The sequence below is a fragment of the Pseudopodoces humilis genome, chromosome 1, assembly GCF_049639895.1.
Source record: "Pseudopodoces humilis isolate 2021_Gansu_Grassland_sample_001 chromosome 1, ASM4963989v1, whole genome shotgun sequence".
NCBI classification, from domain to species: domain Eukaryota; kingdom Metazoa; phylum Chordata; class Aves; order Passeriformes; family Paridae; genus Pseudopodoces; species Pseudopodoces humilis.
In genome coordinates, this window is record NC_142200.1 from 136,971,895 (window position 1) to 137,116,073 (window position 144,179).

General features: G+C 44.4%; 1 protein-coding gene across 1 annotated transcript; it reads left to right on the plus strand.

The window, feature by feature from the left end:
• Window positions 1-28,876: 28,876 nt before the first annotated feature.
• JCAD (junctional cadherin 5 associated) lies at window positions 28,877-89,317 on the plus strand. The gene is made up of 4 exons (XM_014248630.2): window positions 28,877-29,012; window positions 73,454-73,815; window positions 80,116-83,765; window positions 87,727-89,317. Exons 2-4 carry the CDS (start codon window positions 73,514-73,516, stop codon window positions 87,759-87,761), a joined length of 3,987 nt encoding a protein of 1,328 aa, XP_014104105.2. The 5' UTR covers window positions 28,877-29,012; window positions 73,454-73,513; the 3' UTR covers window positions 87,762-89,317.
• The last annotated feature ends 54,862 nt before the right edge of the window (window positions 89,318-144,179 follow it).

The window sequence follows — 144,179 nt, forward strand, 5'->3', positions numbered from 1 at the left end:
CAAGCATTGCCAGCTACATGATCCCACTGTCATTAAAAAAAAACAACAAAAAGAAGTATTTTCTAGTGGCCAGGAAGTTGGCATATTTCTAGCTACAACAAATAAAGTGGCCATAGCCTGTTTTGTACAGATGACTTCCTTTAGTTAGGCCAAAAAATGTGACTATTTCAAAGCTGATTTATGTTTCTAACTGAAATCCAGAATCGTAATCTCTCTTACTGTTTCCCCTGTCTGAACTGTGCTTGGCTGTGTGCAGAGCAAGGAATTAGGGTTAGAGGTGGAAGTCAGAAGGAAGAAAGATCAATTGTTCTTATTGCAAAAGTAAACAGCAGTAAGTGCTTAATTGTTTCTGTATTTTCTAATCAAGTGGATTTTTCAGACAGCTGCAAAGAGCCCTCAGTGTGTGCAAGCAGCACAGACTGAAATCCAATCAATCCACATCCTCCTCCCCTCTTGAGATGCTTGCTTTTCTTGTCATTGGTCCAGGGCAAGGACAAGCTCCTCCAATGCTCCAGGCCTTTGCACAGGACAGAACAGCAAAAATCTCACTTCTCAGTGGATCAAAATGATGGTATCCAGACCCAAACTGGGACAGGTCTAGAGAAATATCTGGGAATCTTACTGTGTCACCTTCTGAGTGCAGCAGGGCAATGATCAGCCCTGAAAGCCAAGCCCTGCCTTCACAGCTGCCACCAAGATCAAGGGACCATGGCACAGGGCTCTGACCCCTCACAGCCCTTGGACACTGCAGGAGGAAAATACACTCATGTGAAAACCAGCCCTTTGGTGAACACAAGAGCTCCTGATATCTTGTTTCCAACAGGTTTGTGTTTTGTGTTTGCCCTGGGAAAGTGTGGTATAATGCTGTAAATTCCAGAACAGCAGGGCTTCACCCAAAGCATAGAAAAAGAGGGTTTTCCAAAAATCACTGAATTTTCAGCATCAGCCACGCTCCATGTGTGCTGGTCCTGATGCCAGCCAGGCTTTATGGGGACGTTTGGATGGGAGGAAATAACATAGCTTTGGACTACACATCAGAGCGTGGTTCTCTCGCTGTCTGCAACAAAGTACCATGGGAAATATCAACCATTTTGGAATAAGTTCTTATCCTCAGTAAAGCCACAGTCTAAGCCCCTGGCTGCCCACATGTTTGCATGTCTTTCTGTCACCCCAGGCTACCCAGGAGTTTCCCCTTCAGTGGAATTTTTATCTCTCCCTCTTTGCCCTCTTGGAAGCGTGCTATTTATTTTAGCCCTAGCATGCATCCTTCAGAAACAAGTCTTCAAGTACTGAAAAGCCAAACTGGGCTTTGGTTCAATCTGATTTTTACCTACTGGCTGCCTTCAGCAGCAATGAGACTCTGCTACCCATGCCAGCCCTCGGCTTCATCACCTCATGAAGATGCTGAAGGAAGGATGTATTTCCCCACAAAGACAAGGATGTTTGGTGCTCTGGGACTGAACTGGGCTGTCATGCTAATGAATGATACCCCTGTGTTTAAAATGGCCTTGTGGACAGTGAGATGCAGAAGGACTGGATGAGTTTCCAGAAGCTCACCGTCCTGTACGTCGTGCAGATGGTTTCCCCCCCCTTTCCTATGTTTTTCCCAAGATTTCATGTGTTTTGACAAACAAATGTAACCAGGATGCTGAAGGGATTAACCAGGATTGAAAAGACTTTCTTGACTTGGTGATTTGGACTGTTAATCTTTGGTCTGCATTTCTCTGAGTCTCTGGAAGGCTGCAGTGCTCCTGTGTGGGATGTAACGGGTGTCGCACAAACCCAGGCTGCTACACTGCAGGTTAACTGTGAGCAGAGCAGAGATGAAGAAAGGAATTTAGCGTGGGCAAGAGGCACACCCCCTATTTTGGCAAGAAGCAGTTCACATTCTTACTCTGATTTACACTAGTTTATAGAGAAGGCTGAACTGAGTTCTTGAAGCATGTGGTAGTGTTTAACTGTATAAAACTTGGAATCAGTTTCTCCACTGCATGTGGAGAGATCAAAGCTATTAAACTATATATTTTGTATAGGAAATATCTATGATGAAGAAATAAATTCGTCTCAGTAATAGCCAACAGGAGAACTCTTGGAAAACAAAGACTGGTGTGGTGTCGTCCCTCTGTTTACTCATTTGAGGGGAAGATTGATTATTAGAGCTCTGATTTTAACATAAACTCTGCAAAGGTTTGTGTACTTTGCACAAAGCCACTCGTGCTCCTGAGGCTGAGGCCAAGGCACGCGCAGTGACAGAGCTGGGCTCTCCAGGCTCATGGTGCCAGGGCAGCAGCTCTGCCTCCCTGGCCAGGGGAGGGATGGGGGCTGCACCTTTCTTCTCAGTTACATGGGAAATACTTTCCTCTGGTGCAGTCAGGCTGATACAACTTGTCTCTGGGCATGTTTTTCCAAAAGTGAAAGAGGGAGAAAAAAGCCTTTGCTAGGCTTTCTTTTTGGCAGATCTAGTTGTTGGCTAGTCCAGATCAAGAGGAAGCAAAGATAAACTGAATTGCCTTATTAGAGAATCTGTGAAGGTCCAGGGTCCTTCTGCAGCCCTTGACACTGATGCTGACCTTCAAGCCATCACCAGGAGGCTCCTTTGCCACTGATGTTGGTAGCCATTTCCTCCACTGTCCTCTTCTGAGACCTCCTCTCTTCCCCTCTGTGCTTGCTTTCCCTCACCTAGTGCAGTTCATCTTTCATGTTCTGGTTATTTATCTGAAGCCTGCTCTCCAGGGCTGCCCCACGTGGCTATTTTAGTCATTTCCTCCAGTAAGTTCCTGCAATTGTTGGGCTGGCATTGTGTGAGTCACCCACCACACTTCCTCCCACGCTCCCTCCCAGATGGGAAAAGCCTCCTCCTGCTAGTTTTCCTTTGTTAACCAAGGCATCCTGAAGCAATTCCACCTTTAACAGCACAAAGGCTTGACTGTGGCAGCCAGGTGCTTTGCAGGACCAGAGCAGAGACACCATCAGAGCAGAGGACACCACCGAGCTTCCTGGCAAATGGTGCAGACAGGGGAAACCAGCTGGGCTGATCTGCCCCTTCTTTTTCTTCCTGCAGATCCTTGTGGTCACTCTGTCCCTGGGGCTTTTGACTGGGAGTGAAGCCAGATTTCAACAAGAGAGAGAGCCAGACCTGGGCTTTGCTCCTGCAAAGTGACCTTCCTGGTGGCCTTTCCTGCCTGGAGGACACCTGTACATTGCATCCAGCATGTGCTAGCCCTAGCACCAGCAAAAAATCCCATACCAGATTGCCTACTTTAGCAGACATGAGGCACAATAAACTCTGCTGCTCAAAGCCACAAGCCTCTGTAAGCAGATCCCTTTTGGTGACAGCAATGCTGGTGCTGGCTGTCACCACTCTGTGATGGAGAGCAGGGCTGGCAGGAGCCATCCCAGCACACTGTGTGTGTGCAGGGTGGTGGGAGGCTGCCCTGTGGCCCTGGGAAATCACAGCTCACACCTGGTCACACATTGGCTTGGCTTCCCAACTAATGAGCTGTGAGCACTGGAAATATCTCAAATATATGCAGGGCAAGTATCAAAACACATGTGATGGGCATGTGTTTAGTCTGAAGGAAACAGCCCAGCAAGTTTTTTTTACATTCCATCATGTTTCTTTTTGCCTCTTCGTTTTGCTTTTGGCTTTCTGTATGTTGTCATACGAAATAAAATTGCATTTTTTCACCCTTGAGTACCAGACCGGTATGGCATTAACATTTCTGTTCCTGTAAGAGTGGCAATCATTAGCAAGTTTGAGCTTAACAGCTTCTGTTTATTTGATGGAAATATAATGTTTTTCCTGCTTGTGCTGGGCTGGACAGACTAATCCTCAGGGATGCCTCTTGCACATCAGACTTGCCTTTATCCAAAGAAGTCTAGCACTGTTTGTGGGAACATCACCTTTGGCCACAGGTCCCCCCTGGAGGTGCCCAAGGGCACGTTCACTTCTCTGTTCTGCTTTGCACTGAGTGTGGTGAGGTGCAGCAAAGGGAACCCTTTGGAGTAAGTCCTTATGTGTCCATGGGTGGGTGCTGAGCCCCACAACAGCCAGGCAGGAGAAGGCACAGACAGCTTTCCTGGTGAATGCTTTTCTGAAGCTGTCCCTGGAAGACCAGGGACCATCCATGGGCTTCACACAGCGTTACACAGCTCCTCCTTTATGCAAGAGGAGATCTGACATTTCCTAGTACCTGAGGACATTGGCTCAGCTGATGTTTTCTGTACTGCTTGTTAGGTCTGCTCTTCAGTGACATATTTCCCACTGGGAAGGTACTAAAATCATCACCCAGCGTCAGGGGATAATTATAATTTCTGCAGGAGTGATCCTGATGTTTCCCATTAGCACGAGTGCTATGTGTGGAAACCTGCACTTTGGAGGGAGCAGATGGCAAGTGGGTCCCTCAAGAGCACTGGGAGAGGAGGGCTGGACTGCCACCACCAGAAGCATCTGCCAGTTCTGTGCATGGATAGCATCATCCTGGGACACTCTGAAGCTTTTCTAACACACGGAGACATGTCAGTAGGTGGAAGAAAAGGAAAGGACTGTAGAAGGAAAACTCTAAAAAAGTGTCCTGTGAACAAAATCCTATGACTTCTCTTCTTGGCTTCACTCTAGATACACTGATCAGGTAGTGATGCAGGAGGAAGGTCAGAAGGGAATTTGTGAGCCATGGGCTGGGCTTGGCCCATCCTTCAGCATCTCACTGCACAGGGCCATGAAGAACAACTGGTTTATACCTAGGGATGGTGCCTGGGCTCTTTTCAGTGCAAGCAGAGAAATTTCCACTCCTAAACACTGTGTCCTTGCCCCACAAGGAAAAGAGAGTTACCCTGTAAAATGAAACTGCAGGCAGCAGACCCAAATTACTCTATTAATCTCTGGAGGCATCATTTCTCTCTCAGCTCCAAGGAAGCTGTTGGCTCTGAGCCTGGTGCAACAGTGCAGCAACACAGGGGTAAATACACCAGAACTTTCCTTCCTTTGTCATTTCTCAGAGCATCTAGGATCTGATTTCCTAAAGAAACAAACCAAAATCAGAAAATTACCTGAAACTCATCAAAACCAGGAGATTGTGAGGGCTGAAAGTGCCTCCTCACATCTGTTTGGAGTTATGCTACACCAGTGAGCTATCCTGATTTCTGAATTTGATCCTCTGAAGACTGTTGGGATGGTGATGGTAGGCAGGCTGCTGTGGGGCCCCAGAAACACTCCTGAATTTGGTACCACACAGGTCCAGCAGATCCCTGCTGAACTTCTCTCTGCTCTCTTTCAGCAGGGCTACTGAGCTGTCACAGGAGCAAGAGCATTAAGAAATCTACTTGCTTCTGAATTTAATAGGCTTGGAAACTGTGAAACCGTGGAGTTTGAGGTGAAGAGGTTGGCGAGCTGGAAAATGTTTGTTTTACTTCCAGTCCTGCTTCCTGAGACACTTGAAACAGCCGAGAGAAACAGTGAAGGATTCATGCCCTTTTTAGTCCCTATGCCCACAGCCTCAAATCCTTGTCTTCTCCAGGGCCATGGAGAACATGCTTCCCTGGAAGCATTTTTTTCCCCAAAGATGAGCTTCTCCAGTTCAGCCAACTGTTACCATGAGTTAAATATTAAAATATCCAAGAAGTCTGAGAAGCCTGGGAAGGCTTGAGAGCCTGCCTCACATGAAGCTCTAGTTTTGCTGATCTGCACCTACTACCTTGGTCAGTAGAGCAGGTACCTTAACTCCTCAGGTAGCCACATTAAGACTGGAGTGTCTCACAATGCTGAGAGTGATTCTCCCCTCTACAGACCCGAGTGAAAAAATCCTAAGGGCAAGCGACTGGCCAAGGTCAAATGAACATTTGCAGCAAACTGGTGTCTCCTGAACTGATTGTCACCAAAGACTCTGAAAGACCACAGCAGGACTGGTAGGAACAGGATGCTCAGACATGACTTACAGCCCTTGCATAGCCTCTATGCATTTTAAAATGTGTATGCCTGCTCTGCTTTAAAATTAGCCCTTTAAGCTATAAGGTTTTCTGGCACTGGCACAGGGATGCTCAACCTGGCCTAATTTTACGGACCTTTCTCATCTATAACCTCTATGGTTCATTGACTACAAGGATTGCTGTGTTTCTCATTAGGGGTTAGAAAGTATTTTTGTGCTTTTGTTCACTCATCACAGAACAGAGAGCAAAATCTTCCATGTTATCCTTCTGTGTTGACTGGGGCTGCAGTCCATGAAGAAGCAGCATCCTGCTGCAAAATTACGTCTTTTCCCTGAGAAAGATGAAACCAAGAGAACTGGGACCAGACCTACAGTAGTCACATATAAAATTCGCCCTGTGTTGATATCTTATTTTTTATGTAGACTGGTCAAACTCAGGACTTCTTTAGTGAGGCCAATTCTCTAAGCACATAGCCATGAATTACTATTTTATCTCTTGTTGTTGCACCTTTGGACAGTGGAGCTGCCTCTCACAGGTTGGCAGTGGAGCTCTTGTCGATCTGCGTGTCAGCACAGAGGCTCTGGGGTGTTTTTCCATCACCCCACCCTCGCTGTCAATCGTGGCAATGCTTTCCTTGGCTCCAGCACAGTTTGTGCCCTGTGGAGGGAGCAGGCAGTGTGTCCTCCAGCTGCCCTGCAGAGCTGTTCTCCCCAGTGTCCCAGCCAGGCCTTCGCCTCTTTCCAGGCTGACACCGGCAGGAGGAGGAGCAGCAGCGCAGGGATCCTGCTCCATCTCTCCAAGGGAGTGGATGCCCAAGCGGCAGCAAGATGAGGAATGAGGCTGAGGTTACCACACACCTCCCTCTCCCAAGCAGGCAGCTCAGGCTGTGTCCCATCCCTGGCACAGCACTATTCCCAGCACATCCTCATGTGTGCTCTGCTTTCCAGCCCAGGGCTGAACCCTGTTGTGCCCTGTTAGTCCATTTTTTAGTCTCCTTGCTGACTTTTTGATGTCCCATGGCCACCCACAGGCAGGGGCTCTGCTGGGGACCCTCACCCAGCACGTGCCAGTGCTGCTCCAGGCACCACATCACAGAGCTCACAAGAGGGTGATGAACAGCAGCACCTCTCCTACGGCCCAGATGCCCTGGGGGGGCTTTTCCATCCTTCATACCCTAGGATGCTTCCCCTTATTTGTTTCCTCTTACAAAGTGACTTGCTCTTTCTTACGGGGAACTAAAAAGAAAAGAAAAAAAGAAAAAGAGAAAAATAAAAATTTAAGAAGAGCAACTATTAATTAAGCCTAGGATTTCACAAATACCTTCTGAGAAGCTTCTGGCGAAGATCAAGTGTAATATAACATTAAATATTTAGTGTGGCCTCCCAAAAGGGATTTGATCTTTACATATGAAAAAAGGGATGAGACTTAAAGATTAAACAGATCTTTTTAATATCCAGCTTCAGTTACTCAAAATAACAATGCAATCTGCAGTGACTGAAGAATTTGCGTGTGGGGGATTAAGCAGAGTGATTAGACATTAGGGACAGAAAGCAGGTCTGCAGGGGAAGCTGTGCCACTTTAGGGGTGTCACTGAGGGAGACACAGAGAGACCTGGGAGGAGAAACACTGACAGCCAGAAGAGGTGGGGCAGCAAAAAAGTGACCACGTGCATGAGGAAGGGTTGTGTAACCTTCAGGTGTGGTGGCCTCATAGCTTCCTATCTGGCCATCAAGCGAGCAACACGTGCTGTGGTATCTCTCTGTAAACAAGGAAGCTCAGGAGTCTTCCCAAAGGACTCTGAGGAGTCCCTCCTGCCCCAGATAGTGTCTCCAAGCAGGAGATACCATGCCATAGGTATGTACATTTATATACACAAATGCATGCATATTAAATAAAAGAATTTGTGAAATGTGTTTCTCAGGCAGACAAAAATACATTTCAGAAGGCAGAATCATAGTATGATTTGGGTAGGAAGGGACCTTTAAAGGTCATCTAGTCCAACCCCTCTGAGCAGGGACATCTTCAAGTTTGTCAGGTTGCTCAGCACCCTGTCCTACCTGGTCTTGGTTTCCAGGGTTGGGGCATCTATCACCCCTCTGCACAACTTGTTCCAGTATTTCACCAACCTCCTAATAAAAAGTTCCTTCCTTCCAATGTTTAAAACCACTGTTAACATGTTTAACATGTCACAATAGGCCCTGCTTAAATGTGTCCCCATCTTTCTTCTAGGCCCCCTCCCAGTACTGAAACACCACAATGAGACCTTCTTGAGGCCTTCTCCAGCTGAACAACCCCAGCTCTCAAAGCCTTTCCACATGGAAGAGGTATTCCATCCCTATGTAAGAAGAAAGGGAAAATCACAACATACACAGTTTGATAAAATGAAGGGTTAAAAGAGAGGGATGCCCATGCTGCCACAAACCCTTCTCTTTTTCTTCTTTTAAGCAAGAAAACCGTGAGATGAAGACAGGTCATGTCAGAGCCAGCAGTTTGTTTCTCTAAATGCCTCTGGGAGAGCTTAACTATGTGATGTGGCAGCAGCATGAGGCACTGCATAGAGCCCTGCCATGGAACAGCCCAGCCAAATATGGCCAGAGCTGTGGGGACCCTGCACTTCACTGCTGCCCTGGCTCAAGCCCCTTTTTCACTTCAGCCTTTCCTAAACAATGCATTTATAGTGTTTGGCCTGGGAAAACATGCTTGCCTGACTTTTTGTGTAGTTGATTTCAGCCCTTTTTTCAAAGTACAGCTCAGTGCCATTTTTGTGTCTGAATGAGCACTAAGTACCTACATGGGAAAAAGGTGGGGGTGGCTCAGAAAATAAGCCTTCCCCAGTCTTTCCACAACATCCCAGTTTCAATTGTATCCCTTTTTTGTTCTGTGGAGCAAAACCCTGAATGATTTCAGTCATTTCCCTTTCAAAATAATTGCTTTCCTGACACAGCTTTGGACAGTCCAAGCAAAGAAGTGTTTTTCTTTCCAGCAGCCCTCGTGAAGGAGTGGCAGATACAGCAAATGGAGCCCTGGTGAGCTCAGCATTACTAATACCCATCAGATCCAGTTCTCATCACTGTATTGCAGCAACTTGCAAATTTTAAAATGTATTAAAGCTGGTGAAACCTGTCTTCAGTTTACCATTTAGATTTGCCAAATACAGAATCAGAAGACACTCTTAAACGCATTTGCTCTGACTTCTCAGGCAGCTCAGGCCAGAGGTTCCCTGAATTAATTTGCTTTTGAACTGGAATATTTCTGTTTAAAAATGCATTGTAGGAAAATTTCTGGGGTTTGAAAATCCATCCCAGTCTATGCTAAATCTCTTCCATGTTTGGCTAATGTCATTCCTATAACATCTTCCCTTTGATCTACAACTCCCATCCTCTGACATCCAGCTCTAGATTTTGCTGCCCTTTGTGTTCCCAATCGATGAGCTTTCTCATGACATTTTTATTCTCTTTAGATTCATTTACAGTGGGGTTTGACTTGCCCTCCTTTGGGTAGCTGCAGTGAGGATGTCTCCAGCAGAGCAACTCACCACAGGCTCTTTATACTCATTTGAGGGAAACAGGTACTTTGAGGATACATTTCTGTCACCTGTCTGGACCTCTTCTTTGAGAATTGCACCCCTAAAGTGCTTATTTTCTCTGTGCTGGCTTCAAAGGGAGCCTAAAGGATAAGTTTAAATAGCTGTGCTTAGTCAGATGAGAACCACCCAAGCAGGCAGTGATCCCAGCCTTCTGAATTCACCTCTGACAAACTCCAAAACCACTCTGAGAACCTGAAATGCTGTTTTATAAAGAATAGCTATCACTCCTTGCAGTTATGCCCATCATACTTCCTCAGTGCTTCACAGCTTCCCAAGCCCTTTGCAGTGGCTGCTTCTATGATTCACAAGATGCCACCACATCCCACTAGCCCAGCAGCCTGAGCTGGGGAGTGAGCTCCCTGCCCATGCAAGGGTGTGGCACTCTTGTCTTTTCAGGGGTTGTTTTTCTCGTGTGGAGAGCTCTGGGGTCTGTTTAGCAGCTCCATTTGCAATGAGGCTGACACCTAAATAAGCCTAAGTTGATCCCAGGGGATGGCACATCTCCTCATCCCTTGCAAGACAGCTCTGCTATTCTACCCCCACCACCTCACCCAAAACACTGGGGTGCACTGAAGGCAGGAAATACAGAGATACTATTTATTGAGTCAAGGCCAGAAAGAAGTTTCCTCCTCTCCCAGAGTGAATAGTCTCACTTAAGGGAAAGATTCTTGGTTTGGCTGGGTAATCTCTGAGCAGACTGGAATCTGGGAAAGATGATTTCTGCAGGGAAACATTGTCTTTCTGCTGGCACAGCAGGTGCATATCTGGCTTCCTCCATGTCCCATGGCAGAGGCAGGTGGCTCTGCAGCTGCAGTGACACCAGTGGTGGTTCTGACCACTGCTTCTGCCCCCAGGGACAGGCACTGGAGCTGCTGGGCAGTAGTGGTGTATCTCTCCCACCCTGCTCTGCCTGGACTGTTATTTCCCCTCATCACTGTTCCAGGTGTTCCTTCTGGAGAGCCTTCTTCCTGGACACCCTTTGCCTGCACCATTTATGTGTACTTCAACCTCATCCAAAAATGCCTGTTCTCTCCTAAGCCTTTCTCCAGGACACTGTGAACAAGAAGCAAACAGAGTGAGTGAGACCAAAACAAGAGGGTCACATTTTCCTTCCCCTCATCAGCTCTTGGGACTGTTTACTACTTCTGAAAATTCAGAGAAATCCTTGCTTGCTTTGGGGTTGTGTCTAGTTCCCTGCTGGGTCCCCAGAATGCTTCCCATTCCTGTGGCAGCTAAGGGAAGGAAAATAAGTTCTCTTCATTCCCAAGCAGGAGTACCTGCCTACACCTTAGTCCAGCCTCCAGGCAAACAACCAGTGCCTCCATGAGGGATTGGAATTGACACCTCTGCAAAACAGCTGAGAAATGTGCAGAGCAGAAGGGAACACAAAAAAAGACAATAAATTCTCTGTAAGTGGATGGTTCACATATTTGGAATGAACACCTGGAGAGATTGCTGACACCCCATCTATCCAGGCAGCTTCAGGCACTTCAGAGCAAACAGCACAGATCAGCTGAGAGATATCTGCTTTCCCAGCCTGGAAAGCTAGCCCTGTCCCTGCCAGTCCTGCCTCCTCCAGCCCTGTCCCTGCCAGTCCTGCCTCCTCCAGCCCTGTCCCTTCTAGACCTGTCCCCTCTAGACCAGTCCTTAACTGAACTCTCGAAAACCTACCTCTGATGTAGATTAGGTTTTCTCATTTAAATGTATAAAATGTGATGTACAGACACTCATTGTCAGATGGGCTCATTTTACTGCCTGGGCTGGAGGTGAAGGAAGGCCTGGTGAGAGATGGAGGATGAACAGCTGGGAACCAAAGTGTTCCCTTCCCTTGCATGATGGGGTGAGGATGAGTTGGCATTACCAGCTTGTGCTCTGTTGACTACTGGGGTTTAACATCCACCCCTGGGGAAAAGGGGGCTTGGTTGAGCCTGACCCACAGCCAGCAGCAGATGACAGAGCTGAGAGCCCCTGCTGTACCAGGGACCTCGTGTGAGCTGGCCCACCCAGCTCCAGGCCCACAGCACTGCCATGGGACACACACACACAGCCCTCCTGTCTTGTGTCCTTCTACTTGTGCTCATCTGGGCAAGGAGAAACTTCACCCTGTTTGTATACTAATGGATTATATATATTAATATAAGACAACATCACTGTCACAGAACTGCTGATTTTTTTCTTCCCAGCCTGGCTTTGACAGAGATTCCTGTGTTTCTATTGAACTTCTTCCCCATTAGTTTTACTACCAATTCATCCCATACTGACTTTCCATCAGCTGTGTTTTAGCTTTTGCTTTTACACAGTTCAATAGCAGAGAATTTCTTTAAGAGGTAAACAAAACCATCACTGTCTGCAATTACTTATTGCTATTTTTTTTCCATATGTTATTCATCACTGATCCATGGGATAGTGAGTTGTTTAGTTTTAAAAATATGTGTATTGAGGTAAAGTTAAAAGGAAATCAAACAACCTACTGGAGAAGAGTCTTGAAGGCAATGAAGATTCCCAACCAGTGATGCTTCTTTCTTTGCTAAGCAAATCTCCACCAGTGAAGCAGCTGTGGAGCACAAGTCTGAGGAAAGCCATTTCCACAGTCACCTCATAATTTGGATCTGGTAGGTCTGAGCCTTTGGTCTTCCAGCCATTTCCTTGTGTGTGTAATTAGCATTGATCCTGAAGTATAAAGCAGTTCTTAAGAAGGATAATACCTGCTAAGTAAATTGCACTGTTATGCACAAGTCTGTTAAGTGTGTCTTTGAGAAAGACAAACCTCAAGGCTTCATGTAGGTTTGTACAAGGACATCACACCTCCTCAAATAGCTGGGGAGAGTATTGAGAGGGAAGTTGTTACTACAAGACAACCCATTTTAAAAGGTCCACCTTTGCTCCAAAGCCTGGTGCAGAGCATGAACATGCTCATTGCAGGCACCAAGACATGGAGACAGGGCGGATGGTTTGGGTGAGGGCTGTAAAGAGCAGCACAGACAGAAAAGGGTGGGTCAGGTGAGTTAAGAGCCAACCTGGAATATTGATATGGCCAATGTTCCTTAGCAAGGAATGTGGCTGCCTGTCTCTAAGGCAGAGTCCACAGAGGTGAAGGATGCTCTTTCACATTTCCATTGAACTGCATATATTGAAGGGCCTTTCAAATCCATCTCAACTGTCACAGGGATTTTCTTTTCAGATGACCTGAGCTAATATAATGCAGCAGCCTCAGGCTGAATCCCAGCTGAGAGCAGAGTCAGGTCAGTTATGTTACTTCAGTTTGTGATTGTCCTCATAAGTCCTTCATAAAATAATACAGCTGTATCTAAGGTAGCTTGTAGGTGACAATGCATGCTGATTTGCAAGGAAGGATTTTCATGCCAAAGGGATGATACAGAAATCCTATTAGCAGGGAGGGTGTCAGAACACATCATTACTCTGTCCCTGCCATCAGTGGGCTGGGTAGAGCTCATTAGATATTGGCCCTTCATTAGAGCTTGAGGCTGTTCCCTACACACCAGCTTTTGTCTTCCTCTGTCCAAAGTGAGCAGCAGTGGCACATTCCTTGAGAGGTCCCTTGCCTGATGTGACAGCTTGGGGTGGTGGCTTCCAGCTCACAGGCAGCAGAGCCCTGAGCCCTGTGGCCACACTGACAGGGAGAGCAGGATTTCTGCAACATCACAAGCATGTAGCACATTGGAAAGACAGTCAGTACCTTTGGTCTAATGATCTGGCCTGCTTTCTAATTAATTTTCTGTTTAATAGTAACAATGATAATTACTGGACTCATATTTATTTTTATTATTAGTAGAACAAAAAGCACAATACAGAAATGTTAATTATGCTCATTTTAGATATGGTGAAAGTGAAGCAAAGATGAGCAGAATGCCTTCTTCATTGTCACACTTCAGTTTACTCTCAGGTCTGGAAATAAAATCTTTTTTCCAAGTCTTGGTTCGTCCTGGAGATTCCAGGTTCCCTGTTGGGGTTTTCTGAGTGCTTATGACTGCTTCAATGATTCTCCCATTGCAACACATCCAGAAACTGAAGGAAACCACTTCTGGGCCAGGGTTAACACACTTCAGTTGAAGGTCACACTGAAAATCAGCTACTTGATAAGGATTTTCTCCAGGGGAGCTGGTAGAGTGTCTCATGGCAGTGAACATGGATGCTGCTCTCTGGATGATTTGCAGGCCCTCCAATGACATGTTTTCTATTCTGAAATGAATTCCAGGTATTTTCCTTTACTCATGTATGCCCTATGCCACTACCCAAACACTAACCACCACATGTATTTTTTTCTTTCATGTTCCCTTATGCTGTGGCAGCCTTAACCCGTACTTCAACCATGCCTTTTATTTCAAGATCCACTTCGTTTTTGTAGCCTCTTCAGTCTTGCCCTGGCTCTTTTGTTTGAATTTGCTGTATATCCTCAGGTGTGTGTCCTGCAACACCCCTCCAGTTAGTGTTTATGTTCATCCTGAGGCCATGAGCAGAGGGAACCTTTACGGAACTGCTCTTCTCTGTCCACTTGTACAACCCGAGACATTGTCAAAGGTTGTGTCAGACCTCGGACACCATCTCCGTAACACTCAACATCACTGCTCCTGACATGGGCATTGTGGGTTCTGTCGAGTTTGTGTTGATGGCAAGACCACTGGGAAACCTGTTGCCCTGGAGGGAATCAAAGATGATTAACTGTAAAGGTATATTTATGTATTTTTTAAAACTGAGATTTCCTATATTTCTCAGATTTTATTAGCTGAATTGTTTTACAGAGGGAAAAAATCCCCAATTTTCATTTCAGTGAAATAATACTTCCATCCTCTGTATCAATGAGTTAGCTCCAGCTTATTTTTTTGCCAGAACCCAAATTTTTGCAAAATCTCTTTCAGACAAGGCTGTAATCTTGAAATACAAGAAGTTTAAGCAATCATTTTGTAGCTGGATATTCCTTGATTCCCCTTGTACGTCTAACCAGAAAGGAGAGGTGGAGAACAGCTGAGAGAAAGTGGAGTAATTTCTGTACTAGCTGTTAGCAGGCCAGAGATTTTTCCTATGGAAACTTGCCCATTTAAATAGAAAGCTGAGAGCACAGAGATTTTTCCTACATCTTCTACTGCGAGTGAAGTGAAATGTAGGCATTAGTGCTAAACCATTTTCAATTTTTGTAATGGCTTAATATAAATAGCATTTCCTATCCCAAGTCAGTACAGTTGACAGCTGTTAAATACCACTCTTGCCAAAACAGGCCCTTGTCACTTCAGTCCTCATCCTGCTGAAACTCCCAGTTCCCAGATGAATCAAGAATTCCATGCTGCAAGGGAGCTGTTGCATGGCTCTCTGTGGTTCCTGTGTCTGGGCAGGCAGAGAAGCCTCTGCAGGGTGACACATCTGTGAGGAAAGCGAGGGAGGCAGGAGGGTTTGGGGCTGGCAGCACCTTTCCCATGACTGAGCATCTGACCCACCTTCGACCCCTCCAGCCTTCGGCATCATCTGCTGTCCACAGAAACATGCACCGGGACAAAATGGCTCTTGGTCCCACAGAACTGGCTTCCTGCCATGGAGACCAGGTGCCCCCCACCTCTCCCTGGCACAGGTTAACCATGGTGGCAACCAGCTGAACCAACCTCCTCGTGGCAAGGGGCACAAAGGAGCAGCCTGGCTACCACCACCAGCTGTGGCTGCTGCTCCCTCCTGCTGCTACCAGGAGGACTTGGATACCAGCAGAGTTGTCTGGGCATCTCTGAGAGAGATTGCCAGGGCATCTCTGGAGAGAGGAGCCCTAAGGGCAGCTGCAGTCCACTGCTATCCTTCAGCTTTGAGGAACAGTGCACGAGCCCACGTTTTATTTAGGGGAGTGTCTGTCATCTTGCAGACGTATTCTCCTCAGAGTGGGAAGGAGTCCTATAAAGTACACTAGAAAGATCCTTTTAGTATGTCCTGCATTTCTGGGGTTGATGCAGCCCCTTTCAGGTGTCATGGAGGAGTAGGTGACCCTGCCTCTGTGGCACCAGGCCTCCTTCCAAAACCATCCTTCCACAGGGTGAGATTACCAGCCTGGCTGGATGGAGCTATCTCCAGAAGCCCTACAAACATCACACATGTGTGTAATTTGCCCATTACACCAAAAGCAAAAAGAAAATGTTGCTTGTTTGCTGCACCATTTTTCCCTGGTATTCTCTCTGTTATTTTGTTCTTTTTCCTCACAGTAGTCATTTAAGCAATTTCCTGTCTCACACTGAAGTGATTTTAAGATGGCTTCCTCCTGTTTAAATTAGAAGGAGAAGGAAAGGAGAAAGAAAGTATTTCTTGCTTTGCTTTGCTGTCAGTACTCCAATATGAACAAATAGAAATTATGTTTGTTGGAGATAAGTCCCTTCACCATTCTGGCAGGAGTACCTTGCCTATAAAGGTATTGTCACACTGCAAATCTGAGACTCAGAATTGCAAGACACTCCCATGAATTCAACTGCCAGGCCAAAAATAGCTATCTGCTGTTCTGTCACCAAAGTTGTGGTGGTTATAAGCTTTCAAAGACAATATTTTCATTATATTGATATTTTCCAATACTATGTTGAAATACATGGGTAATTAAAAAAGCTGACCTTTATAAGATAAATTATATTTTCCAAAACTATGAATGTTATTCTGAAAGATCAATAAATAAAATACTGAACCTCTGTTCATCAATACAGAAAAATAACCATCAAAACAAGCAGCCACCCTGCAGTACAGCTGCAGCAGCAGACACCAGCCAGGACGCACTCTCCAAGGGGCTGGGGATCCACAGGAAGGGATGCTCCTGCAGTGCCTAACACCTTTTTGTTCCTCAGATGTCACCAGTGGGACCACTTGTTTTTTGCCTCTCTTCCTCTGGCTGACCAGCCTGGCCACACCTGCTTCTAAACTGGCTAAACTTCTTGGATCCAATTTCTAGGGCCTTTTTTTTGTTTTTTAATATCACTGCTAATGGACCTCTCTAGGAGATGGGAGGGTGGAAGAATTTACATGGATAATGTTCCAAGTACACAGGAGAGAGTAAGAACAGCTTTACTGCTCTTGCTGAGGTAGCCCAGGCACAGCCCTCACCAAGACCTTGAACCAGGCATTTACTCTGCCCTCATCATCTCCTCACCTGCTGAACGTTCAGGACATCAGTGTTTGGGAAGTGCTCAGAAGTTGGAGTAATGAACACCACGAATGAGTGGGGGTTGAAAAAGGACATCTCACTTCCCAGTTCTGTCTCTCAGGGCATTTCCCCAGTCCTTCCTCCCTCCAGGGAGCTCTGTGAGCAGCTCACAGGGAGGTGCTCAGGGCCATGATGGCTGGGTTTAAGCTGCTTGGCCAGGAAGAGACACAGTGAAGGTGCTGCATCCCAGTGCATGGGAGCAGCTGTCTCCATCCATACCTCCACAGCAACTAATTAGTTTTGTTTATTAGTGCTGCATTCCCCTAGCTGGGCATGCTGCAGACTGCAGCTGCTTTGGCTCTTCCTACAGCCCCAGGAAAAGCCCTGGAAGCAAATTGCCTTGCAGCATGCCCTGAGGGTCAGCTAATCCTGCCCCTGCAGGACCAGAGCAGATGGTTGAGCTTCAGACAAAGAAGCCTCATGCAAAAAATCATCTGTTCAAGGAAATGATTAAGGGTTTTCATCTTCTCTGCAGTGAGATACTTCTTGCTGTCTGGTGAGACCAGTCTTGCTGGGGATGCTGAAGTTGTAGAAGCTGAGAGTGATGCAGCACAGTCCCCTCTCCAGTGCACCTGAGTGGGAGCTGGTGGTGTGAGCCCTTCATGCGCCTTCCTGAGCCCCTCTCTGCCTGCAGCACAGACTCCCCAGCATGGCCAGCAGCTCAGGGGTGGCCTTGCCATCACACCAGGAGGCTGGGAGCCCAGCAGGCACCACTCAACACAGACACCCAGCAGTGAGCCCTGTGAGAAACACTCCATGCCACCAGCGCTCCATGAACACACCACCCTGCTCCAAGAATGAACAGCACATGAACAACATCTGCTTACACACATCTACTGCCAGCTCTTCCTACAGTGACCACAGCTGAGCCTGCAGAAGAAAATGCTCAGGAGAAGTTAAAGAGCAATTTGGTTTTGTCTGACTGAAATGGGATGAAAGAGGATCCAGTACACATGCTCCTGCTGAGAGGATGGGACTTGGCTTTTTCTGAGGCAGGACTGACTTTCAGGAGACACCTCCACAGGGCACTTGGGTGAGTGTAACCTCGCTGTCCCTGCTGGGTCACTTGTGCTTCCTCTCACACCTGTGCTGTGCCCGCTGCCCTCACTGGGGGGCTCCTGCCGAGTGTTCTCCCCGCACACCTTCACTCCTGGCACAGCCTTTCCCCCGGCCCAGCCTGTGCCTGCCCCTCCCTGCACAGCCAGTCCTGCTGCAGCCTGCTGGTCCAGCCTGCTGCTGACCTGTGACTGAGATATGGTGTTAGCTGTAGTTCACAGAAGTGCACCTGGCCTGTGGTTTAGAGAGCTTCCTAACAGGAGACAAAGCTCTCACAAGTGAGTGAGCACCTCACAAGCAATGGCAAACTGAGGGGGGAGCTGAAAAAAAATCATCCAACAGCTCTTTAATTTGCCTCCTGGATTTTGATCCCCTTAGTTTCATATGTATGAGCTTTTCTCCTCAAACAAGAGAGCTACTAATAATTTCCTTAAATAAACTTTCACATAAGGCATGTTCACATAATCAGATTATTCCAGGAGCTGGAGTATTAGAGGAAAGCCAGAGCCTGTTACATGAGGTGCAGACACAGAAAGCCCCGAGCGTCGGGGTGCTGTCACTTGGATAGATGGGAGGCACATTTTTGCAGGGGGAGGATTCTCCTTCATTTTTAAAATTCACATTTTGACCCTGTTAGCCTCCTGAACATTTAGCTGCCCCTCCCGAATTTTATCAGAGCCTCAAGGGACCGGTGGTGGGAGAGCAGTGAAGGAGGAGGACAACACACCATGACAGCACAAGAGTGCAGCAGATGGAGAAGAGAAGCCATGAAAAGAGCAGGGTCACTGAAGGGACAATGCTTGGATCCTGGCTGTGGCAGGGATTCTGTGTAGTTTGATGCTAAATTCTATGAACCTGGATTTGCCAGTGGTTTTGAGTAGGTATTGGTAAGACCACCCATACCAGCCATATCACCCTCATCATTCAGCTGTGAACTTCTGAGGTAGCAGAGTCAGATGAATCAGGCACAGGTCAAGAGTTGCTCTTTTAGTCATCAATCTGACAATGAAATACAGTGTGTCTTAAAGACAGCAATTTGAAACCTCCCAGGTTTCTGTTCCTTTACCTGTAAAATGGAGCAAACCAAGTATTTCAGTTAAAAAGCCTGAAGCTCAAGTTTGGGTGACATATTGTAAAGCAATGCTATGGTTGCTCTCATATCTGTGGATGCTTAGGAAATGAAACCAAAAAGGAGCTCTGATCTTTGGTTTCCTAAGTTCAGAAATTATTTTATCTTCAGATTGATGCAGGCAACAATATGTTTCTTTTCCTTAAGAGGCATGAAGGGCAGTAAAATGTAAATTGGGACTGCGAGGGTCTAATTCATGCAATTTCTTCTCTGTCATTTTGCTCATCAGTTGAGTGTAAACAGGAGGAGAAGAAGTAGGTTTGCTTTCAAACAGCTTGGTTTCCATGGGACTTGGAGTTATCAATGAGTTCACATCATCACCACAAGAGCTGTTGTGGACTGGCTATGGTCACATTAATGGCACTGCCTGGGTTGGCAGAGTTTTTCTGTCTTAATATTCCAAACCTGGTTCTGGCTCATAGTGGAGGCTCCTCTTGGATTAATTTGCTTGTGAAAGCTAGGCCAGCCTGCAGTGTGTAAACTGTGTCAGTGCAGTACATGGTGGGGCCTAGATCTGGCTGGACATTTTCCAGCTGAATGTTTTCTTCCATTTGAAGATAGCAGTTGGCCAAAATGGGAAAGCTTTTCAGGAATATGTTGATTTAGAGAGATTGCAGCAGCCAGGGGAGATAAAACCATGAATCTAACATGTCATAGGGGTTCTTGCTACAAAGCTCCTCTGCACCAAAGGGCCCTAGAAGTCCACAGCAGCCCACATACCTGCAGGGCTGAAAACAGGGTCTGGTTTTGCCTAAGGATGCCCTCCCCACTTTCCTCCAAGTAAGCTTCCTAGGGAAGCTAGACTTCTGCAGGCAAACCAGGCAGGCATCTCTGCTTCCACACAACAGAGATTTCCTAAGTTTTTTCAAATCTTACAAGTTTTCTCATAGTGGAAGTTTGCTTTTCTGGTTTGCCTGAAATACGGATCTTTTAAAAATCCCCATTTATAGGTCATTCTGCAATACCAGCACACACAGATACATGGGAATCATCAATGGTTAACTGATTTTCTTCTGAGAATTCATAACAAATTCAACCATATCTCCTTCAAAGAAAGGCAAACAAAATGGAAAAGAAAAAATATAATGAGACCAAGGAGACAAATCAGAACAATAATGGAAAATGTTGTGTGGGACTGAGTTTTGGCAGCACATTACCTTGCCTTCCTCTCCTTGGACATCTTTGGGCTAGGGCTCGCTCACATCTGGGCAGGGGAGACACCAAGCAGCAGTGGGGAGCAGCAGCCTGGCTTTGAGCCCAGGGAGCCAATGGTGCTCTGAGAAGAAAGTGCCTGCAATATCTCACTCATCTCCTCTTGTGGCTGAGGACAGGGTGTAATGGTTTCCTTCTCCCCATCTGCAAACAGGGATCAGGATGCTGGCTCAGGCTGCTGCTGACCCTGCTGTGACAACGTCACATCTTCTGGAGCCTGGCCTAATTCATCTCATTTGAGCTGCCAAGTAGTTCTCAGAGGGTAAGAGCTTCAAACTGCTCCTGTCTTAAATTGATTTGAAGAGATTTGCTAAGAGCAAAAGACTTTGTATCCAGGCTACTCCCTGCATACAGCCCAGAAGAGCCTGACAGGGCTTTTTTGTAGAGAACTGAAATGCACTGCAAAGGGGATGGTAAGGAATGAAATCCACGTGGATTGTTACTTACAATTTAAAAACCCAGCTTCAAAGTCAGGAGCATCTGTACAAAGGGGTAACACACAAAATGAAGAAATTTGCACCTTGGTTTTGCTCTGGTAAATGTTCACATTTCTGTGTTCACAGACACTTCAATGTGATGGGAAATGTCACTTCACCACTGTCCTTGTGCAGGCGTCCTCCCTGACCATGTCTGGAATAGTGATTCGGCACCAAAAACTGGGATTGCAGTGGCAGCGAGGGGGCAGGCACAGGAGAGAGCTCCGTGCAGTGTGCAGACATGGAACATGGACACAGCTGTCAATCTTTTTTGGGATGCTTTCTTCATACTGAATGGAGCAGGATGAAGTATGAGTGCCCAGATTAAGACCTATGGCATTCTGTGAGCTTTCTGTGACTTGCTGTGGGCAGGTGAAGGCAGAGCAGAGCACAACACAAGGCTGACCCTGGTTCCATCAGCCATGTGACGAGCTCCCTGGCAGGCAGTGCCTCTGCATCCACAGCACAGCCTCAGAGCAGGGCCTGGCCCATAAAGTACCAAATGCCCTGGCTTTAGAAGAAGCTACTGGCACTTACAACTTTCTACAATGCACTCAAGGTTTCAAAAATACCACCCTGTCAGGCCTGCAAGTTGTGTCTCTGCAGGATGGAGCTGGGAACTCATCTGCCAGCCACTGCTTTATTCTCCTTAAATTTGCTTGCTTGTAATTTTTGTTCACAATGGTTACTATGAGCATTTTGGTTTTAGTGCACATCTGAGTCTGATTATCAGAACTTTGCCAAAAAGGTCTTTGCTTTATTTTTCTCCTTTGCCTCCTTTAAACACTTGTGCACTGCCAGTCAGTGCACATCCACGGTATGAGGCTTGACTTTCTAGAATGAAAACAGGAAGGAATGAGTTTTGGTCTGCTAAGGGCATAATTTGAGTACAATGACCTTTGCACCTTAGGTTGTGAGTAAATTTCATCAAAGGAGCAGTTCCAGCACCTGAAAAATCCTAGGCTAAACATGAGATTTAGAAAAAAAAAATAAAAAAATAATTGCTCTGGCCATAAAAATGAGGAAAGTTCACTTTGCTCTGACCTTAAGTGCAGTTTCTCTCTACTTCCTGGGAACTCCTGGTGTTTTGCTGCTTCTGATGCTTACCTAGAGAAAGCATGCTCATCCTTATTCATCTTCATTATTAAAAAACCCAAAGAAGATTTACACTGCCTTTTGCAAAAAATGTGCCTTCTAATCCTCCAAGTGTACACAGCAGAAACAGGTCCCAAACACTCAGGATCTTACAAGAGAAAACTGCATCAAAGAGGAGTCTAACATGATGTTTTATTTCCCTTTCCAGTGTCCTTCCTCTGTGCAGTTTACTTTTTTAAGTTCAATTCCTGTTGCCAACAGTGTGTATTTGTGTAACAGGGACAGGCAGATGTGTGCCAGAGGTTTGTGCCCTGCCATGGAAGACAGGTTAGGACACAGTACATGAGGGAGGTCTCACCACCTGCCTTCGTGGCTGGAACACAAAAGCCAGACAAAGAGCTGCAAGGAAAGATGGTTTATTTCAGTATACAGATGGGAATGGAGACAGAGAGGCGTGGGGATAAAATTTCCTAAGAACTTGGGGCTGCCAGGTGCAGGCAGGTTTTCAGAAGAGCTGAGCTTCCATTAGTAAGTAAAATAATGGGCTAATTTACCCAAGGAACTCTGGACAAGGGGAAATGAGATCTTTTGGGGATCTTGCCTCATGTAGTTACTATAATGACTTGGCTTTAGTGCTGAGTGTATGAAAATCCATCAAAGGTGATTTGCCAAAAGCGATGCAGTGAGCCTGTGATACATTTGGGGATCAAATCCTCATGTCTGAAACAAAGTACATTATTCAGGCTTCTTACTTGTTTGGGAAGGACAAGATTTAACTTTGGCTTAGTTGTCTTGCTTTAGAACAAGAAGAAACAAAAGGAGCTCAAAGCAGATTATGCAGATCTTTTTAATGTTTCCCAGGATGAGCTCTGTGACCAGGTCAGATGGGGCTCTGAGCAGCCTGGCTAGTGATGGATGTCACTGCCCAAGGGGCTTGGGACTGGATGATTTTTTCCCCTTCCAGCCCAAGTCAATCTGTGGTTCTATGATTCTCTCTAAGAGGAGATGTTGTCAGGGCTGATATGGCTGTAACAAGGTAGAGATAGCCCCAAATCACCCTACCCACCCTGGACAGTGCAAAGGGCTTTGGCTCTCTTTGGGGTACGGTTTTAGAATTTCCTTGCACATTTCATGATTTTGGAGCAAATTCCTTGGGGCTGCTAGGAGAGATGAAGACTTGGAGAATGCCTGTGAGCCAGTTGGTGAAGCATCTTACCTCAAGTCTTGTAATATCATGTAACTTTTCTTGTGGAAAAAAAATGCAAGGTTTGAGCACTGCTCTGCAGAGAGTGTGAGGGGAAAGCACTGGGGTGGTGCCACACCTTCTGCCTTTCTATTCAGAACTATCTCTGGCTCAGCATTTCCTTCAGACAGGCTTTCACACTGCATCCTGAACAGCCATTGGCTAGCTGTAACAGAAATAATTGCAGGTAAGCAGCTGAAGGCACTGTGCATAAACAGAGAATTTCTTAAAGATGCAGACTGCAGTTCTGGATACACCAAAAAGAGATCTTTGTCTCTTCCCTTTCACATGAACACACCCTGCCTTGCTGAAATATTCAAGAGCTGTCACATGAAGGAGCCACAATGGCCAAGGAGCCACTGAAGCCATGGGACAGGACTCCAATTTCTGTCAGACCCACTCTTGTTTTCATTCACAGCAATTACTCCTTTTCCCAGTGGAGCAGCCATCAGGCCAGACCCACTCCCTTCCAGGTGGCTGGTTTTGCAATTTGCTTTCATGGTACAGAGTGAAAAACGAAAATGACCACCAGACATTTGTTGTGTTATGGCACCTTCCAATTAACATGGCTCATTTTGCAGTCCATGGTACTGGGGTCTGGCAGAGGTCCCTGGGCTCCTGCAGACAGGGGTGTGAGAGAAGCAAGAAAACCACTGTTATTACCTTACAAGAGCTATCACACCTTTCTCTGAATGCCAGTATTTTCTTAAGTTTAGGAGAGAGCTCTGCTGTTTTCCTCATTAGCCTCTATTTTCAGAACCTCTGAAACCCTATGGTCCTTTCCTCTCATGCTACGTTTTCTCCACAATGTGCCCTGACACTCCCATCTGAACAAGGACCTCTGTTACTTGCTTGTCTCTCATTGAATGCACCAGCTAAACCAGGGATTTCATCCTGATGTCTTACATCTGGACCCCAGTGTGGAGCTGTAGGGACACAGCTGACCCACCATGGTCTGCACCACAGGCTTCAGGAGAATCTGCTCCAGCGCCTGCAGCACCTCCTTGTCCACCTTCACTGCCCTTGGTGTCTGCAGAGTTGTTCCTCTCACATATTCTCTCACTCTTCTCTCCTCTGTTATGCCAGACAGTTTCTCCCCTTTTCAAATAATGCTATCCCAGAGGTGCTACCTGTTGTCACTGATGGGTACATGTCCAGTTGCAGGTCTGTCTTGGAGTCATTTAATCCTTTGCTCCTTTGCAGAGTCCTGCAGTTCCCTGTGACCCAGCACTGCAGGGTGAGCAGAGTCTCACCATTACAGGTAGTTTATGATATACTTTAGGGTTTGTTCAATACTCACATGTTAACACTCAGCACAACTTCACACATTTCTACCTTGTGAAATGAAGTTGATTGTTGAAGCAGGGCTAAGGTGTGAAACTTATATCTTCCTCCACAAGTATTCATTCCAGAAGGAGGTTGATTTGATCATGCCAGAGCCATGGCAAAACCTGCAGGGCCTGGCTGTGGGGCCAAGGCCACATCAGCTTTGTCCCTGCCCTTCCTCAGCACACCTGGACCTCCTGGGCCAGGCTGGGGGTACCCCCACTCCACGTACCCTGGACCTGCCACCTCCCCGAGGGTGCCTGGGGCTGTGTGCCATGAGCTGTCTCCCACACAGCCCTGAAAGAGGGTCAGAGTCCCAGTGCCATTAACTGGGAGATCCTTCATGATGGGTTGGGCGCAACTTCCTCGTGGTAGGGGTAAGACCTGCTGGGTTTGGAAAGGTGGAGCAATGCACATATAGGGTCAGTGGCTGCCAGAGCCCTCCAGTGCCAGTCAACAGGGCCTGGAACCCACCCTTTTTCCCTTGGGCTTGTGATAAATGTGACTTCATTTAAGGGGAAGGTCTTTGGTGGAATTGCCTGGATTAACACATAACTGTAAATTTGTTCGATTTTAGCTTGTCACGTCATTTGGTGTTTTATGTTCACTGATGGTTGTGATTGGTGTAATTTTAGAAACAGAACATAACAGAAGCAAGCACTGCAATCTAAAAAGAAAATAATTCAGATGTACGAACTTAAATTCACTTTTTTCCCCTGTTTTTTCTTTTTTTTTAAGTTTTGACAGCTATTACAATTTTGTGTCTTACTGTGCTTGATATGGTGTGGGGCTGGTTTAGGGCCTCAGTTCATGGAATACTTTGACAAGAAAGAAGAAAATATTTGCTTTCTTTTCCAACAGAAGTACCAGATGTCAAAACTGTGGAGCAGAAGTGTGAAAATGTGGTTTGTTACCATTCCCAATGGGCTCCTTTCCCCAAAAAGCTTATGTTTTCTAGATCAAACACAAAGTTTTGTGTGAATCCTAGTGGAAGATCTTTTAATGATGTGGATTGGCAAAATCACTTCTAGAAGCAGTTCCCCAATTCAAAAGAAATAGAAACTTTTTACTTCCAGTTTTCAGTTCACTATATAAAAGGGAAGAAAACATGCAAAATAGATGAGCAACGACTAAAGTTCTTTAACATGTAATTTCCCATCAACAATGTCCATTATGAATTCTTCATCCCATTATCTCAGGAGTGGCCAGTGTAGTTCTTGATGCTGCAAAATCGTACTTCATTGTACAGTTCATTGTGATTCACATTTCCTTCCGTTTGTTGCTCAGTTCATACAAATGCTGACTGAAGTGCAAAACTGAATCCCTAAATATGTCTAGCTCAGGCTGTGTTTTATTCTGCAGGCTTTAATGGGGGGCAGGTGAGCACTGCAGCTTCCAGCCCACAGCCAGTGGGAATGCAGTGCAGAAATACCCAGCATTGCATGAGGCTGCTGGAAGGGAACGCTCCTCTCACAGGCCAGGAATGACTTGTTGCTGTTTACGCCTGGGAAGCTGCCATTCCAGCTTGGAATCATAATGAAGAGAGAAAGGGAACTGTGGAGCTGCCTTTGTTTTGGAGGCAGTGTGTTTGTGGTCTGAACTGCAGCAGGACACACCAGGCAGGGAACAGGTCTGAGCTGCCTCAAGGCACAGGGGAAAATAAAATCTTCATCAATAAGCAGGTGTTAGACTTCCAAATGCTGGATGCTGTGTCAGAGTCTAACTCTGACAAAGGTTTCAGACTGAAATATTGGGGATTTTTTGCAAAATAATGTGAACTTGAAGGAACTGGTGGTGAATTTGAGTTCAGCTCATTAACTTGTCTAGGACAACAAAGGCAACAAACACTAAACCCATCCCTCTGTTAGTACTTTTGTTCACATCCCAAAGAAACAGAGTTATGTGGAATGCTGAAATGTCTTGCCTTGACATTTCAGAAATGAAACTCTAAATTTCCTCTATGTTTGTTTTTAAAGTGCTGTTTCTTTGTAAATTGAGCACAGGCTGACCTCAGAGATAAGCTAGAAAAACCAAACCATCCATTAGGATCAAAAGCTTTCACTTAATTCAAAATTATTTTTGCTTTCCCTCCTCCCAGTTTTGTGGTTTTAGTTTCTCTAGAAAAATGGACTCTTTTCAGGTCAACCTGCAGAGCAAAGTCTGCTGGCCTCTCTTCCTCCTGCTGTTTCCTATTGAACTAGCTAAATGAAAATGAAAAATATACCCATCTGCAGCACAGAAACATTCTTTGTACACACAAAATCCCCCTTCCAGGTGCAACAGGAACCACAAGAGAAGTCCTCTCTGGCAGACTGCAGTGTTGTGCTGCAGTGGTCTGGTCCCTGACGTACCAGTATCTGCAAACTGAGAGACCTGGGCTCTTCCCACTGGATCTTGCTCCCTGTCCCTGCCCTGTGAGCAATTCTCATGACTGCTTCCCTTGCGGGGTCCCATGCAAGGGTGAGGTAGAGCCTGTAGCTGGATAACATCAGTGGAATTGATGTTATGACAATTACAGCCAAGGAAAGCCAGCTTGGGTGGAGTGAGCTGCTCGAGTGGCGGAAGGAGAAGTTGGTTCATGGTCCAGAGGTAAGCTGATGGGAGGTTTGGGGACATTTTGTGTCTGGCTCAGGTGGACATCTCTCCCTGTGGCACAGATGCCTGGGATCTGTCCTGGTTTCAGCTGGGATAGAGTTAGTTTTCCTCCTAACAGATGGTACAGTGCTGTGTTTTGGATTTAGTATGAGAATACTATTGATAACAGACTGATATTAGAGTAGTTGCTGAGCAATGCTTGTACTAAGTCAAGGACTTCTCAGTTTCATGTGCATGGGGGAACCGTGGCTGGGACAGCAGACCTGAACTGGCCAGAGTGATGTTCCATACCATAGGATGTCATGCTCAGTATATAAACTGCAGAGAGTTGGCTGGCAGGGGTCAATCACCCACAGGTGGTGAGCAACTGTATTGGGCATTTTTCCTATTATTACTATTATTTAAAAGAAAAAAATATTTTAGTTATTAGACTGGCCTTACTTTAACTCACACATTTTGCCCTTTTCTGATTCTTCTCCCCATCCCACTGGGGAGGCTGGGGGGAGGGAGTGAGCAGCTGCTTAGTACTTAGTTGTTGGTTGGGGCTAAACCACAACAGGTTACCAATTTGCCCCACAAAACCCCAAGCTCAGGGGAGCCAGGGTGAGCCATGCATCAGTGGAAGCTCAGAGAGCTCAGTCTAAGCTCCAAGAAGCAGGCTGGAATCTCTGGAGATGCCTCAGTCCACTTGGGGAACCCGCAGGCTGAAGTGGGGACAGGCTCTGAACCTCTGCTGGTTGTTAAAGGCACAGATCTGCACAGGGAGAGCTCTCAGCTGTGTCTGGGTGACACAACAAGCTGAGTCCCCATGATTCCAGCCAGCACCCAGGAGCTGGGCTGCTGAGGGACAGGAGCCAGCCAGGCTGCTGCTGGATGCTCTGCTGCCTCCCTCCTGCACAGCTCGGGCCCTGATCCTCCCGATCCTCCAGGCCAGGCTGGGAGGTCTGCCCGCGTTTTTCAGAAAGGATGATTACATCTGCAAAGCACCCGGCAGCGCTTTGGGATGAAGAGCGTTATGTAAGTGTAAGATAATGTTATTTATAGAGCCAGGTTTTATCCAAAATGGAATTAAACTTGTGTTCCTGAAGTCTCTGCTCTCAAAGACAAATTGGAATTTGTCCACTAGCCTCTAGTGCTTTGCATTCAAATTGTTTTTCTCAGTTCATCCCAAAGTTTAAGAATGTGATTTATTTACAAATTATGCATCTCAGAAAGTGAGAAAATCTCTTTTCCATCAGCTCTGAGGTGACCAGGTAATTCTGGGCAGTGACCATGGAAGTCTGGGCCATAGTTGAGCTTTGCAATCACATCAGCTGTGACACTAAACTACCATAAACCAGGAAAGGAAGGCAGAGTTTGAGCTGGGTTAAACAAAACCACAAATAATTGCCCTAGGCACAATATTTTGCCTGCATTTAACACTCTCTGTAGCAATCCATGAGCTGCAGGAGGGTATCCAGCTTACATCCCTGTTGGAGGTGGCACTAGTTCAGTGGGTTAATGTTTGTGTTCCTGCAGAACTACAGACCCCGTGACCTTTTAAAATCATGCATTATTAACTTAGAGAGCTTTACTTGCTCTTTTGAAATATTAGATTCAAATCCCTCATATCTGTACTTTTTACAAGCCATGAAAATGCAAATTTCTGGGATGCCTGCTGAAATCCATGCTAACAGGTGTTAGGAATATTGTTTTATGAGGTTCAGCACCTTGCATAGGTTAATTTGTGGAGTTATCTGCTGCCCCTCACTTGTCATAGTATCTAGCATGAAATTCCACACATGCCTTTTATTTAGGAAAGAACACAAAAGTATGTTATCTTATTCCTCTGGAATTTTCCACAGTTATTTAGCATGTTAGCTTAAGCATAATTGGTTAGTGGGCTCTTGAAATCTATATCTTAGCTGTGCTTATTTACATCAGGCTAAAAGTAGTTCATTTCAGTTGAGGTAAATGTGAAGCATTAGATTGCAAACGTACCTAATCCATCTCTCCTCCCCCATGACTAGAAATCCTGTGGTTAAAATAACACAGCCTCTATTCAGAGCACAAACTTAGAGCTGTGAGCAGGAGCAGGCTTGGGATTTAAACAACTCTCAGCAGATGAGTCTGTTCAAGGGTCTTTCTCGGGTTTGTTTTTCATCCTACTTTTGATCCATGAGAGGAAGCCAGGCTCTCTCCACTGGGCAAGCAAGGTAAAGATTTTCTGCATTCTGTATACGGTTGCATGTGCTTGTAAAGGAGCTTATAAACCTGATTGCAGACTGTTGCAAAAGCAATTGTAAAAATGTTTCTGTTATAGAGCAAGAAGTGTTTGGCAAATGGCTTCACAATCTTGAAACGTTAGTCTGGTCTTCTGGCTATTTCCAGACGACAGTGAAATGATGAAATGATAAATCTTGCACAGAGAAGCAAGGAGCAGTGATTCTCCATCACACATCAGAGAAGCTGAGCATGTAGGAAACAGCAAACCCGGGTACTACTGCGATCTAGCCGGACTAAAGCAGAACTGGCATTTTGCTGACTGCCAGGTACAGTCCCTGCTGGGTTTGTCCAGCTGCTGTAGTCCCGTTTGGGAGGCTGAGGCTGTGCCGGAGGATGGCACTGAGTCTGTTTACAGAGTACATGCTAATGCTGCTCCAGCGTGACTCTTACAGTATCGGCGGAACCGTGCTTTCAGGAATGTTTGGATGCGCCGTGCCAGATAATTAACTGCCTGTATTTGCTCTCACTGCTTTCCAAGTCACAGGGGACGTAGAAAAGCATCATCTTTCCTTGAATCCTTATTTTATTTGAAATCCAGGAAACAAGCGTGATGTCCGTGCTAATGCCCGTGGAGCTGCGCTCCCGGTGCCAGAGCGTGTTAACTCTCCCAGCCCTGCGCTGTGTTTCACAGGGGATCCTCACGTCAGTCCTCCTGCTCCGCGATGTTCGAGCGCCGAGGGTGGCACTGCTAGGGAATTCGGAAACACTGTTACTCACCTTATAGCTAAAATGAAAAAAATGCTGCCCCTCCCTGCCCCAAGGCTTGGGACAGTGTGATGGCGTTGTGGGGGCATTACACTGTCCTTCCATCAGGGACTCACGGACAAATGCAGCTCCAGGTGCTGCGACCTTTCCAGTGCTGGAGAAAGCCTTGTTTTGCACACTTTTTCCTTCCTCTGCTTTCTACCCCTTTTTCCCTCCCCCGAGCAAGACAGGCTGGTTTCACATCATCCTGTGTGCAGTCACTGTCCCCCCGGTGCCCACAGCCGTGTCACTCCCCAGGGCAGCACGCTGTCCCCCCCTGCTCGGCCAGAGGCAAGAGGGACCTGCACTCCAGCTCCTCCCAGAGCTGCCACGCTGAGGGGAAGGTTTCTGACTGGAAAAGGTGCCCTCGTCCCCTGGGCCAACAGTGCTGCTCTGTCCTGGGGGAGAAGTGCAGCTTTATCACCTGGGTGCCCGGCACAGGGAGGGACGGGCAGGGCTATGAGGAACACAAACACACCGCTTCTCCTGATTCTCTGAGCACACCGCGGCAGAGAGGCAGCTCAGAGGAGAGAGAACATGTGCAAAACAAAGAAATGCGGTCAGGCAGGAACTATAAAATTCCAATATAGAAAGTGGAGCTGATGTCATTTTAACGTCCTAAGCAGTGCCAAGAATTCTAAGCTCTGTATCAAGATTCAGTGCAAAACCCCCACAAACTCACAACTTGTTCTTGTGGAAAAATTAACTTTTATGGAAAATATGCATGGGAACATGCCAGAGGAGTGTGTTGTTTTATTTCTTTTATTAATTTTGAATACATTAGTTCATAGAGCAATCCCATTTTAGCATCAGCTGCCTCTATCCAAGAAGCCGAAGCTCACATACACAGCTCTCAAATACTGGAGGCGAGGGAGCTGTGTTTTTCTGTATGATCAGTTGTTAGATGGAAAGAGCTGCTTGAGTAGGAAGGGGTGTGGGAAGGCTCAGTGGGATGACTGACTTGAAGCTTTTTTCCTGGTGACATATCTGAATCGTGATCAGATGCACCTGAATGGAGCAGCATCATCAGCTATTATAATTCTGAGTGCGTCAGAGGTGGGATCGCATGCAGCTCCTGTGAGAAAGGTTACTCATCTTTGTCCTGCTACAGGACCGCCTTCACTGCTGCTTGTAGCTTTGTCAGACTTGAAAAGTTTAGACTGAGCTCTTCCAACTTGATTGTCTGCCTTGAGCTAAGTTTTTTTCTGGAAAATTTCAGCCCAAACTGTCCAGCCAGTTTTGTCCGGTCCAAGAATGAGCATAGGGAAAAAGGAATTGTTGTCCAACTGGAAAAAAAAGAAAGGAAGAAACAGGAGGGGGGAACCTGGTGATCCTTTCTTTGGATGGTGCTTATCCCTCTGTGCTCTGGAGTTGAGATCTGAAATTTGGCAGCTTTCTGTTAGGAATGTGATTTTTTTTTTTAAACTTTGTAAATCTCCTCCAATTTGGCTTAGTGATAGCCTTTGAAGGAAGAAAAGAGCAACTTCTTAGGGACGTGCTAAGGCTCAGCAGTCAAAATCTGCTGAGATTCCTTCCCACATGAGTGAGCTCAGCCCAGGATCCCAGCAGCTCCCAGTGCTGACCCCAGTGCTCCTGTGCAAACAGTCAGTGCTGCCAAGCTCCTGCAGATCCTTGTTCTTCCCCACAGCATGATAGGGACCCGGCTCCTCTCTCTGCAATCCAAGAGTAATCCCAGCTCAAGGAGCAGAGTGAAGATGGGCTCTTCATGTAATGCTGCTCAGGGCAGAGTTGATGGTCAGTGGAAAGATGGGCAAGAAACAACACTTTGATTCTTTCCTGCCACAACCTGGTGGCAGACAGGGACCCGGACAGTGCTGGGCTAAGCAAGGATTTGGTACTCAGATGCTAAAGCTGAAGGGTTGCACGGGAATGGGATAAGAAGTACATGGTACAAATGAAGAGTCAGGGAGCTTAGGAGCAGGTCAGGAAGGTGTGTGTCAAGGTGTGAGCCATAGGGAGAGTCTGGGCACACCAGAGCTTGATATGAAACCTCAGCTTCCCCATTCTTGGTCCCTTTTTGACAATGAGTGCTACCTCAGAACTGGCTTCAGTCCCACTCTCCCTGAAGAGTCTTCTGTGCCAGGTGCTGCTGAAGCTCTCCCCAGTCTGCAGCCAGTGGCTGTGGGGTGCTCCACTGTCCGCATGTGCCGTAAGACCCTGCTCCTGATGCCTGCTGCTGGGATGGGAGCTGCTGGGAGCTCTGCCTGCAGCATGTCCAGAGTGCCTGATGATGAACACTCCTGCACAGCCTCATATCTGTTGGTGACCCCACAGGGACAGCTGGGATGAGTGACCAAGGTCCTGATTAACTGGTGCCTGGTGCAGTGAAGCTGTCTCTTACGTGCCTGTCTCTGTTTCCATTTTATTCAAATGGCTAAAGAATCACCACCCTTGACAGAGGTACTACAGCTCAGGGACACTTGTGAAGATGCCAGGTACTACTAAATGTGTAATTGTTGTTTTGGGAAAATCAGCCATTTTTATTGAGGAGAACTTGGGAAGAAAATAAAGCATAGGACTACATTGAGCTCTGAGGGAAAAAACAAAATTCTATATAATATCTCCAGTGAAAAAAGTCCATCCAGTACCATGGGATAAAGCTGAGACCTCTGGCAAAATATTGTGTGTTCATCTAATTAACAATTGTACCATAACACATAGCACAAAGGAGGCCTAACTCTGGCATCTCTTGCCTCACGGATTTTTCATTCATAACAGTATTCTTATAGCCTATTTTTGTATGCAATGCATACGCAACGTTGGAGACAGATGGCAAAATCTCAGTGTTCATTGTGACATGATTTCCACATCCAAAGGTAGGGAGCAGCAGTCTGCTTGTTTCCACTCCTGCTGGAGAGGCAGGGAAAGGTGGTTTCCTTCACTTCTTGTATGACTATGGACTATGGAGCAACCTGCACAACTCCTCCTTCCACAGAGACAGGCAATGAAGTTTCATCATCTTCATCAGCTCCTGAGAGCCCCATGTGCACATCAGGACTCAGCTGTGTGAGACTGTAGAAACAAAGAACAGGAGGACAGGAGCTGTGAGAACAGCATGAGAAGATCAGAGCTGCCTACAGACAGCTACAGAGAGAGGAAGGAGCACTAAGAAGCTGTGAGACAGTGTTGGCCAGTGCTGCAGGCAGTGCTTGCTGCACACTAACAGCCTTGCCTTGGCCAAGGATGTCACAACCAGGAGTTTTAAGCAGGGATTTGCAGGAGAACCGAAACAGAAAAGGAAAAGGAGTGGTGGTTACTTATGGGCTTCTGCTCCAAGGGTCAAGGTAGAAAATGGACTTTCCTAAAGGTTGATGCTGAAGGAGTATGGATGAGTGGAGTAGAGGCTGACAGTTGAAGGACCAGAGATACTTAGTGGGGATGTCCTTGTGGAAGTTGTCACAAAATAAATAAATCCAGGAGGATGTTACTCTTACAGCTTTGATGAGATGATTACAAGTAGGGAGCAGCACCACAAATGAAGCAGTCAGGTCTGTGCTTAAGGTTTCTTGCGCAGATCTAAAAGAACTGCTGCCTTCTCATCTGCCACCCCAGCTGGTCCAGCCAGCTCCTTGCACTGCACACAGCCCAGGGCAAGAGTCAGGTCATCTCATGAGTGCTAACCCAAAAACTTCACTGCTTTATGAATCGTTTGACCTACTTGAGGCTCAGACTCCACTCAGAGAACCCCATGCTCTTCCTACAGTTTTGGCAGAATTAAACCAGTATGTACAACATGGCTAGTTCAACAATCACAACACTGTGCCTTGGGACTTTGCCTCTGCTGGAAACTAAAGTACATGCAATTAATTCTGTGGTTCCTCAATGAACAAAATGGGGCTTTTGTGTAATACTATTACTCATTTGTTTCCAATTAGTCATGAATCATGAATTGTTTTGTCTCAGAGATTAATGCTATTTTTCCCCAAAATTATCAGTTTTTACTTACTTTGCATACCCCAATGTTTCCTCAGATTGTGTGGGCCAAGTCTTCTGTCCTGATCCATGCCAGAATCTTGGGTTTCTGAATGTAATTGCAGAGTAATTTTGAGATCTTCAGATCCTGTGGCTTGAGAGAATCAAACTGATCCAAGACCTGAGAGAAGGTTGCTGCTTTCCTGCAGTTGCACTTCAAATATAAATATGTCTTCATGTTATTCTGCTGTCCAGTGATGTGTGTTAGGGTGAAACATCAAGAAACTTGCTTATGAATTTATGCACAGATTTTGTCTTCTATCAAGCCATAGCCCTCTCTGAGTACTCTTGTAGTGATCATCTTGGTAACCCAAACAGTGTTCTCCCATATAAATCAAGTCCTGCTTAATACAGGGGATCTGCCATGTCTTCAAATGTGTCCATGAAATGTATGTCACTTGGACTGCATGACCTTTACAGAATCCTCCGATTTCATGAACACTTTGGAAGAGTGACTTGTTATGTGCTCTATTTTCTTGCAACTCAGATGCAGAAGGGGAGTGAATACACAGTCACATCAGGAAAGAAATACTCATTTCTGATAAGGCAAAAAGGCCCTACCTTTTTCAAAGAAGGAGGCTAGCACAGGGTGAGGAAGATGAGCATTTCAGCCTTTTGCACCAGTGAATATGGGAAACCCCTACCCAGACATAAATTCAGGTTTCCCACAGTGAGACAGATGTGATTCCCCCACATCCTTTTTGTATCAATTCGTTTATTAGATCCTTGTGAATCCCTTAATCCAAGTCTATGCATGGGACTTAGGACACACAAAGGTTGCTAACAACCTCGAACTCACTGAACGCTTTTAACTGCTTACAGCCTTTTAGTATCTTTTCACTTTTATTTAGATATCTTTCCCCTCAGAAATGAACTTCTTTTCCTCTTCTTTTCTGCTGCTGCCAGATGAGTGTTATTTCCTTCCTGGAGGGCACACAGCAGTTCATTGTATCCCACTACAGAAGGTGGCTGCAGCTCTGTAGCCACCAAGAACAATAAACTCTCACCTGAGCTGCCATTCCTGACCCTCAACCAGATCAAGAAGAGTTGTAAAACAAACCCACGTTGTCATGAGCAGCCTTCTGCCATCATGGCTGTGACTGTGTGTCCATCAGAGACTGGCCAACACATGGGATGGGTGTGCACAGCCAGCCACACCCACCTTTTCCCCTTCTCGGGCACGCTGCTGCTGCGTGTTGGGTAGCAGCAACCTGTGGAGTTACACCTTACAATTCCATCCTCAGCCACCTCATCAGGCAAAATGCCAATGGTGTGACCTTCTTGCACTGTGCATATAATGGCTAGGACTGCCAGGGTTTGCACCCCTGCTGCACATTGGCACGAGGCAGAAATTCCCTTGTCAATAACTTCCCTCAGAGAAGCAGAATCAAACAAAATTATGCTGTCCACCCCCGACACCTTTGTTTATAATGGATTGTTTTGGCCTCTTGCATATGTGTAATCAAATGCTGCTGCTCTTCACATGCTACAGTTCTCTGTGTTTAAATTGAGAGGGATCTCCCTTAAATATTTATTTAAACAATAACTTTCCTTGAGCTCTTTGTAAACTGCTGTACAAATTTGACCCCAAACACTGGTTTTCTGCCTCAGCACCATGCTGTGGGCCAGCACCTCCTTCTCTCAGGGCTGAAGATCCTGCAGCTCTGAAAGCCAGTTCCTGCTCTACAGGACTTATGGACCCAGCCCTCAAATTGTTCCAGCAGCTCCCAGAGTTGCAGAGCAGAGTTTCAGAAGTCATACCCCAGGAACCCAAAAATCCTGTAACTTCCAGGAATAGGCTCCTTTCCTGGATGCAGGAAATCTGCTCTTCCTAGTGGTACCCACACTTCATGGCTGAGGCCGGAAACACAGCAGTGCCAACCCTACGCAGCTCACAACTGCTGGGGAGCAGGAGGAAGCTGGGACTGCTGATATTTTTCAATTGTATTTAAATTATAACTTCATAACCTGCAGTTCTGGGAATTTTCCCAGCAAAAGACCCTAAAAATACATAAAACACACACCATACTCTCTGCTATTTGGCTGTAGTCTGCAAATCTAAGAAGGACTCACTATCCCAAATAAAAATATTTTTTGTTGTATATAAAACAGATGATTCAAACTCTTCATTTAACAGGTCATTTTTTGCGTTTAACTTTTGTTAAAGGTGGACTTACACAGAAGTGTTGGTAGTATTAAAGTTAGCTGCTAAAGATTTTGCATTAGATTAGCAATGTTTAAGTGGAGTTATAGCCCTCCTGCATTTCTAATTCCACATTTTTCCAGCAACTTGATGAATCAGTTATTGGCTAAACCTTCATAGTCAACATGGATTTGGGTGGAAATCGAATTACTCACCAGCTAAAGTAAGTACAAAGAAGATAATTCATTATGCTGCTCCTTAGCTATAATTGAGGCTCATCTCCTCATTTGAGGCTCTGTGTGGGTTTAATCATAGAGCTGAACTGGGGAGAAATACCAAAGCTTCTCTGAATCATTTTTATTCTTGCCCCAGTTCTTTATCATTAATTACATCAAGATGTATCTCCAAGGAGACAAAGAGTGGTGCTGTCCCTTAGGTCCCCCCCAAACCTTCACTTGTTTGCTAAGTGCAGTGTGTCTTTGGCTGGTCCCTTGGGAGGAAGAGGCAGGCTGCATTTTGCTTCAGATCCTTCTTGTTCTGAGTGCAGATTTCAAAAGACTAAATGAAAAGATACAGGCTTTTTAGTGCTAACACTAGAGGTGAAGCTGGGAGATCAATCAGCCGTTTCTCAGCTGAAGATGATTGCAGAAAACAGTTTTGAACATCAGGAGTGTATTGAGCATTACTTTCCTCCCATGGTGAATGCAATATGTGGAACGTATGCCTCAGACATCTTTTTCCTTTTTCCAGTCTGAATGGGAAAGACCTCCTTGTACTTTTCTCTCCATTAGGCAAGGCTATGGTCAGCAACATGGATGAAGTATCACGGTTCAATAATTTCAAATCAATACTTCATTACTTTTCTCTGTTCAGAGGAAGCACATTGTTCTCTGCATGTGTACATAGAGCCTTTATCCAGCTTTTATCCACCCAGACATCTTGTGTCAGTTTTAGGGCTAATTCCCTCCCTTTAATATCCTGCCATTATTTACTCACAGCACCTGGAGTTGACCTTTGACAGTCAATGTGTCTGAAATAGGATTTCCAGAATAAAGGGGTTTTTAAATTTTTTTGCCTGGACCTGTCAATCTGAACACCTACATGGTAGCTAGAAAGTGGTTTTTTTCCTCTCCTTCCAAACTTTTGCCTTTCAGCTCTTGCATAGCCACTGGGCCTGGCAGTTCCACTTCAGAGGATCTTCTGAGTATCATACCTTTGTCCAAAATCAGCTCAGAAATCCAAATTACAGAAAATTTTAGGGAACTGCATGGTCTTGAAACTGTTGTTTCAGACATGTCCAGGTTGATTAATTCCAGAAATGAAACACTTTGATGGTTCAGAACTGAAACAACTTGTTTCTAGTTTGAACTGAATGAAAGCCTCAGACTTCCTCTCAGTTTGATGTTGGCCCATGGCCTCTCTTTTTTGCTGTGGTGTCTCATGAGGGCTCTTGCTTGCCTATGTCTCACTGTGTGTGAGCTGCACACACTCCTAACTCACAGCAATCACACTCCTGTGTCACTCCACAAGAGATGGGAATACCCCTTTCACCAATTCTCTCATGATCCTACACACCTGTAGTGGAAGGTATTCACCCAGAAAAGGGACTTTGGCAATATGACCCAAAGGACTGCATCAGGAATCTCATCTCGTCCTGGAAGCCCCTGGGAACCTGACGTAAGACCCTGAAAGATGCAAAACTGAGGAAACCAGCCATGCAGCCTGAAGCTGTGCCAAAATAAGCAAGGCCACCTATTTCACTGTATTCCTGCAAGGACTGGAGCTGCCTCCTGGACATGATGATACTCACTTCCCAACTTTCACCCTCCCAGATCTGGAGAAGCAGCTCAAAGTGTGATGCTCCACATCTGTTCTGGCTGTCCTTCACACAAAACCAGCTGTTTCCTTCTGCCCAGTGAGTGCTGGAGGATTCTGGTCAACCTAGGCATGGGGCAAAAGCAGAACCATGAACTGTGGCCACTATAACAGGCACCCCTGCAAAGGTCTCAGATGTTTGCATGGCTAACATCTGCTCTGGTTTAATTCAGCCTTGTTTGGGTGGCTTTGTGAGCACTGAAGCAGCATGAGTCCCAGTGTTTAGCTATTATTTATTAGGTAGAATACTGCCCAGTCCTGAGCCTGAACTCTCCAAGCTGAAGCCCAATATATACAGTCCATCTTGCCTCTCTCCAAACAGCATCCAGCATCAATCACAGCACTGTAAATTGTTTACACAAAACTGCAGACATCATAACTTATTAAATAACTCTTTTGTCGGTCAGATAAGTAAATATTTCGAAAGACCGTGAACATCATGGCAAGCTGGAGCTGCCCAGAACAGCTCCAAATTGATCCAAGTTAACAGGGATCATATTTGCCTTGCCTTTGATGTCCCTGTTCCAAACTGGGCTGAGAAAGGATCTGAAAACAAGCCTCCCTAAGGGAAGCTTATGCAGTTTTAAAGATGCTCAACCTTCTGTAGAGATAACAGGAAGAAGAAAACTGTGGAAGGAGTTTGCAAAGAAACTATCCTCCTGAAGCAGTAAATTTGAACTTGCAGGGGTCAAACCCTCCCCCTCCTCCATGTCTTCCTCTTTGAACCCAAACAAATGAAGAGGGTGCCAGAAGGTCTCTGCTGCAGAAGGGTTGAGGGATTGTCCCTTGGGCCATAGACAGAGATGGCAGGGAGGATTTCTCTCACTTGTTGGTGGGATTCATGCAACCACCTCTTCTTATCGGCTGCCATCCCATGAGCTTTGGCTGTCAGAAGGGGAATGGTGTTGGTATTGACTCCCACAGTTCCACTGCCTGCCCATGGCAAGTCTCTGTGCTTTTGAAAACAGACCATGGCTATCTGCTGCTATCGGAAACACTTGGAAACATGTTGTTTTGTGAGATATTTGTTTCCAGTCATTTCCAACAATAATTTGGGATCTTTTTCCTTTTGAGTGCACTGAGTTGTACCAGTTCACCTCATTTTCAAAGGGATCGTGTTACATGCAGGAATGTGGAGTTGAAAGGACCTGAGTTTTTGCAACAGGAATTTGTTTTGGAAGCAAGCGAGTTGGAAGGAGAGGAAACGGGCAGCCCACCAAGAGCTTCAGCAGGATTATCCCACCCTTTCAGCAAGCTACAGCCAGGGCAACTCATAAGCTGGGGCTGAGCCTGCTTCTGGTGGGGGTAGGGACAGACAAACTGCTCTTACCAGCAGTTTAATACAGCACAGGATCCAGTCATGTCGTTTGAAACCTCATCTGAAAAATCCCCTCGGGCACAGACCTCACTGATGTGAATCACAGAATCATAGAATATCCTGAGTTGGAAGAGACCCCCAAAAATCACCGAGCCCAACTGTGGCAGCCACTATGATGTATGAAAGCTTCAGCTGGGTGAAGCTAGCTGTAGGCTGCTGCTGTTGGGTCACTGGGGTGCTGAAGAGGGCACTCCTCTGCACAGCCCCCAGCCAAAGGCCAGGCAGAAAGTCTATTATCAGATGAAAACTCATGGATTTGAGTCTAACCTGGTGCTGAATCAGTGACTCAACTGTGTGTTTGGCATTTACTTGTTTGGTACCTGACTGGCACCCCCTGTCCTGATTTTCTCTAACAAGATTTTAATTATTTGTCTTTTGAGATACTTCAACACCTTCAGATTGCTGGTGCATCTGGGTAGTTTTCTTAAAATGTATGTTTCCTTGCGCTGTGTGTATCACTTATTTAATGTCAGAGGCATGTGTGAGGCTGTCCATGTTTGCAAAAAGTCAGGGGTTTCATGCCAGGGCTAAATCAAATGCTGCCAAGACAGCACAGTGCAGACATAAATAAAACATAGATTGTAGAGAACAACTGTCAATGCTTCTCAACTCCTTAAATATCCATTCCTATTATACTATATATATAATATATATATATATATATTATATGTTCCTATAACCAAACTTACTGGTGCTTCTGCCTCAACATATTCATTATAAACTGATGATTGATTTGAGAAAACAGGTTGAGAAAAAATAATAGAGTAGTTTCTTACACAAATGGGTGTATGTGGAGGGCAGATGGGAAAAGGGTGCAGAGGTAACACCAACCTGGTGGCAAACAGGGCAGCGTGAAATGCTGTCAATACAGTCAATATGTTCATGTCCCACAGAGGCAGAGAGGTTTCACACATTGGAGCAAATGTTTCCTAATTCCTAGACACACATGATAGAAAAGAACAGCATGCAGAAGGAAACACATTCTGGTAACCTGCCAGAAAGAAAGGTGTTATTTTTCAAAAGAGAGCTGGAGACACTCCAGCTCTGGATTCATATCCAGTTCTAGCCTCCAGCCACAAATACAAACCTGAACTAGTGCAGACGCCACCAAAGACACACCCACTCCTGTGGGCTGTGTGCCATGCATACCTGTGTGGCATTGCTTTCGTGGCTGAGTGGGGTGTCCCAGTGTGCTGGATGCACCTGTGGGAATTGCAGGAGGAATACCCTCACATCCTGCAGGACCCCACAGCTCCCATAGCCTGTCTCAGCTCTGTCCCTTCCCCTCTGCTGGGGCAATGGGTGATGCATCTGTTCCATCAAACCCTGCCAGCCCTGGACACATAACTCTACTGTCTTTCTGAGCAGGTGAAGTGTTGGTAACGCTGCTTTGCTGTAAGATGAAGTTACTGTGCAGCTGTCTCTGTGTTAGTGTTCCTATTGACCAGAACCTACAACAGGAAGTTTGCAGTGGGGCAAATTTGCCCTTAAATATGTGCATTTCTTTTCCTATCTTCATTGCAACATGTCACTGTTTTTTCAACCATTACTGATTTTTTTCCCCCTCTCTCTTAACATTGTCTCTGATTTCTGTGTCATGAGGGGAGTACTGTCAGATCACATTCTCATGATGGGAGAGGCAGAAAATCCGTTCTGTATATCATGTGACCTTGGCTTCCAACTCCACAAAGGATTTCTTCAAGCCCTGCCCATTATCTTGTTTTATACTTTAAAAAAAAGTGGAAATACTGGTGACAAATGGCCTCATTTATCACATTTAATTGACTGACTTTTCTTTTAAGTCTCTCAAACACACTTTGTGCCAAAACACTGGAAAAAGAACATGCCATTTACCCTGATCTGCTGCCAGGTCACATTAAAAAATGTTCAGGAGGTGTTTTCTAGATCAGTACATGGAGCAGGAGTAAGTGTGTTCACTCTCACCACAGCACACTTCCCTCCTGGTTTCTAGCAACCATGACAGTGTCAGCCCTTTCACAAGCAATCAGCAGAAATGAGCAGAAATGAGAATTTCACATGGGGAAATTCTTGTGGGAAGGATGAAGGCACTAAAAGGTGGTATGTGAAAGTTGTCAGTACTTCCCTGCTGACTAAGGGAGTGCCTAGAATGGGACTGTGGGGGTCTCCATCCCAGAGCTAACCACAGGACTAAGCAGCATTTTCAGCAACAGCTTAGGCATTGTGAAAATTAGTAACATGCTTGTTGCAGCTATGGCAGGTGTTGTGCTGGTTGTAGGTTGCCAGAATGACAAATTGGAGATAGGGATTGAAAACCCCAAAGATGCAGTTTGGGAGGGATGACTGCATGGCCTTCCCCAGTGTCCCTGAGATGGGCTGGCACTGGTCAGCCCCAAAGGCCACGGGTTGTGATGGGTCATGGGCTGCCTTTGATGTGCACCTGTAATGTCATGGTGCTGCAAACAAAACCCCAAACATCACTGTAAACTACACAGATAGAAATACAGCCTGTAAGACATCTTCCCTCAGTTCAGCTCCCCTTGCTAGTGTGAGACTTCACCTAAAGATTTTTCTTATGGAAGGAAATGGTTTTCCTCAAAAAAGGTGTATATGGATATGTGCAGGAAGGTAGGCTAAGGAAACCAGGTTTGATTGAAGAACAGAAATCTTATTTTCAAGAAGAGAGAAGAAAATGCTTTCAAGCACATAAAGAGTTGAATAACAAGAAAATTAATAAACTGGTCTCTGTCCCTGCTGTAGATAGCAGCCACATGCTAAAATTTCAGTCAGGGTGTGTACTGGGTCTGGCTGGGAGGGAGTTAAGAAAGATTTAGTACAGATTTAAGGAATGTTCCTAATAGTAAGTGTAGTAAAACACTGAAACACTTTGTCTCATGAGACTGTGGAAGTTCTGTTATTAAAGGTTTTTCAGAACAGGTTATTCAGACATCTGTGAGGATTCACCTAGGCATGGGATGGAATGGTGGACTAGAGCCAGCCTGAGTCCCTGGGGACCCTTTGCATGAAATTTTCATCACATTGATGTGAACACAAGACTCTTCCTATAAAGTACTAAAGACACCACCCTAGTGTTTCAAAAATCCCTCCAAAAAGGTTTCAGTCTTGACGGAGCCTGCCTCCAGTTTGAAGACAGAAATGTTTCGACTCCTTTCCCCAGCCCACTCTGAGACTAAGGGGACGGTGAACCCCAGAGTCACAGAAATCTTCTCTCCCCTGGTGGAAAGGGCAGGGGAAGGGCCCTTGTTCCCAGTGGCACTGGAGTCCCATGCCCTGTGAGAGCCATTCCTACATTCCTGCTCCTTCCCACGGCAGCACACAGAAACCCCAAAGCCCAGTGCCACCCCCATAGATGCTCACTCCCAAGGACACCAGGTGCCTTCACAGCCCCTGACCACCCCCACTGACCACTGCGGGACTCAGCATTGCATCCTAAGTAAAAGACTGACACAAATCCAGTCCTGATTAGCCACCCATCTAATCCCCGTGATGTCAGAGGGGTTTTGCCTGGCAGGATTTGGCCCATCGTCAAAGAGCTCTGGGTTTTATAGTCCTGGCTCTGGCTGCTGGTGGCAGGAGGAGGCTGCAGGTGTGAACCTGCAGAAGGAGCCTGAGCTGGCGTTTTAGATACCCAGCAAAATTTACTGCCAAGTTTTGTTCATCTTTGTGGGAAAGGTGTTTCAGGAAGAATGCAGAAAAATCCTACTATGCAGTTCCTCTTTAACTACACAGCACATACATATATACTTACATGCATACATACATATATGTGTGTGTGTGTGTGTGTCTGTGTGTATATATATATACATATATGTATGCATGTATGTATGGGTTTGATTATATCTATGCGTATAAATATATGTATATAGTAATTATAGTGTTTTCATGTTTTTTACATGCGCAGTTTCAGGGGACAAGACAAGGTACATGTGTGGTGGAGGGAGGAAAGGAAGAGGTGGAAGGAGAGTACACAGCAGTACACAGCAGCTCTTGTCTAACCCCCATTTTTTACACTGATGGAATGCACCCAGTGACTGTTTCTACTATTTAAGGAAAAAGGTTCCTATACAAAATCCTGTGGTTTTAAGTGATCCTTTTATAGGCATAAAAAGATTTTTCCATATCCCTCTGCTTGATTTCTTTTCTTTTACTCAGACCTGGCTACTCAAATAGATATTTGCAGAATATCATGCACTGGAATCAGACACTTCATTCCTATTCTTGGTACTGGAGATCAAACACCCCACCAATTTACCACACAAAGCCATGGAGATGCAAACTGAAGTTGGTTTAGCTGTAGGGCAGTGCAAGAGAGAATTGAATTTCGTCCGGCACCCATCCCAAGGGATCTTGTGTTGGCAGTGACCCATCACAGAATTGAATGTGCTGTATGTTCCACAGTGGGTTTGCCTCTCTCGGGCTTCTCACTGGTGGTGAATATTAATGGTGTTTGTAATCTAATGATTTGGAGTAAGAATAACTGTATGTTGACTTTGAGTTAGGGGTTTAGAGTGCATATCCTAAACAGCAGCTGGATGCAATGCACAGCCTGCACCTGGAGCAGGGACCTGAACACTCATCTCTCCTGGCCCAGATGTGGGAAATGTGGCATTCACATCTGTGCAGGCCCTGGGCAGTGAGGTGCTGGCAGTGATGTGTGATGGGGCTGTGGTGTGGGGTGTCTGGGCTGTGGCTCTCCTGGGGGAGGCAGCACACACACAGCATGTGCAGTGTCTCGGGTGGGATACACAGCCCAAGGGCAGGTGCTGAGCTGCTTGGCCCAGCTAAAATCCTGGGATGTGAAGCAGCAAAGCAAACCCTAGAGATTTAGAAGCAAGTCCTGAGACACCTGAGGGTTCCCTGTCTCTCTCTTCAGGCAACAGTGTCCTTGGGGGCATCTGGGCACAAGCGTCAAGCTTTTGGCTTGGGATCCAAAAGCAGCATTACACAGCTCCGTGCTTTGTAAGGACCAGCACAATCTTAAATTTGTTACTCCAGCCTGTACAGCCATATACTGTGCTGGAAGTAGCTTTTCTGCACAAAACTACAAGCCAAGGGATTTACAGAGCTCCAGTAGCCACTCACTGCCAGATGTCTATTATCTCATCACATACATATGCTTCACAATGCTGCTGGAGCTAATACTTTCCTCCACCGCCACAGAGACGTGCCTGGTACCTCCAGTTTGTGCCGACATAAATAACAACCTGTCCAAGCACCCCCCTACAAGTGCTGGGAAAAGGGGCAAGGACATATGTTCCAGATGGAAATACAACCAGGGGTTGTGCCCTTGGTGGCTTTGAGTTATGTAATTTTATCTCAAAGCAACATGAAAGGAAGCAATTCCCCACACAGTGCATCGGATTTGGCTGTCTGCTCACTTACTTTTTTATGAATGTAGGAGGACTGGTAATAGGAATGATAACAAAATTACAGCAAAACAGCTGAGACCTCAGTATATAATAAAAAAATTAACCTGCTACGTGGCTCCCCCTTCACAGATGAGGTATGTTCACTCATCCTTGCTTAAAGTTATGTAAATCTCTGACTTCAGAGGAATAAATTTTGATTTACTCCCACACTGAATGAGTGGGAAATGCTGAAGCTGAATTTTGGATCAGTGGTACAGGTCTCAACTCTACAGGCTTTGAGCACTTTCAATTTAAAATCATCTTTTTACTGTATATGACGTCACCACAGAAAATTATGTGATCCACATATGCTTCCAGCTCATCTAGAAGGAACAAGGCCAGGCTGAAGATATATTGACAGAATGGGGATGAAAAACTTAGTGGTGTCTGCCTACAGAGGGACAAACTCGTGGCACCCTCCCAGATTGTGGGTGGTCTATTGTGCATTGCTCTAGTCAATGAGAACATTACACTCATACATGCAAACCTAAATTGCAAAAACAGTATTTAAACAAACAATGAATGTTTTGTAACCTCATAATTCATATGCACTGAACCTCAGGCCTCTGTACTCCGGTGTATAGCAGCCTTCTCAAAATCCTGCAATTTGATTTTAAAAAAGGAATGCTGTGGGCGTTGAGTTAGTGTAGAAGTACACAAGACCATTGATGACTCTGTTTTCATCCACTCAGAGCATAAGGCAAGTAGGTGATTTATTTTTATTGGCACTGCTGGCAGATAAGCTTCCACTATTATGAAGTTGTCATAGGCTGGGTTGGCTCCGGCTGTCAGTCAGAGCACACCCAGCAGAAGACCAAATTTGGTAATTACATCCTCCTCAGGGATGTGTTGTGAAGGAAAGCTCTGATCCCTGCTTCTCCCATGGCACTCAGAAATAGCCAGGAGTGTTCCAAGTCAACAAAGGACTTGGATTGTTGTTGATTTTTGTAAATGTTGCAGCACGTCATGAGACATCGCAACTATGCTACAGCTGAATGAAAAATGTTCCAATTCAAATAACAACTAAACCCCGAGACTGAAAAATAGAAATCCTTTACAAAGATGCTGAGATCTGGTGCCACCAACCCCTTTTATAGACTTCAGCAGAGTGAGGGCAAGAAGAGCAAGGAGGGGCATCTTCACTTGGCTGTTGCTCTCCCGGCTTCTACAAAACTGGCACTGATCCCCTGGACTCTGGAATTAAGAAGACAAACTTTTGATGGATATTCCCACTCTTGCCAAGTTGTAGCTAATTTATCCAGATCCTACCCTTTCCTTGAAGGAGACCATGATTATCATGCAAATGACATTTTTACCTCATTCATCTGACATCTCAAGAGGGAAAGGAAACCTTTTTTATTAAAGATTGCTTGAGAGGTCTAAGAAGTAAAAGGACTGTGAATACAAATGGAAGATCAGGGCTGAATATGAGATTATATTAACAGCCCTGCAAAATTGCTCCATAGCTTTAAATTCTGTGCTGTGGATTTGTGTGTCTCCACAGAAGCACTCACTCTTCTTGGACAATGGCAGCCTACTTTACACTCACTTCTGCTGTGGAAACTAGGCAGCTCTCCTACAGCTTCAAGACATCCCAAAGAATGGCAAATCACAGCTCCATATGCACATGCACATGCTTTGAGCAGGTCTGAAAGCATCTGCAGAGAAGAGCAGAGCTACTCAGACTTTTGTGACTTAAAACTTTTCTTCCCAAAATGAGAATTTTGTCATTGTTTTTCTTTAAGTCACTTGTTGCACAAAAAGATTGCTTTTGAACAAGTATTTTGCAGTGTATTTTAAAAAGACAGTTGTAATTTAGGTCCGCAGTTTTTGAAAAACAAAATACCTTAAGAAATTTGAATTTCATTTGAATGTCATTTTAGTACCATGTACATAAAAATTCAAAAAATATCAAAGGGTGTACTTTCTATTTTAGGGGTCTCTTTACCTTGTTTGTCTGTCTCTCTTGTACTCTTAAGTCTGGGCCACTCCTGCCTTTTCTGCCTTATTGAACCAGTTCACCTGAGTGGCCCCAGGACCTCAACACCAACATCACTCTGGTGCATTCTGCATCTTGGAGAGGGGTGCACATCCCCCCGTGCCTGCCATACAGGGGAGGAGCTGCACCCTGGGCCACCCTGATGGGACATCCCAGGTCAGACCCATGTGCTGCATCCAGGGCTGCTCCTGTGCTCCTTCTCCTTCCTGCTTCTCAGACAGAGCTTTGTAAAGGTCTGTTTCCTCTAGCTGGCAGCTGGGCATGCTGCTTTCCTTGATGAAATCTGTTTGGAAATAGTGAAGATCTGAGGGCTCCCTCAGCCAGAAAATCAGATTTGGCTTACCTGAATGTCAGGTCAGCTGAGCTGGAGTTAATAAACAGCTGGGGATGAAGAGGGACAGTGATGGAGTGGTTTCTGGGGGACTGTCAGATTGGTTTCTGCAGGGTCTGGCCTTTGGTGCTGCCTCAGCTGCTGCCTTAAACCCCCTGCCCTGCCAGCAGCCAGCATGTGCCTGGCCAAGGAGCAGCTGGTGCTGGGACAGAGCCAGTTCCTCGTGTGTCCCAAACCCATGTGGCCTCAGAACACCTCTGGCTATAGCAGAGCCACACGCTGCCTGGTGCAGATGGACTGACAGCACAATATCACAAGCCTCCTCTTGCTGGGAAATGCTTGTTACTTGTCCCTGTCAGTCAGTGGGCCAGGCCCCACTGCTGCTGGGCTTCCAGACTCTGGGGGCTCCAGGCAAATGGACTGTCCTGGGCTCATCGTACCTGCATCCCTAACCACACAGCCAACAGCCTCTAAAAATGTCCACAGAGTGGAACAAAGTGAATTATGCAAGGAAACCTTCCTATACAGTAGCTCTAAACATGCTGAACTGCTTGAGGAGAGAGTTCCTGCTCTGTATGCGCACTTCCCTGGTGAACCCCTGTCTTAGGTTGCAATGTAACCAAAAGGATGTATCCTGTTATCAGCTGTTAAAACCAGGTGGGGCAGTTCTTTGTCTCTTCCATGACCCATCCTCCCTCCAGGGAGATATCTTCTATTAAAGGGCCATTGAGTCTTACTGTGTGACTGATAAAATCACATCATCCCATTGGGAGATGCTCCACCCAGGGGGAGCAGCCAAGCATTCCTACCTGGATATAATCTGAGACTTGGAACACCACAGCCTTTCTCCACTGGATCCCCAGAGGAAGACAGGACCCATCCACACCACCACTGGACGTTCAGAGGAAAACTCCACCCTTCTACAGGATCATTGCTTCAACAGAACCACATCTGTCACTCCAGGAGGACTGCAGCCACCACGTAATCAGACTGCTACCAACACCCTACCCAACAGGGTGTCAGGTTGTATTCTGACTCTGTCAGTGTTTTTTCTACTATTGCATTTTTGTTTTAATTTTCCTAGTAAAGAACTGTTATTCCTATTCCCATATCTTTGCCTGAGAACCCCTCAATTTCAAAATTATAATAATTTGGAGGGAGGGAGTTTACATTTTCCATTTCAAGGGAGGCTCCTGCCTTCCTTAACAGACACCTGTCTTTTAAACCATGACAACTCCACACATCCTCTTTCTCTGGGTATGTCCTGCTCTCCCATGGAGTCTGAGCACCCCCACACTGAGCTCAGGGTTTCTTTCCAGCACAGGAGAAAAAGGCAGATTCCTCTCATGTGTCATGGGTTGGTTCTTGGACTGCTTGCACAGGCAGGGCTCTGCTCACACTGTCAGAAAGCTGTGCACAGAGATATCTTGCTTTGGAAGAGGGGACAGGGACAAAGACAAAAAAATGCAGAAAACTGCTAAAAATGTGACTCCTGGTTACCATGGCTGTAATCCTTCTCATAACACCACTGTGCTGCAGCTGAAGGAGAAGTGGTTCAAGGCAGCCACAGCCTCTGCCATGGGGATTTCATGGCCTTCAGACAACACAGAGGGTGACAGCAGGTGTTGCAAGGGGTGTCTCCAGGTAGGCACTGCTTATGGCAATGCCCCTTCCCACAGATGTTCTGGGCCCCTGGCATGCCTGGATTTGGACCCCTTCTCCTTCCAAGGCATGAGTGCCCCTAGAGCAGGGACCACCCCACTGCATCCTCCACCCCTCCTTTTGGGCATCTTGTCACAAATTGGACACAGTGGGAAGGTACTGCTGGAGTCCTCTTGGGATTCAGTTCACCAGCCCTTACCCTGTTTTCTTATCTCCTTCTAGTCAAAAATGAGATTATTCCCTTCAGCTGCCAGAGGCTGAAAATAAAAATGAGTCAGATCTGATTTTGTATCACTGCAGTCAGACTTTCTGTGCTGTGCTGGGGAAACAAAGAAAGGTGAAATCCCTGTAGGGAAGGATTTGCAAAATTCTGCAGGAAATTGGTATTACAGATAATTGTTTCCTGCTGAAGGGATATAACAGAACTTTGCAGAAAAGCTGCCCTTTTCAGCAATATCCACTGCAGTGTACCCAGGCACAGAAGTCTGTCTCTAGTGTAAATATGCTCCACTGCACATTTTCCTCCTGCACCTGAAATTGAGTATTGGTTAATTCCATTTTGTTTCCTTTAAAAGAGACATCATAGTGTAAATTATGAACTTTTTAAATTACAAATGAGGTGAAATGGTGGGTGCTTTGGCCTCTGGAGCATCAAGACTTTGATTCTTAATGGTAGCTGTTGAGACTTACCAGTTTAAAATATGAAAACCATTGTCTCTCAGAACAAAATCCCCACTTCTAGACAGGTTCCTGCAGCAAGAAGGCACTTTTTTCATGTTTGTCTGGGCATAAAAAAAGACAGTTATGAGCAGCTTCTTCTTTGTATCTAATTCCCATTATTGTGAGAGTATGTCCTTTTTTTTCCCTGTTGAAGGGACCATGTTAAAATAAGTCAGCATTAATAAAAAAAAAATACAATTAAAGTAGTTCTAGCTTTCATCATTGTATACAGTGGTGGATATGCTTTAAAATATATAATATTTTTGAATTTTTTTTCTCTAAGCCAAGACACCATTGGTAGGCTACTCTGAGCTACAGTAGTGTTAACAGTGGGTTCTCAGACAAGCTCCTCTTTATTCTTCCACTGATCTTACCAAAGCAGAATGATGGCACTTGTTGAAGCAGATAATGCCATCCATTGAACTCCTGCTCAGCTGTCTCTCACAGCTATAAATTTGAAGCAGCAGAATCTTTAACCAGACAAAAGAAAACTTCTGCTTATAATTATAACAATGAGACCAAAACCAAGAGCAGTGTGACTGTTTTATTAATAATGTGCTTTGCTGCTCCCAACCTTTGCAAAATCTGTGTATCTAGCTCTCCAAAAATATTACTACTTGGACCTATTTCATATGGATCGTGAAGGATAAAGACATTCCTGAAAGCTCTCTTGCCAGCTCTGCTGTTCTGCCAGCAGCAATAATTTGAGAAGGAATCTTGGCCCCTTTGAAATATAGATCACAGCAGGGCCGGAGGGTGGGGCCCAGACAGACCCACATGGATGGACAGATCTACACGAGATTCATTTTCTGTCCCACAGTAGCTCTCATCTTCCCTCTTCTGCTGTGCTGCAGTTTTCCTGCTGAGGACAAATGTAGGCAGAGAAGACACCAAATCTCATCCTTGAAATAATTTCAGAAACATGCTTCCACATTGGGCTCTTCTCCTGATTATGGGAAGAGGTGCTAACTGCAGAAGGCTAGAGCAGGAAGTGGCTCAGATCTCATGTTTTCCTTACACATCTCAGTAATAGCTTTTTGAAGAACTAGAGCATTTTTGCAGAACTGAAGGGTGCTGATGGCATCTGGTTTAACATGATAAACTTTGCTTGTCATCCCAAATTTACTGGCTAGCAGATCAGCTCAACTGTTAGATGGGTACAGTGGCTCCCTGACATCATCAGGAGTGAATGTGTTGCATCGATTAAGCCTTCTACAGCCCAGCTTGGATATAGGTAAAGAGCAGTAACTGAAGGGCTTAATGAGGAAAACAGCCTGTGCATGTAGAGCCCTACCTGAGATATGTATTTGAAAAGTGCAAGTGTCTGTCACACAGAGCCCTAACTGCTTTATCAGACAAGAGGAGAAACCTGGCAAAGCGTAATAGTCTCATGGCAGGACATGTGAATGTAGTCAAGATGTGGCCAAGATGTCAGAGCACCCAAACACAGTGCAGCAAGGGATGCTGCCATATATGCCAAATAACCAGTTCCCAGCACTGGGAACTGTGTGCCTCAGTTTGTCATCTGCTCAGAGGTTTCTTAGAAGTAAGTGACTTTTTGAAGAGCAAGGTGAATAAGCTGTATCAGAAGAGCCACTATGCTCTTTCTCACTCCCTGTAAGTCACTGTAATTTGATAACAAGATTTCTGTAACTGTTTTGAGCTCTCTCTTGAGAAAAGAGGCACATGGACGGATATACACTGCAATGTAATAGAGGAGTTGGTTACTGGAGGAATTTTGTACTTTGTTAGGAATTCCTTTAAGCTATTCTTGTATAGATTTCTGTTGATGGGTGGCAGTATGAGTGGATTTGAGCCTGGCATCCCATGACCCATCCAGTTTCCACACAAGCAGCAGATGCCAGACCTGACTCCACCATTCCCTATCAGGCCACCAGTAGAAAGAACAATGGAGGAGAAATCACCCATTTTCTGTGAAAGGTATCTTCATCACCTGACACGTGGAGCCCTGTTAGAGAGTGGGAGAAGGAGAGTGTTACATGGGGGAACCATACTCAAGCCAGGCTAGTGGCTGCCTCCTCCCTCATCAGCATAAAATCACCTTTGTGTTGTTCTCTTCACGACCCTCTGGCTGCAAGGATTCCCACGGTGGCTATACCAGCTGGAAAGACCAGCATTGGCCACAGTTTGAGCAAGAGCAGCTGTGGCTGCTGAATTCAGAGCTCTGGAACATTCACAGAGTGTCTCAGTATCCCAAACACAGCCACCTCATCTGCAGGGCTAGACAGCACAGACACAGCAGGCAGGCTCTGGTGGCCAGGCCCAGTTAAGATGACCGCACCTAGAGTCAACCTACTGCAGAAGTCCAGGTTTTTAAAGAGGTTCAGAAAAGGGGAGTACAAAAGGGGGAACCTAAGTTCTTAGGCAGCTGTGAATCACTGTCTTGGATTTAGGCACCTAAGTGCTTTTTTGGACTTCATCCCAAACACTTCATTGAGTGAGTGTTGCATTAACAACACCCCAGCCAGAGGATAAGCAGCAACAGAAATGCTCCAAGCTGCTATTTTAATGCATCCTTGAATGCGAACAAATGATCACTGCAGAAACAGCTGTACTGGGTTATGGTGTCATTGCCCCAAGCTCTTTCCTTCACTTGTTCAAGGAAACACCCCTCAGCAGAACTTCCTTCACTACAAAACCTTCAGCTCAGTGCAGTCCAGAAGTCCATCCAGGTTAGAACCATTGACTTGGCGTTGAAATGGGCATGCAGGTCTCACTATCCATACATCTGACTCTGTCAGAGGGGAAGGTGGATTCTGCAGGTAAAGGAGAACAGCATCTTAAAGCAGTATTGTTAGTTCTGTAGGGATTGTTTGCCTCTATTTTCAAATATGGAGTAGCCATTCTTAAGGACCCAACAACTTTTGCAACTCACTCTTCATCTTCCCTGCAGAAATATGTTAAGTACATACATGGTTAGTGGGCCTGCTCATGACCACTAAGCTCATGCTAAATAGAAGGATGACAGAAGCTGATGGGAATAAAAAAGATAGGGCTGCTTGTGCCATTTTTCACTTTAGGCAAGCATACTCTGACTTTGGAGGATACACGTTCAGGTGAACGCTGCCTGCAGGGCACAACAAAAGATGGAGCTGAAGTAAGAAGATTCAGTTCTATTTTAACTTTCCCCTTGGAGTGGATGCAGCTTGACTTCTCTGATGTAGGCTGCCTGGCTGTAAGTTGCACATACAGGGGAGGGTTTAATCTTCTTTCAAACAGCCATTTATTCAGAGGCTGACTGGCTTCTTTTCTCCCAGAGCACTCCAAAACAGCTTGAACAAAGGATCTCCTTCTAGGTTCAGATCTTTTCAGGTGAAAGCAGAACTTATGAGGTCTCAGGCAGGGGAATGTGGGACCCCCAGAGCAGGGACTTGCCTGAGGGGGTGACTGAGTTTGGGCACAGTGACAATTCAATTAAAGTATGTGTGTGGTGTAAATGTCCCACAGCACCCTGGTCTTTAAACAGCCCATCTCTCCCCTAGGGATGCCTGCATGATGCTTCTGTATCACAGTGCTGAAATATGCCCAAATGGCAGGGGTGAAGCTTGATCCAGGGAAGGAAAGAATGTGATAAATAAGTCTTCAGTCGTGTATGTTTCTCATCTGAAGTAGAGCAAATATGGTGAGGTAGAGGTGTAATTTCCACAGATGAGTCTGGAAGTCCTTTAGTGAATTGGGGGCTGCATAAATTGTGCAAAAGGTGACCTCAAAAAAATCCCACCTAGTAAAATGTGCATAGATGCCTTTTATTAATCTGAATGAGGCTTTGCCTAAAACATATCTTCTGTTAGTTCGGTGCTTGATTACATTTTCTCTCTCGTCAAGGAAGGAAGGAAAGAAATAGAAAAAATCAGCTTGGTCGGGAAAGTCTTCTGGTAAGAGAGTTTAACTTTCCCTGCCTTCCAAGAATGATTTCTTTGTAATATCAGTATAAACATATACAAAATAACCAATAGATTTCAATTACTTTCAAATCCAAATGAAGTTCGGTGCAAGCTGACAAGTTGGTGCTGCACAGTTGCTGTAACTTAAAAGGCTGTCAAGCAAAACTGTGTTTCCATAATGCTGCTCAGATAAGTTCTTCGTACTAGTACTTTTCCAATAAAGTATCTTCTCTTCTCTCTCCTCAAAAAGCAATTCCAGTGGAGAGTAGATAAGAAATGGGGATGACATCAGTATCTGCAGAAGTGCATGTAAAAGAATAAGAGAGCAAATAAGAGTTAAATTCAAGACTAAAATATACATGCACAGGGCAAGTTTATTACTGTAGGGCTGAACATACCCCCACTCCCTGCACTAAACCCGTCTACAAGCAGGTAGAAAGGAAGGAAAGCATCTTGGAAAGCTGACTCTGTACAACAGGGGTGCTCTGCACAGCTGTATTTTTCTTTTTCTGGTTTTCTGCATGAAGCAGAGGTGGGTCTGTACCACCCCCACAGATAACAGCACACTCCCTGTGTGATTTCATAACATAGCCAGGCATTTAGAAAAGATTTTTCTGTGAAGAATGGATTTGAGTCATAATCCTTTGACCCTGCGGCCCATCCGAGACGGCCGTGACATGTCACTGCTCCCTGATAAGGATTCCCCACGCCGCCTCTGCCGCTCCCGTGAGCTGCTCTGGGGCGGGTGCACATCCCTGGCCTCCCTCCAGAGCCCTGGGATCTGTGCAATCTCCAGTGTCAAGATGTGTTTGGATAGGAAAAGCCGCGACACTGTTATATATCAGATAGATAACAGGAGCATCCCCTCGCCCCAGGAGACAGATGCCTGGTGCTGGGCATTGAGCAGCCAAGGCCCGTCCGTCTGTGGGCTTTCTGCCTGCTCTTTAACCCTGCATGACAGTCACGTCTTCAAGGGGCTGGTTTTTTGGAAGATAAACATAGCTTTCCTGGTTCAAAAATTACAAGCCATTCTCCTATTTTTTCTTTAACTGAGAAGAACTGTAATTTCAGCTTTTTGGGTGAGGTTCTCTGTGGGAATGTGCTGACATGAAGGGGTCTTGCAAACTCTTGTTGAACTTTTTGAGTGCTCCCATTACAAACAAGCCTTTCCCCGCTCTCTGCCCTTGCTACCGTGCTCAAATTCTCTTTAAAAAAACCCAAGCAACCTACTGTAGATAGCTTTCTCCCCTTGATCTCATAAAACCAACTCATGTAGATCCACTGGAGGGAGGCAGCATTTCAGAAAGGGCAGTTCTGCCTTTTGAAACCTAAGATTTGAAAACTTATACTACCACAGCTAAAAGCTGAAATCGGTTAAATAGCTATTAATTCAGTCCTTATGGACCTAATAGAAACCATGACACAAAGCATTTATAAAAAGAGAGTTTTTATTGTGTATTAAAACACAGTTTCAAGGATGTTCTCCTTTCCCTGGGTGAATCTGCAGGGAAGGGCTCTCTGCAGAGGCTCCACCATGACTGGTGCCCAAAGTATGGCAAGTGCTGGGGGAAGGACAGTCACTCACAGGCATTTATCTCCAGCCTCCTGAGGGCAAGCAGCAGGACTATCATGGCAATGGCAGGCCCACAGCCCATGGCCACTGATCCAGCTGCCCCTCCTGCTGCGTGCCCTTGCCAGTTGCACACAGGTGCCTCAGCACCTCTGAGCCTCTCTGTATGGCAGTGACTGGGGCTGGGAAAAGGGGGGAACCTGCTCCAGGGCAGCTTTCCTTTATCTTCCCAATAATTACAGGCTGACCAAAGTTTTGAAGAGTAAAACCTCTCCAGACTATTTCTTGATATTTACTGCTGTAGCTATAGGTTCTTCTGCTGTCAGTATATATTTTCTTTTGTTCCTAATAAACCCTGGGGCTTCAGTTGCCTCTTAATAGCAGTGATATCACAGCCTATATGTATCAGTGTTAATAAATAAGAATGCTTTCATCTGTACTGTATGTGCCATCTTCCAGATTATTGTTTATACATATATGTTCAGGAAAGGGAGGAGACATTCCCAAAAGACCTCTCTGGTTTCTACATTACTTCACATGCCTTTATCACTCTGACCTTTGTGCTTCTCCTCCCCCAGGTTCTTCACTATTTCAGAATCTATTCACCTAAATAAAGACCTGCTCAACACCCATTATGTATTTGCAAGTTATATTATCTGTATTAGTAAGAATATGATTGCAGCTGTTTTGAAGATGAAGTTGATTCTTTCCTATTTCCCCAAGTAAATCTGAAATCTATTTAATGAAAAAGGCAAAGAATTTTTATCTGATGCCTGTGGGCAACCTCAGTTTGTTTTCAGTTTTTGCTGTAACTCCAACAGGTCAGTATCTGAATTAGACACAGTAGATCTGGATGGTGGGATGACACAGTGGGATGGTGCTGAGCTGTAGCCAGATATTTGGTGGGAGGACAGGATGGAACCCACTGGCTAGACTTACACTGGATATCAGGCATGACCTGGTGGCTGCTGAGCACTCAAAGTAAATGTGAGGCAGGAATTTCCACAGACATCATCAACATGTTGTGGTTACTCATGAGATATGACCAAAGGCTGCTCTTCTTTCAGCTTATTTGAAGTCTGTTTTCCTCATGCACTAGTCCACACAATGATGTTAATGGGATCCACAGCTCCTACTAATTTATTCTTATTACAGAAGTTAAGCTAAAACCTTACTTGGAAAAGGCTTGGAAAAGACTTGTACTTGGAAAAGGCTGCACATCTCACTTCCTAGTGTCTGTGAGTCTTCCCTCCTTAACAAGTGAAGCTCACATCTCTTGCAGGGATGCCAACGTGGCAGTCACAGCTGAACCTCCATGCGTAGCCTCATGGAGATGGATGGAGCTGCCATAACATCTGTATTGTACCACTCTGTACCCTGGTACATAATGCATATACTAGCAAATCTGTAGTGCATTATTAAGCAAATGCAGGAGTCTTCTCTGAAGTAGAAATAATTCAAATTTTAAACTAAGAAAAGTAGGATAGATCCAACACCAACATGCCTTGATACTGCATAACTTCTCCTTTTATCTTCCCCACCTTTGGGGGATGACTCTTCCTCCCCTCGACACTTTGCTGAGAGGCCAGCTGAAGCTTCTAATCCTTCTCAAGAGCTTTTCAGCTGAATGACTGTACAAATATTTTGGTCAAGAAACACCCCTGAAAAACAAGGCTTAAATGTTCTGTTCCTCAGCTGGGTGACAGGGGTAATTACTGTGATAACTTCCCATCTCTCTTGGGTGTCATGATGAGAAACTCATTAGTTATTTTCTGAGTACCCTGAGCCAAGTCCTTGAATGAAAGAGCTTTAAGGATTGTTTTAACAATATTTAGCACTTCAAAAGTTTTGGAAGCACTACCTAATTTTCCCAAATGTAAACCACCTAAATTCTGCAGGGTAATTTGTGTGCCACACCCCTCAGCCTTTCGTCAGTCTTCACAATGTTCAGGAACTCACACGGTATGGGTGTACACTTCCTCTGTATTAACTAGCCTTTTATTTTTAGCTTTTTTCCCCCATTTTTTCCTCCCTCCAGCACACTTACACGTGTCATACTTTAGAACTTTAAAGTATATTTAACAGATGTGATAGCTTAGTCCTTACATTTAAAGGAAAACACTCTCCATCAGTGCACTATCTTTGCTCCCCAGCAGCCTGTGGCCCAACACCTCGCACAGACAGCAACTGCTGTGAATTAAATCTTTGCAGATGACACCTGACATCATGAACTATTTCCCTCTACTCAATACACACCCAGCCCATCTGCTTTTTTGGGATGCCTAGGAAGCAATAAAGCAGTCCAAGAAAAGGATCCCTGAATACCAAGTCAAAATACAGCTAAAGAAGCACCAGAGAACTGGCAAATGAAAACCTCCCTTCTCCACAGCAATGCTTAGTGTTTCCCTTGATGTAGCAAAAAAATATCTGAGGTTTCTCTGTTCCAAGCTAAAAAGAGGTGCCAATTGTATAAACAGGTGATTACTGTCAGGATGGGCAATGTGATTTTTTTCTTGCAAAAAGGTAATAGCTGCTTTGTTTTTGAGTAGCAGCTGTTATAAGTAAGTTCAATAGCTTATGGCTGTAACATGCCATATAGGATGGACAAGAGGAAAAAATAACCAGGGGTTTAATAGCACATCTGTGACTAGTTAGTTATGGTAAACTTCAGGTTTGTGGTGATTTCAGCATATGTTCCTAAATATTTTCCCAGCAACTGGATCTAAAACAAAACCTGTTATAGGCTTTTGGGGAGTAATTAATGCACCTAATCACTTCAAACCCCACCAAATTATGAAGAAGTATGCTTGAATTTACTGTAAAAAGCACTGATGAATGATCATCTCCAGAAATGAGGCTCCAAGCCCATGACAAGTTCTGTAGGAATGGCAAGAAAGTTCTGATCCTGAGCAGTGACACTGCTGATGGGACATAAAACATAAACAGAGGACTCCCAGCCAGGGAGGTTTTGAGGCCAGAGAGAATTATTAAGTCATAAAATAGCAATAACTTGCATTGAGCAGAGCACAACTTCCCATTCGCTTGTCACAGTGATGACATGCTGTAGTACTGTTGCTGAAGAGTTGGCTGGTGTGCAGCATGTCTCTATGTTTTTCCTTTTCCCTTCCCTGTAAATTAATTCATCTGTATTTCCCCATCTGGCCTGTCTTGCTCATGTTTGTGTGTTTCTATTTTCCACAATTTCTGTCCATAATGGCCACTTGCAGGCCAGACTTGCAGGCGCTGTTCTTCATTTCCTGAGGAGCCAAGTCCTGGTGTTCCCTGTTTGCCCAGGCATGCAGACCTGCTCTACCATGTCCCACTGGATCCTGATCTGAGCCTGCCTGGTGTGACACATGGGATGCTCTACTGCTCGCTGGGTTCATGCAGCCCCACTGTGCTCCTGTCCAGATACCCAACTTTGCGCACACAGCCACCAGCAGCTTTTGATACATGGTTTCTTTGCCCTTCTCCTTGCAGGGACACAATAATGGCTCTCTTCTCTGTTACCCCATTGAGTCACCCTGCCCCATCACATTGATTTTTACCCATCTCAGGAGTGGCAGGATAGTGGCTTCAGTGCTCTTTTCTCTTCCACAAACTCCATTTGCATGCTTCTCTCTCAGCCACATTAAGTTCTTTCAGCCTTTTTAAGGATGAAGCTCTAAACTCCAGGAGAGGGAGATCTCCTCAGTCAGCTGCAGGACTGTGGGCTTTGCAACTTTCCATCAGTTGTGTACATTGACCATCAAAAGACAGAATTGCTTTCCTGCCTCCTCTGCTCATCTTTGCCTTTCTGGCAGTCACAGTCTGCACTGCAGTAGCAACCTGAGACCACAATCCTGCTGATCTGAGCACTGGGCAAAGACAAAACAAGAAGCAACATCTGCCCAAAGAACTTGCTCTCTAACAGGCAGAGGGCAAGATGCTGTAGGAGCAAAGGGAGTCCCTGAAAGCTGCACTGATGATGAGAAGCTGAGCCCTCAGACTTCCCATATCACAGGCTAATGGCTTCACATGTTACACCAACCCTCTGGGCAATCCCCCTTGGAGATGAATTTGGGCTGCCAGCCATCATTTGTTGTTGATTGTGAATCCAGCCCAAGGCATGCCTCCCATTGTCTCAGAAATCATGTTTGCTTTCTGGTGTCTGACTGTGGGGCTATGTTCATCTCACATTTTCAGGTTTTTCTCTGTAACAGGAGACCTAGGAACATGGGCCCTGCTTTCTTTTTTTAGGATCTTTTCCTCTGCTTTTTTTTAAACTTCAAGGTCCCTTGACTTCACTTGAGGGAAATCTTCAGTGACTGCAGGACTCCAGACAAATCTGCAGGAGTGCCTCCTTGCAAGGAAGGACTGTGCCCCTCTTTGAAGCCCACAAAGTGTTCTCAGGAGCGATGTAGCAAAAGTTAGCCCCAGGTGCAGAGAGGCAGCTCTGAGATGTGCTGTCCTCTGTGCTTTTTTCATGCTCTTTACAGGCTGTGAAGACAAAAATATGTCCCTTCACGTTGACATTGTTCAGTAAATGGTCCAGCTCCCTTTGCTCCCCACCTCTTTCTATCCCCTAAATCCAGGGCCAAAGCAGCTTTCCCAACAGAAACAGGAACAAGGGCCTGCTCTGTGTGGCACACCATGACTACCCCACCAAAGAAAAAGGTTTTGTCTTGAGAAGAAGGGATGTAAACAGGACTGTCTCCTACAACCAAGGAGAACAGACAGCTCAGAGCTGCAGCCATGCCAACGAGAAAATCATTCTGGAAATTTTTTCTTACAACAGAGAGGAGACAAGTATTTAAAAAACCCAGAACTCCCAATTTGCCTGTCAGAGTAAAGATATTTAAATAATAAACTGTAAGTTGTGGCAGCACGGCTTCCTTGATGGAAACCTTTGCTATCGTCACGCCCACGTGAAGCTGCTCTGTGACAAAACCTAAACCTTCTACTGTCTGACTACTGTGTCAGCTACAAGGCTTTACCACAGGAACATGCAGGGCTTTCCCAACCAGCAATGCCACAATTTCGCATGTACCCTGCAGGGACAGGGTGCAAGGGGTGTTGCTCAAGGTCCCCCTGCTGCGGGTGGCATTGTCCTTGGTGGCTGCATCTGCATGTGTCAGCAGCTGCGGGCTCACACCGCCGCTGCTGGAAGACAAAAGGAGGTGTCCGTAGAAAAGCAGGTCAATGACGATTACTCCCAGAGCCCTGTGAAAGCGGGGCACCACGAAACCTGTATTCAGTTCTGGGCTCTCCTGCAGACTTCTGCCACGACCTTGGACTCATCATGTAACTTTACTGCCCTTGTTTTCTCACGATTAACTAGAGCACATATTGAATAGGACTCAATTTATGAACATGTGTAAAAGAGCTTTGATAGCCTGAGGTAAAAGTCAATTAAGACAGGACAAGCAGTTGATGGGCCCAGCCAATTACTGAAGTAAATGATTCACAAACATACTTTTTTTTTTTTTTGAGAGTGTCATTAAACCTAAAGAGATTTGCAAATTATTCACCTATTTCTAGAAGCTGAATAAATCATGGGGAGGGGAGTGATGGGGAAGTGGGAAACCAACAATGCTTCAAAAACGTTTGAAAACCATGTTGAAGACAAGCCTTTTGGGTGCGTGGCCAGGTGTCAGCAAGAACAGCAAGTTTTGGAAAGGTCTGCTCGTGTCCCTCTCCATCCTTGACAGACCCGTCTTCCCATCTGCAGTTTTTACTTGTGCTGTGAAAGTTGATTTCGTTCATCTCGGCTGAGCCATGAGCTGTGCTCGGCTGTGCAGAGAGAGAGAGAGGGCAGGAGCTGCCCGTTCAACTTTCCGGAGCAAACCCGCCGCCTCCCGCGGTGCCCGGTGCGCCGCTGCCCCGCGGAGCCGCCCGCGGGCGGGGCGCCGGGACCGTCCCTCCTTCCTTCCCTCCTTCCTTCCCTCCTTCCATCCCTCCTTCCATCCCTCCTTCCCTCCCTCCCCGGCCCGCCCCGGCCCGCCCCGCCCGCCGCGGGCTCGGCGCCTCCCGCCGCCGCTGAGCGCGGCGGCCCCAGCGGCAGGCGCGGGTCCTGCGCGGGCGCCGGGGCGGGGGGTCCCGGCGGGTCGGGAGGGGGCGGCGGGCGGCCGGGGGAGGCGGGAGGGGAAGGACCGCGGCGCTCGGAGGCGTCCCGGAGCGGCCGGCGGTTCGCGGCAGTGGGGGGCTCATCCCTCGGGTTCGCATCCTTTGCACCTGCTCGTTCTTCTCTCCCCCCGTGAGCGCCGTCTCTGGCGGGGCTCTCTGCCGGCATCCCCCCGGGAGCTCGCTCTCAGCCGAGGTCCCGGGGAAGTTGCTCGGTGCCGCTCGCAGGAGCCGCTCTCCTTCATTCACCAGCGGTCGCTGCCTGCGCCCGGGACCGGGGCTCCGGCTGCGGCTCGGTGCCGGCTCTCACCGACCCGAGAGGATGTGGCACCAGGGTCTGAAACACCGAGTGCCGCCCCTCTTGGTGGTAATCTGAACTCCGATATTTGCACGGTAGTCAAATGGCTCTTTGGGTTATTTTACTTTATGGTGGCTGTTTTAAACCGTGTCCTGCTGCAAAGGAGACAAAAACCCCAGCTGTTCTGTCAGAAGGAGATCTGTGCTGTTATGTCATTTCATAATTGCCTCAGAATTGCAAATCATGGCCTTAGTCTGCCACTGGATCTGTGCCAAAGAACTCTTGCATCTATTAAGGATGGGTGGTTGTTTGGTCTTTTCCCTTTCTTTTTTTTTTTCTTTTTTTTTTTAATTTTTTTTTTTCTTTTTTTCTTTTTGGTCAAGAAGGGAGAATAATGCCTTTTTACTGGCATGGACTCTACACGTTAAGTTACTCCAGCCCGTGTCTTTAAGTGAACACACGATGTAACTGTTCTGAGTACTCAGTCTGATTCACAGAGTCAAGACATTAAATCTTGGCTAGCGACAATGAGAATTGTGTCCTGCTGAAAAGCATTCAACTGCACTTCTTTGCGTGAGCTGAAGCAGTTTCTCATTGTTACTTCAGAAGTTCCAATTCTGCCCAGAATGGCTGTTGCTTTTTGTGGGTAACAGACACAAGGAAAATAGCAACCTTCCGGCTTCAAACTAAACAATATCAGATTAATGACAGAGAATGAGCTCTACAGATCAGAGATGCAGCCACTTGCAGAGCCTTCATTTGTGACAGCACTTGGTTTGTAATCACAGAGGCTAGATCTACCCAACCCTACTATGCTGTGCAGTTCTACCACTCACTGTGGTACCACTTGGAGGAAAAAGTGTGGTCCTGCCAACTATTCCCTTTTCCATGGATGCCTTGGTCAGCAGGAGCAGGAGGCAGACTGCTGCCATGGGGTAGAGAAGCTGGGCATGGCTGTGCCCCTCAAGGCATGGTCATCTCTAAGCTGTGCCACCAGGGTACATTAGATTAGCACATTAAAACACCAATTTAGTCTGTGATTTCAAAGGCTGGGTCCTTCTGCATCCTGCCTTCCTATGCTGATATTCAGTATTTCTCCACACTGCAACATGTATTTGCCAGCTCTTGGAAAAGACAGACCTTTCAGGGTCTGCCAGGCTGTGTGTATCAACTGGCATATTACAGTACTATATTGTTCTTTAGATGCATAACTTCACTGGCCTCTTATGACCTAAAAAGCACACAGAAAATAAACAAGGGCATATTGTTCAGTGGGAAGGATGCGGAAAGTTCTTCTACATTAGCTGTTAGTTAGGGAAACATTACTTTTAAGTGTTTCTCCTGATTGTCAGAAGAATGACATGGCACATGTGAGCTTGTTTTTTGCCAAGCAAGCTCTATTTGGAAGGTGAGGCATTTCTGAACTTCTTGGTCACCTTGGAACTAGTTATGAGTGCGTAGCAAAGTCCTGCCCAAATCTTCTCCTCTAATTAATTTGGCCAGAGGCCATCCTAATTAACCTTGAGGGAATTCAGGGGTGGGAGAGCTTGCTATAAAGCAATTGTTCTCTTGTAATTTGCCGTTCACAATGTGTTGACCAAGCCACGAGCTGCATCTCTAAAATCCTCTGGGTCTCTTGCTGAGGCCACTACACCAGTTTATTTGTTTTTTAACAGATGTTGTTTTCTAATCCTTGAGTGGAAGGTTTATCTTGCTTTCTGCAACCTTGTTATTGTGCTTCGTTGCAAGGGCCAGTGGACTTGGGCTTGCTGGGGAAACTCACCAGTTTCAGCTGTGAAGGAAGGGGTTGGTCAGTCTTTCAGCAGTCCTGATGCGATTGTTAAGGTCTCTATGTGAACTGATGGCATCTTTTCACATCTACCTAGAAATAACCCTCAGTTCTTCTGGTACTGGCAGTGCCTGCAGGGAACAAAAAGCCGCATTAGCCTCTTTGCCCATGAGTATTACAGTTAGGATATTAATGGAACTTGTCAGCCATAACTTGGACTGTCTCAAATGGTGAGGCAAGGGAAAAAATCTGAGATAGTTGAAAAAACGAAAAAAAAGTTAAAGGCTGGGTTCTGCTCTTTGAAAATGCTCATAGCACCCTGCAATTCACTAAGAGAATTTTAGGATGGTCCATCTTCCCCCTTGTGATGGTGACTGCTCACCTTGTTGGTCCAGAGGGCTTATCTGTGCCCAGGCTTACCCTTACTGGTGGGCAGCCCTGCCCAGCACACACAGTTCCTCAGCAGCACAGCATCGGTTGTGTGTAGCCTTCTCAAGCATCTGTCTAGGTTTTTTCTGTGCTAATGCATAAAAATGCTACTTTGGCATTTTCTGGTAAAGTTAGGGGTTGGGGGGAAATCCTGCTGAGGCTACCAGTCAGGACACACAGATCCCAGAAAGAAAGATCAAAGGCGTCTGTAATACAGGAAGAAGCAGAGGGTCAGTCCGGAAAAGAGGGCATTTGATTATATGTACAAGGGTAATATAAAAGGGATAACACACAGGAGAGGATGGTAGTGTGCGAAAATGAGTAAACAAACAGATGTGTGAGACTATGCTGAGAATTTATTTACTTCAGAAGACACAATCCTTATCTCTTTGAAAGAAGAGGAGACCACACCAACCTTGGAACAGTTCTGCTCCCAGCCACATTTGTGAGCAGGAGAAAGTGTTTGTTTATGGATCCCTCCTCCATGAGTCCTGGCCTGATGGGCTGGCCTGTCCTGCTGTGATTAGTAGGATGCTAATGTGTGTAATCCTTTTGATCACAGAGCCCAGGCTCTATAAGTCATGTCACTGTCACCTCAAAGAAGTTCAGCCATGTGATAGATCCCTTATTAAAAATTTTTTGCTTTGAAAGATTTAATACAGTTATTATTGAGATCCTTTTTTTCTTTTTTTTTTTTTCTTTTGTCTCGTACAGATGGAGAGCTTTTCTATTATAAAAAATACAAAAAATAATACTTATTCATGAAGTCCTGATGTGGGGAGTAGCTTATTAGGACTTTGCCCATAGGTATTTTAGGTGGGATGATTAAACCATAATATCTTGATTTTAAGATGTGAGCAACAAATGTGATTCCCTGTGTTTTGTTTGTGCCCACCCAGAGTGGGCTGCTCCATACAAAACTGTAAACAGCATGGAAACATTCATCTGAGTTCTAAAAAATATCCTCTTCAGTTCCTTTTTGGGAGGCAAAGCGTTGACTAATTATGCTTTGTCTAATAAATGTATTATTTTGCTCTCCTGTTGTGACAGACAAAAGCTGTCATTTGAGGAAATTCACCATATGCTGCCAATTGGTGTAAGGACTGGTTATATCTGGAGCACAGAGTATCAGTGAGTGCTCTTTAACAATTGCTCCTTCTCTGAAAAAAATCTGGGCCAGTTTCAGTGGACTAATGTGCTGGTCTATCATCAGTGAAAGCAAGCTGTTGACATTTTGAAAAACAGCTAATACAAACAGTGGTATCTGTGCATGCTTGGACATATCCTCTCTCCCTGTTATGCATTTACATCTATTTGGATGCTTAAGAGCCTCAGCCTATCAGTGCTCAGTCAGGCTTGGATTGCTCCATGGCAAATTTAAAAATCAAACTTATTTTGGATACCAACTCCCATCCATATACAGTCAGACATGTTTTTCAGCATTGTGTGAACACAATACTCAAACACCCATGTTACTTAAAAAAAAATAAATTCTCTCTCTCTATCTCTACCATTTTTTCTTGGCAAATGTGAGAAAGCAGAGTCTGAAACCTCCTAACAAACGGCAGCACCTGAAGAGCAGCCGTCACTTGTCGAGATCTGCACCAAGAGATGCTGTGCACTCTCATGATGGGTTTGCAGAAGCATCTGCACCAGTGAGATACAAGACAGGAATTACTACCTTCTGAGAGTCAAATCAACTCTAAGACTTGTTCCTCTCATCCTCCCCACTTCCTAATTTTATTTGAGACACATTGTATCATTAATTTGTTCTCTGGCACAGTGCTTCCAGGATTTCAGTGAGGTCTTTTTGCTCAAAGAATGCAAAGAGGATGTGAACTGTAATTTTCACTGTCTGTGAATCTCTGTGTTAGAGAAAAAATGTGAACTCTCCTGCCTGCAGGTAATGAGAGTTAAACACAAAAATTCACATATTTCTTTTTAATTTCTTTGAGGTGAATGGGAGGGACTGGCCTGGGAAGATATGCAGAGCCAACATAAAGTTGGCTTATCTTCCAGCAATGACTTTGGCATGTCTTCCTCCCATGTAGTCTACAGAGTTGATTATACATGTAGCACTAGTGGCTTTGAAGCCTTCAGTACAGCGCTGATGGTAATGGCAACTTTTTGAAGCCTTGCCTGGTGTGTATCCATGATCTGATAAGAGTCCTTTGCTCAGGACCCCATTCTGGTGCCTCTGCTCATCTGCTGCCTCTTCTCTGCTCAGGAGCCTTCAACCTATAGTGTGTGTTTTGTGTCTCAGCCTCCCTGTCCCTCCCATCCCTTGAGAAGAAGCGAAGTTTCTTTTTCTAACCCTGTGCCAGACCTGCTCCCCCTCAGCACCCACCTCGCTCTTCCCTGCAATGCAGAGATGTCAGGAAAGGAGGGTGCAAGGAGACTAGCAGCAGAGGGGCTGGGGATGGCGGGGAAAGTCACATTTTATTTGAGGTGAGTGGGCTGGTTGTAACACAGAGAGACTTGCACAAAAGAGTTTTGACTTTCTTGGAAATATGTGGGGCATGCCAACAAAACAATAAATTTTGTAGGGGGAAAGTAGAGGAAGAATATTAAAACGTTTAGTTTCCACCCCAAATCCCTTGTTTCTGAGGAAGGATTGCTTTATCTGCACCACTTCTGATAGATGTTCATTCATTCTGTTCTTGAAAACCTGTATTGATTCACAGCCTGCCAGAATAAACAGTACATAACTACCATTATGGCTAGACAGTTCCTCTCAATATTTAATCTAAATCACCCTTGCTGCCCCCTAAATCAGTCCCTTTGGTTCTCCACATCTGCAGGGAGTAGGACAAGATTATCACAGCCTTTTAGCAGCCTGACATATTTAAAACTTGTTGTTGTCTCTCGTTCTCTCACCCTCATTTCTCCACACTTTTCTTCCAACTAAACAAGCCCATTTCTTGTACCCTCTTCTCTAGGGGTCACACTTGGCTAAATTTTTTATCATTCCTGTGAGCATCTTGCTTAAGGACTCAAACTGGATATAGGGCTGAGAGGAGTAAAGAGCCCGATGCATGATGTTCCTCTTGATGTAACTCCAAGCTTATTCACTTGTGTGTATCAAGCCCTGCACTGCTCTTATCACAAAACCATAGGATTGTAAAACTTGGAAAAGGTCTCTAAGATCATTGAGTCAAATGATGTCATCCCCCTTTGTGACTCTAGCCCCAGAGACTCTTCTGCTGTATGCTCCATTTTGTTTTGCATGACATCCTTCTTCTTCAACATGTTTTTTTACACCTGCCTGTATTGAATCTCAGTCATTCATTTCAGACTGGGTCTCTGATTTATTAAGATTTTATTCTAATTTTAATCCCTGAAAATGCTCACAGCATTCCCTAGAGATTTGTGATTGTAATCTTCCTCCTAATTTACAAGTTATTAATGGAAATACCGAATAGAACAAGACCCCAGGCACAGCTCTTATGTGTCTTTTCAAGTTGACATTGGACTTGCTACTGTTCCTTGAGTACAGATTTGAAGCATTTGTATGCCTGCCCACTGAGTAAATTGTACCTCAATTGTATTCACCTGGTTTGCCTATAAGACTATCACATGCATTCATCAAAGCTTTCCTCATTCCAATGTGTGACTTCTACTGTTTTTCCTCCCTAGTCACTACACTCCCAGCTCCATCAAAGAAGAAAATTAAATAGATTAGGCTTAATTTGTTCTTGACAAGTCTGTATTTTCTGTTTTCTCATGACTATCATGTGGGAGTGGATGCAGCTGCAGTGCAAGGCGGCAAGCAGGGAGATGGAAGCTCCTCTTGGATTGCACACTTGCTCCTGCTCCACGATAAATCAACGCTTGTTATAAGTATTTACAAAGGAATTGAGTAATAATTAGTCTGATTTGATATCAAAGCAAGGCTGTTTGGTCTATGATACCCCAGATCTGTCTCCTTCCCCCTTTTGTTTGAAGTTAGATAACATGTTTGCCCTTCATTCATCCTTTGGGAATTTCTAGAAGGTATTTACTCATGGCTTGGAGGCAGCCCTGACTAGTTCTCTACTCCTTCCTTACTCCTAGCCTGTGCTTCATTAAGCCCCGTCAAGTTGGATACATCCAACTTGGATTAATATTCTTTAATCTCTTTCTCCTGTGTTCTAGAGTATCTTTGCATTATATAGCTAAAATTTGGTCATAGTGAACATTATTGTTGAAGGCTCTTCAAACACTTTTAATAATAAATAAAGATAATAATTTTATCTTTCCTGATGGAGTGTGTCTCTATAAGTCAGTGGATGTGATGCTGGTTGTTTCCTTAGCAGAGGGCAAGGGCATGGCATTCTGGGGTGGCTGCATGCACAGCATCACTGCAGCCTGCTGGTTACAGTCACATCTGACTTTATTGTCCTGCAAAAGATGAAATCAGCAAGGTAAAAGCCTTGTTTAATGTGCTTTTGATAGGCTGTTTTATATGCACACATGCAAAACCAGAGTGAGAAAACCGGAGCAATTTAAATGTCCAAAGCCTTAGATATCCTCCTGGGATGTAGCTCAGGGTTATATTTAGACAGAGCATGTAGCACCATCTAGTATTAGAACAGCCGTAAGAACCTGTTTTCCATGGCTCTAGTCTGTCAGGCTTTTATCACTTGATCTGAGACTTTCAGGTTGTGTCTGTCTCTCAGGCTAGGTTTATTTTAATATTGTCAGCTAAACCAATTCAAGCATTTCCAAGAAGAACTAGAGGGGAGGAGAGAAGGAATGTTATTTTTCCCATATTAGAAAGGGGAAAGAAAATAAATCCTTCGGTTTTTTGATTGAGAGCTGCCATCATGTTCAGGAGCTGGATCTATGGTGACAAGGCTTGGAGGCATCTGTGTGTGTTCTTAGCAGACTCATCTCTGTTTTGAGTTATTCCATTTTCTGGAGACTTTTCTCCCCATCCATCAGCACACCCCTCTGGTGAAAGGCTCTGGTGCTGAGCAGCCCACTGGTGACCCAGCCCTGTGCTCATGCCCTCGCTGCTCCAAGGGATGTGCCAGCAGAGCACAGCCCTCTGTAGCCCTGGCCCAGGGCTGTGCTGCTGGAGTGGGATCATCCCTGTAATGACAGCTTCTTCCAGGTATAGGTGAGATGGGTCTCAAATCTGGGAGCAGAGAGCAGGCACAGAAGTGTAGACAGGACAGGAAATGTTCATCAGGAGAACAAAGAAATTGGGGTGATGGATGCAAACTGAGGACTGGCCAGCAGAAGCACTGAGGGGTGCAGGAGGAAGGATGGGCTGACTGCCACAGTAGTGGGCTCTGTGGGAAGAGTGGCTCAACTGGTGGGACCGGGAGAGAGGAAGGCAGCGAAGGGATCCTGGAGGAGAGAGGGAGGACAGCAAGAAGGATTGGGTGAGTGTGGGAAGGAGGAAATGAAGGCACTGGGCTGCATGATGGTGAGGAGTTAATAGGGGTGGGGGGATATGTGGCTTCCTGGACAAGTGTTGGTGTTGGATTAGCTGGACAGAAGGATGAAGGAAAGCACAGTACACAAATCACTGCAACCAGCTTTTTTGGCTCATCCCATGTCTTCATTGTGTGGACAGCTATTTGCCACACTTAGGTTCATGTGCAGAGGCAGTAGGTTCTTACAGCAGTTGCTTTGAATATACCTAGTTCACTTTTAAAGCTGAGTCCTTCAAAAAATCAGGTTGTAAGCACTTCATACTGGGTGTCTAGAGTGGAGAGGGTTGTTTTCACTTTAGTCTATCTGCATAAATGCTCTGTCTGGCACATGTCTGATATGAAATGGGAATAATGTCACCCAGACGTGAGTGAAGATAAGCTACTTTAATGTGTGACCCATCTAGATAATACACTTCGTAATTCAGATGCCTGTTAGTAACTACATCTTCCAAACAGTGTTTGAATAGCTGCTGTAGAGACAGCCCAGGAGGAATTACCATCACCTAGCCTGCACACTAATCGAGGCCAGAGTCCTGCAGAATTCAATAGCCTTAAGTCATGTAATTAGAGACCACAGCAAAATTTGTGTCTATGCAGGGTGCCTTGATTTTGGCAATTCTTGATGTTGTATGCTTCCTTTTGCACTATGAATCATGTTCCTTCAATGTTTTCTTTTCTTGAAAGTTGTACAAAATCATTTACATTATTGTTATAAATAGTTCTGCGGAGATGGGCAGGGAAAATCATGCCCAAGAAGGACTTCATGTGTTGAATTCAGCCAGTTAAAGGGTTACCACCTTCCCCTACATTTCAAGTAGTGGAGGGCAGGAGAGATATTACAGAGGGCAGCCAGAACCAAATCCTCTGTCACATCTGGTCTCCCACCCAATCTGTGGCTGCTGTGCCAGGATACTCTCTGGAGCTCGGGCTAAAGAAAGGAGCCTGCCAAGTGGCTGCTCAGAGCACCATGAAGGGAGCATTCAATGCCATGCAAGTAACTTCAGAGCATGGAGGTAGGACCTGCTTCTGCCATTGGTGCAAGTGTTAGCATCCATCATCACTGGTACTGGTGATCATACAGATGGTGGTGCTACCCAATCCCCACTCCCCCCCCAAAATAATAAGGCTTGGGAACCCCTGCCACTGAAAAAAAAACTACAGACAGACAGATCATAAATAGAAAACAAGTGTTTCCCCCATTGAGAATGAGTTCCAGAAGCAGCTCAGAGGAAACTAGCACCCCGTTTCTTCAGGGTGTTTTTCAGGAGTGCTTTGGGCTTTTCTCAGGCCGGAGGTGAGATTCGTGCTCATGGACAGAGCACCCCAAGGTGAGGTGCTCTGATGACGTTTCCATCTGGTGATCCCATTGTGTCCCGCTTGCTCAGGCTGTGGGTCTCCATTGTGTCTGTCTACATGGGGGCTGATGCTGATTTCCGCTGTTCACGCTTGTTTCTTTGCATCTCAGAGTGCTGTTGAGAAGTTTCCAGAGAAAAGCTTGGCCCCTGTTTCCAATGTAATGCAGAGCTGTACTGGCTGTTGGGGACAAGTCGGAAACACTGGCAAGATAGCAGGCATCCTCAGGAAGCAAATCCTATCAGAAAGCACTGATGTCATTGGCAAACAAAACAAATGAGGGCTGGAAAAACAAACTGTTTTGCAGTGTTGTTGATCTTCCCTCAAATTAGAAGCTCTGCACAGCCTTTACTCTGAGGTCCAGTCTGACAGATTATTTACATGGCAATACTGCAGCAATGGTTTTGTTACTTCTGCCAATCCAATTACTTTGATTTTATTTTTTAGGTTTATTTATCTCAGGGAGGGTGGGGTGAGTGTCCCAGAACTCTAGCCGGATTCAGAAAGCTGGCCAGCATCCTTGCAGATGATGGGTCCTGACATGGTTGATGTCCTGCAAGCTTTGATCAAGCAGGACTTCCGGCTTCCCTGTCCTTGGTCAGGTCCAGTGCAGGAGATGCTACTTCCTCATTACTTCTGCACAGCCCTTTGAGGCTGTGTTCCAACAGTGTCCCAACTAGTGGCCACCTGCCACCACAGCTACAGGCTCCTTGGAGCTTGTGCCGTGAGCATGGAGCAGGATTCTCCTCCTTGGCTGGTCCCATTGCAGTGTTGTGATGGGCATAGCGATAGAATCCTTCTCCCAGATGGGTCCCCCATCACACATAACACCATGGGGCTTCCCCTTCTACACATGGTGAGTTTGCAGAGCAGGAAGAGACAGTCATACCAGTTCCTCATGGCACACTTCTGCTTGTTTCTCCTCACCACTGGTGCCAAAAGAAGGATCAGAGTAACCTCCCATGGGCTGGAGGTTTCTCACCCACGCACCTTTGCCTCTCTGATGGCTGCAGTAGGTGGCAGGGAGGGGGTTAAACTCTTCTCCGAGCCAGCTCTATAATAGCAGGAAAAGCACATTTCTTCCTTGCACCTGTGAGCGCTTGGATGGGCTTTCTGCTGTTTATGGTAGTCACATTGGATCTTTCTCCTGTTAGAAGCTGAACAGCTCTAGCAGCCAGCTGTTCCCTTTGCTCTGCTGATACCTGGCTCCTTGCACAGTCTGGGCAGGGGGTGGATGGAAAATCAGCTTTTTAGGTCAGCATTCAAAAATAACCCACAAAGCCTTCCCTTCCTTCCATGAGGGAAGGGTCCCACTCCTCCCTGCTTTCTGCCTGCTTGTACTTACTGCTGGCTCACCTACTCAGAGCTCTTACTGGGAATTTGGAGTTCTGTTCTAGCTGGGGCTAATATCTTCAGCACAGAGCTTTATTTCTCTGTTTTTAAAGGGTGTGTAGTGTTACATGTGTGAAAAAGGAGGAGATTCATTAAGCTCTGGGGACAAACCGGTTTAGGTTCAGGAGGCTCTCAGGCTGGAAAACCACTTTTGCAGTGTTTCAGGTTAAATTGTGGCTGTGTATAAAAATTGTGCCTGTTTTTCTACACTGTGAGCTCTCCTTGCATGAGTGCCATGGCCACCGTGGGCAGCACAGCACAGAGGCAGCCAGAGGGTCCCTGAGTGCTCAGGAGCTGCACACCAGGCAGGCCCAGAGCAGCTGGCCAAACTGGATCCACAGCTGGCACAGCAACCAGGAGTCAAGGCAGGACAGAAAATGGATGAGGCACTGGATAGGCAAAAAGTGGCCATAACACAGAGTGCTGCAGTACAGAAACTGGTTTATATAGCATGCCAACCCATCCACTTCTGTATATATGTAGTATGAGAGACTTAATAAACATACAACAGCCATCTCAATAGTTGCTCCATTTCAAGTAAATCCTTGTGAACAGACTTCTTCCTTTCTTCATGCCCAAGAAAAGCATTAGAGACAAGTGTATAAAATGCACTTTTGTGTCATGATCTTTGCAGAGACAGTTTCCTTTTAAGCAGCTGGGAGTGCATGGCTCATGATCCTCAGGTGGACCTGGCTACTACTAAGGACATGCAGTACTCACTAGATGTGTTAAATGAACTGTTCATGCAGGGAAAATAATCTTGTGGTTTATATTTTACATGAATCCATTTCTGCATATTTTACCTTTTTATCCACCTTTTTAAAATTTCTTTCTTTTGGTAGCACAATTCAAACAGGAGGAATGTATCAGGATGGGTCCATTGTTTTGTACAATCTTAAGAACAGAACATTACCTTCCACACATTTTAAAACTCTGGAAGAATAGGTATTCTGTAATTGCCATATTAAGCTGTGAGAGTGGTATAGACAATAGAGACTGTTTTCAGCCAACTAATTCAGTTTGCTAGATCTTTGCTCTAGTCAGTGCAAAATTGAGGGCTGTCACTAGGGAAGAAAAATCCTGACCATCCTGTGGCTTGCAGATCCTTGAGATACAATGCACATGGGCATCACATGTTGTTTCAAGTCATGTTACACAATGCAAGTGTGCTGTAAAGACAGCACACTTGGAATCTTAGGTTTTGTGTTATTCTAGCAGTGGATTGCAGCAGGCCAGTGCAGGGAGACAAGAAAGTAAACTGTAAAGAGGACTGTTTAGCCGGGGCATTGCCTGATATTACCTGGGTTTCTCATGTGGTTGCATAATTCGTTTTTGTTCTTATGCGTGGTTTGTCCTTGTTTATGTGAACATTTCTTTTAAAATTAGAATATGCAGAGCTGTAGGGAGAGGCTTACTGCTCTGTAATCCACCCTCTCCTCCTGCAGCAACTTAAAACATAATACAGAGCACACCTTTCCGTGACTGGAGAAAAATAGTTTTCTAAGGAAATGCCTGCTCAAGTTGTGGGTTTACCTCCAGTGCAAAGTTTTTATTTTGAGATCACATTAGTGAAATCTGAAAGCTGCAATCACCAGTGAATTCTTGAGTGAAAGGGACTGAGTCAGCAGCAGCAGCACAGCATCTGCTACTTGGCTGAGTGCAGGGAGGTGTATTGTCTAGGGAAGGACAGCATATGATTCATCAGCATCTGCATGCACTTTGCTTCATCTATTTTATTAAGAGGGTGAAAAACTGAGTACAGAAGATGACACCTTTAGCTTCAGTAGCCTATTGGCTCATCAAAGGTATCTTTCCTTGTCTAAAGTTGCCTTCTGCTTGTTTTTGGTTGTTTTGTAGTGATGGGTCCAGCTGGAAAGAGCTTTCTGATGGCACAGCTGTGAATGAAACCAGCACAACATGTTCAGTGTTGAAGACCTCCTGATTTCTCATGGATACAAATTGTCGAAAAATCCCCCTGTTTCATATGAGAAGAGATGTGATGGATACAGACATGAAATCACAGGGAACAGATCTGCTCAGAGAACAGCACTGAATGGGATTGAAGCAGAATCCAGAGCTGGGGCCAACAGCAAGAAACCTCTGGTGAAAACCAGCTCGAGCAGCACTGAAAGCAGCCATGGGAGCCAAGGGAGGCAAGCAGGTCCTGGTTACCACCATGACCTTCAGGGTTTGTCCACTTTTCATACTTCAGAAGGGGGGTAAGTTTCAGCATCATGCCATGGCTTTGCTTTCTCTTTCTTTTGGTCTTGACAGATAACTAATCATGACTCTAACCCTTAACACCATCTTTCTGTGATCCTTCTCCCATCCTGGTAACCTTTTCCACTCAGTGGAAACATCCCACATCCAGTGACACATCCATTCACCTTATACAGAAAGGCCTTTGGGAATACTGGGATAATGGGAAGTGGCTGAGTGTGGGAAAATGTTTTACTAATGTGGTCTGTATGATAAAGACCTTTCTGATGGACTTAGGAAAGCTTAGTTCTAGAACAGGGGAAAAAAATGGGGAAAAAGTCTTCCCTTTCTTCAGTTTTAAAATTTCACCTAACTTCTTCTGCCACTTACACACCCAGGTTTTACTGTGGATTCAGCCACTTGCAGCCCTTGGTGGGTGCTCCAACGTGCACTGAGGACTTGCTTGTTCTCCTAAGGCTGCTCCTGTGAAGTAAGCATGAGAAGCTGCCTGCGCACTTCTTTTTTAAAACAGCTCCAAGCCAGTTGAAGCTGTTGTCACTCCATAAAATGTGCTTGTACAACCATGGCTTGCTCAACACCGAGTACGTGCACACCGGGGCTGGGGCCGGCTGGCAGGAAGAGCTGTGTGTACACACCGACGCTCGGCCATTGTTCTGCAGCTATTTGAGTGCTGCAGATGAACAAAGGAAAGGGGCTTGAGCAGAACTGGAAGCCAGCCCAAGTATGACGATAGTTTGCAAGGAAAAGCCCCTTCCTCCTGCTGAGTGGGCTTGAAACTGAAAGCAGGGCAAAACATTGTCACCTTGGGAGTTTGTCCTCTTACAAAGACCTTCAGTAACATGTGGCAAAGCCATGTGTCCCCTTACTCTTGGGCTCATCTGCTCTTTCCCTTCACATCTTTTCCCCTTGCAAGTCTGTTTGCCTGGAGCAGAAATGGCTGCTGGTTGTCAGTTAGGATAATGGGCAGGAAGAAATGTGAGCCCTCTAAAGCAGTCATAGGACAGGGCAGCGAGTCCTGGTGAAGGTCTCCAGGTGGAACCGTCCATTCTAGAGAAGGAAGGACAGAACACAGATGTAAAGGTAATTGGGAGGATCCTTTCTGGTGTGTTTTGGATGAAGTAAACTGGACAGCAAAAAAAGTGAGGAAAGATACTGAAAAAGAATGAAAGGGAAAAAGGTTTTGAAGCAGGGGAAGAGACTGTGCAGTGGTGCTGAGGAAGCTGGTGCTGAGTTTACAGTGTGGAGAGGTACTTTTGTGAAGATCTGGAAGCTACCACAGCACTGCTGCTCCTGCACCTTGTTAATCAGAGCCTGTGTGGATGCACAGGGATTTAGGAGGGTGGCTGTCTCATTGCTTCCCATTCCTCTGAGTGCATCTGCAAGGGCTCACACATCTGCCCCACATCTTGGATATGGCAGAGAGATCTGTAATTGCTGGCCTTGGCTAAATACCAAATAATGCTCTCTAACAGTTTAATGATCTCTTTCTAAGTGCAAGAGGTGGGATCTGCCAGTCTACAGCATAGTTAAATATTATATCCTGGTTTTAAAAAGTGGCTTTTCCACATAAAATACGGAACACAACCCTGGAAATGGCTTTGTCACACTTTCATAAAAATAGAAATATTTTCTTGCTATTACTGTTTCAGCAAACTCTGATTCCCAGCGTGCCTACTGGGAATTCTCACAAGGCACTAGCAGCTGGGAAAACCTTTGTATCATCCCTTCCTTGCCACGCCCGGAGTGTGGAGTGCCTCCAGTGTGGAGCGTGACACAGTGGCCCAGCTGGTCCAGGAAGGGAGGAGGGAGCTCTCCAGGCTGGATCTGGGGAAGCCACAGCTGCAGGGCTGCAGCACCTGGTGTCAGCTGCTGAGCCTCAGTGACAGTCCCCCTCCAGATCCGCTCCCAAGTCACAAGGCTGCCGTGTGCTCGTGAGCTGCTCTGAATCAGAAGAGAAGATACCTGTGATGGCCCACTTGGGAGTCCTTGGGCCTGTGACAGCAGTGGTGACCCCCAGCAGGCATTTTGATATCGCTGCTTGGTATCTGGACTGCTATGGGAAATCAGCTTCTGGTTCCCAGGCTGGGAAAGTACTGCACACTTCAGAGACCTGGGGACAATTTGGGCCCAAAGAGGAGATGACCACAAGATACTACAAGTGCAAGAAACTCTCTGGGCATCACAGGCTTCCTGCCACCATTTCCTGGCACTGCTTTCCCAGTCAGCACAGAGCAGGAGAGGGCCTGAACGGTCCATGTGTGTCTTCCATAGGTGGTGACAGTTCCACAGCAACTCAGAGCATGGCTTAGGCTCCTTGTCCAGGGAATTATCTACACCTGATGTAGAACTGATAGAACTTCCCATACACCGTGGAAGTGAGTGATGTTGCCAGCCTCCTGGCTGCCTCTGGAGGCAAATTTGCAAGGCTGGTGGTGTTTTTGTGATGGCAAGGGTGCTATGGATGGAGGCTTCATAGCCATTGCTCCTGCTTTTTTTGAGGGGAGAGTGATGCCCCGTGGAGTGGGGAAGCGGTGTTTGGCTCCATCCTGTTGTTCTTGAGGCAAAGTGTGAGGGAGCAGATGGTGGGAGGGCTGTCCTTGCTTAACTGAGCATTCAGAGGCCACACAGTAAAGATTTGGAAGATGAGACAAGTCAAAGAAAATGAGAAAGCTGATCCTATGGGTATAGATGAGAGTTCTCTCTTCACAGGATAACTCCCTCCTGATTTTGTTCTAAGTGGAGAGAAGAGGCACTTTGCTTAGTTGTTTGTGTGGGAGGAACTATGTTAGTAGCTAGCAAATATAGGGATAAATAGATATCATCATAAATGAGATCACCTGCAGGAACAATTGAAAGAGTATACTGGTGTTTTCCAATGCTGGGTCTCAGAAGAGTATATGTGAGGATAGGATCTCAAAATAGAACAGAAGCAGTCAGTGTCCAGAATAGCCCTCTGAAAACTTTTCCACCTTGCTCTTTAATAGTGCCCTTTGTGGGGCACAAAGCCTGCACCAGTGTCTACAGTTCATGCAAGATGAGCTACTGAATGCCCAACACCTTCCACTTGCATGCTGGCAGCCAGCAACATTCCCTACATAGCCCTGCAGTGGCCTAATTCTGCAGGGTTTGGACTTCGATGCCTGTTCCACACTCCTTCACTTTTGGTCCCATTATCTGCATCATGTGAGGTCCTGCTGGTCCAGTGTCACCCTAGGGGAAATGGGAGCTTCAACCCATGGCCCTGAGCAAGACAGCTCAGTGAAATGTGGTCATGCAGCCAGTGCAGGGTAGATGGACAGCCTCATTTCTTGTAAAGGCCTAAAACTCACAGAAAGCTAGTTTTGGGGGTTTAAAACCATTTTAATTAAATTAACTTTATATAGAACCAATTTGAATCACTTTTTGAGAGGAACTGTGATACTCGTTATAAGCAAGCCTGTTCAAAAAGAGTTCATAATGTTAAAATGCACCTCCTTGATCCCTTGGGACCACTCTGCCCCTGGAACTTAAATCTCCACAGTTGGTCCCATGGGACTGCTCCATCCTTGGCTCCATCCTCCTCCCAGCTGTCAGGCACTTGTAAGCTTCTGTGTCCAGGTGTGCATTTCTTTGTGCATCAGCACCAGCACATGGCAGAGAGGCACAGAATTGTGTAGTGGCATAGTCAGAGATGAAGTGCTGCACAGAGGGGCTGTGAAATCTTCTCTTTGGTGATATGTCATGGGCACAAAAGACTGCACCGTGACTCGTGGTCATCATTCAGAGATCTAGCAGTGCTGAGGCTCCAGTGAAGCATTTTAAATTTGGAGTGGCTCTTGGAAGTTTCCCCTTCCACCAGTTCCTTGACTGCAAACCCAGAAGTGCCAAATGTCCTGGAAAGAGGCACTCTCTGCTGCAGTTGCAGCCACAAGCAGTGTGGTTGTGCTGTGCTGCCCCACTGCCTCCTGCCTGCTTGCCTGCCAGCCTGATGTGCTGCATGCAGGTGTGCAGGAGCTGCTCTCCATCACCAAGAGCAGAGGAAACTTCAGGATAGAGTTGTACTGGAGGGTCCTTGGAGCATCCTCTTCCCACTGCACGGTGCAGTGTCATCTTCAGAAATTTACAGGGTCCCTGATAGAGGCTTGGCTGTGTAGCCACTTTGAGTGCCTTAGCCAGGACTTAGAGACAAATACTGTCTGTCCTATGAGTAGATCTGAGTAGATCTTAGGATTAGGTTTAAAATGCTTTAAATGCCTCCTTTTAAGTGTCTTTTTTACCCCCTTGTTGCATTGATGACATAGTACAGGTTACATGATGGATTGTATCACGTTCTGAAGTTCATTACTGGAGCCTAGTTATTAACCTTTAAAATAAATTTAACCTTTTAAACAGCTTTTAATAAATGGAGGAGCTCTCTTTTTGTTGAGAAGAATTTTGGGTTACTTTGTGGGATATTTTAATGGTGAATTAATCTTTGCAACATCACTGGAAACTTAAAAATCAGAATTTTTAGGTGCTTTTCTAAGAGATGCTACCACTTAAGCAGGAATCATCTCAAAGAAGTCTGATGGCCTGTGCTGAGCAAGATGTCAAACTAAATAATTGTAATGGTCTCTTCTGATCTTGGAATCTATGACTGTATTTCCTGCAATTTCTGTAGACCCTTTTACAATGATGGATAAAATCAATCAGAAAGAGCAGCCTGTCCCTTTCCTGCTCACTCCTGCTCGATCCTGTTTCTCACCTCATTTTGTAAACACAGTTACAAATGGTGCCACAGTAGTATGGGGATGAGATGAAAAGGTAGAAGATAGCATTTGTTCAGCTGTATGTTTCCACATGGAAGTGTTGGTTGTTACTACAAGCAGATTCTGATATAGGAGGTGTCCTATTTCATTGATTAATGAAGATATGTGTTCATTCTTGGGATTCAGCAATCAAACTGTATTTCACGCTTCAGAGGCAGAACATTTTGTTCAGAAGTTCCATCTTAATCCAATTGAATTTATATGATCAAGATGGTTCTTATCCCAGTCTAGTTTTTAAACTTTTAGACTCATAGGATGAAGGTAATATACATAAAAGAAAATTGCTGTGGATCTGGATGGCTTAATTTTCATTCTGAATTTTGACTAGTATTATGTGCTGACAAACTCCCATTTAAATAGATCATTGTTTTGGTAAAAAAGAGCCAGATGACACTGTTTATATACCTTGGGGTGGAGGGAAGAGAAAGAAATCCTTGGGTTCTATCTACATACTTGTCCTATTTCTGTCAATTTTGATTTTTCTTTCCAGTCTTATGCTGGTGGCAGTCACATAGTGTAAAGGCAGTTATATTGTTGGACACCTTAGGTACAAGAATAGCAGAATGCAATTCAAGTAGAAAATTAATTATTTATATAGAAGGTACCAATTTTGTTCTGCAGGAATGTATAAAACAGTTTACAGTGAGTTCAGAATAGACAAAGAACCTATTCTGTTCATGTAAATCTGTGTTCTGAATTTCTCATCTGCAATGTCTAATGTCTTTCATATTTCACTAATAGATTCTTTTATTTAAGAATTTTATACTTCTTTTGAGGTATTTTATGTTATAAATATTGGTTCCATTTTATTCAGAGATGTGTTGATACATCACCATTGTTGTGACATATGTCATTTAATCCAAAGCACCCTGAAGAAATTTGTTCCCTCAGAAAGAACAAGAATCAATTCTGGAACTGACATGTTTTATTTAAGCACTTTTATCAGAATGCAAATCATGTTTCTTACAGACATATCTTATGAAATCTTACGATATAGACATCTACCTGTTCTCCCTACCTCTGCTTCTTGGAATCCTATTAAACTTGAATACTGCAGTAGTCTCCTTGACATCTATAGATTTTGATTTAGCAGGATACAGAAGTAATTCAAGGCAGTCACTTCTGGTTTTAGAATGGCATCTTAGAATCAGAGGCTGATCGGAGCTGGAAGGGACCTTCAAGATCATCTAGTTCCAAGCCCCCCGCTATGGGCAGGGAATTTTCTAAAGTCCATCAACGAGGGCTGTGCATGTTTGCACAGCAGGTAACTATGTGCATTTGTGTCACTAACATCTTTGCATAGCTAACATGTCAAAAGAGCTTCTGTCCCTTTCTTTACCCATGTTAACTGACTGACTTTTAAAGCCTCTCATTAAAATTGTCATCTAGTTGCAAATAGATTACACAAAACTCCTTTGGCATAACTCATCATTTGACCTCCTAATGGGCTTACCAATGGTAGAAAGAACAGGCACCTGTGCACTGCCTCTGACACTGCTTTTTTTTTTCCAGGGTTTATGACAGGCCTCATTTAGCATGGTCTTCCCAGCCCAAGACTGATAAAGATCTTGCCTACTGGAGAAGACGAGGACAGGACTTCAGTGTGCTACTGGGCTATTCCCAGAAGGCCAGTGTGGAGATGAAAGGCCTGGCTGCAGCCCCAAGGGCACCCCGGCACCCCAAGGAGAATCAGCTGAAGGTGGGGATGGGTGCAGGGTATGTCAGAAGAAGCGGCTTGCAGGAAAGCTGTGAAGTGCCCAGCGACTGCAAATGGCGAAGTCTGGAAGTAGAAAGCTGGAATCAGCCAAAAAAGGTAGGGAGGCAAATGTCCGAGGGTGACAGGGAGAAGCTGCTTCAAGAGTTGTATTCGCTGACCCTGGGAGACAATGTACTCAGCACCCAGAGCAGGGGGAAATCGCAGTCATTGCCAAGGGTCCTTTCACCTGAGAGCATGAGGTGCGTGGAAATGCCCTCCCTGACCAACAGTAACAACTCGCTGAGCGTCACTAAAACCCCCTCCTATGCCCCAAACAGACTGAGTGTGGAACCAGCCAAGCACCATGGAGCAGGAGGCCATTTCCTTCCACTGGTGAAGCCCAAGTATGGGAGACCTCTCAAGCCTCCATCCTATGAACTGCAGCGGCAGACTAGGGCACCTGCAGAAACTGAAGGTTTCCAGGACCACTACCAGAAAGAGGAACCTATCTCCTACTTAGCCAAAGTCAATGAGCCAAGGCAAGATTCTGGCATTCCAGACTCTGGTTTGGAGCCTCCAGTGTACGTACCTCCTCCTTCTTACAAATCCCCACCTCACCAACACGTGACCCCACGTTCCCCCAGTGAAGTGCCTAACACCAACACGTGCGCCAGCAGTGATCCACAGGGTCCTGCAGAGCGGGTTGTCCCCTGCCAACGACCAGCCATGAATGCTTTTGAAGTGGGGGGTGACCCTTGCAAAGACAACCATTTTCCTCATGGGAAGCAAAGCCAAGCAAGGCACCCTGCTGACCACCTGCGTTCTATTCAATATATTCCCTTTGATGATCCTCGGATACGACATATTAAAATTGCACCACTGGAAGGTCTGCAGGGCAACTCTAACCACACTGAAAATGCACGTAGTCCCAGTTCTGGTGCTTTGCAAGAGAGAAATCTTGAAGTACAGTACAACAGTGCCTTTGTGAATGCATCAAACTTGTCCAGTTCAGCAAAGGGAGAAAGAACTTCCAACAGCTCCACCCATAGCAACATATGGTTGGCACCATCCATCCGAGACCAGGAAAATTGTGCCTTGCCGGACCAAAGAGACAATTGTAGAGCAGGTAATCACAGCCCCCGTAATGAAGCCAGCACAGAGTACACGAAAGGCAAACTTTCTGTAAGAAATTCACATATGGACAACACCTGTGAGACTGTTACAAAAGTGAAAAAGTTTGAACCTGGAACTGGGATGCAGAGCAAAAAGAGTTCAAAGAAAAAAATGAATGAAACTATATTTTGTTTGGTCTCCATCCCAGTTAAATCAGAATCCAATCTGCCAGATACAGATAGGAACAACAACATAACTCAGAGCCCTGATAAGAATAGGTTTGATAACAATGGGGCTTTGCAAGAACAAAGTCTCTTGAGTATGTCTTCAACAGACTTGGAGTTACAAGCGCTTACAGGAAGCATGACCAATAAAAATGAGTTACAAAAACAAGAGCTGTGGAGACCAGAAGAGTTCAAACAAATGAATGACCTCAGATTTATTCAGCCTACAAAACACAGAGAGCTCAAATATTCTGGCTCCTGGCCAGGTGATCAGTACAAAGACCAGCAGACACAGACCAGTTTCTCTGAAGAACCTGAGAGCCCACAATTTTTCCATGGTACAAAGCCTGGGAAGCCTGATAGTAGCAAAGTGCTATCTCCAGAGTTCCCGGGACGTACAGCATCCACAATGGGGGCAAACCAGACAGGATCACCTTCTGATGAGAGAGGCTGTAGGCAGAGTGGTTACAGTATGAAGGGCCAGACACACCTCAGCCAGTCTAGCAACAGTGCATTTTCCAGGACTGCCACCTCAGTCCTTCAGTCTCCCTCCCCAAAAGCCCACCAGAGCCTGCCTGTGCCTGTCCAAGAGAGGGAAAATGGCCTTTCCAAGGGAGATGTAGTTAAGGGAGAACCAGGTGCTCCCTGCAACAATAAAGAACCATTTGGGCAGTTCCTTTTGAAACCTGTAAGTCGCCGTCCCTGGGATGCAATAAGTGAGCTAGAAAGTTTTAACAAGGAGCTGCAAGGGCAGGAGGAGAACACAAGCAGTGAAGAAGATTTGGAAAGTGCTACAGCTCCTCTGCAGGCAGGTGCCTTTATGCAGAGGAGGGAGTCCAGAAATGAGAAATCAAGCCAGGAGCCAAAACATGGTGGGAAAGCAGAAATGGTTGTGCCAGAGGTGCCTGTATTTAGGTCAGGAAGGGTTAAAAGTAAGTCTGAAAGTTGGAGCATGGGGACAGAACATGGTGGCGAGCCAAGATGCGTTGGCTCTCAAGGCTTCTCAAAGCCAGGAGGGAGCAGTGAAGGAGTCAGGCCAGCAGATGTAAGTCTGATAACAGAGGTGGGGATAGGGGAAGCCAAGAGCAGAACAAGCAAACCGCCAGTTCATGTGGGCCCTATCAAAAGAGTTTTGTCCAGTAGCCCAAGTAATTCATTTCACAGTAATCCTTTCAATAACCCTCTCTTGCAGGAGATGAGCGAAGACCAAAATTACCTAGACTTTGTTAAACTGAGCAAAGGTGCAACTCCCACAAATGATAGGGTATTAGAGAGAGGGTCAGCAGTACGCTTGTCACTAACAAAGAGGAACCAAGGGTGCTCTGAGCCAGATTTGAGGTCAGTGGGACTTGATGTGGCCCCAGAACTTGGTGCTAACAGCTCTGATCACTCTTCAGATGGAAATGCAGTGGAAATCCCTGTGAATGAGTCATTGCAGGCAAGAGCTGCAAGAATTTTAGGTATAGATATAGCAGTGGAGTCTCTCCTTCCAGATGACCATGTTGGGTCCCACCCAGGCACTAGCCCTTCAAACAGTGCTCAGGACTTTGAGTCATCAATGATAGGGAGCACAGCAAGTAACAAAGAAGGAAAAAAAGAAGATTCGTATGAAGGCAGACGAAAGTGTGGCTGGACAGAGAGTGCTCTCTTTGTCAGAGCAGGAGGACGATCTTTATACCCTGATGAATGCTGGGCCACTCACCAGGAAGCCGGTGCTAAACCACTGGTAACTGAGCAAGCTCTTGAACAACCTGTGAGTCCCAGCCAAGGTGAGAACCAAAACGTGGTTTGCAAGTCAGCTCCTTATCAGCATTCAGAAAAGAGAGTGAGGAGCACCTCAAAAGTGATAGAGACACTCCAAGGCAAGCTGACATCTCCACCCAGCCGGACTGCCATGGATCGCTTGGTGCGAATGAAAGAAGTTGACTCTGTGTCGCGGATGAGACGTCTGAGCATTAAGAGCGCAGACTCGGCAGAGGAGGTGGATGAGGAGAAGCTGTCAAAGGTACCAGAGGAAAGAGGAAGCAAACTGGCAAGCTCAGGGGCTGTTTCCAAGCGTGTTATCTCTCTAAGTGAAAATGGATGTTTAGGTGGAATGGACAAGAAGATCGACAGAGATTTTTCTTTAGGTAAGACCCTGTTATGAGAGATCCAGATGGGTACTCGTTCCTTATGTAATGGGCATGATCAGTTTGCTTATGCCCACGTAATGCTGCTCAAATAGTAACAGTCTGTAGGTGGTACTATCCTCATCTGGGAGCCACCCACTTTACTCTCCTTGTGGAAAAGATGAGTGTTCTCTGGTCCCATTTTAGGAATAGTTACTGTAAAACTCACTTATGATATGGAAATTCATTCACAGAGAATGGAGTCCTCCCTAAGGTCTTGTCTCTGTGTAATTGTCTCAGGGATTGACCAGGCTAAAACAGTGGAGTTCAAAGACAGTCACTATAATGCCAGTGTTTGGGAACATGTGGTGATTTAATCACAGCTGCTCCTTGAATGCAAATTTTTTTCCTTCTCCAATACTTAAGTAGACACATACTATATCATAGTTCAGAAGAAACTAAAAATAAAAATCTGATGTTCTTCTATGATGCTTCTGGGAAATGGTTGTATATAGGGGCCTGGAAATTCTCTCTCTCTCATGAATATTTTCCAGATCAGATGTTGAGAATAATTGTTAACCCCAGGACAAATGGAAAGTTGACTTTTTCAGTGAACACCTTTTTTTTTGGTGTTTCTGATCTCTCTAAAACATATAAACTTGTGTAGTCCATATGCATTCCCAAAGTAACATGAGCTGTTCCCTTTCTAAAACAGTTTTCATTTAGCATTTTGTTGAACATCAGTTGTTGCTATAGACCTGTGTAAAGGGATAAATCTCCTAGGCCACCTGCCTAGTCCATTAAATAAATTGGACTGAGCAAACATACAGTGTGAAAGTTGTTAAATTAGTATTAATATCCTTTTTCCTTTTTCCATCCTTTCTGTTACAGTTGACACTTTACCTTGAAATCTGCACAGGTTATTAATTTAACCTCATTGATATAAATCTGTTCACAGTTTTCCAGTACAGAGGAACTGAAATTCAACGGAGTATACTTTAAACTGGATTTATGCATTTCTAACTGAAAATAAATGCTTGTATGAGTTCCAAGTATTGACTTCTGCAGCCTTGCAGCCTTTTTCTCCATGTCTTTTTCTGTATCCCACATCTTTGTCTCTTTCTGCTCTGAACTGTATTTCTCCAGACCAGATTTTTCAAACAGACTGATTCAGCTTTCTTGTACCCATCAGGTCTAGTATGCCCCACATGCATTTCATATGCTTTCCTCCCTTGGGGTTTCTGCTGGAGTGAAGAAAATAACTGTTGTGGTGACATGACTTCAGGGATGTATCAAAACAGATTGTGTGCATTTTATTGGAGAGTTATTCTGCAGTAAATTAGGTCTAAATTTATCCCTCTTGCTGACAATGCCAGGCTTGTATTCTGCAGTGTGTTCCCACTGCAGCAGTTCCCTCACAGCCATAACAGCTCTCCCCATGTTTGGATGGCATGAATGTCCCTTCCTGCATGGCGCATGTCCAGTTCTGCAGGGTGACACACATGGGGTGGGCTCCTCCACTGGCCTCTTCCCATCCAAAGTGACCCTGATTTGTTGATGGCCCCAAAAGCTTCACCTTACAGAGGGACTGTAGATTCATGTTTCTAAAAAGGCCTAATGTTGTGCCTTCCTCTGTTAGGTCTCATACCAATTTCCACATAAGTTCATTGGTACCATTGAAAGCCCAAATGAAAATTAATCCTGGAAAACCATTGTATTTGTTGCTTTCAGAAAGCAAATATTCCATTCTAAAAGGCCACTTTATTTGGAACAAGTTAGGGTGATGTTAGTCTTATAATTGCAGACTGGGCCTGTCACAGAGGCTGCAGCCCTTAGCAGAAACAGGCTTTCACATGTATAATGTAGCTTGGCAGACGAACAGTCATCTCAGAGTAAGAGCTCTGCCAAAACTGAGTGCAAGAAGCTCATCTTACTATGCAAATACTGCCATTAGGAGAACATCTCCAAGTGTTCCCAAATGCATTGGATGCCTTTTCTCCTTTGCTGTTTGAAGACATGAGGCTGCTAATCTGGCTTTGTTTCTGTAGAGAGCATTTTAAATGAGCTTAACCAAATGTTGAATAAACATTTCTGCATCAGTGCTAGAACTCCTATGTCTGTCCCCCTCAAAAGGCTGACCTGGCCTGTCAGTCTGGCACCTTTTTGTCCTTGGTTTAGGTGCTGAGGGTATGGGTAAGCTTTCAGCGAATATACTGAGCCATGTAGAGGCTCCATGTCTTATGGCCTGGTTTCCCCCTTTCCTCCCCACCCCTGTCCTGCCACTCCCTGAAACAGTTGATCACCTGAAATTTTGTGGGGAATTCTGTTAACGTGAATGTGTCTGGCCTTAGGAAAATCGGGTCTCTGAAATGCAAATCCATTTTTATTCTTAGGTCAACCTATCACCGAACACTTCAGAATTTTATGTTCTAGCAGTTTAGATGGCAAAATATTTACAATCAAAAAAATGTTACCGCTTTAGAGGCATCCTCATATACCATCAGTGCATTAAGGTTAAATAGATGCAGCATTATCCTGGAGCACACTAGCCCTTAAAAACTTTATTCCTGTTGATTTTTGCATTTGTGTGGTGTCTGTTTGGAAATACCAGAAAAGGCTTAGCAGAAATCATAGGTGTTGCTGGCACAGACTCCAGTCTTGGCTGGACTAGCAGCTTGAGGAGGGTGGGCTAGAGAAGTGATAAAAGACTCTGTACCACAAATTCACCCACTGGGGCCAAATCCAGAAGTCCTTTCTTAGCCAGTTCCCCTTTGACATGAGTGTGGATGTAGCAGATGGACACTTGCACACAGGGGGAGAAATTTCCCTGGAGGATTTTTATGCTTTTTATGTTTGAATGAAGACATTCACTCACATCAGCACGAAAGTCCTGAGGATGAACGTTTTACTCCAAAGTGTCGTATTTGTGTGTGGAAGTATTTTCATGCTCAGCTGTTTAAACGCGAGCGCTGTGGGAGTACAGCCTACGGGAGGGACGTTTAAGGTTAGCACAGATACTCAGGTTGCATAAGAGCAGGAGCAGCACGCGGCAGTACGGCTGCAGTGCCGGTCTGTCCGGGCCCCTCTGCGCCTGCAGCCTCCTCCCTAGGTAGCCCAGGCTCCTACACGCCATGACCGTGCACCCCAAGGGCAAGTCAGGTGTTTGCACGATGGCACTGGGCAGGCAGACCTCACAGGGCAAAGCCTTTTCATCTCAATCCTGTCCCAACGTGACGAGGGTGAAGGCTCATGTCTGCTCACTTCATGGCCAGCACTGGGATAAACCAAATTAAAAAATTGGATAGAAGAGTGTCCTTGAGGATTTGGGAAAAGGAAAACCAACCTGTGGTATGTCCTGTGAACTGGCAGGGGGGAGGCTGGAAATGAAGAAGAGTGGTAGTAAGCCAGCCCAGTGCTTTAGTGAATAAGGCTGAAACATGAGCTGCGGTTTTGCAGACTGAAGCGAGACAGACTAACCATAGTGATGCAACGCAGCTGTGCTTTCCTGTTTTCTGTTGAATTAATCTGAAACGAAGGATTTTCAATCAAATGAAAAGACCCTGATGACTGCATGGCATAATCACTCCTTCAGCCAGCCTTACACACCCTGCTAGGATGCTTAAAGCATTTACTAGTCCTTAGTGTTCAGTACAAGGGGAGCAAATCTTACTCTTTTTCTTCCTGTCAAAGCACCTGAAAACTGGAAGTAATCACTTAGCATTCATTGTGTTTGTTCCTACCTACCTAAGGCCTTCCTGAATTCTATCTTCATGCATTTGAACAGAGTTGTTCCCGAATTATACTGGTAAAAATACAGAATTTGGGTCAGGAATGTGATATGTATCTTTAATGCAGCAAGTCCATTATCAGCTTTTCTTCTTTTTAAATAAAAACTAGGGAAAAGATGTGTCATTTCCACAGCTAGCAATATTGAATAGATTTCACAATACATTATTAATAGTGTTTTCTTGTATTTTTCCAGATACGTATGACCCCACCAAAGTTGAAAAGGTGTGAGATTAATGAAGAGGAAAATAGAGAAGTTTCTGCTCTACTAAGAATGTTTCACTGATTTTTTTTTTTCTGGGTGCTTTTTGTTTGGTTTTTGTTCTTTAATGTATGGAAATTGTCTCCATTTGTGATATTCATGGTGTACTGATAATGCCTTTACCACTGCCACTAGGAATTAGCTATTCATGTCTGAAACTGTTGCAGAGACCACAGAAAAATCTGACTTCTACGTTGGAACCATCTGGCTCTGTAGTGTTTAAGACAATACCTACCACTGGCAAAGAGTTTTCATCCGAACTTTATTTCAGTCTTTAGCAAGGATGATGAAATGCATCAAGTGAGTTGTTACATTGGTGTAAATGTAAACTTGGGAGATTAGTGAAATTATTTTTAAAAGAATGTGAATTATAAGCTAAGCTTCTGAGTATCTGCATTCTAAACTTTGTTTAACTTAAGGGATTTTTGGCCAAAAGTAGAAAGTGCTGATGCACTGTGTGGAGGAAGAATGTGAAAGAATGGTAGCAAAGACTGATGGTGAAATTATGTCTGACTTCCAGAGTTTGTATTTACTTGGATTAAATACTTACTTGCCACCTAGACAGAAGAAAAATAAAATGCAAAAGCTTCTGAAAGATGGAAGACTTTTGTAGTACAGTGTACAGAACATGTAATTATAGTAGCTGGCAACTATGTTTCAAACCAATGCAAAGTATACCACTGGCTGTTTTGCACTCAGTATTACCTATTTTTGTTTTGCTGTTTAGAAATTCTTTATATGAAAGAATAGTAGCTGGTTTAAAATAGCCCATTTTAACAAAGTAACTATATTTCTTGTTACAGAATACTATCTATTTTTCTACGATGTAAACAATTGCTAACAAGTGGCAAGTATAAAGAAGTATTATTATTATTATTATTATATTTTAAGAAGACTTATTCCTCTGAGTGAAGGTGCCCCAAGCAGATTTCACTTGTATATCTTAATGCACACACCATATTGCCACTTACTCAGTAGTGCTACCTTATTTTGTTCTGAAAAAAAAGCCATCTATCTATCTATCTATCTATCTATCTATCTATCTATCTATCTATCTATCTACCTATCTAATCTGTCTAATCTATCTAATCTATCTATTAACTACAGGGTTAATTTCTAATTTTTCCCACTCAACCCTTGGATTGTTCTTCTTGGAGCCACTTTCTGAAACACACTGAGAACTCTCTAGGCTGGTGCTGCTGCCATTCCGTTCTAGGGACGCTGATTACCAAAACGTGGGTTTGGATCTTTGTCCCAATGTTGCCGAGTGGCTCAGATAAAATACCTGCTTGCTTCCTTATACTTTGTTCCCTTTTACAGATTATGAGTTTGGATTAGGCCAGTGCACAAAAATAAGCAAAACTGGGTTCTTCCCTGAAGTCACAAGGTGTTGCTGGGGAGAAGTTCAGGTGTCTTTTTGATGGCATTTAAATACATGGCTTTAAATATATTTTATCTGCACAAACAAATGCATGAATTACAGAATTTATAATAAAGCCTATGCATTCTGCCCTTTGATCCTGAATTAGCCTGCTTAGTATCTGTGTCTTAAAAGCCTTTATGTACATTCCTGTATGTTTTTTGTAAGTACCTGTGTACTAACATTCTTTTGATGACTTGTTCATATATTCACCAGTCCATTTTATTGGCCTTTTCTGGGTTTTAGAATAATTTTATTTTTTAAAATCTTGTAATTTCTTGAAATATTTTTTCCTACGTCTGTAATTTGGAAAGAACGATCGGGAAAAACACTCATCCTGTGTTTTGGCAGCAAGAGTTTCTTGTCTGTAACACATAATTCTGTTACATATGGACTATTTAAAGCTTGCTTGAAAAGAAAATGTGGTGTATAATTTATTTTATTAACTCTTGTGCATGCTGTGAAGCAGTACTTGTTGACAAACTGTTCCTACCACTCTTACTATATTCACCTTGCTTCATCACCATCTAGAACATCCAGGGGCTTGTAAATAGCTACAAAACATATTTTCTACCCCCGATGCCTCCCCACCTGAATCCTGCCCATAAAAAACAGTTCTGAAAGAACTTCATCAACTCTCATCTTCCCACTTACCAGTGAAGCTGAGATGTGTAGCAATTAATTGAAAGTTTTAATTTAACCTTGATTGCTGAAGAACTGTAAATTGTCCCATATAGACATTTCTGTTACCTTCTGTTTATATCTACATGGAACAGAAGTTTTCTGTGCATTTTATTTTTTCTTGTTATAGCAATAGGTTAATTGATTCTCCAGTGTGTCTGTTTCATCAGTCATGTCAAATAATTACTTTTCCAAAGCACACAAAACACCCAAGATCTTAAAAAAAAAAAAAAAAAAAGGCAACAATACCGCAGGGAAAGTTTTATTGGCCAAAACCAAAAAATTAAAACCTACAAAGTGAGTAAGCTTTGTTTTGCAGTCGTATGTGACTGACCAGTGGATGAAGGAGAAGAGTTAGTACTCTTTTAGAAATGGTGTATTTCTCTAACAACTCTGGTACTTTCATTTAGTACTATGATACAGACAACTGAGAAATGCATAGGGTACAGTTTTCTGAACAGTTTTGCCTCAGTGTTTCTACAGGTCAGCTATTGGAATGGACTGGATTGTACCATAGCTAAACTACCTTTCCAGAAACCTTTTGCCAGTTTGCAGTCAACAGAGAGCCCCTTTTATACCAGACATGGTTAAAAAGCAGTAAATGGTAACTGCCATTGTCTCGATGGTACGTAAAACTGTCTTGGCAACAGCTGTCACTGGTAATGGCAACAGCAAGGAGCTCAGGGCTGAGCGGGTGCAGAGGTGGAGGATGCCAAAGGCTGCTTCCAGTGCCTCGTGCCGTGCAAGCACAGGGAAAAGTGAGGATCTCTGCCTTTATTCTAGGGAGAAGAGCAGACCTAGAACCTCAGAAATTACGTTTTTACAACGTGCTATGTATCCAGCTCGTGCTGCTGCTGTGCTGTTATAGCTGGGGAAGCTGAGGTCAAGGGAAGATACTGTTTCATGACCATTCTCAGAAATTCATGCAAAAAAACCCCAATTCATACATTTAAAAAATGTTTAATGGGGACACTCGGGACCTGGATGGCTAAAGAGGACCTGCTATCTCCTTCCCTTTGCCCTGTCGAAAGACAGAAAGGAGGGTCACATCCTGAGGGGGTGGCACCACTATCAGCGGCTGGTGGCAGGGAGATAAAACCACGACATTCCAAGTTCCTATCTCCTATCTGATGAAGAGAAGCCACCCGTGAGCTCCGGGGCTGCTGAACGGCCCGAGCCCCGCGGACAGGGCAGGACGGCCTCTCCCGGTGCGGCAGAGGCAGGGGAGGAGGGAGTGGGATCGGGAGCGGGATCGGGAGCGGGATCGGGAAGGGGGGACGGGCGGGCTCTGCCCGGGAGCGACACATCTGGGGAGGGCAGCGCGCTCCCTCCTGCGGTTCCCGAGCGCCAGCAGAAAGTTGGTTTCCCTGAAGAACCGCTGTTTGCGGGCCCCACGCCATCCTCTTTGCTAGAGTCGCCTGGAAGTACACAAAGTGCGGTCTGAGCAGAGCTCTTCAGTGTTTGAAATGCCACCAGAGTTTAAGGAGGAGATGGGAAGGCAAAGGAGGGAAATGCCCCTGAATGGCTTGAGAGCTCTGGTGACAGGAATACCCAGTGATACAATATACCTGACCAAGCATCACTTGTCAGATATCAACTCAAGAAGCCATCCCCAGGCATAAGAAGGGCTGTTGTATTTCATACCCTAGGTTTGTCTTTATTGAAAAAGCATACACCAGCATCGTGTATCAAAACCAAGTTTCCTTGACTCAGCTCCTGATGTGGAGAGCAAGTCTTTGTACTGAAACATCCAATGACTCCAGAAAAACAGGAAGGACAGCGATGCTTAAATTGGTAAAGTGACAGAATTAACCTCTCACCCTTAGAAAATAACCAGTCCTATCAAGCTTATTTAAGGATAAATATTGGAAATTCGTAAAATATTTCTGTTTAGGATCACAAATCAATATCAATATCTACAGTCAACATTATATTGCCTTCACCACGTGGACAGGCAGCTGAATGTTAGCTTTATAATCCTTGCCCTTCTCTTTGGGTTAGAATGTTTATATCTTCTTCACTGCCTCCTTTCAAAGGAAAAAAAGAAACAGTGGAGTGATTGGGAGAAATGCAGAAATCAAATGTTCTTGCATTTTAAATGACAAAAGTTCCTGCAATTGCTAAGTGTGTCCTTTTGTCCAGCTTGAAAATCTAATAGAGGCAAGTATGTGCGAGAAATGAATCTTTACTTGGCAGGAGCCTTCAGCTCAAAGAAGGTAGACAAAACAGTGCTAAAAGGAATGGAGAGAACTGACAGCTTGTCAGACTTTTGAATGTTTTGTGTAAATCTGTCCTTTTGGAAGACATCGGTATTTTCTTGGTTGAGGATCAAACAATCCCCTAATTTCCCTCCATTGGCAATAAGCCACAGTGCTGCAGCCCTAATTTACTGGAGTGGGTTTTAATTACAAGTGGAGTCTACAAAATTTATCCTTCCATTCTTCTGCATAAACCAAATAAAAGTTAAAGCTGAAGATTTCATGAGATGATGACTATATCATTAAATTAATTAGAAAAGTTGGAAAATTGTGATTCTTATTCAAATTTGCATTAAATGTTCACTGTCCCTCTCCTATGGACTAAATGAAACCTGTTTACTATCAATTTTATTTTGAAAGGAAAAAAAAAATTCAAACAAAGGAAAAGGGAAATCCTGATATCAATAGCAAAGCCCAAACCACAGTGCTACCTCCCACCCATGCTGAAAAATGTTTGCAATATGGCATGCAGAGCTGCACAGCAGGGAGAGGGTGAAGGGAACTTAAATCAGAATTGACCGACACATGGCTGAGATTAGAAATAGAAATGAAATTTCCCAGCCAAGAGAAACCACAATAGCATTCATATTGTAAAATGAAGGAGGAACTTTCTACACTTAACAGCCACAATCTCAGCTTTCTTTAGAGCTCCGGACCAGCAGAGAAAATAATCAGAACCATTCTGAAAGCTATTCCTGACCTGGGAGGAAAACAAGGAGATATATATGCTAGACAGTGAATCAGTATCCATGTGTCCTTGTCCTTATACATTACAGATAATTCTCTACACTGACTTTTAAGATACTGTGGCCTTTCTCCAAAACTAATACTATGTCATTGCCTTGGTTTTCTTCTCTCACTAGTCCACAGGCAGATTTAGTGGGATAAAAATAGAGGAAATTGACATAAGCAATTATAGTATAATTTATTTGATATCAGAAGATGAATGTGTTTTAAGAATTTTCTTTGTATTTTTTTCCTGCACACTGCAAATACTGTTTCTGGGCTTACATGTAAACCAGAGGGGTGTTGTTATTCAAGAAAATACATTTTTCAAATAAAGATTTTGCATGAGTACTCAGTGATATTTGCATTACTACTCAGTGATGATGTTGTTATCATGAGGTAAAATGGAGCATGTGCTCTGATGTTTGCACTGCCTTCAAGAAAGATAAATGTATTGGTGAAGTGTTAAAAGGCTGCAGTATTCTCCAGGGGTCTGCTACTTCCAAACCTGGTGTTTACAGCATGAGGTTCAGAATTTGGTTTTCAATTAAAAGAATTTCTTTCCACATCCACACTGTCTCACACCAGCACAGACATTCATTTTAAGGTTGTATTCTGTTTGTTTGCTACCTGTAGGGTGTGTTCTGCCTCTGTGCGAGGGCAGATTCCTCCTTTAATGCCTGGCAACCAGCCATGTAGACTGGCCAAACCTACACCACCAGAGCATTTTCCACTCCATGTCAGTGTTTTCCCCTCCCTTTGCAGAAGTTGATATGGCACTGGGATAGTTTACTTTGGCTATGTTGCAGCAAAGAATGGCATGTTCTGTATCTGTGCTGATAGGACTTCAAGAGAGCTAAGTTATCAAGTTAATACAATTTCTTTTTCCCCCAGGCAAAAGTGTAGGTTGCTCATGGCTAGAACGTGCAGCTCTATCTTTTGTCACTGGCTCACAAACAGGTTAGACCTTACTGTCACACTCATGTGTATTGCTGTGTAGAAGCAGTGGATTCATCCCAGTACCTCTCACGTGTCATCAACAAACCTGTGTAACAAAAGATCCATCAGAAATGGGGAGGCTGAAGATAGGAATCATTGTGGCAGTTTTACTCTCCTCTTCATCATCCAGTCAACCTGATCTCACTGTACCCTCTCCTTCCCCACCTGCTTGAAGTATAAAAATCTCTAGTCCAGCATAATCCTACCTTCCACCAATTTGGGTCTAGAAACCCATTTTCCTACATTTTTTCTGCTGGTAGGAGAATGCAGGAATTCAGTTCTTTTCAATTGCTGATACATGGGGGGTTCTGTTTCTACTTTTTACCTTAGTTTTGATCCCTGATCAAGCATGTTGTTCATTACTTTTTGCAGATGTACATAACAGAATGGGCCCATTTGCTATTAGCTACAAAAAGCAAAAGTCCCCAGCATCCAAACTCTCCTGTTAAATTGAGACCTGACATTTCAAAAAAAGGGGCAGGCCATATGTTGGGGAACCCACACTCAACCCCACAGAAAAGGTGAAAGCATAAGAGCAGAGACCTTTCTTGCTACCACCAATCCTCTCTGCTGTATCAAGGCTGATACCAGCCATTCCAGCAGGGAGCTATTTCTTACTTTTGCTCTTGGATGTCACCTGGCCATGCTTCAGGAGGCACACCTTCTGCTTGCCACTACCAAACAGACACTGGGGCTGGCCAACACAGTCTGTGCTCCTACCAAGCAAATCTGTCAGTGCTCAGGCCCACCCTGGCCTGCAAGGCACATCAGTGGGATAGTGAAAGATGGCTAAGGGTGAGCAGAGGTTGCTCAGCTCTCACTCAGAAGTTCCCTTGCTAAGGCAATCAAAAAGCCTCCCAGATGCAGAGCTTACCTTCACCCTCCTTCGAAATCTAGGGAGATGGCTCTTACAGGGAGAGCCACCAGCTCACTCACCCTTTGCCACTCTAGCCTACACATGTCTAACCCTTGATAATTGCAAACCCTAAGCTCTTATCTTACCCTACACACACCTCATCCTCTTTATCCCTCCCACTGACCTCTCACAGTCCCTTTGTTTGACCTTTCTGGGCAACAGTGGTATGTTACCATGTTCAGTTAAAGCTATTTTATCTCTCAAAATTGTCCCTTTCTTGGGGGAAAGAAAAACAGCCCCCTGGGGAATCCCTTTGCTCTATTTATGCAGTGAGGTGCTAACACCAGCCTGCAGAAGTGTGATATCTCAGGAGATTATGCAGAAAGGAAAGAAGCCAACTCTTTCATTTTATCCCTTGAAAGAAGATCACTTCTTGTAACAATAATTAAGATCAAGGCACATTCCTGGGGGAGGGGGCAGGGGGAGAGGAGGAAATAAAAAAGGAAAAAACCCTAAAATCTCTTTGAGGTACTATACTGTGCTCTGTAGCAGTGTATTTACAGCTGTAGCTCACCTTGCTTCAACAGCCAGTCCTTGGAAATGGCTGGGCAGATGTTGAATTAATCAGGGAGCTTCAGCTTCTCCTCTTACCCCTTTGCTATGTGATTTAGTCTGCAACATATTTAGACTTTCCTTCCATGTACTGCCCCAGGTACAGCCTTTAGCCTTTCAGCATAGTAACAGCAACACCAGTACCCTGAAATGCACAGAGCCATGAGCGTGGTGACCTGGCCAGCTCACATAATTTGAAGTGGCAGGGGGTTATGACATTTTTTTGGCAGGAAAGCCTGTCATTTGTCCCATTTTCTCATTATTTTTATAGCATAATATTTAGAGTATAAAGGAAGTCCTCTGCTTTCCCAGTGGTGGGTCACACTATAAATACCCCAGATGGCACAGGACAAGGAGGGCTGTAAAACTCAGGATGTGGGTCACAGGATGGCTGTCTGCTTGCTGTCTGGGGAAACATGATAATAAACTCTTGCAAAGAGCTCTGATAACACCACATGAAAGGAGTACAAACACTGTGGAGGAGATCTTCGGCTGCTGTAAAATGTCACTGCTCTCTTCAGTTCCGATATGCTGCTTTTCTTATTTCCTTCCCTTCTCAGCCTCCTCCTGAGTGCCTGGGGTTGAAAAGTATCCACAAACTGTTTTTTGCCTTCTGCATTACTTTTCAGTTCCTTTTCCCTCTCACAGACATGCCCATGTTCCTGCAACATCCTCCATATGCTATGAAGCTCTCATACAATTCTGACACTTAAGCCAATGGTCCTCTGAAGAATATCAGCACCAGGCCAAAAATACAGAGCCCTTTTTCCTGTGCCCAAGAGTCACAGGCACAGCAGGGAGGTGTGTCAGGACAGTCAAACAGAGGCCACCAGGTTCCTGAGACAGATTTTAAACAGAAATATTCCTCATGTAAAAATTATCCTTTATTCTCCTGGAGAAGTTAAAAACAAAATTCAGGAATTTTGTCAACTCCTGCAATAAGAGGATGTTCACTGAGAATATTGTGTCTTTTACTGCAGTTTTATTATCAAAATATTATTTGCTACATCACTGGTGTTTTAATAATCCTGGGATAATGTTTTGGTAAGATTTAGAAAGACTATTTGGGAGGAGTGGGAATAACAAAACAATGGTGGATTGATTTGAAACCTTCTGAAATGGTCTTTATAATCTCCCTTTCCCCTCCCACCCCAAAAGCAGTTATTCATGGTTTTGATCTGAGTACCTTAATATTCCCTCCCATCATGAGCCTTTCAAACCAGCAAATCCTGGTGTGGACACGGCTCTATGGAGTGTCTATTCCAGCTGAAGTTCAGTGGTTGGTAAATGTTGGGGACTGCATTTATATCTGTACAGTTTTGTTAATGGCTTAGAAATTACACTGCTTTAGCTGTGCAAGTGAAGCAGCATAGTTTTGCAATGTAAGTCCACATTTCACCCAGGGTTAAAAGGTGCAACTCATGGCTCTGAGGAAAAGCAGATTTATTTCTTTTTCATTCTCCTTTCCCCTGAGATAGGAGCTGCCCTCTGCTGCTGAATCAGCAGGATGTGCCCCGTGACACCGACTTTAGCTGGCTGGAGAGCTGTTAATGGGTCTGAAATCCATCCTCTACCCCAGCCTTTCACACAGGAGAGGCAGGGAGCCGAGCGAACAGCATGGGAGAGGGAAGCGGAGACCCCTGATACACACAGCTGTTATCTGTGATAAGCTGCATCCTGTGCCATGCTCCACCTCGCTGCAGCAGGGAAGGCGTTTGAACTCCAAGACCCTTTCTCAGTTCAATCCCTATCTGACAAACACACAGCAGGCAGCTGGAGCAAAAAAAAAAAGCAAAGTTCAACCTATTCCAAATGACTCAGTTTTTAAGATTTCTGACGAATTTCCTAAAACTCTGCCCTGCAGAATTTTTTAGGCAGTGTCGGTATATTTGAATGATATAAATAACTGAAGAAGTTCATAATAGTTGTGCGGTGGTGATGAAAAGAGATCAAGCTGAGATGGGAGTAAAAAAACCTCAAATACGTGCAGGCAGAGCAGTAAAAAAACCAAAAACGGGCTGTTTTCAGGGGAGCGTCTTGTTTGGAATGGCCGCAGCTGAGCTCAGGTTTCCCATCAGCCACAAACCCACTCTCGGATGACAGAGACAAAAGTCATGGCTATGATGTGTGTCTGTCTCAGCTTGGTGTCATCTCTGTCATGTGCCACTGTCCCGACCCCTCCTCAGGTGTTTCCCAGCCCTAAGCCACAGCCCGGGGAAGAGCCGTGTTTCCCACACCCGGCCGTGCCGTCCGGGAGGCCACATGCCGCTCCTGTGGGGGAAAGCTGCCACCGCGCCTGGCCACCTGTTTGTTTATTTTCCGCAGAACATTGCTCGTCAGTGAAAACTCATTTCGTTTTTGTTTTCTTCGTATTGGTGCTCTCGTCTGAGGCAAAAGGCGACCCGCGCCTCAGCCCTGCCCCTGGCCCGGCGCAGCAGCGCCACCTGCGGGCCGGGAAATGGCGCCGGGGCCCTGAGGGGGCGGCGGGAGAGGCCGCGCCCGGCCTGACAGCCCCCACCGAGGGGACACGGGTGCGAAGACAGCTGCCATCAAAACAGGCTGAGGCAGGAAAGTTTAGCATTCAGAGCATTCAGAGACAGGCTGGGAAGGGTGGCAGGGAACTGGAATAGATAGGAGTGGTTGGGTCCAAGTCCTGTTGAACTGGAGCCAGTACAAGGGGCAGAAAAAGCTGGTGGGAGGTGACGGTAAGGAGGCCAGATAGATAAGGTGTGTTGGCTTGAAGGTCTAGCTGTGACATACTATTAGAAGTATCATTTGGCAGACCTGGATAGGGACAAAGAATTCAGAAAAACCTTTCAGTAGGGCTCACACTTCCTTGGATTTACCTGTGAGGCATATGTCATAGAACCACAGAATACCCTGAGTTGTACGGGACTCACAAGAATCATTAAAGTCTGTCTCCTGCCCCTGCACAAGACCACCCCAAGAACCTCACCATGTGCCAGTTATGTCCATCCTGAACCTGTTCCATAGGATAGACCTGCCTGGCATGATGTAGCTGACCTCAGCAGCTCCCATCGGGTCTGCAGAGGCACCCAGTACAGCACCTGGTGTTGTGCTTCCAGGTGGCCAATCCATCTACTGCCATCAACCAGTTTATCCTTTCAGCATCCCTGAGACACGTGGGTTCTGCTTCAGCAGATTCCCCAAAGGCAGGGGGACACGCAACTACACTGTAAGAGGATTTCCCAGGATTAGGAAGTGATCACAACATGCACGAAATTTCTCAGCAATGTCACCACATTTACCAGCTATCACTGACCTTTGAAAACTTCTGTGCCTGCTTCACTGACATGCACTCTTGGTTCTGAACAAAACACCTCTACTCTCACTTTGGCCAAAACAGCATCATTAACATTTGACCCTTCAGTAAACTCCTTTACTGAAGCATCCTACTTGCCATCCCTCCCATAGCCATCGCTCCCATAGCCATCCCTCCCTGCCCTTGCTATCATGTCTGGTTTTATCTCATTTACACCTTGCACTCTGGCCAAAACCCTGTGTTTTTATTTCTTTCCTACATCAGCCTGCACCAGCTAATAGCCTATACAGACACACTTTCTCCTAGTCTTAATGATTTTTTATTTTTTTATTTTTAATACAAAATAGGATTATTTTAGAAGGAAAGAAAGACATTCCCTGAAATTTTAATAAAAAGGAATAAAAGTGAATGCATAGCAGCCACACTCTTCTCTGTCTGGTACAAACCCAAATTATGAGGTTGGACTTAGATACTTCAGGCTACTGGACTCTTCTGCCAAGGGAGAATATTTTATTTTTAATTAATGTTTCAAAAGACATGAGGTTTATTCCAATGATGGTTTTCATGGAAGCAGAGCAATAAGATACTGTTTTCAAAATTGCTTTAAGCACAGTTTCTTCCCACTTGCCAAACTTAGCAGCCAGAGCTCCGTAGATTTTTTCATGCCAACCATCCTGTATTCTAGTCCCAAACATGTAACTCATAATCCCATTTAACTTTGATACCGTGACTGAACTGTCCCATCCCAATCCCGTGGTTTCAGACCCAGCATAGGCAAATTTGACATTTCACATTTGTATGGAAAATAGCTTGAGGGCTAAAAAGTCTATGGAGGTTGGCTTTGTTCTTGATTGTTGATTGGGTGGAGATGGCTAAAGAATAGCTGGGAAGGGATTAGGCATGTTAGCTTCATGCTGGATGAGGAAAGCTGTGTTTTAGCATTTCTTTCATGGGGAGCTGCGTTCCAGGATGACTGGGAACACCCACTGAATGGAATAATTAATTGTTCAGCTGCTCATTAACCTCATCCAACACTTACACATCTTTTCTCAAAGTTTGAAAGAGCTGTTGCCAAATCAACACCATTTTTTCCTGAAATCCCTCTCAATTCCAAGTCCAACTTAGATTTTCTCCAATCTTCGAACTCAGTGAACCTCGTTTATGGGGACAGGGACATTTATATTGAAACATGTCACAAGATGAGCTGGGAGAAAGGAAAATTAATGTTTCAAGAGTGCAGTAGCATGGAGGTAATTATTTCACCATTGATTTTGATGTAAACACATTTGGTGAACATGGCAATGGGTTTTGTGTGCTTCCCATCTTATAAAGTGGAGAAGCATTTTGAGATCTGAAGGTAAGAAAATGCTGTACTAGCACTACATATTTATGACTGTTTTCACTGCTGTTTCTCATCTGTTCTTCTTAAAATGTTTGTTTTTCCAGCTGTCTACCCATCTTCTCTTTCCTGGGAGATTTGCAAATGCCTTGCTCCGCCTCCTTCTCTGTAGAGACAAAAAAGGCAGGCAGCGCCATCACATTGTCGGCACTGTGTCAGCCTTGACTTGTTACAATGCCTTGGAATTCACACAGCAAGTCACACAGCATGGCATAACATTTCTTACCTATGCTGATCCCTTTGGAATTACAGGAGATGGAGGGCAAGCAATCCAGATCTACCTGGCTGAGAAGAAACACATGGTAACTGCACTTTTGTCTGCCTTTCTCCCCTCAGCTTTTAATACTGCCTTTGATAAGGTAGGATAGTCATATGAAAGATATTGAAGAGGGAGAAAATCCACAGTCATGGTAGCAGGGGAAAAAAAAAGAAAACAAAAAACCAGAAAAGGTTACAAGTCCTGCAAAAAGAAGCTACTCTTGTTTCAAATGAGTAATGTATCGGTCTCTCTGCAGGTCTGCAGAAGTATTTATCTGACTTTTTTTTACTGAACTGACCACAATCATAGCACAGGCTGCCCTAGAGGGAAATGCCTGCCAGACACAACCTCCAAATAAATAGTTCTCAAATTTAGTCCTTTTTTTTTTTTTTTTTTTTTTTCCTGAGGAAAGCACAAAATCCAGCCTTATAGAAATCTGCATGTGATGGAAAGACACAAGCAGCCCCCTTCTGCTTGGAGCCAGGAAGGGGTGAAACCTCTTCAGGGATAACTACTGCTTCCTCAGGCACATCTTCCTGCTCCCACTGTACTAAAGGCCAGGTCTGAGTCCAGCAGCTGCAAATCTGACCCTACGGCCACTTCCCACCTGCAGGCTGCTTCCTGCAGAGCCACGCCAGCTGCTTTCTCAGGTCTCTAAAGGGCATGGATTTTTCTTGCACTGTTTTTCTGCACAGATTTATTTGCATAAAATGAGTGTTCTTTGAACTCAGTTTCTTTTTCTTTTTAAGATCAAAAGCCTAGTGCCCTTTATTGCAGCTGTGTCTGTTGCTTTGCATGTAAGCCAGTCTTAAAAATCTACACAAACAAGCTTTGGGGGGCTCTTCTTTACTGCAGTGCAAGAGGCTTTAGGGAAAACATGTATCAGTGAAAACTAAATTCAAAAGAATAGACTTTAGCATAAAGCTAAAACCCTGAAACATAATTTGGGATGATAAATATTCAAGCATAACTTACATTAGGTACCTAAATCAGAACCTTTTTTGAGTTCCTCTTTTATTTCCCACATTTTAGCCCTCATAAAATTGGTAAAGAGAGGCAATGCTCATACAGACAAAAGTAATTATTTTCCTTTCTCTTTCAAAGAAATGAACAGTAAAATTTTGAAGAAGCCATCTGGAGGAAGAAAGAAAGTGGTATATATGAGTATTTCTTTTCACCTTGATCTAATAAGTGATCAGTTATGTTCTGTAAATTAGTCCTACAGATTGTTAGTGTAGAACAGAAATCTATCAATTCAGCATGAAGAGACTTGCTATTCATATTAAGCAAGAGACACAATCACTTTTTGGCTGTGGACTTAGTTCAGTACAACTCTTGGTGTCAGTCTAATCTCAGTGAATGTCTAGAGGAAGATGTAGAGGATTCTCTGCAGTCCTTCTAGGTCTTTAAAATACACCAGTCCTTGGCTTATTAGCTTTGAACCCTATGTGGAGAAATGTTTTTAGATCTTACATAAAGTGCTATTTTGGAGAGATCTAGCAAGTCTACTCATTATTTGGGTTGAACAGTTTTCTCTTTTATAAATCCCCAGTTTTCCTGTTTGTGATTTTGACAAAGTTTTAAAAATGTTTCAGCAGGAGATTTTCCATGACATCCAGCTTAAGCTACTTTCAAGATCCAAGTTAAGGATCAAAAAATGCTGTTTTTTCCATGGCCTGAAACTCTTGAGGGGTCTTTCTTGTATGGGCAGTGGGATGACTGACAGTTCTTCCATTCTTTGGAAAGGGCTCGCAATGTGGCAAAAAAACTGACTATAGTGCAGCAGATGGAGAAAAAAACCAGCCTCTGAAAGACAGAGCAGTTTTTAAGATACATTTAAACTATGATTTTAGAACCTCACAGAGTCTGTATTCTCTGAGCACCAACAGAAGGGAAGCACATATTGCAGCCAAGGACAGGGACAGAAAGGACAGTACTGCCCCAAAAAGATGGACTGTCCCTGTCCCTCTGCCCCAGATGATGCAGGGCACTTCATTCAAGCAGTCTTTGAAGAGGCGGGTGCTGCCACTAAAAGCCAGTGGTAGCTGTACTTAGGGCAGATGAGGTGCCAGGCTTAAAAATCCTAAAAAATCAGGAATGAGGCACATCAAACAGAAAAATCAATTTTCTGGCAAGCTCTGGCTGTCATGATTTATATTGGTGCATACAGATGGGATCTTCATTCATGGAGATGCTAATTACACAGACCATGTGTTTCTGTGGAGGGCAGTGATGACTCCTCCAGAAGGATAACATGGTTGTGTCATTCAAAGTTCCGAAACTGAGCATAATGACTTTATTTCTGGTATTTCCTGACTTTTAAATCCTTATCTTGGCAACCTTTGGATCGTTCATCTAATTGAAAATTTTTGTGCCATAATGCAACTCTGACAGGCTGCAATGTTAACTATTAGGTAGGCTTCTTAATCTCTTTCTAGTTTTACTGTTACAACACAGAAAAAACCCATCCCTGAAGCTGGCTTATGAAATATGATTGATCTAAAACTACAGTTTTCAGTCATCAGATCCCTGGAATGACTGCTATGGAGTTTGTCCAAGGTAACTGCTTGATGTCAGTCAGCTTGCATTTGAAGTTCAGGTTCTTCCCCTGTACTACACAGTTCTTGGTTTGCAAATGAAAAGCATGGATTTGAAGCACCAAGGCTGATTTTCCTGATGTTCTGTTGCTATTCTATTTTCCAGTTCTATTGCTGATGGCTTATCAGTGGGGTTTAACTACATATATTAATGTTACCATGTGATTAGAATAGAATAAACTTTTTGGAATAAAGATCATGTTTGTATGGTTTAACTTTTTTTTTTTTTTTTCTTGTCTTTGTGAATCAACCACAAGCAAGTTATGACTATTCAAAATATTTTTGCTTAATCAGAATTACTCAGTGAATAACTCCCTGGTCAAAAGCAATTTAAGAGCAACCTATATTTAATATGCTATTTAGACATTGAATGAGTTGAATGAATTCATGACTCATAAGGGTGGTTTTGCACCTTTTTCTCCCACTGTGCAAGTAAAATTTAGTTTCAGGTTTTGTGCAAGATCACTTCCACTGCTCAACTCCAGAATTTCCTTTCTCTGTGAATGTTTCCAAATGCTACTTAAAAATCTACTGCTTGGCATAAACAATAGATGCTGTGAAATTCAATGTGCACTTGGACACCTGCAGGGGCTCTGGAAAACAGCTCCTGATTGGTGTTTTGCTGGACAAGTATGAACAACTTAAGGCAGTAAATGCTTTACTTCACACTTCCTTTTTATTAAAAAGCCAGCAAACTTTTTTGGCCTGTACGATTTCCCTAAGTAAAAATGTGAAAGAGTGTTTCCAGAAAATCATTCTGGAAGCATCCAAAGATCTGGTCAGGGAAATTGCTTGGTTGTATACAGGGTACCCTCTGAAAGAGCTGTGTGTCACATGTAGGTCACTGCAGCATATCAGATCTGAGAGAGAAAAATACAACATCACATCATAATCAAAACAAGTAACAGCTTCCCTTGTTCACTTCTATAGGTCTGTTAACTCCTGGCTGTCATGGATTTTGACCAGCTCCAACATGTCTGATACTAAGCTGTACATTACTCACTGGCTTTGTTAATCACATTATAGCCTTTTATGAACTTTGATAGATAAATCTCATAAAAAATTAGAAGCTTACACATGTTTTTAAATAAAATAACTTACTTGCCATTTAACAACAAATATAAAGGGTTCATTGAAAGGACAGGAAGTTTTACTCAACTGTTTTGCACTCTAGACATAAAGGCTAATAGGCATAAACTCTTTTTAGGGGAGAGGGAAGAGGGAAGGGGACTAGAAGAGTTTTGGTCTGTCCTCAGGATTTCCCCACCTGGATCCAGTGGCTTCTGCCAATACAGACAGCACTGTACACAGTTGTGCTGTTTGTGTTCTGCCTCACAGGCAACTGTGACTTGAAGGTTGCAATTAGGCTTGAATCAGGGCCTGTGGAGGGACTTCACCTCAGCTGGGTCCAATCAGCACTCTGGCTCCCTTGGTAGGCAAAAAAATGAGGGGTTCATGGGAGAGCTTGTTGTTTTGGACACCCATTTAGGATGAGACATGCTCAAGATTCCACTGCTCACACTGACCAGGTCCCTGCTTGCTATTATTTTTTATTATTGCCATTATTATTTATTATGCCATACCCAGATGTCGCACACGTCTCTTGCACTGTAGCTGCCATAGCCACTTGCACTAGAGCTGCAGCTCCCCTTGCTAATCTTGCTGGGCTGTACTTGCAAGTCTGGCTGAAAAGTCACTCCAAATGTAGAAGGTGTCTATAGGGCCTCAGCATTTAGCTGTTGTTCTCAGAGACAGGAGAGCTACACTGGGGAGGCAGTGAGCAGTGGGAGCTGGGACTGCCCTGTTCCTTGCCAGCTCCCCCAGACCTGTGGGAGCACCCAGGAGAGTAGAAGGAACAGAGTGGTGTGCAGAGCACCACAACAACCCCAGTGTGGTTTCATCTTGCTGAGACATCTCCTGGGATGTCAGCAGGTAAGATCGGAGATTGAATTCCTTCTCTTCCAGATATGTGAGCATTTCCATACTAAACTGTTCTCACTCCAAAAACCTTGCTCACATGCACTTCTCCCCATAATTCAGATTTTTCTTTCCTCTGTAAATCACATGCACTATAGAGCTCCATTTATGAAAACAAGACCTATGACAAAACCCTCCTAACACCAGTAAATCTTCTTTTAATGAATTGGACTTGTAGCTTCAATTATGAAGCTGGGATGTGACGGCTGCTGAGTGAGCCATGCCAACAACAACACTGAGGCAGATCACTGTCATAAGGGTGTTAGGAGAGTCTTGGGAAAGGCTTGGACGCTCCCTCTTTCCCTTCAAGCACTTTCACATCTGCACTGCATTATATCCCCATCCAGATGACTTTGCTGGGATCTCCAGTGTTCTTGGGAGTATTTACATTATAAGAAAAAAACACACTAATTTATTTGTTCAGTCTTCCACATAAATATATCCATAGTCTAGTGTGAAACAGCTCACATTTATCTGGTCTGCTTTGTTTTCAAATGCACCTAGCTTGGATTTTCAGTTGTACAGTGTGTGTATACAATTAAACCCTTTAATTACATTGTAAACCCTTTGGATTTTTACCCTGTTTCTGTGCACTTCATGCCGTAAGACACTACTCTCCTTCAGTATTACCAGGAATAAAGCACTTTTAGGTATCTGTAGGAGCTGGATGGACCCCTTACAGGGAGGGGCAGATCTAGTGGCTCCCACGTGGACAGGTGATGTGAGAAGGATGAAGGTGCTATTTCTATCCTCTCCCTTGGGAAGTACATTTGGGCCATGCATAAGACAGGGTGCTTCCAAGCTCAGTTTTCTCTTTAGCAGTGAGAAATTGTCAGTGGAATGACATGTGATAGGTGGCCTTGGGAATGGAGAAAGAGGCAAAGCACAAAGCAAATATTCATCCTCAAACCCTCCTGCCCTTATTCATGACCAGTGTGACAATAAAGGCACTGGGGTGGAGGGATCAGATTGCCTCAGATCTTGCTTTGTGCAGGACCTCAGATTTCCATCTTTAATGTAGACATCAGGATGACTTTTCACCCATTATTGTCGTACTGACACCAGTAACGAGCTTTTCCTGCTACCTCCTTCTTCTATTAGCCTCACAGAGTAGGTCTTGAGCCATCTTGGTACTGTAGTAAAACTCAGTTTTGCAGAGGACCTCTTTGACTCCATTTTAAATTTTGAAAGTCTGTGTTTGTCCTGTTCTCTATCTTCCTGTACCAGTCTGGGTCATGTTGATTTAGTGATGGAAGATCCCTTGGTTGAGAAATGGGAGAAGAGAATTTTAAAACAATGTTTCACTTACCAGAATGCTTGGCCAAGAGACACATGTTCCTGTGGATTTTCATCACTTGAAGTGGATGCTGGTCTAGTAGAGCTACTGCAGCACATAGGTACTCTTCTGGACTGCAAGTTTGCTAAAGAGAGATCTCTGAGCACTGAGGAGAGCTATGAAAGCTTTTCCATGTTGCATCATGTGTTGTTCCATATTCTTTCCTTAAGTTTCATGGTTTATTCCTACTGGTAAGGAGGAAAATATATTGAAAGTATGAACATTTCCAACACATTCATCTGAAACTGGGCTTCTACACAGTGCTAATGATCCAACTTTGTTATTGCTTTTGTTTCAGTTAAGGGGAAATTTCAAAAAGTTTGGGGAGTATTTAGCTGCAGACTTTGTGGTTTTCTTATTAAAACAAAAAAAGATGTATTTTACTGGGTTGCAGCTAACACATATTCTCATGCATTCCCTTACTTTCAAAATATTGTGATGAAAACAGAACACATCCTACACGAAATGTCTGTTCTGCTCAACCCTACCTCAATCCTGAATTAATGCACAGCATGCTTGGCAGGGGAGGGGTGGCTGTGCAGGAACTGTGTGTACAGCTGCTGGAAGAAAGGCAACAGTTGTCACCTTTGTGTGTACCCAAGCTCAGGAGCAAGGCTGCAGATGTTTCAGCTTCTGAAGGACCACAGCATTCTGGGGTGCTGCAGAGGAGGGATGTGTAGGTGTGCATTTGCCGTTTTGGTGACTGCCATGAGACATCTATGGCACTTGGGAATTTGAGAATGAGTGTTTCCCCTGATAGCCCAATTTTGGGAAACCAGCTGAGGGCACATCAGTAAGGTCAGGCATTACTCATGAGTCAAAAATGAGTCATTCTTTATCTAGATATCAAACTGTAAATGTTCTGGTCTGGAAAATCATTTTGCCAATATACACCAACCCCATGTACTTGTGGTCAGCTGCATAGCCCAGAAGATTTCAAGGAAGGGTGTGGCTGAGAAAGCAAGAGAAAAGACCATAGGATTGCAGCCAGTTTTAGTCAGAGGAACTGCTTTGTTATTGTATTACAGCTACACAGTGTTTTTAAGTACAAACTCTGCTTCAGACCCAGGCTGAAACGGGTGCCACAGAGGTTTGTATGGCAAAACAAATTACAAATCCCTCATGACATACTGTTTGAAAGTCCATTGGAAGCATTGTTTGGGCAGCAGCAGGACTCTTTTCAAACCCAACTTGGGTTGCAGCTCTTATTTCTAAAGGTACAGCTATACAAACAAGGGACTGTGGGGACATGCATGTACATCACATCATGTTTTCCACAGCAAGATCCCATTCACAGCCTATGATAAGTGAAAAGTTCCCTAACCATAAAGGGAAATTTGCTCCAAGCAAGGGGATGAAGTTGCCAGTAGTAGCTACACTGACACTGTAAATTCACACTTCTACTTCATTCAGAAATATCTGTAGCTGTACCCTGTATTACTGAAGCACTTGTCAGAGGTGAGGTGGTGCAAGAAGCAGCTGTGCAGGAGGTACCTGCAAAGTGCTAGGGGTGTTGGAAATGAATACAACTACTTGTGCTGTCAATGGGAGAAGGGAAGTGTCTCTTTACACACCTATGTGTTACAGTGTTATCTGCCTCCTCCATCCATTGCCTGGGAAATTCTGGTTAGTGAGATGTTTTCTATGTGAATCCCAGTCTAAACTCTCACAGTTACAAGGAGATGGGCTGAATTTGCTGCCTGCTGCATTGGACACAATGAAGTGCAGAAATGCTGCTGTAGGTACTTGCAGCATCCCAGGAAAAGAGCTCCTGCATTTCTGAGAAGCTCCTATGGGCACAGCATGGCCCGGGCTGGTGGAAGGCCCATCTCAATGTGTGGAGAGGCCATAGATTCAGTGTAGACTTAATTTTATGGACTTTATTCACAGACTTCATTTTACCTGTTACTCTTTTTTATACAAGCAAAAGGAAAATAGTGAGTCAATGAGACAAGGATTGTATTTGAAGTCTACCCATATTTCCCCTCCAGCTGGAATTTCAAGTGCCTCTAATTCCCCAAATTAGTGACAAGGTTAAATACTGCCAGAGAAATATGGGCTAAGGTTGGAGCTCCAGCCAGCCAATATCTAGGTAATAATTTAAAATGTATTATTCATGAATGCTTTATTACTGTTCACATTAAATTATAATTCTTTCAGTACCAGTGTTCCTGCTTCACATGAGTAGTGTTTAATATTAGCTGCTGTTTGGTCCTTTCCAGCCAAATAAAATCAGTCTTAGTTAATTCTGTCTTGCTTGGATCAGCAAACATGGAACTTAATGAACTCCCCCTGCTCTGTGACTTATCTTGCCAAGGTGGGAGGGGGAATGTACCACCACAAAGCATTCCATAGCACTTTCCTTTGACAGCACACCATCCAACTTGTGCAAGGACCATGACAGTGCTACAGGATGCTCCATCTGCCACCTCCTCTGTCTGCCAGCACAGGCCTTCCTCAACACAGCTGCTTTGGGAGGGAAATCCAGCAGTGCAGCGGGTCCTACAGTTAGTCTGCTTCCCAGAAAGACTCAATGAGGGACATTCCCTCTTCCTGTCTCCTCCCCAGTAGCCCCTGTCCAAGGCACCAGGTTGGACACTGTGAGAGCAACCCTGGTGCTGGGCTGGCACAGGAATCCAGGCTCTGCATCAAATAATGGGAAATCAGCCTATCCCTTGAGTGAGGCTGACACATAATGATGGAGACTGGAAACTTCGGGTATACCCAAGCCAATCTCTATTAAGAGTTTGAGAGCTGGGCACTGGGAATGTCTTTGAACCATTAAAGCAATGGCAAGAACAAAACCATAGAATAATGTCAGGCTCTTTAATTTTTAGATTTTTAAATCTAAAATGTTCCCAGTATTACTCGAAAACTAGAAGCAGACAAAATTATCTGTCATATTATAGATAACGTGGCTGCAGAAATATGGCACTAGCATATGCTGAAAAGTAAAAGCTAACATGATTAGTAGCCTATTAATTCTAGCATCAGACTTGCCTGCATGAGATCCATATGTACAGAAAATAGAGTCTTTGGAGCAAAGACAAGAGTTTCTGTGTATCTGTAAAGCAGGTGGAATAGGTCTGAGCATTAGACTAAAACTGTAAGATTGAAAAACTGGCAGTGGCCTTCAAAAACGTTTGCACATTTGAAGATCTGCCACAGACTTGTGCTTCTACTGAAGCTGGATGATATCCATATGTTTAATTCCACTGAGCTGGTTAGGCTAACTTGGATCTGGCATCCAGGTATGTCTATCCAAAAACTGGGTTTTCAAAGCATACTGCAGCTCCTGGAGTTCATAAAAACTGTGATTGTAGTCAGTGCTCTATGTGATAGAGTTTGCATAATAATGCATCAAACACTGGTCCCCAGATCCCCCAAGACTCTGGCTTTTTGCACTTGCTGTTTCTTAAGTGCCTTAATTCAGAAACTGCAAATACCTCTTTCGTCATTTATAAGGGGGATAAAAAAGGGACTTGATTAAAGACTGTTAAAGACTAGATACCTGCTAGTATTGGATTAGCCCCACAGAACTGCAGTGGTTTTCATTTCCCAGGGAACATGAAGAAGAAATTGCATCCTGCTGAGTTTTGGCAACAATTTGACAGGGGAAAGTCCATAAAGAAAACTCTATCAGCAAAGGTCTTGTGAAAAACAAACTTCAAGATCACTTGATTCAAAAAGACCTGTTAAATCATGTTAAATGTTTTCTGTGCATCCATGAAGGGTTTGACAGCCCGTGTCTCCATATAACCTCAGCCTGGGTTGAGCTACAACTTACACACATACCATCCTCTGCTAGCCTCCCTCTCATGAATCCAGCTTAGCCCTTCCAAATCAATTTGTCAATAGCATTTTCTGGCCTGATCTTCAGTATTTTATCCCTGATGTGTGTTGCAGTTCATCTATCCCAGGATTTTTGTTTCCTTGATGGGATCTGAGGAAATTCATGTTCCCTTTTCTGGGAAAGGCAGTGATTTCCTCATGGTGGATGGAAGTTTGCTACTCTGCTGAAATAGCTCTCCCTCACCCAGGAACATGCTGTGCTGTGCAGCTCCCAGTCATGCCTCATCTGACCTCCAGAAGTCACCCCATACCACATCTCAGTTATGGGAATTGTGACAGCTGGAGCAAACTCACAGAATATCATATATTTGTAGACTCTTTCCTATCCATGGCTTCTCTATCATTTTAATTTTACCACATTTAATTAATTCCAGAAATTCTTATGTTAAAATTCTTATTTGCAGGTGAAGGAGAAGCTCACCATATACTATTGGAAACCTGAACAGCAATTTGAAAATCATTTCTAGTCTAGACCTCATTGTTACAGAGAAAGAAAGAATAACAGTGCAGTTAAAATTCTTTCACAATACCTGATTTCTACCCCTTTTCCTGGTGTCAGGCTGCTCCTCCATGCCCTGAGGTGGGTGGTCTCAGTCTGGTGGGCCTGGGGCATTGCAATGGGTCAGGGACAATGAGAGTGTATTGCAAAGAGGATTGTGATGTCCAGGTTGATGGTGTTTCCTTTCTTGATCTAGCATGCACTTGGAGTAGTTTCCATAAGTTTTCTTACTTGTTTTTTTTCACACCTTTCTCTTTCTGCACTGGTCTGCAACTCCATGTGTTCTGGAATATATAATGCCTTTTACATATGTTTAGTACTGTTTCTTTTTCTGATTTTACTCTAAAATCAAGTTTTTCCAGTTCCACACTTCATTGAACTAACTCTACTTAAATTTTATTGAAGAGAGAGATATATGTAGCTGTGGGATCACCAGTGCCAGCCTGTGCCACATCCCTTGACATCCCATGCCTGTGCTCCTCTGTGCTGCATCCTGTCACTCAGCTTCTCCATAGATGTTGTGGCCAACCTGTCCACCTCTACACTGCACTACTGTATTGATCAAAAATAGCTTATTCTGCAGAGAATTACAGTCTCTGTAAAACTATGGCCATAGCATGCAAAGATGTACAAAAGCAAAACCAACTAACTTTGCACACACAGTCACTAAGAGAATTTACTGACACATCCAAATAAAGCAAAACAAAGTAGAACAAAACTGTAAGCAGATCAAGAAGAGTTTAGACAGAGCAGAGCCCAGAAATCTCAGCCCTGAGTATTTTGAAATCCAGTGCAAAGCTTCTGGGCTGAGAAAGGCAGTGCTACAGTACAAAGCTGCCTCATCACGTGATGCCCTGCTCAGCTTCACAGACAATAGTCTTTCCAGTGTCTCACATGAAAATAAGATTGCAGGCATTGGAGCATGAGAGGATGGATGACAGTGACACACGAAGGCAACAGCATGTTTCAAGTGCTAGACCAGTCTGTGATTGCTTTTTTTGATTAGCTGTTTGACAGCTGCTAGTGGGGAAGTGCTGCTATGGGTGATGGAACAGGTATCTCCTCATCTCTTGAGCTTCTGGCCTGCCTTAACAGAGGTAAAGGCTGGGTTTGACAACCCAGCTGTGTCCCAGCAGGCTTGGGAAGGTGCATCTCCTCAGAATTGCCCTGCTTGCTTCCAGAAGGCAGCAAAGCACTTCACATTTGGCATGGGCAGCATGTCAAAATTATTTTATTTTCCCTTTCAGACACATTGTTTCACAGATAAATAGCACCTTAGAATTTCTGGCATCACTGCAATATATTCTGTTCTTTTAAGAGATATGACTGTCTACATCTGCATCAGGCTGGCTTTCACTGAATTAGAGCCATGGGGCAATGGGAACTTTTATCACAAGCTGTCAGTAGGTCTCTGACCCTGAGAGTCCTGCTGTAATAAGATACTTAGTGCCACCAAGCAAGGAAAACATTAGAAAACAAAATAGAAATGCCATTTCTATTTGCAAAATGGACAGACTTCCTTGGGTAATAAATAAATGAAGCAGGTCATGTCCCTGTGGGGTGGCAGTTATCTTCGGCTTCTTGTTCCTTGATTTACTGTGTGTGGGAGCAGCTTGGCACGTCAATACTGCAAATTAAATACCAAACAGATAGGTGATCTTTTAAATTTTCATCTGGGAAGGGAATGACTTTCTAACTGAGGTTCAGCTCCTTCAGTTCAAATCATGGCACTCAACTAATCCAAGTGTTTGATTAGCAGTTTTTATGCGGCTTCAGTCTGCACAGGCTGTTCTGGGCTTTTTCTTCTCCCTCTTCCTCTCCCTCTCTCTTTCAGCAGCCAAGTTTTACTTCAAAGGCTGGTTGAAGCTTTTAGACTAGTATTACACCACTCACTGGTTAAGTGGAAGCTGCTTAAAATCCTGCATAATTGCATTGTCTTTGTGTATCTGTTTTCCTTGGGGCCCTCCTGGTGTGTGGAATCAGTGGGTCTCTTAGAACTATTAGGGCCAGGCACAGTTTAGCCAATGAAAATGCTAATTAGGATGGAGTAATATATTGTATGCATTCCACATGTTTAGCTCTAAAAAAATATGAAAAATCCATAGCCTTAACACTCTAAAAATGTCAGATAGTTCTCTCAGACTATGTCATGGGAGTTCTATAAGCCTTGGCAGAGGTTATTTTGTTAATGTCCCCCAGATAATTAGATCCACATGCACACAGGATACACCATGAACCCTGTCTTGCCTTTCTGCTTCAGGCCTGTGACAGTGGTTTGTGTTGAATTTCAGGGTGTGTTTTAAAATAAGACAAAAATATGTCAACTAAATATTGAAGCTACCAAATGAAGCCCCTGGGTCAGCAGAGGCCAGTACCCACCTCTGTGCAAGCCTCCCGTGCTACCTTGCGTCACGTCCTTCACAGCCAGATGTGCCATCTCCTATGGGACCTCTGTCCTGCCCAGGGTACAGCAGCCTAACTAACCAACAGCTAATCAAGAGGTGGGTTTCATCCTGTTCCTCACAGGGTAGTCCAGGACCTTGGGTCCTGTGTCCTAGGGCAGGGTCAGAACTCAGACCCCAGACCCCACAGCTGGAGCTCAGCAGCTGGTTGCCAGCACCCAGTAGAGCTGTTGAGGCTGTCCTCTGCCTTCTCCAGATATCCCATCCATCCCAACAGACACGGCTCCTTCCTCTTCATCATCCTTCCCTCTCCCTTTCAGCATGACCCCCCCAATTTCTCTGTCCTTCCAGCTAAAGGCTGGATCTTTAATCCTGTCCCTCAGCACTGCTGGCACAGGGACATTTGGGACCCTGTGAGGGAGCATGTGCCTAGCACAGGGGGCTATGGGGCAGCCCACAGCTGCTCAGTGCCTGCAGCAGCAGGAACACGGCTTCTGGTGGCACATGTCTGGGCCAGTGCCACACAGCACCAAAGGGCAGTGAGGCAAGCTCACTGCTGGGGCATCTCGAGAGCTGGGCAGTTTCTGTCTCTATAATACATGTGAGAAATGTAAGTTTTCTGAGGCAAGACTGACCCTTAACTCAGGCAATGTTCTCGAGGGGGCGTATATCTGCAATGGCAATGCCAAACCGCTGCTGTGGCACAGGGGTAACTGGAGGAGGCTCATCAGAGGGGCCACAAAGGAGTCTGTTAATATTTACAGTGGACAGAGCAGTGTGTATTTCATTTTAGCCTTACTCTTGGAAATGGATGAACTGGTTTAAATTGCATTCTCAGTGTTGCAGGATCTCTTATAATAGGACCTCACTTTGCTACAGACCATTTCAGAAAGATGAAGGAGGTGAGAGCACATTTGCACCCACTGGAGGAAGGGCCCACTTAGCCCCTTGCTTTACAAGCCTCTTCACCTGCTCCATGTGCTGGGCCCACAAAGCCCAGCTCTCTGCTCTGGCCTGGGCTCAGGAGTGAAGAGACACAAGGGGATGGTTCCCCCATGGGCTTGGCCTGTGTCAGGACTTGCCTTCCCCTCCCTCAGCCCCAGGGCTGCTGTGGAAACATGGAGATTATGCATTAGTGTGAAAGGAGAGTATCCTCTGCCTTGGAGGAGAGCATGAAAACATAAATAACTGCAGAAAATGAAAACAATATTAAGAAACAAGTCCAAAGGTATTAACTGTTAAAGTGGAAAAATAATATTTTATAAATATAATCTTCCTAATACTCCATAATGTGCTTCTCTGTGTCACGCAGCACAACAATTTCCTGTTCAGCTTTACTTTGTGAGCAAAAGCAGAGACCAAGATTGGCAAGCAGTAATGGGAGAGCCGGGGCTCTCCCCCAGCCACCAGAGAGCCTGCTTTCTCCTGCCGTACTCTCGGCATAAGCCGGTTCAGCCACGGGGTGATCCTCTTGAATCGCTTTTTAACCGAGTCAAGAAGACTTCTATGGCAACAGCCTTGTTTGTGTGTGAGTAAGGAAAGGGATTTGTAGCAAAGTAGGGAAGGGGGAGGGAAGAGAAGATATTTGGCTAAGAACTGCTTACACAAGTAAAAACCGTATTTCCTCCACATACTGCTTCAGAGTGAGTTTTTGGAGAATGGCAGCGCTAGAAACATGTAATTACCATTTGCTTTCTCTCTCTCTCCTTTTTTTTTTTTTTTTTTTTTCGGCTTTGAGGGTTTTTTTTGCAGCTTGCTTTGCAGACTCTTGCATGTACCTGTTGCCGTGTTCCCGGGGGACCCGGCCGTGCTCGGGGTCTGTCCTCCCTGCGCTGCCGCTTTCCTCGCTCGGCTGCGCTGACTCCGGCGCCTTGTGCAGCGCGTCCCGACTTCCGAGGTGCGAGGACGTTTGCTGGCTCTGCTCGACTGAACCCAGACTGTTTTTCCATTTTGGTAGAGCTATATTTAGGCTGCTCAGTAATTGTGCCCTGGACTTTCTAAAATAAATCGATGCATAAGGCCCTGATTTAGCGGCCGCCGTGCCAGCGCGGAGCCCAGCCTGCCCGGCTCTCGCGGCTTTGAACAGCCGCGGGCAGAGATCCGGTTCCGAGCCTCTCCTGCCCCGCTCTACCCTTGTGTCCCGCCCGCTGACCTGCACTCAGGTTAATATAGCTCCGGTATGAGTCCAGCTGAATTACAGATTTGCACCTATGCAGAGAGGTCAGAGCTCCTGGGATATTTTCCAATTTTAACCATTGCTCGATACGAATTTAGATTTGTAAAAAAATAACCGCCTGTCTTTGACCTCTGTAGGAAGCAAGTCAAACAAAACTATCTTTTCTCTTGCAGCTTTGGTCCTAAATCTGTATTTTAACACCAGGGATCCACTTACAAACCAAAGGTTTGAACCAAAGGTTCAGTTTACAATCTGAACAATTACTGACTGTAATTTTCCTAAACTGTTCTGCAAAACTTGGAGAGTCAGACACAAGAAATGTTTTCCTCGTTCATCAAATACTCTTTTTTCCTTAATGTGGACTGGACTTTGTGGAGCTAGTTAGAAAGTAAGTCTGCAGGAATTAGGCCTCAAAGCTTAAATACAAATTCCCCTTATTTCAAAGTATAAAGACTGATTTTGGCCCATGTCTTTACCAACCAGTAGCTGGGTTTGTAGCCACACACTGACACTCTATCCTGTGGAGACTTTGCAGTGTTTCTGTAAGGCTCACTGCCATATTTATCTTACGGACTAGGCAGTGATGCTCCCTGCTCACAGACATCAGCTGTGGGTTGGTGCTCGTAGCATCATTCAGACATCTTTGCAGAGCTGAATTCCCATTGGGCTGGCAAGGCTGTGTGCCAGCAGCCTGTCTGGCCACACAGAGTGGAGGATCTCCAACATGAAACTGAATTTCATGCCTAAAATATCAGTCTTGAAGACAACCACAGTGTTCTTTATTTAGAGCTCATTTGAGACAATGTAATTAATTTGCTGCTCAGCTTGTGTGGTTGGGATTGGATTTTTATCAAGCTCGTGTAGTTGAAGCACACATGGGTCATGTTTATAAATAAAAGGTATCATTGCTGGGGTCATGTAGATCTTGAACAGCACTCAGCTGTTCACTGAGGTGCAATCTTGCCAGGCAATATGAACTTCCAAAGTTCAAAGGAATGGTCAAAGCCCACCAAATTGCAACATTTCTCATAAATATAAATGCTGCAGTGTATCAGCTGTCAGGAATTCAGTGCCTAATCTGTCCCATCATTGACTGGAGTGATAGGGACACTGCAGTCGGAAGGATGCCATTCTGGGAAGCTATCACATACAGTCTGAAAATTAATTCTTGAAGATTTTCAGCCTTTTTGTCTAATCAGCTTTTTTATTGCTTTTTTTTTTTTTTTTAAGAAATCTTGTGACTTCTGCTCCAGTGATCTGGCCAGACCCAAGAGTGAAGGGCTGAGAAGCTTCAAATCAAATCAGATGTGAGAGCTAAATAAATGGGGGGGTTCTTGGCAAGACTTCTCAGAAACGTAGAAACAGATGTGAAAAAAGGCACAGAAGAAACAGCAATGCCTCAGCTGCTCCTAATGAGGGTCCCAGCAGGGAGCTGGTTAACCCTGCTCAGGCTCCTGGCTAACCAGAGAAGAACCTGAAAATGCAGTGTCAGCATATGCAACAGTTAAAATTGCTCTTTCCTACCTCATAAGCTGCCACCACATGCTGCTGGTGTTATGCTGTGGCATGTATTGCACAGCCTAGCAAGGCTTCTGTCTGTCTTGTGAGTTTTTGTGCAGCAACCCTGAAGCGATCAGTTCTGCCATTTTTGGCAAAGCTTAACTAGAGAACATGTCTGAGAAAATGCAGAAATGCATGAACTGTCACTATCATCACTGTAGCCTGTTTGGTGGGAAATGCAAAGTATATGAAGGATTCAAGAAGAGTCATTTACCTCTGATGCCAGATTTGGGGCCGGTCGTGCTGCACTGATGGTGCCAGCCAAATCTTTACTGAAAGGAAAGAAAATAGAAAATATGTCATAAGACCCTCCCCAGAAGAAAGGTTGCTTGGAACACTGGCTGGAAAAATTCCCATGCACTTCAAGTGCCTGTGGTTGTATTAGTCATGCAATGATGAGAAAATAGTCTGCTCTGGGGGCTCTGCTGGTGGCTGGGACAGTGGGATGGAGCTGGCTTCTCCCAGCTCATCCACCTTTCCTTTCCACACTAGCAACAAAAGGGGGACAAACCACTGATGAACATGCCTGGCAGCTCAGATCTAAGCCAGGGAAGCTGATCTGTTGTTGGAGCCATGCTGAGGATGGCAGGAGAGGAAGACATGCACTGGTTATTTTCAGGTACAGAGAAACAATATTTTAGGAACTGTTCTGAAATGCAAACAAGGAGAGGTTTACCGCGTAATGTTTCCTGTCCTTGAGGTAATCTTTGTTACAAAAGCAAGTTATCACTTGTAGTTTTTTTTTTCATTCCTGATTAACCAAACTCCAGGCTGCCTGCCTCTGAAATAGTCCTATTTTGTGAATCTGTCATTGCAAGAAAATTAAAAAAGAGAACCTTTGACTGGCAGGAAAGCTCTTTTCTTGCCTTTTTTGGTAGCGCGTCCTGCTACAGTAATTCTGTTGAAACACAAACAAAGGGCACTTTCTAATTGCGAAGCAAAAAGCAAAACAGAAAGCATAAAATATTCAGTGGGGTAACCCATGCTTTAAATATTGTATTTCTGAGCATTGTGTCACATTCTGAAATGAGTGGTAAAATTGTGTCATGAATTGAGCCCTGCAGCTCCTGTAGTGGTGAGGTTTGCAATGCTGATATTCAGCAAGCAAAGAGCTACATTAATGATGTAAAAACTAAATTTTTTACATGGAAAATAAATTCACAAAGAACCTTTTGAAAATTGATCCTTACTTTCACTGAAAACCAGGCATTGGGGTAAGTATATTTCACAGCAGCAGCTCACAGGCCCATTCCATGCTGGGGTGTAGGTCCCATACCAGACTAAGCCTCACATGGTGTTCCAGGTGTCTGTGTGCCCTAAGCCCAAGGGTCTCATCTGGCTCGGGGAGACCCTGAGGAAGAGAAGCATGGACCTCAATCTAGTGGTAATTTAGGAATGGAAAAACTCTTTTGATTCTGGTTTCTTATGGTTTATAGGAGTCCACTTGTTCCATATAAATCCAACACATTGAAAACTGAGTGGCATCAAAAATGCAGTTTTCACAGAGGAGTCAGACTGCCTTGAAAAATATTGGCCGTATTTTGTTAGAAGCAAAAACAACATGCTGCAGAGCCAGTTCTGGGGATGTACCTGCAAAGCTGAATGTGCCCCATAGTTAGGAGGCTTTCCATGCCTCTGCATTCCTGGCCAGAGAGGAAGGGCTGAGTATGGACATAGAGGATCACAGCGGAATGCAAGGCAGGTCACGAGCTGCAACAAGGATGGTCAGATGGCCAGTGGTAGGTGTTTAGTGTATCTGTCTCATGGTTTTACAGAGTGAATTTGAAGTATCTATATAAGGAGAAGCTGAGGTACGTATAATCCATTAGATTTGACAAGGAACATTACTGGGTATAATATTGTTTCCTAGTGGTCTTGCTGGGGTTAGAATCCTTGTTATAACAGCTATTCCTATTTGTCTTGTTATCCCTGCTAACCCCTATTTATCTTCTCTCTTTTTGTTTGTCCCTGCTTTTCTTTTAGTTAGCACTTGCAGCATCCTGTGGTATTGGGGAGGAAATTTGGACATGAAATTGCACAGCAGGGAGAAAGTTCTCTGCAGAAGTAACAAGCAGCGAGAAAGGATATGCAACATTTAACTTATTTCTTGCTTCCATGCCCTGGGCAGGCTGGTAAAATCGTATCTTGTGTCAGACTACAAGAACCAGAGAGGGAATACGGGATACCAAGGGATTTAGCTAACAGGAGACAAAATGTGTTTGTATTAATTGCTTAGTGCTCAAAAGTGTTAGAAATATTTATATAACAATAACAATCTATTTCATAGCTTACATATGACTTGGTATTTCCAAAGACACTGTTAAGCAACAGTGCTTGCTGCAGTCTCTGACAGTGTGGACAGCTTGCACGCACATTAAAATGGATAGGTTGAACGTAAATAGACATTATATTTTCTGGCAGAAGTCCCAAATGCAGATTTTAAGCTTGGTGAATTGATGAAGTTATGCATCCTTAGCAGAAAATTTGGGAAACATTACCATCAAAGAAGGATACTTTTGCTTCAGCTTGTGGTACTTCAGCCAGATAGAAAGCCAAAAAACCACCAGCACAAAAAATTTTCAGGAAATCTGCATCTCTCTCATATAAATGTGTTTCATGAGTGTCCAGAACTGCTCTTTAAATCTTTCCTTGTCAAAGTGGAGTCTCACTGTTGTAGAGAACAGCAAGAAAATAAATTACAAGTAAACCAAGCTATACCAAAATTAAATGCCAGCTGTACTACAGCCTCACAGACAATATATTCTGCATAGCTGCGATGTGTGTGTCTGAGGCAGCTGGACTGACACTGACTTTCTTTGCAGAAAAAATCAAAACAAAAACAACCAAAAAAAACCTCACCAAAGAGGGGGGGAAAAAAAGAAAAAAAAAAAGCCCATTCCAGATAACGAGACCGCAGAGCAACTTGTTATTTGGACATTGGTTTCTCACTGAGCCACTGTGTCTGCAATGGGTTGAGCTAATCCCCAGTCATAAGCACTAGAAGGATTGATCTTGGCTGAACTTTGTGACTCTTGTCTGTCATGCTTAGTGAGAAAGGAGCCAACAGTCCCGAAAATACCCTTTCCTCCCCGTGGCTGGGCAGTTGCCCTCCAACACTGTGTGAGCAGCACTCCTGCTCCTTGCATGCTGAGCTGCTGGTGACAGGGTGAGAGGAGAGTGCTGGGGACTGCACAGCAGCTGTGCACATCACAGGACTCTGGTGCTGAAAGGCAACTCAACTGAATAGTTCAACTCTAGTTGGCCTTAAAAATAAGAATGAGGGAAAAGTTTGAGAAGTACATTGAACCTGCAAGGCTTGTCAGCATAGACAGCAGTGGGACCGAGCCAGCTTGCTCAGATCAGGGGAATGCAGCACGAGGGCTTGTGTGTCTCTCTAGCTTGCGTGTGCAAAGTGACCAACCCAAACAAAATCAAAGTGGTTTATAGCACAGCACTTAGAAGCTAGGCTGGTTTAATTAACACAGATCTTTATGCCATAACAAGACTTGCTTTTCTTGAAACAAATATTTGAGACCTTGAGCAACATATCTGAGAAACTACAGAATAAGAATAAATGTAGATCTCCTTGGAATAATTACCCTGTCCTGCGTGCAGCTTTGAAACACTCAACACCCTTACAACCTTTTCTGTAAAGTTTGTGGAACTTCATGGCTCTCATTATTAAAGGTATTGAAGCCATTTTTATCAGGGAAAGGTGGAATCCTTCCTTTGTATCACTTCACACTGAACCCACATCAAGTCCATTTGATTTTATGTAATTTCTTGTGAACAAGACCAAAGCCCACTCCAACATCAGAGGAGAGAGAAAAGGTCAGAACCATAAATTTTTGACCTTGCTGGGTGAAAGTAGACATTACACTCAAATCCCTGTTACTAATGGTTGCTATACTTCACGGCAGTGCAGGCAGCACAAAAGGGCACCAGCAATGACATCTTTCATCACTTGTGCTAAAATGCTCTTCACTTACTGCCTCTTGCATGGGGTTCCAGCGAAATGAGATGGAAATGGATCTGTTGACAAACAGGTTAAATGTCAACACCCACAATGATATGTTGTTAATAGTAAGGGCACAAGATATTACAGAATTGTTTAAAAGGGGCAAGTGCTGAAAGGTGAGCAAAGTTGTCATCAGGTTATTTACTGTGTAAGAACCATGGTTGGACTGCTGGCTCTGGTTCAAGGCAGCTCTCATCCTAATCTTCCTTTTCTCTCTGACAGCCTTGCTCCAGACTTTGCTGCTGATCACCCACAGCCTTGTGGTTCCCCTATCTGTGTTACAACACAGCAGGAAGACTCAGAGGACACATAGGGAGGCACCAAACCCTGTTGGGACCAGCAGCTAAGGACTAAAATGCCTTTTGTTTGGTGGAAGCTGTTCTGGGCCATGGTGAGAGCTCCTAATAAGAGATGTCAGATAGTCGTGCAGCTCAGGGCAACTATTAGATGTGACACTCCTGTGTGCTCTGACTTGTTTGCTTTAGAAGGAGACTTTTTAATCACACTGGTATTTATACTGTTTTGCAATGTTTTTATTGCTATTCTGAGTCTCCATTCAGGGCAAAGAGTCTCTGTTTTGCTAGGCACAACTCAATGCTGTTATTCTCTTCTGATTTTCTGGAAATCTGATTGATTTTCTTCTGTAATAAGGATCTTGAGACACTGACAGTTGCTACTAAGGGAAGCAAACTGAAAACTTCCCTTTCTCTAATGCTGAAATACACAGGGTTTTTTTCATGGGGAAGATGCTGGAGTGAGTGACTGCTGCTTGTTTCCACTATGCCTCAGGCAAAGGAGGAAAGAGCCTACAGAAACATATTAGAAATGTACACAGACAAAGTGGTATTTGTGAATGACTTGGTGTCTTCCAGGCAAAATAGTTTATAAGCAGGATAGCAATTAGACAAATGATTCATTCTTTTTGTAAGACTGTACTATTGTGTTATGTTTGATCCATAGTCATGCCCCCATGTCCCATGAAGGTCTGCTGTCTTGGGTGATGTGTAAACATGGTGAGGTATATAACAGGCAAGATTAGACTTATTCCAGCTAGTTTTTGATGCATAAATATTGTGATGGTACATTTTAATGATGTGAATGGAGAAACTATCCCATGGAAGGATATTAATTCAAAATAGCCAAAGGGGAAAGGAACTTCTAACGAGATATGCACAGCCCTGAAATCAGGGTTTCCTGTCTTAAGTTGATGGATTTGTCACTTCCTCCCTTGGCTCTTTCCTAAATGTGGATGCCAAATGAAACAAAAGTAATAACTGCAGATTAAAATCTTCCTAGAGAATTAGAAGAATCAAAACTCTCCATGCAGAGCATTAGCAAAGTATCTCCAGGAAAATTTAATTTCAGCATAAAATGTAAGAATGTTTCTTACTAGAAAAAGAAAATATTTTAAATAAGAAAAGGAAAGCATGACATGTAAAGTCAGCAGGAACTTCTGTAGAAACAGGGCTGGGTTATGGCTCAATCAGGGACCATCTCAGATGTTTCTTCCAGCTAATTCTGGAATAACTTCTTCTGCTGCTAAAACAATGCAAATCTGAGATGAGAAACCAGGGGGAAAGAGAATTCCTGAAATGGAATAAATACTTGGTAGTTTCTATACTTTGGAATTAGAGGGAATTCTCTACTAAAAATACTTTTAAAAGCATCTTTTCAAAGATACTTTTCAAACCAGTAAGTATTGGTTTGAAAACAAGTATTGACTGCTTACGTTCTAGAGTTAAACAACGGAATGGAACCAAACTTTGAGGCCATAGAGCAGAATGTCAGCTCACTCATAGGGAAACTTCTCCTTGCAAAATCTTTTCCTTAATGTCAGCTTCCTTCCTCCATGTCTGTAGCTGTTTCCTATTCCATAGGAGGTGCTGGCTATGAGTATGATTCAGACCAGAAATACCTTGGTTCCCCACAGAAGAAATAAGTTTCATGGAAAGGTCCCACACACACTGGTGATGAGCCTTTAAGCTACATGGCAGCTACCAGTGCTCTGCTTGGCTTTCTCTCCAGGTTCTCTGCATCCTCGTTTGCATGTGACCTCCAACTCCTCCTGGCTTTCTGCTTCCTTTTGTTTCCTTTTGCTTCCTTTTGCTTTTTCCTTATGTTATTCTTAGGGCTCCTTCTTTTTGCTCTCCAACAAGGCAGCTCCATCTGGCTCCTTCTAGTGCTTATTCTGTTTCATGGTTTCCTTTTGTGTCCCTCACACTGTGCCAAGTAGGAGCATACAGGTACTGGGCAGTTCTCTTATTGTTTGCAATAATAAGAAGGGGAGTATTATATGGCCCTTTTATATGACATTTCTTGCAGGATTACAAAGCTCTCCCTACTGTGGTGCTAAAATGCTCTCAGTCCACCTTAGGCCTCTCCTCACAAACAGCTCCATCCTGTAATAAGGGAAGTACCTGGAAACAGTCCATTTGTAGGATATATAACACTTGAGTGCTTTTTGCTTCAGTATTGCCTCCATTTTGCTTCTACCTACTCCTGCCTCTCTTTCTCTTTTCTCCACAGTATTTTCCATGCTTTGAGCCTGGCCTCCCTTTCTCTGCCTGTTCGTTAATTCTATGTCTCATGGTCAGGTCCTGGCTCTTGACAGTTTGTACAAACCAAGTGACTCCCTTCTCTCCAGCCCTCTGCTGAAGTTCAGGATCTCTCCTATGTTTTCTGCCTTCTCTCATGCCACTCTTGGGCCTCTCAGCAGTCACAGAACATCTTCTTCCAGTTCCAGCTATCCATAGCTGTGGATTTAACAACTGTTTCTACAACCCAGTAACAGCAATAAATATTTATACTGGGTTAGCATTTTAACTGGTACTCAGTTATTACTGAATTATTGCACAAACTAAGAGGGAAGCAATCTTTGGCCTGACAGCAAAAGCTGCTGAAGGTGGGTTCAGCAGTGCCTCAGGGCAGGTGTATCAAAAGCTGTCTGTGCTATGCTGAAGAACTCTGTCTTTTCAAGTGGGAACTTGAGAAACTTTTGTGTACCATAAATTTACAGCCTGTATTCTGCCCTCCTGTCACTGTGATGCCATACAAATCCAAGCCAAATAACTAAATAACTCATACTGAATACTAAGCACTGGTTAAAGAACATCACACATTACATGAACTCACATAAACTACTAAGGTTACCAAAGATTTAACTCAAACAACAATATCTTACAGCTCTAAGACCGTAGCGTGAACTTCCCCAGGAAATACCTCATCACCTTCTGCCCTCACTATAAACTCTGTTTCTTTGATATTACCTTCTTTTAAGTATATAATAACATGTGTGTGTTGTTAGAAAAGTCAAATAATTGTATATACTGGAAGTGAGAGTAAAAGAGAGCAAGCATGTGAGAAGCTAATCCCAGTGGGGAGCTCAGGAAGGAGCTCAGATGTGTTGATGGAATATGTAAGTTTCAGTGGGGGAAGGAAGGAGTAGTTGAGTGGCTTGCCAGGATGAATAAGTGACTTTGTACTGATGTGGGAAGGGACCCCACTCCAGGCTTTTTGCTTGATCAGTTTTTGCAATTAAGGAAAGAAACCCCCCTGTCTTCCTACCATAACAGGCACTATTCAAAATAAGACATTAATAACAAACACAATGTCATTTACCGCAGTTTAACCCTGAGGTGAAGGTAGAGATAACATTATCCCTGCAGTATTTCTTCCTGGTCTTCAGCTCTGGTCAAGTGCACGGCTCCTTAATGGTGACAGTGGTAACTCCAGGGCTTGATAAACTTGTCTTTATCAGTGGAGTCAGAGCATGTTATTAGCAGATGTATATGGATTCTGTGTTTTGCTATAGCACATGTTTGTATAGCCTTTTCTGACAGTTAAAGATGTGCTAAGTTTCCTTGACAGAAAACAGACATTTTAATAAAATTGCTGCCATTTAACTAGAAACTCCTGGGCAAAGCTCTATGGGAAACTGTTCCCATGACCTTCAGGGAGGAAGAAATGTTTGTATTTTAATAGGGTTCCATTCTGTAAAAAAAAAAGTCCTTACTCTGCACTATCCAGATTTTTTTAACACAACCCTAATGATGCAAGTCCTGAGGAGCTGCATATGCCATTTGCAGAAACACATTGCTAATTATACTAGGCTTTACTTTCAGATAAAGAAACTTTGAACTATTTCAGAACAATGAGTTTGGAACAGAGTAAGACTGAAGTAGAACCTTCTGTAATGCATCTAATTTCATTACATTATACATTTTAAACCTGAAATGATAATTGCATATTGATTTACTTACCCAGCTATGCAGCTGACTGATAGTTTTGTGTGTCTGGCAATACATACTTGTACTTTGCATTGGTTTTGTTTTGGATTGTATCTGAGTTCACATTCAATGTATTTATTTTAATATAAAGCATGTTTTACAAAAGTACCAGACCCTAAAACCCAGCTGTCTTTATTCAGTGTGTTCTGTTCATGCATAAGGGTCACCAGATTGAATTAGGTCCTTATTCAACATTGCAGGATTGTTTACAGGCTGCACGTGTCACTGAGCAATTGTAAGAAAAAATTTATTTATGAGCTGACCTACCTGGGAGTGCTCCCCAGTGGCAAGACAAAAAGTGAGCAATGGGAACTGAAGTTGCAAAGGAAGTTACACCATCTGTCTTGAAAGCCAGACACAGGTGAGAGACAGGGAAGGGATGAAAAGGGGAATTCATAAAAAGCTGATTCATCACTAATCTGCTTGTACTCAAAACACAGAAAACAATAGCTTGTTTTATGATAAGGTTCTGCCCTTCCAAAGCTGCATTCCGCTTTGGCAGGGAGAGTGTACTGTATGCCATGAATTTGGGGTGATTGGCTTCATTTCACCAAAGAGCTTGTGCTGAAACTCCACTTTTTGTCTGTGGTTGGCACAGAAACAGCATGGGTCTACTGGGCAAGCAAGAAATGAGAGAAGCTCTGTAGAGTCCACCTGGACTGACTGCTCCAAAGGCTGTTGTTTGGCAGAGCTGGATGGACAGCCCTGTTGGATGTGAAATCTGTGCAGCTCCTTAGGCAGCTTTGGCTCTGAGCCCACCAAGGGTCACTGCTCACCCCATCTGCAGTGGCACCGTCTCTGCATCTCTAATTCAGTCCCATAGCCTCAATTACCCATGTGTTATCTGGCCTGTGGGTTGGTGCTGCCTGTGCTGTACCCATTCTGTACAGCTTAAAGTCAATCTGGGTTAAAAATAACAGCAAGTTTCTGTCTTTTTCTTGCACATGTATGGATAAAAATAATTCCGAATTAAAAACACAGCGTGGTCCCTTCTCCCTGGCTCCTCTGGCAGGGGCTTTTGCAAGCAGTGTGCCTTGCTCTGGCATTTTTGGCAACCACCCTCTGTTTTCTCTTGGAGCAACAGCATTTCTCACATCTCCATGAGCAAGATGGCTGGCTGGCCCCTGGTTACAGCCCCACACCTCTTGCTCCACAGAGACACCTTCACAGCTGCTCTCCTGGCACAGCACAATTCCACACTGGTATCCTGAGCTCCCAGTTCAACCCATGACTTCTGACAACAGGATGAATATAAGTCACAGAAGTGCCCCTATGGTAAAATAAGAGAATCCAAGAGGGATGAAGTTTTTCTTTAGGCTTCTAGCAGCTGCAGAAAGAAATCCTTCTAGAAAAAGAAGGCCTGTACACTCTTTGATGAGTGCACTTTCCAAAGGAAATGACACTGGTGTGGTTGCACTCTGCTTGTCAGACTCCTTTCCTCTCCTCCAGCCAGCAACCTTTCCAGCTCAGACAGGTTGGAACAGATGAGGGTCCCAAAGAGGCTCTTTCTCCCTGCCGCATGAGATCTGGGGGCTGCTCAAAGGACTAAGATCCAGGTCAGTGCCTGCCCTGAGGGAAAAGCCCCCGGTGGGTGTTCAGCGATTACCCAGTCCAGTTAGATCTCTTGCTGGCAGAGCAGTTCATGACTGCCTGTGCAGGGGACACCAGGTATTTATACCAGAAAACATTCATTCATGGGTCATGAAAAGGAAAGGAAGAATTGGCTGGACTTCACATGGTGACACCAGGCTGCTCAACTGCTGATTAATCTGGATCTTCTGTGTTAGAGTTCAACAGGGAGAAAATCACAGCATTTTTTCAGACTTTAATTGCAGAGCAAATACAACACAAAATGAGGGTCTCGATTTTTCATCACATTTTTCGCGCCTGAAATGAGAATCACTGGGGCTTGAGACTTTGCTAGTTACAACATGATAATATTGCAGACCTATATTTTTAGAGGGAAGCCAGATAGAAGAATGGCATTTGTGGAAGAGAATTTCTGGCTGGGTATATAAAGAGCAAATACTCCCCTCCTGCATTTGATGGCAGATTTTCTTGCAAATGTTCAATGAATCCTATGTGTGGGGGCTGTCTTTTCACTGTTTACAACATGGGGACATTTTGGTGTCCCAAAGCCCAGTGGCAGTCTGCAGCAGGCACCAGCCCTGTGATGCCACTCACGCAGGCAGTGCAGAGGAAAGAAATCTGCGTGGCTAAAACTGGATCTGAGCACTTTGGGTCACTCAAGTCACCTCTCAGATAAATTGCTTTCATGACAGTGGGGTAACATTCTTGTCTCTCAAGAGACATGCCCTCAAAGATAGCAAAAAAAAATCTTTGCACTGCTGAAGGCAAGAGAAGAAACCATTTTATGCAGATAATTGAGGGTAGTAACAATTATTATTTGACTTACTCTAAACATCACAGGAGAGACTCTCGAAGAGCCCTTAGTGAGCTCACACATTTCACACAACTTGTAGAAGGAAGAGAGAACAAAATCAGCAAATTCTTACATGTTCAAATTGTACTTTAGAAATATAATGGCAAGGCAGAAAAGGTGTAAAGCAGTGTCATTCCATGCATATATTAATTTTTAAATACCTGACTTTGCATTTTTCTTGCAGCAAACAAAATTTATTTAATCATTTCAACCACTTTAATGGAAAAATTGCTGACAAAAGACTGAAAGCAAATCACCAAGTAGCTTGTCCATGTTTATGGAAAATTGTACTAGGGACTGGTCTAAGCTCTATTTTCAGTCATATTCTTCAATTTATTAAAATACTTCAAGTTTTTTATGCCCTTTCTTCATGTGCAGGAACAGAAATAATATTTTCTTTGTCTAAGGAGGCTGCAACAGAGCTCTACAGACAGAGTTTTATGAATTTAAAAAAAACAAGAGACTAAAATTGTCAATAAGTAACATCTTAAAAAAAATCCTGAATTACATTGAAGGGCAATAGCAATGTGCACTTAAGAAGGAAATGAGTCACCTCTAATGGAAATACAGTGCCTCTGACTATCCCATTGAACATAGAGATGTTCCACATTTGTGCCTTATTTCCAACCAATACAGGCTGTGGTACCAACCACTGTGCTGCCAAATGGGAATATCTACAGACAATAAATAAGTAAATAGTAAATAATAATAAGTAAGTAGTAAATAAACAAAAGTTAATTACTTGCTGAAAGACACCATCACCCCAGCCTGTACATGGGGACCTCAAGTAGAAAGTGAGGGGCTCAAGGGTGTTCCAGAGGGTGGTGGTCTACAGGGCTGGGGTGACAGGCATGGTAAAAAGAATAAAATTCAGAAAAGGATATATGAGAGAATAAGAGGGAATTGAAACCACAAGAGAAATATTGTATATGGGGCTGCTGCGTAATGGTCCATGAATGTACCATGAGGTGATGCTAACTGTGCAATTCAGCCCACTAGCTGAACTGCATCCAGCAAAATTTGATATTTCTCCTGGCTCACTCCTAATACAGTGCAGCTCACAATGTGTGACAACTGCAGTGCCAAGCATGAAGTGGCTATCAGCCTATGGCTTACAGACGTGGGGCTTGTAGAAAGTAACAAAGAAAAGACATTATCATACAGGTTTCAGCTACTTAGAAGGTTTCTCTCTTCAAAAATATCAGAGCAACTCAAGACATAAAGGGTCCAAGGATGCTGCAGTACATAATATCCAATGGTGATGTCATCTCTTCATTGTCAGACGATAGTTTAGTAGTCTGCTGGATTTTAAGTCAGTAGTAACACTGATGTGCAATTTCAGTGTAGCTAGAGATGAGATTTCCCAATGACCATCTTCACCACAAGTGTCAAAAAAGAGCAGAGCTTCATAAATTGCTGCCATGCCTGTTTGGTGTTGTCAGCCATCCTTCATCTCTCAGTGCAGGCATTGCAGGAGAGTTTGTGCTCGTGTGATGACAACCCATGGTTGATGGTAATGATGCCAAAGTGAAAGAAGGATATATATATAAGGTATTGTCCACTTAATGAGGTTTATTTCCTTCCAGTGCTGAACACCCACAGATGCAGCTGCCCTGTCCCTAATTAAATGTGGTCACTGACACTTCCAGCAGTGCAGCTCTCTACAAAAGAAATTCAGGAGCAGTGCATTGGTGTCTCAATGACAGTCGGATGAGTGGTGACCTCTTCAAGCCTCTATGATATGCAGGCTCATTACATCTAGCATAGCTACAGAATATCACCCTCTTCCCTTCTTTTCCATTGTGTTCTTGTGAAAAGCTTCACACAGGGAAGAGCTCAGCTGCACTGAGAGTGATTTTTTGCTCACCATTTCATGAAGATACAAACACAGCTACAGTGACAGGACAGAAGAAACATGACAAATCCTTATCTCATTATTGGCGCCATCTGAATTGCTGTCTCCGGATAATAATTATCCCCTCATAATGTTTTAGCTTGCACTTTGAATCTTGCTGTCACAATGTTTGTAAACATAAAAAGAAACTTCTGTTATAAAAAGGCTTCGTTTGCACCCTGAGCTGCCAATAGACTGCACGAGACTCCTTTTCCCTGCTGCTGGTGTTGAGTTGCTGGTCCAGGAGCTGGTCACAGCCTTGGAAAAGCATGCTTCTCCATGGCTCCTCTCAGCCTTCAGGAGCAAAGTGAGGTGAGAGCAGGAGCAACATGACTTGATTTTTCAAAATCCAGGGTAATTTTCAGAGACAGGGGTGAGAAAAAAATAGAACAACTTCCAGCTTGCATACAAACTCAATATCATGTGGAGCCCATCATGTAGTGACTTTTTTTCACTCTAGCTGCTCCTTATTTAATTATGAAGGTCCTCATATTTCCATCCAGAAGACTTGTATTTTGATAATCTGCTCTACTGTTTCCCCAAATCCCCTTCCCTCTGTAATCAGACCATCAGTCACTACAAAGGATCAAAATTGCCACATTTAAATACTATTCTTCTTGTGAGAAACTACCATCTGATCAAAGATTAACAGCATGAAATATGTTGCTTGTTTTTGCAGTAAACCTGCATGTCCCTTGTTGTCGATCCAAGTTCATGGAGGTTTATTTTCAAAGCAAATCTCTTGTTTTCCTTTAGCCAGAAAGCTGTTATAAAGCCAGCTATTGTTATTGTAGAGTATAACTTTATTTTTTTAGTTCAACTACTAGAAGCAAATGGTTTCCATCAGGTAAAAATTCATTGTATACCTGCCTTATATAGACAGGTCCTGTACACAACAAGCAGTTAATTGTTTTTAATTAAATAGAGTGAGACAGGACACTCAAGGAGTGACCCAAGGATTACTTGTAGAGGAAGTCTCTCTCATGACTAATAGTGACTACAAATAAGATGGGGTATTACAATAAAATTCTACTGCTGACAAAAATATTAGCAGTAAACGATGACAGAGCTTTCATCTGGGACTAGGAGAGCATCTGGAATATATTAAGACTGCAAAATTTCCCTTTAAGTGTGGGTTGCTAAAGTTAAAACCAGCCACCCAGAAACTGTGGCACTCAGAGAAACTCAATATTTTTTTTCATTAAAAATTACTTAAGGAGATTTACATCTTCCCTTGGTTGACATTGTGATGTTCTGCTTGTCCAGACTTTGAGTCCTGAAAATATGCATGTGATGAGAAGGAGTGGAGAAAAAAATGGTCTCAAATATGTCCTGCCTATGTCTATCTGGGAAAACAACCCCAGTTCCAGGCATCCTTCCGCAATGCAATCAGTCAGATGCTCTTTGCAACCACTCCGTGCAGATACCCACTGCTTATTAAAACCATATGTGAAGCTGATGAATTATGTATCTAGAAATGCAATATAAGCACCAGATATTGACAGAGATAAACAGGAGTGAAGTGGGATGTGCTGGGACATCATTACAGAAAAGAGGGAAGTTTGCTTTAAACAAAAGAATAGTGTGTTAAAAGGCCAGCATCAAAGCAAAGTTCCTGTTTCCCAGCTGTCATGACATCTCTCGCTGCAATCTTGTCTCATTATGGACTGTGAGTTCCTGGAGCCAGAAATCATCCTGTAACTTGCATCTGTTGTGTGCAACACAAGAAGTGAAGAAGTGTTCCTACCTCTCCTGGATCCTCAAGTGGTGTTTGGGAGGCAGCTGTAGCTAAACTGGGGAGCTCCATGTCTGTGCAGCTGAACTGCAGAGCATGCACAGTGATCCTGGGAAGGCGCCCAGCACTTGCTCCTGTAAAGCTGCACCAGCTGGTCCCAAACCACCAGGAATTAGGAATAACCAGCCCTCTTGTACAGACACTCATTTTCAGAGTAAAACCCAGATGACGATAGTTTGGGCTACTGGGAACTCCCAAAAGGCAAGTCAAGGTTTGAAGAACAAACTGAAAACAAAAGCATGGCAGTGAACTGCTCTCAGCAAACTAGACCAAAACCTGCAAAGATCTGGAGAGCAGGATTCATTTCACCTTCCAGGAGGCCCCAGATCATGAAGACCCTGGGTACTTCCATTTTCCATCACTAGCTCTAGTGACAATAGAAATGGGAAGGACTTGTTCCCCAGCAGTTATTTCCAGCAGCTTGTGCTCAGTGAGATTAAGTCCATCCACTGTGTTCAGGAATCAGTCTTTCCAAAGAACTTTCCTGCCCTGTGTTTTCCACCCTGAGGCACTTCCTGACTGTTTCTGGAGGAGGCTTGGTGAGGGGAGTGCAGCACTGCTCAGCCCATAAAGCACAGGAGGCCTTAATTTGCCATCAACTAACAGTGGTAGGTCGTGGTATCTCTTGGAGCCAAAGATGAGCCCGTGATGAAAGACATTGACAAATACAGAACAGAGAGTTGGTCCAGAATAAAAGCCAACTCACTGGGTGGCCTTGGTAAGCATCTTCTGTCCCAGCTGAATATTTCTGTTTTTATTTCTACTCATGCATCGTTTCCTCAGAATAGGGGAAGGGTTTTACATGACTTTCCTGTAAACCTTCAACTCAAATCGAGGTAACAACCCATATTCAGAGATCAAAGAATTGTGTTAGGAAGAAGAAATTAATCATCTCCCATTTCACCTTTCTTCTGACCATGTATTTGTGTGGGTGAAACATTCAAAAGTAGCTACAGAAATAAGATCAAGTTTTCCAGAAACTGGCAAGGAACATCTATCCATCGAGATCCTTACACATGGACAGGCCACAGGATCTAAGCTCCGATGAGCCTGTCTTTTAGCTATCTTTTTGTCATCTAAGAGGACATCTTGAAATGCCAGCCTGCAGTTTTAAGAAGGACGAAACTCTGTACACGTCTCCCATCAGGGAAATCTGAAGCTCTTGATCTACCCCACATCTCATCCTACCAAGAAGTTGGTGAATGTTATCAAAACAAACCAAACCACAAAGTCTGATCCTGGAAATATTTTGCAAGGAGAAAAATACAGATATACACTGCCCTGAGAACCAGTCCTTACCAGCAGTCCCACTTCAGGGCTTGGTAGTAAGGGAGTGGCATGTGTGTGTAGGACACAAAGAAGGGGAGCTGGAATAATCCACTAATGTTCTCAAATTTTCCCTCCTATCAGTAAGTCATTGCTGCTAAAGGTAATGTAGGAAACCTGCCAAATATAACAGCTAAAACCAGAACCCTGAAAAACATAATATTTAGGGAAGTTGTGTGTTGGGGTCAGCTTGTGCCAGCTGCCAAGTCTGCAACCACAAGAGGCCCGGGGCATGGGGAGGTCTCCAGAAAAGTGCCTGTTGGTGGCCAGGCACAGGACAAACCCCCTGCTCCTGTGCAGATGTGACACTGTGACTCTCCAGCTGATGGATGGTCCTGCTGGCAGCGTGGAGGGTTCAGCCTCCCCTCTCTTCAAACAAGTTGCTCTTTGCAAATGGAAATGGAGATAAGTGCTGATGGCTGTCCCAGGGAGGGATGCATGGTCTTGGCGAGCAGGGGCTCTGACAAGGACAGAGGCCATGACTCCAGTGGCAGCTCACAGGGCCTTAGCAGGAGCTCAACATCAGGATGGAGTGAAATAGGGCCTTAAGGAAGACTTGGACCTAGCAGGGTCCCGTAGATGTTCATTGGAGATGGATACAGAAGTTCCTTTCAAACACATCTCTGTTAGGATGAGGGTAACACAATTCCTTTCTCTGCACTTCTAGGGGGACATTGGGAGGGATGCACATCATGACACAGGGGTGGGGGAAACCTTGTTAGGAGAAGACAGGATGTGAAATATGCAAAGAATTCCCCATTCTCCCTGTTTATATAACTGGGGCCTAATTTGGGCCTATGGTAAAGCTCCTTTTCCCTACATGAAGATGACATTGCCTGGTTACCCTGCAGGGAGATTTTGACTGAGGAATTGTGTGTGGATGCTATAAGGGTGATTCCTAATCTTTTGCTGGTAGCAATTAGTAGCTCTGTTCCCTGAGGATTTGTGTGTCTTTGTCTAATTCATGGTTATGGGCTCAAGTGACAAGTAACTACGCAAAATTTTACTGTCTAAATTTGCAGGTAGTTTGATTTTCCGCCTCAATGAAATCCATGGCTTTGGGTTTATGTGAGGTGCTCATCAACCGCTTCTCTCAGCCAGTGTTGCTGTCCTTGGAATTAGAGTCTCCTGAGAAGCCTGGGACTTGAGGCCAGGATGTGCAAAACTAGTAGTGGCTTGGGATGGGTCGGGACAATTTCTTCCACTAGATGTGAATTTTTGAGCATGCCGAGTATACCTGTTCTTCAGAGTCAGGCCTGTTCAAGCAGAGCAGATACTTTTCCAAGGGTCAGGCTTGCTGGCTCCACATTTCATGTGAGCTCTGCAAAGCTTCTGCCCCACCAAACAAACCCAGCTAGGGCACAGCTTCTGGGGAAGGTGCTGCTGCAGCAGCAACAGCATTCACTGTACCTCATAAAAAAAAGTATACCTGCCCATTTTTGATGGTCATCTCTGTCTAAATACATAAAAGTACAAAAATACAGTAATAAAACAGCTTTTACAAATTTCACAAGTTCTTCCTAAGAGATCTCCCTAATTTTTCAGTATCTGAAAGCCTCTTCTCCCCATGGGGCTCCTGGGAGGCATTGCAATTGCTCCTGCCTTGCTTCTCCTTGCAATTTTCTGCACACACTCTCACTCATCTGCTATTCCTGTGCTCATTTTTATCTTTACGCCATGCTTGAGCTGCAGCTCATTGTGACAATATTTCCTCATAAGGCTGTGCTTAAAAAGTGAGGAGCTTGTATTTGTTGATGCTGGGTGGTGGCATGTGAGGCTGCACAAAGAAAACAAATGTTTGAGATGTTTTTGAAGGTGCTGTCATGAGACAAAACAGGGCCCTCATTACTAAGTTTACTTGTGCTTGGATGTACCAGAGACTGTTCAGGCTCTTTAATAACTCTGCCCTGGGAAGTTTCCATCACCTCCCTTCCCTTCCTCCCCTCCTGCCAGCTCTGCCTGCCACAGGAGCTGTGCACTTTAGAGGGACTGTGGGGAGAATCACCCCCACCCTGGAGTCTGATCAGCCACTGCCACCTTGCAAAAGCAGCTTCTGCAGCCCTGTTTGTCACATGGCTGACACCACTGAGAACACCTTGTGCAGTCACAGCAAGGCTGCATTTGTTCTCCTCCAGGTGAAGAGTTCCACTCAGGCCCCACAGATTTAAGCAATCCAGAGGCTCTGTTCTGGCTCTAAGCAATTAAAGTATCCATGCAAATATATGGACTAATATTCACTCAGTTCAGGGGAAGCTGTAAAGAGGAAGCACTAAGTCCTATCTCTCTCAAGAGTCAGGGGACCAGCAGAAGAGGGAGGGGTAGTGAATTGGCCCCTGCACCAAATTGAGCCTTCCTGCTCCTTACCCAGCCTGATTTGGAAGCAGAACTTAAAAGCTGTTTGCTTAGGAGGTTTGTTATAGCAATGAAAGCTAATGCTGGAGTTACGCTGAGCAGCAGGGCAGAGGGTAAAACAATATTTCATCTGTGAGTTAAAACATTTTCACAAGGATGAAGTAAGTTGTCCTCTCTGTCAGTGACTTGTGTATGCAGGGTGGGATCATCCTGTGGGTGCCCTCACCAGGGCTCTCCCCATGGGGTGAGAATACCTCGGGGTGGGAATGCTGCACCTTTGGGTCATCAACTCACCCAGGCCACCACATCCCCCACCCTCCCTGTCCTCTGGAGACCCTGGTGATTCTCTGGGGTGAGGAAAGGGGATTACTTTACCAGCCAGCCAATCCCAGGGAAAACAGCTCTGTTAAAGCCCTCAGAATGTAAGCTCTTCTCTCTCACCATAGGAAGTTTAGAGCTGTGAGGCTGTGATGCCTGGAAACTGGTGTCTTCTCCTACAATAATTGTGTGGACTGGGTAACAAAGCACTACTAGTGTTTAGGAGAAGACTTCCTTTGAGCTTGGAAATGTTTGCTACTTCTCCAGCCAGCTGTGCTCTTCTTTGAAATAAAGGAAAACTCAGGCTTTTAGGCTTTGGTATTTCCTAATTTTCCCTTTTTTGTTTTTCCCTCCTAAAATTTGAGTGCCAATTTGCCCTGGAAATAAGATATGCAAAGGAAATACTTTTGGGGAAGAACTGTACTCTGAATATAGGAAAGTGAAGGTGAAGGGACTTGCCCCAAGCCCCATAGGAAGTTTGTTCCACACTGTAGAACTAAAGGACCTTTTGAACACCAAAACTTTTTTTTAGTTGTAATTTTCTTGTAAATATTTGGGTCTCAGATTTCAAAGTTCAAGCTGGGTTAATAACAAAGAATGCAGCTCTCCCTGCTTTCCATGCAGGGTGTAAGGTAACAGTCTGTGGTGCCCTCCCAGACACCCCATGCATCTGCACGGGTTTCAAGTGACAGCTGGTCTTTAAACTCAGTATCACACATACAGATTAATCATTACCTGGCTGCTGTCCTGGCTTCCAGTCAGTTCCACTTTATTGACTTAGCCTGGGCTCAGCAATGGTTTATTAATCTTGCCCTTGTGTCTACATAGCAGCCTTATTGTGATTAAATAGTTCCCCCTGTTTTATTAGCCAGGGTTAGTACTGTAAGGCACTAAGGACTTTGTTAGCTGGGGCAGCCTGTCTGCAGACTGGAACAAAGGTGAGATCATTACGAGGGTCAGACCAAATTCCACTGTGTGGGAACTTTCTCATATGGAGAGATTTGATAACAAGGTGCTGCTGCATGCTGAGGAAAACACAGGAATGGACCTAGGAGGCTGCCAAGACCCGAAAGTTGTCCATCCCATGGGGTGCCATCTCAGACTGTGCTGCAGCCCAGCCAGGCTTGCAGGGCAGGGGATACCTTGCTCGAGGTAGCAAACATGTCCAGGAAAGTTGCTCCAAACCATTCACCAGAGCCTGTCCTGGAAACAGATAATACAAAACATTTGTCTGGAGGATGATTCCTGGGATAACCACAAGCATTTATATCACAGAGCAAATATTTGAGGCACATCCAGATCAGCTTTTGCTGATGTTATTGTTTTCAATCATCTTTCAGAGGAGTCTCTAGGGGTTGCCTGCACTGGAAAGTGACTGGAGGAGAGTTGGGGTATGAGGTGTGCCCCAGAATGATGATTCATCTGCTCTTTCCAGATGCAAGCCCCACTGCAAGCATGGATCTGAGAGCCTGAGACTATGATGCAGAACCTCCAAAGGTTTATTTTTAGGGAGGCAACGTGCATATGAGGAGAAAAAAGAGACTATTATGAAAAGTAGAGGGACTCAAATTGCAGCTGTAAAAACTAAAACTTCCAACAATACAACAAACAGAAAATTACATTTCCCTTCATTGTGTGGAAGGAACCAAGCTTCCAACCAGCTGTGGAGGAAATAAGGAGTTTACATTATTAGCAGTGTCAGTGAGGATCAACATACATATTTCCTGTCTGTCTCCCTCTACAAATTAGCAAAACTTTGACAAAAAAAATTATTTTCATTTTATTCCATTTTTTCTGTTTCTGTGGGGAGAAGATGCACCCCAAGCAGTGTGGTCACAAACAGCATAGCTGAGAAAGTGCCATGGGAAACTGAGCAAACAGGAGATCAAAAGAAAAAGACAGAAATGGCTGTGATGCCAGAGCAATGCAATTCTGCCCCTCACATTTCTGGGCCCAGACAGAGCAGCAGCTTGCAGGCATGTGTTGATGTCTGTGGTCTCACAGAACAGTGTATGCCATTTACTCACAAACCCAAGCCCAAAGATTTTACAACATCTCTTTCCATGCAGAAAATTACCTCCCCCTTTGTTTGTTTTAAGTTTCAAAGCATTGACATATAAATTTAAATTATTAAAAGAAAAATGCCATATTCAGTCTTGGTGCTTGTTTATTCAGTCTGTATAAACAGAAATCACAGCCCATATGTACCAGAGAGTTTTCCATGTCGTCCTGCACTGCAGCACGGGGTATTTCAGCCAGCTGTGGGCAGAAATGAGCCCCACAAGATCCTGGCCCTGGGTGGCAGCTGGCCTTCCTGCTGCTTTCCCAGCTGCTTCCAGCATCCTGTGACTGACGTTGCTGGGCAGGGAAAAAAGCAAACATGCAGAGTCGGCAAATTTCAAGTCAGGTGTATGTAAAATGAAGCAGTTGATAGTCATTAGCAAGCTGCTCAGCATGGCACAGGCTTCCTGAAGTACTCTGGGGGACAGTCAGGGGTGCAAGAAGACCCCAGGCAAAGCATCCTGACTTTGCATTCTCTATCAATCAATCCCACCACAAATAAAACTGGTATTAACAGCTCATCTTCTTATCCAAAATTATAACTTTTATGCTCCTAATTTAAGGGCAGCTTCTGCCTGCCCTTTGCTTATGTTTGAGGTATGCTGGCTGCTGGGTCTCTGGTCTTAGAGTTTTAAAATAAATAGCAGAGCAGTCAGCTGCCCTGTTCCAGGATAGCTGGAGTCATCAGGGAGCATTTCAGGTGACAGAGGGAGGAATACTTCAAGTTTCTTCACTTGAGAGAAGGGAAAGAGCATGGAGGAACCTCAGAATGAAAAGAGCTGGATTTCACCTAAAGTACTGTATTCCAAATTGGCCTAACTCAACTGCTCTCGCTTCTGTAGCCAAAGAGATTATCTGCCCTGTGCTTCCAACAGTCCTCTTCCTCTTCTGTTGGGTGTCTGTGCATCTGTTGCCCTTGTTGCCCCTGTGCAATGGGGGGAACTTTTCCATGCACCTCCCAGAGCAGCCCTTGGAGGGGACCCCGAGAGCCACTGCTTATGGAGGGGGGGTGGCCAGGAGTAGAGGGGTCAAGGAGCCAAGCTAAGGCATGTGCCCTAGGAGGGTTCAGGTAGAGAGTACACTAGAAAAGAGCAAAGAGTCTGCTTTGGGAATGGCTACAAAGAGTGTTGGCTCCAGGGTCTCCCAAGCTGATTAACTTCTGGTGTGGAGTAGGCTCATGTGTTTACCTTCTCAGGAGATGAAAAACAGAGTGAGGTTTTGCAGCACTCAGATTCCCTGAATTTTTTAAGATTTTGATTAATCATGAGGCATTTTGGCAGCATTCTTGTACACTCCATCACCCCTATTTAATCAGTCACCTTCCGAGTGCTTTCTCTCCCTGTGTACTGGCAAGGCTTGATACCACAGGGGAAAGGGTGGGCCTCAAGGTGCTGGTGGGGCAGGCAGCTGGCTCTGCTCAGGGTATGTGCCAATATCCCCTTGGTTTCTGCAAGGGGGGACCTCATGACAAGTGCCCTTACATGGATGCAGAACATAAAATAACCTTAATTTGTAATCTGTGCAGTCATGGTTGTGAGGCTCAAGGAAATAAAAAGAGCCAGACTTCATGGACCTGGAGGCAATCATCATTAAAGCTGGACAATTATGCCATCAGTATTACAGTGAGGTTGTGGAAGTATTGCCAGATAGGTTATAAAAGTGGGTCTGCACTGCACCCTTCAGCTCTCTGAGTGTCTCTGCTGTGCCAGGTAAATGGACAGTGAGGGACCCCTGAACTGTCTGCGTCTCCATTAACAACTAAGTGCAGACCAGGATGAGATTTTCAAAGCAAAACTCTCTACGTGTCATGTTTTGTGATGAGAGAGGTTTTGGAGGATGTGAACTTGATAATCTTTCAAACAAATGGAAATGCACTCCAGACATGCACTCGACAGCACGTGAGCACATCCAGATTTTGCTCACTGGGTAATTATACACAGTTGAACTGGTGCTGAACTGGTCAAAAAGACAGATACCCTTTTCCAGTCCCATCTGCATGGTGGAGGGATTGCTTAGTTCCGAAAGGTGCTGGGTGGTACCTCTTGTTAGCAAAACAGCTTTTCTTGTGTTTTACTGAAGGCTGCTTCTGTATACAGAAAGTGCAAACATGATTTGCAGAACAATCTTTTTTCTCAGACAGAATGGAAGATGTGCTTCATTTTTCCTTCTAAATACTTCCTTGTCTGAAGCAGGAAAATTTAGCATTCTTCCTTCCAAAAAATGAATCCCAAGAATATGTGTAAAGATGCCATTTTAGAGACCTTGAATAATAATATAGGTCACTGATTAGCCTAACGAACTAAACCCAAGCATTTCTGAAAGAACAGGATGAGCATACACTGGCATTAGAATAAAGATGAGAGCTTCTACACTAAAGAAATGTGTCACTTGTTTTATGTCTGACAGTGTAGCAGCATTAAAAAATGTACAAGTCCCTGCTGTTTGCAAGTCCCTTTGGATGGATTTACTGCATTTGGGAGCATCAGGTTCCCCTCATCACTGTGTGTGTACCCATTTCTTGATTTCCTACTGTGATGATGACTGTGGCTGGCACATGCACAGTATCAGAAGTGTCATCTATCTCTTCTTCAGTAACTGAAGCAGATTTTCCTACAATCTTCTTTGTGCACCATCTGCCTTGGGGGTATAGTCTTCTAATTACCTGGATTTGCATTCACAGCAAGAAGCTGATAGAAACACAGGTTTCCTTTCTGAGATGTCTTGGAGACTCTTACTGGCACCGCATTTACATGTTAAACAGAGTCAGAAGAGTCTAGTGAATTGCAGTGTCTTAGGTCTTGGGCATTTCCATCAGAGGATGGAACATGGACTGGCTGAGAAGAAGCAAAGCTCATGTGGGAATTGTTCAGCAAGTTGTGTGTGCAAGAAAGCTGTCAGCTGTCTTGCCTGCCTCTTCCTCTGTCAGGAATTGCATAATCAAATCTACACAGTAACAGTCCTCAGATTTTGGGTGCCAAAATATTACCATTCTTTCTGACAAGGTGATAAAATAATTTGTCCCTCATTCACTGTTACAGCTGAACGACATGAAAATAATGATGCTGTTGGTGAATAAGCAGCTGAGACAGCTGCAAATTTTAAGCTATATGTTGGGAAACTTTTAAGCTATATAGTTGGGGGAAAAAAGGTTTGTTCAGATAAGCAAACATTCAGTCAAATGCCATGCAGACAGCTTGAACTGGGTGTCCTGGGATCCGATTTTTATCACAATTCCTGAGCAACTAAAAAAGTAAAGGACATTTTTCTTCAGAGATTTCCCTCATGGAAGTATTTATTAATTTAAAAAATATTCATATTATTAGGGGAACTTTAGAGGGAACATTGACCCCTACCTGGAACCAAATTGTTACCTAAAAGAGCACTCACATGCTCTGCTCCTGAAATCCCATGTTTATTTTGCAGCTGTCATCAGCAGGAGAGGTACATGTGATGTGAAAGACGCTGAAGAGATGCTCACTGAGATTTCCTGATCAGGCCTGTAGCTGGGCCAGACAGATGTGCAGTGAGACTCTTTTGCCAAGAATTATACAACTGGCACTGATTTGTATTGAAGAACTCTCAAGCTGCTAGGACATACAGTTCACACATGAGTTCAACAATGGCAGTGGGAGAAAATATTCCCCTTACTTGTTGCTGGTTCCAGCTGTAGATTGCTCAGCAATTTTCCTGTGTCCATCTTAAGACTAGAGAAACATCAAAACTGTGCTCAGCCAGTGGGCCTTAAAAATTCTGAAGAGCCAGTAGAAAATACCTAATTAATAACTAGTGCCTATGTGAATTTTTGATGCTGCCATTTCCCTCACACTGCTGGTGCAGAGCACAGGAAGGACAGAGAAATTCAAGCCAATGAGGACAAGAAGTAAGAAACAGACTATTCATTCCTCTTGTAACTCCTGCTGCACAGATACTGCTGTGTCCTCTGTTTAATGGCTGATGGTACTTCTATGCCTGCAGCAGCCCAGCCACCCTTATGTGCTGTACTATTACTTTCTGTCTATCTGAAATAGTGGAACCATATAAAGAGAGATTATTCTTAAGCCTTAAAAGGCTGAAAATATAATCTTTAATACACCATTGAAAGCTTGGGACTTCCCTGCATCTTACCTTGAGCTTTAGCTCTTCAATCCCCAGTTCCAATTTGTATCTTTATGGGAGCTACTGTGATAAACCAGCATATCACAGTGGTTCTGCAGCTCTGATCTAGGTTTACATACACATCCAATAGGGGAATGGGAAAAGGGGTTTTAGTCCTATTATTAATTCCTTGGAAGGGTTTGGAACACTGCATTATGTGCAAGGGGAAAGTCTGCAGGAAAACAAGATATCCAGGATTCCTGGATTTGACCACATAATTAAGCAACTAGAGGCAGGATTCAGGTCACAGATGAGGGCACTTGTGCCCACAGGTGTTCTGGGTGTCCAAGGTCCTCTGTTGTCCTTAGTGATCAGGCCAATACACCAGCTGCCTCAACAGGTGCTTCAGAAGCCCAAATGTGATCACCAAAGGCTCTCCAGCTCCTTTCATTGACCAGATCACCACTGACAGTAGGACTATAGCAGACACCCTCACCTGCAGAGACCCCTGCTTTTAGGTGTTTGTCTCTCAGGGCCGAATTCCACCTTGAGATTTGCAGATGGACCTTTTCAAAGGATGGTACCTTTCATGGGCAGTCACCAAAAGGGGCTGGAGGCTGGAGAACACACACTGACCACGACATAGAGTCCTGAGGCGTGACCATCCATGTTCTCACAGCCCAGATTAGCTGTCCATGTGCCCCCTGTCCCCCCAGCAGACTCACAGTTATAAGCATCAGACAGGTCACAGTGCAAGAGCAAGAATGAGAGCACCAAGATCTGGAACTCAGGTTGTGGATAGGAGCTGCAAAACTGCACCGAGAAAACTGGAAAAAAGAAGTTGTCCTTTAAATTAATAAAACATGTCACCCACAATAAACAGAGAGCTTAATACATATCTGAATGCATCAAATAGAATAGAACTAGATGGAAAAATCAATTATCTGTTCTACAGAACTGAAATGGAGACCTGTCTGGAAGTCTTCCAATGGAAAAGTTTTACTTGCAAAACACTGACTGTAGTCAATTGTCTTGAGGATACTTTTGGCCTTCAATTAATAAAATCAACTGAAGGAAAAAAAATGGAGATATAACTTTCATAACATTAAACTTTTTTCTGTTTGGACATCATCAGTCTTTTTTTTTTTTTTTTGTATTATGAGTTATAACCTATTCCCATAAGCTTATTTCAAACAAAGTCTTCTTTTTTGTAAGTGTAAGATGTTTTAAGATGTTCTAACCATATTGTATTTTTTCGCAATTAGGATTCATTTGCAATATTCATTCTGGAATGAAACAAAGCCCTCAAAGAAGTAAAATATCCTCTGCAATGCAGACTCTAACTTTTGGATTAGCTGTTTATGTTCCTCCTGAAATATTTTTACTTACTGGCTTTTCTATTATTTCTTTATAATATATTCCAGCTTTTGAAATAAAAGCACACTTGTTGACTAGGACATTCTTCTCACACCTTATAATATGTCTGCACAAGAATGCAAGCAAATTTTACACTCTTTGATATATACCATGTTCCTAGAAATAGTTGTATGATAAACATGTGTCTAACTCAGATTTATTAAGTTCTGCCAGAAGGTTTGAAAAGCTCCATTACATTATTTATTGTATATATATATATATATATATTTTTTTTTTTAATTTATTTTATTTATTTATTTATTTTATTTATTCATCCCTAAGACTCAGGTTGAAAATTTTCCCAGTCTGTATGGAATCCTTCATGGAGACAAGGAAAATATCTTTTTAATTATTTGTCTGGATTTCCTTTTTTTTTTTAATGGGAATAGAAATGAAAAAGTACACCCATAAGACCTGCACAGAACTTCTCTAACAGAGATTGGATATCTGATGATTAAAAAAATGGAGAAAATGACTGCTTGAGAGGTTCCAGGAGGCAGAAGAAAGATGGGAGGCTAAGGAGAAATAACATTTTGTCAAGAAAGTCATGGTAAGAGTGCAAGGATGAACACCCTAATTAGGGTGGTGACTAGCCTGGCTAAAAAAGCGGCTTCGGGAGTTACAGGGAAACAAAAGTTGTGGAAACTATATTGTGTGAATTAAGTATAAAGTATGAAAAAGTGAGGCAAGGCTGAGGCAAGAACAAACCAGGAACAAGGGGGCAGGACCGTGGTGGCTTTGCAGCTGGTGGTGTCATCCAATGCTCAGGACCCAGAATTCCCACAGAGAAGGAGGATTTATCTGATGGGCTGACATGGCTGTCAGAATGCCCAGGCTGGGGGACGTGCAGGTCCTTCCAGAGGGCACAGCAAAGAAAATCACAGCACACATCAAGCAGTAGCTACCAGGTGACATCTAGAGGAAGAGGAATCTCTTTGATAGAAACACTGGTAGAAGGAAAAAGGCCACAGAACACCCTGCTTCACTGTTCAACGATGTTGCAACTGTTGGCAAAAGACTTAAATTTATTGCTTATTTTTTTTATCAGTCTTTGCTGCAACCAGGTAAGCAGTTTGTTAGTTATATATTAGGGAAAAAGAGGCAAGGCTTCGTCTTTAGTAGTTAATTTTAATAGTCTCATCTTTTAAAAAATCATTAGCTGGGAAATAAATAGCACTCAGCATGGAATTGTCAGAAATGAAGTTATTTTCCCACTGGGGTAAATAGCAGGCTTTGTGGGGAAGGGCAAACATCTTCATTTTAGCCAGGCACTGAATGCCGTGTTTTGACATTTTCATAAGCAGGGCATGGAAATGTGGTGTTGATGGAGGGAGTGGACATCTTTGAGAGCAGGCTACACAAAAAACTGTGAATATTTTCAGGGTGAAATTTTAGAGACCAGAGAAGAGATAAGGGATTATTTGAGCAGCTTCCCCTCTATTTTTCTGTTTTTCCGTGACTTCACATGCACATAAATTATTATTATTATTA

What these genes read in the sequence shown, in the direction of transcription:
- JCAD (XM_014248630.2), top strand. Translation starts at nt 73,514, where the DNA reads ATGTTCAGTGTTGAAGACCTCCTGATTTCTCATGGATACAAATTGTCG. An exon ending in TTTCATACTTCAGAAGGGGG is followed by an intron (nt 73,816 to 80,115) that starts GTAAGTTTCAGC and finishes TTTTTTTTCCAG; the next exon opens with GGTTTATGACAGGCCTCATT. An exon ending in CGACAGAGATTTTTCTTTAG is followed by an intron (nt 83,766 to 87,726) that starts GTAAGACCCTGT and finishes GTATTTTTCCAG; the next exon opens with ATACGTATGACCCCACCAAA.